The sequence below is a fragment of the Numenius arquata genome, chromosome 17 (assembly GCF_964106895.1).
Source record: "Numenius arquata chromosome 17, bNumArq3.hap1.1, whole genome shotgun sequence".
NCBI lineage: Eukaryota > Metazoa > Chordata > Aves > Charadriiformes > Scolopacidae > Numenius > Numenius arquata.
Window position 1 is genome coordinate 7,272,998 of NC_133592.1, and position 137,934 is coordinate 7,410,931.

The window sequence follows — 137,934 nt, forward strand, 5'->3', positions numbered from 1 at the left end:
CAGGGACATCTCCAAAAGAAGCATTCTCATGAAAGAAAAGAACTTGTCCCCATCCAACCAGAATTGCCCTGGGTCCTCTTATGTCCCCCATCGAAATACAACACGGCAAGAGAGATCTTGAGCAAAAACTCTGCCCTCACCTGGCAAATGCTTGAATCCCATGGTTTGTAACATGACTTGTTCCTCCTTGAAAGGAGAGAAGTTAAGCTCCTGAAGGCCAGAGAAAGGCGATCCCAACCTGAAAAGTCAAAGGCAGTGTGTCAGCCAAGGGGAACATGGGTTCTACTCCCCAAATCCTGCCCCATTCTAGTACTAACCCTTCCTCATTGTTGTCACCAGGGGTGAGAAAAGATTGAGTTGCCCGCCCTTGGTACTGAATAAATACAAATGCAAATTTCTTCTTTTTCCTCAAAAACATTCCAGGCATAGAGCATACTGATGGGAATAGTACAGGGTGAGGCACAATATTTACTGTGCTCAGTTAAACAGAAAGCCAAGCCAGAAATCATCAGCAAAGATAAGTGCCTCGCCTAAATCATCTTCTCTCAAGGGAAGAGATCTCATGCGTATAGGGAGGTGGGTTTGATGGGGTGACTTTGCTCTGTGGTGACCATGACCCTGCGACTGAGCGGTCCGTGCCATGCTTAGCAGTGTTGTCACCTCATGCCCTCCCCAGGTAAATAACCCTTATCTCCTCATCTCTCTTCTGCTTCCCCAAAATCAGCTATTGCACAAAATGGATCACATGAGTTTCTCTGAGAAGCCCTTGAAGCACTGCTGTCAGCTCCAGACATGGTATAAATCACGGAGACATCCCAACGCATATAAATTCTTCGTCTGACCAAGCTGCAGCAACGGGGAAACTTCTCCAACAGCCTGGCAAGAGCAGAGATTTGGATTCCAGACAGCAAACCAGGTTGGTGGACTGGCTTTGTTTGAATAGTTAATTTGCTTTCTTTCAGGTTTTTCATTGAGAATCAATGAAGTCCCAAGGTTGGCACAGGTGAGGGGCTTTAGAGGAACTGACAGCGGAAATAGCTCACATCCTGACTGGTATAAACCATGAATCCAAAGATTCCCAGGGCTTTCTTACCTTTCAAGAGGCCTGTTCCCTAGCCAGGAAGTATGACACTTTCTCGAAATGTTTAGTGGTTGACGTTTAGAAATCAAACCACATTGACCGTTTGCCCCAGGATATTTGATCCTGTGGGTGCTTTTCTGGTGCTTTTCCAGTATCTCACATCAATAAACACCTAAACATTGCGTGAGAAATTAGGTGTGCTTTGTTAAACTGACGGGGGATCTTTCCAAACAAAAGCATCTTAAGCAAGAATACAACCTTCAGGGAACCGGGAAGAGAAAGGTTGAAAATGAGCTCATCCCTCTTTTTGCGCTCCTTGTCTCAGCCTTCCCCGTTCCTCTGATACGTCCTCTCCTCCTCATCACATGTCCTGCTTTGGTCCAGCCCTGGACTATTCAAAATGAAGTGACGCCTCTCATTCATGGGGCTCTCCTCCCAACAGCGTTAACCCTCAGCTAAGGCACTGGCTGAACCATGAACGAAGAGCCCGTGCGGAAGGACAGCGAGATCAGACACCCCAATTCCGGCATGGGCTGCGGACACAAGGATGACAAAGCCAGCCTGGCTTCAAGCCAGATAACGTCTTTCAGCCACCAGCCTCATCAGCCCCCCTCCACCCCTGCCTCCAAGGAAGTGTGGAAAAAGGGTGGCCGCATGTTCTCCATCCTGCTGGCTGTGCACTTAGCCCTGCTGGCCTGCACGCTGGTGAGCAGCGGCGCTTTTGAGAAGATTGCTGTGCATGATTACGATGTCTTCTTCCTGCTGACTGTCATGATGCTGATAGTCATCATATGGATCATCTTCTACCTCTTCGGCACCTCCCGGTGCCCAGGTGCCATCCCCTGCAAAGACTCCCACGCTGGGCCCATCTGGCTGAGAGGTAGGAGCTCTCGGGGAGGCTCTCAGGGTGGACATTTCATGGGGGCATCAGTTATTACAAGGGAAACAAAACCCATCTGGGGCACAGTCTCCTCCTCCTATGCTGGGTCATGGCACCAAACTAGGTTAGCTCCTAGTCCCCCCCCTGGTTTCAGTGCCAGGTCTTCCTTTATCCTGCAAGGGCTCTTGCTATTTCACCCCTGGTTTCTTCCCAGCTTTACCATTGCTCTTGCAAGAGCTGATAGCCCCAGTCAGAGAACAGGGTTAACTGAAAACCCCTTCCAGCCAAAATTATTGTATGATTCTGTTTGGTGCCAAGATAATTTGGGTCCTGGGAGTAGAAGCAAAGCCTTTCCATGCCAATACTTCCTCTTCTTCCTCTCATCTATCTGCATTAGTGCACATGTGGATACATCTGTCCAACCACAGGTATTTTGGTTCCTCCACAGGAGGCCTCATCCTATTTGCCATTTTCAGCCTTGTCATGGATGTGTTCAAAATAGGATATTACTCGAGCTTCTACAGCTGCCTGTCTGCAATCAAAATAATCTACCCCATTGTGCAAGCAATATTCGTGGTCGTCCAGGTGAGATGGTTGCATTCTGTCTCGGGGAGTGGTAGAGACACAGAGCCACCAGGTGAAGGAGCTCTGATCTCATGGACATAGTTCAACTCCCTCTGCAGCAAATGCAAGTGCAGCTTGTCCCCCGCCCATCCTCAGCAAATATCTCCTCCCTGCAACCACAACTTTCAGCCGTGGGAATTCACTTTAAGGCATTGTTTTTAAACTTGTTCCTATCCTGTGACATTTTGGCTTATGCCAGGATGGCTTGTCACAGACTCTAAGCAGCCCCCATCCAGCTAGGTCTCCTGTCCCATGAAGAATGGAGAGGGAGGAGGACAGTCAGGGCAGGGACCGCCTTGCAGTTTGAAATCCTACACACAGGACAACAGCAAGGAGGGAAGAGATCAGATAGGGACAATTTAGACAGGAACAGGGGCTGGCCACGGGCAGAGCAATGGCAGTGGGACAGGGCAGGAGGAGCAAAGAAAGAACAGACCACATCCAGTAAATGGCCAGGATTATGGGCTTGCAGGCTGGACCCAGATGGCCCCAAGTGAAAAATGGTCCAGCTTGCTCTCTGCTGAGCAGGGAGCTCCCTACTTCAGAATGACGTGATTTGCTTTCTTGCTTTGTTGGAAATAACTTATTTTTTTGCACCTGCCAGACGTACTTCCTGTGGATCTCTGCCAAAGACTGTGTCCACGTACACCTGAACGTTACCAGGTGAGCACTGCTGCTTCTTTGAATCCCACTGACCCAGAAGCCCTGGGCCACCACAAACCCACTGCACTCTCTCACACAGCTAAGATGCAACAAGGGGATAATCCCATCTCCCTCAATGCTGGCCAAAACTGAACCTGCTCAACTCTCCAATTATCTCTAGATAGCAGCTCAAGCAATCAAGGTTCGTGACCTGTGGATCTAGCAGGGTTGGGATTCAATTCAAGAATACAAGCATTACTCAAAGCAGATTAGTATTAAATAAATAATTAGCATTAAACAAAATGATTCATAGCTGACTTTTGCTTCCCTGGGGAAGACAACGAAGCAGTGGGCAGGCCTTGGGCTAAAACAGGATCTTGTTCACTTTTTCAAGACTGGATCTACTGGAGATCAAGCCAGACCTAATAATCTGTTCACTGCTGAGAAGCCCTTCCAAAACCAACAAGAGGAATCAGGCCTTGCTGACTTTCATGAGCATGGATGAAAAATAGGAAGAGAATGAGAGCAGGAAAGCGAGGGTCAGGATTTCTCACCCTGACCACTGGAGTCCTTGCACCACTTCAGGCAGCTCCCGCAGTCCCTCCGAGCATGAGCACATCTATAACATGATCAGAGCAACACGGCCTAGAGCCATTGCTTTAACCTCACGAACTTCCTTCTTCTTCTGCAGGTGTGGCTTGATGCTGACACTGACTACAAACCTAGCAGTGTGGATGTCAGCAGTGACAGACGAGTCCGTCCACAAAGCGCATTCAAAGTTGAAGAAGAACGTGACAGAGGAAATCTTCAGATGGCTCATGAAAGGTAATTTGCCTATTTGTGGAGCCATCTTGTCCAGGGTGGGAGCCCAAGAGGTAGAAATTGAGCTACAAGTCAGGTTATAACCATTTACAGAAGGCCTATCTAGACCTGAAGGTTCCTTTGACAGAGCTGGTATGTTAAAAGCCAGGTCTTAATGCTCATTTCTTAACTTGTATCACAGAGGAGTCAGAAAGGTGGAAGGGCCCGTGCAAATGGGATGGGAATGAAGAAGGGAAGGAAAAAGAGAGATTTAGCCTGCCGCCTAACTTCTTCAGAAAGAACATGAGGACCAGAAAGCTGAGGTTGAAGTGTCCTTGCTTTCAAAGTGGCCACAGATTCTTCTGTCCTTGGTCTTGTTTTTCACTGACTAAGTATCCAGTGCTTCAGGGCTGCTAAGAAGTCTGGCTCCTTGTTTTAATACCACTGCATCTATGTGTTTTTATCTTGTTTCAGCGGGAATGAGAAGTAGCTCAGCTGAAGAATGCAATTGCAATAGCCAAATCTGCCAGATCTTCAAGAACGGCTACTTTTGGCTGTACCCCTTTAACATTGAATACAGTCTCTTTGCCTCTGCCATGGTCTATGTCATGTGGAAGAACGTTGGACGCTTCATAGACCACCACTCCCACCACATTCACCGCCTGAAGTTCAGGCTTTTCCGAAGGACCTTCTTTGTAGGCATCGTGTTGGGCCTCATCATTCTGGTGAGTGGTTTGGGAGTCCTTATTCTTTATGAGGTGCAGGTAAATTCCAGCACTGAATCCAGCAAGAAGAGCCAAGCACTCACCATGTACTACATCTTCAACATTGTTTGTCTGGGCCTGATGTCTCTTGTCTGCATCGGTGGCTCTGTCATCTACCGGTTTGACAAGAGAGACATGGATCGGCACAAGAACCCAACCAGGACCTTAGACGTGGCCCTGCTGATGGGTGCAGCCTTGGGGCAGTATGCTATTTCTTACTACTCCATTGTGGCCATTGTAGCCAGCACACCAAGGGACGCTATCAGCGCACTCAACCTCACCTATGCTCTCCTAATGATTGCCCAGCACACCTTCCAGAATATCTTCATTATTGAAGGTCTTCATCGGCAACCCCCCAAGGAAGACCACAAGCATGATTCTCGGCAGAAGGATCTCTACGGACTCACCTTTGTTAACATCAACGCAGTGTCCCTCCGTGTGCCCGACAGTGGCAGCACCTTAGCACCTAGCACTGCCTCTGGCGCTGAAGCCATCCATCCTTCTGACTTCGTGAGGTCCCTCACCGCCCCCAAGAAGATGAACTGGAGGAGGAAGTTCTTAAGGGAGATCTCCATGTTCCTTTTGCTGAGCAACATCATTGTGAGTACATGCAGAGAGGAGTTTGTCCGGGTGGGGGGAGAGGGAGGCAAGCACAAGGGAGAAGTATCTGTGAAGGAAAGGACACAGCCCATGCAAAACCAGTCCTTTCTGTGCCTCCAGTATACTGGGACCACACTTATATTTGTTTGTGCTGACAGCTGCGATTCCCTTGTCACTTAAAAGGAAGAGCAACTGCCCTGGAGTTAAGAAATTTTAGCCTACGCTGGAAGAGGCTGTCGCTTATGACCAGAATATCAGACAATAAAATTGATGGATAAAAGAGAAGAATCAGTTTCAGTATTTCTATTATCAGATATGTAGAATAGTTTATTAAAAGCAATAAAATACATTAAATCCTTCTCTTACACCCCCAAAGAAAGGGCATAAGGTGACCAATACTTGGGGTGAAGTCTGGGTTCTCTTGAGAAATGGCAGCATGACTTTTCTCAAAACCCATGGCCCTGGAGTCCAAACCTTGATCCCAGTTGCTGTGAGGGAAAACTGGTCACTGGCAACTTCAGTTGGGGTTTCCACTTTCATGAGCACCCAGGAGACTGCAATTCCCTGCAAAAGAAATCTAGGATTACAGCTGCACCTCCAAAGAAGCGAAGCACACGTTATGTCTCTAGAGACCCTCCAAATTCCCAGCTAGTCAGTCACATCATGTCCTCAAACTGATTTTATACATAAGCTCACAAAGAAAGGGCTGACAACCCCCACACAACCAGATACACATGCTGGCTGGGCTTCTGAGCTCAATGTACACAACTGAGCCTGGGAAGACCAAGCTGCTGCCAGGTCAGCCCTACCCATGCTTGCTCCATCCAAAGACATCCAAAAACAGGCCAGGTTCACGCTAACACACAACATGCTCAGGTTCCTTCCCTGGTGAGTGCTTCAGCCCTCGGTTCAAACCTGTCTTTGAGCAGGAATTGAAACTAGGCTTAGGATACAACACTAGAGCGTACTTGATCTTAATGCAAATACAGCCTCCTGGCATTTGTCCCATGCTCAGAAGGTCAGTCTTTTCCCATCTCTCGGTAGCTGTGATTGCAGATGCTTACTGTACCACACACCTTTCTCATTGCACTGTTATTCTCACGTTTTCTCAAACAGCTCTGGATCATGCCAGCGTTTGGTGCCCGGCCCCAGTTTGACAATGATACAGAACTGAACTTCTATGGCGATTCCATGTGGCCGGCCATCGTGGACATTTGCCTGCCCTTTGGGATCTTCTACCGAATGCATGCAGTGGCCAGTTTGCTGGAGGTCTACATCATGTCCTAAAGAACTCTCTCACAAGGAAGATGAGATCCTCCTCAACCAACCCACCTTCTTCCTACCCCAGGGCTGGGAGACTGCCCAGATGTCCCAAGGGGTCCCCAGCACTGCCTGAATCACGTCCCCTTGCAGTGTTGGGGCATTTATTAACTGTCAGTGAAGATCATCCAAACATAGTCCAGATTTTATTTTTGCTACTTGTGTGTGGATGTGCATGTGTGTGTCTGAAGTTCTTAAAGCTTAAAAGAAAAAAGGAAAAAGAAAGGAAGGTGTCCAGAGTAGGATCATGGTAATTACCCTTGGTTCATGCAAAGAGACTCACCTTCCTTCTGAAAAGCCTGTTCACTCCGTGCCGCTGACGTACTCTCCAGCGGGCGCTCGGCACCCTTGGACAGCCAGTGCCTGCCCACATGCAGAGACCAGTGGGTACGAGGGGCTAACGCAGGCGTGGAAGGCAAGGAAAGGGAAACCACTTCAACTTCTGGTATGGCCAGTCGGAAACCACTCCCCTGCAGAGATGTGAAAAACAAACCAGTGACCACCAAAGGCTTCGGGGAACATTTTTACCTTTCCCCTCTGTATTGCCCATTTATATCAGCCCCCTTGACCCTTCCCTGCACCAGACCCTGCTGTTTTCCTTCCTGTTCAGGGAGGCATCCCTGCTCAGGGAGGCTGTGGCACCACAGCCTCCTCCTGCAGAGGGGCAGGTCGTCTCCGCAGGAGACCCATGCATCTTGTCCCGGGCTGGCCCTGACATGGGATTCCTCTAAGCACAATTTTTCTACAGATTTCCTGAATCAGGGCTTAATGTGGGCAATACAGTCTGGGGAATGATGAAGAGATTTGTTTTTCTTTTTATTTTTTTTTAAATAATGATTTTTTTAAAAAAAAATATATAAACATTTTTGTACACAAAATTATTTATTGATTTTCACTGTTAATGCTGAACTCCTGAAGGGACCTTCTGTGCCCTGCGACACAGATATCAATCCAATGCCATGGCCAATTTGATCTCCCATGCCCTGAAGGGATGCTTGCACTGCACCCTCAAGCCTGTGCAGGCTTTGAGGCTGTGAGCCCATCCCCTGGGCACCTGGGCAGCCCGAGGGCACATAGCAATGGGGCTCCAACACAGGCTTCTGGGTGCCTGCAGCTCTCCGTGACCCACTGTCTGGTTGAGGGGGCTTTCAGAGCAGGACTCCTGGGCTGGGGGAGGTAGAAATGGGTCCTCTGCTGTACCCAGCGTCCAAGCGGAGCCTCAGGAAGCCCACGCCACCAGGCTGGGAGAGAGCATGCCAAAACGGCACAGTTGAGATTTGTCTGTACCCTGAGACATCAGGGTTTATCGTTCCAATAAAGAACATAGCAAAGGTGGCAGAAATCATCAAGCCTTTTCCTACGGACGTGTGTGCACCTGCCAGAGAAAAAAAAAATAAATGGAAATCATGATACTTGAAATTTGAGTGATGCGATTTTCCACTTGATGGCTGAGACTGCCAGCCCTTTCTAACCACCTTTCCCCTCCAAACCTAGATCACCAAACCAGAAGGGACCAGTGCCTCTGGCTGGTCTGACACCAGCCTGCCTGCCAGCAGCTTTTTTCTGAGGTGGGTAGAAGATGAGGTAAACCCCGATTTCCCCTGCCCCTGTAGGACTGCCCTGATCCAGCACCTCTGGGGAGGTCAATCCTTCCCTTCTCAAGCCTGGGAACAGTGAGGCAGCCTCTTCCAGCCCCACCGACCCAGCAAAAGCCTGGCTCTTTTCCTGTTGATCTGGTAAAGATACAATCTCTCCCTAGAAACTTCACCTTTCATAAAACAAAAGCCTTATTAATTTTAACTGCGGGAGCTACAGATTAAGTCAGAAAAGAGACGTAAATGGTGCACAGACGTCAGTCTTACGTACAACCCTAGACATTGTTTTAGCCCAAGCTGCTGAGCTCGGACGGGTGCAGGAAACACTTTTAATCACCTACTCTGTTCCTGGGGGGCACAACGGGTTTTCATCCTACGAACTCTTGCTGGTTCCTGGTCCAAGGTTCCCAGGGCTGTGCGCACTGAGCCAGGCAGGGCAGAGTTTGAACTGCTCTTCTGTTCCAGACAGAGACCGCAGGGACACTTCTGGGGCCAAATAAACTGATGATGGGTGCGAGGAGAACCCCACGACAGCCCAAGCAGCACTGATACAGGCAATCCCAAATCAACCACACCAGGGTGGTGGGTGGGCAGGAACAATAACATTCAACCACAAGCAATCATATCAGGATAAACCAAAATGCTCTGGGGAAAGCACAAGCTCCGCAAGGGCCCCTTGCTAACCTGAGGCATCTCCAGGCTGCAAGTGCAGGGACAGCAGGGGTTTCCAGCCAAGGGCTGCGTTGTTGTTCTGCTCCTCAGACACATATACGCATCTTGGGAGAGGCAACCGACAGGGAAATGGCCACCAGTGACCCCTATCTATATACCCAAGGTAGGGGACAGAGGGAAAGCGAGCACCCACAAGTCCAAAAAGCAAAAAAATAAACCCCAAACCCTAAGAAAACCCCACTGTAAACACAGGTCCTGGTGCAAGCTCGAGGATTTCCTACCTAGAACATAGCAGCTCGTGGTCAGTTAGCATGCAAAAGGGCGATCTCCAAGGCTGACGGAGATCAGCCAAACATCCCTGTGCATCTCCTCAGTGAAGCCAGCATTCCAGGCATGTCTCCCAAACTCAGGTGCATCCCTGGAGCAGCCATTGCCATGTCCTAGTCGCACAGAGCCAGGCCCTTACCTAGGACACTGAGGTGCCAGCTGGTGCCTCCATCACTACCCCCTTCACTACAGACCCACAACACACCTCCTCACAGCCCAGTTAAACTGGGGGACGTCTCTCCCTGACAGAGAGCTTTATGGGAGGGGAGAACACCCCAAACATAGTACCATGAAGGGGTCCTGTTTGTCAAGAGCTGCTTGGTCCTTGCACACGTGTCCTCATTACAGATCCCTGCAGAAAATCACTGCTGTCGGCTCCATTTTCCACACCTGGAAGGAGGGAAACCAAGGCACAGGAGCTGGGTGAAAGCCTGTGTCAGAGCAGAGAATAAGGCTGGGCCCTGAGGCCACCAGCAGCATCCTACTGACTGCTCCTGCCATTGCATCAATCATGGAGCAGAGATCAGATCTGGATTAGGGGGTGGGAAACAGGGACAACGATGTGCCTCAGGGTGACAGTTTAGATGGCAGCCGTTGCAAATGAAGAGCTACAGGAAAGTAAAGGGCTGCCCTGGGGCTCTCACATCTTGCCAGGGGCTTCAAGTCTCACTGGCTTTGGTATAAAAGCCACCTTGGCCTGCCAGGGAGCTGAGGACCTGCTGTGCCGCAGGGGTTTGGTGGAAGCACTGAACCCCACCGATAAAAATCACTCCTCAAGGGATGCCAGGGTTAAGAACCCAGCCCTGGTCATGCTCAGGGAGTGCCAGCCCTGCAGATCCAGCCCCAGGACTCCAGCCACTGCTGAAAAGGTCCTGATCCGGACCCTGGCCTGAGGCACGCAGTGCCAGAGCCAGCGAGAGAGAGCAGCAAGAAGGGGAAGAGCCAAAGAGCTCAAAGATCAGAAATCAGTGCTCTAAAAAAAGCAGGGAAGGCCATAGCCAATGCCAGATGTGAGTCATCATCCCACTGCTACCAGTGTTTCGCATCCCCTGCTCTGATTCTTAATCATCTGTTATTTGAGGGTGAGTTTTGTTTTATTAGAAAAAAAAAAAAAAGCAAGCCTTTTATCTGGGTGATTTGCTCTAAGGTGTGTCAGGGACAGGGGAGGAATCCAAGTTAATTATTACCTGTCAATGCAGCAGCTGGGAAGTGGAAGTATTGAGTAGGTCACAAGGCTGGAGATGAGGGATGAGTTTGAAGAACAAGGCAAGGTGCAGCCTGTGAGCAGGACCGTCTCCGGGATGTGCTGGGAACCAGGGCAGGAGGTGGTGGTGGAGGAGGTACTTCCCAAGGACAAAGGCAGTGGGTCCTTGCCAGCAAGGAGCAACTCAACATCAGCAGGAAGTTGAAGAATCGAGAGCCAGCAGGGAAAACACAGAGCCACGCTTCATGAGTGGAGCCAGCACATACCCACAGAGCCCACCTTCTCCTGCAGCGAGATGGAGCTGGGGCCATGCAGCATGGCTCACCCTCACCCACGTTGGATGAGGCTGCTCTTTACAGCCACCCCAAAAAGACTCACCAGCCCCACAGGAGACGTCACCGGCACAGTTATCGGTGGAAAAAAAGGAAGGGTGTGGACCGTCTGGGGAGTCGCAAGGCCTTTGGGCAAACACGGTGGCTGAGCATGAACCTCCTTCCTCACCAGGTCCTGTTTACAGATCCGCTTGGCCCAGCCTGGGTGTTATTACTGCTAAGTGCAGAGATAACACCATTAAGCAGCGCACCACTGATAGCAGAGGGGCAAACATCATTCCTAACGTTTAGCAGCTTTCTCTCACCCTCTGAGTAAAGGCAGCTTCTCCAGGGCAAAGCAGGGCAGTGATTTATGTGATCAGTTAGTTCAACTCATCCTCTCCTTTCCCGTCCCTCTCCTGTGTGCTTGCTTACTTGCTGACTTGGTTACGCTTGTGTCAATATGTTCAAGCTAAACAGACATTCTTCTTCAACATAAAGGCCAAATTAGGAGGATTAACCAGTTTCCCAGGGCTTTACAACTCCTCTAGGTTCAATCTCAGCTCCAAAGCCAGGAGAGGGCAAGTCAGGCTAGATGAAGGATGCTTCATCTTTGCAGCCCAGATGCACAGTCCCATGGCAAAACCACTGGGGCACAGCAGGTCCCAGCATCTTAAGCCCATCTTTAAAGGAAAAACCTCCAGTTTCACTCAAACTTATTTACCCCAGGATGTATTCAGACTCCTTGCCTCCATTTCCCTAGTTCTGCAGTCACCCCAGTTTGGGACCATGTGCACTGAAAAACAGGAAGGTTTGTTAATGTCTCACATGTAAATGTATGGCTTTGTTCAACCACCACCAAATAGCTCTTGGGAGATCCCAGTTCCCTGCTAAGCTCTAGAATGGAGTTTGGAGAAGAGCCAGGCACCCCAAGGAGAGCCTGATTGCACTCGGGGGATTCCAGAGCATCAAAGCAAGAAGCAAGGACACGGTCCCCCAAGCAGGCTGGAGATGATGACGCTTTGGGGGATGGTAGAACAAATCTAACCATGGGTATGCATGAAAACCTGCCCAGATCAAAGCATCTGGGCTCCCTTGCAGCAGTGCAAGGCTTTGGTCAGACATTAAACGTGATGGTTTTGTTGGCAGACATTGAACGCAACGGCTGCACTGGCATACACCAGGTGCTCTTGCCTCGGAGCACTGGGCCCCTTTCACTCTTGTTTTCCGTCCCTTTCGTCACATCCCCACACATGATAACCTGTGCTCCCCCACCCACTCCTACCCCTAATCGGGTTCTTTGGAAGTGTTTCATGGCTCTGAACTCCCCATTCACGTGTTTGCTGGCTGCAAGAACCCCAGAGCTTGGCGATTCATCCTGGGACACACAGACAACTCTCCTTCCACGAAGAGGTCCATCCTCTCCTGATGGACCCTCTGGGCTCACCAGCTCAGCCAGGAATGCCAAATCCCCATTGCCAGCCACAAAACTAGGGGATCATCTTGCCACGGAGTCCCAAGGCAGAAATCAGTTTGCCCTGCAACAGGAAAGGGAACAGGGACAGCAAAGCTTGGAGCTAGAGCATCCCTGACCCTGCATAGCTGAGATGGGGGCTTTGCGCATGAGGGTCCAGCTCTGAAATCAGCATTAACAGGTCATAGCTATCACCCCCAAAAGAAGCAACCTTTCTGCCACAAGTGCATCAAATTGGCATCATCCCTGCCTCTAGGCCAGGCTGTGAGTTTTGCTTTTTGGGACAGTTTGGGTATCTGTGCCCTGGCTAAATGCACAAAGTAATGGTCTGCTTGAGAAAAAAAAATCTTAGGATCTACCTAAAAACAAAGGAGTGGGGAACTCAAGTGGATTTTAGCCAAAGCAGCGTGGCTCAGCACTCCTAGTACAAGCCTGTGCCAGGAGACTAGTTCCATACTCACCTGAGCTATGGCACAAATTAGTCACCGCAGCTTGTGGTTTTACCAGTTGGCACATCCTGCGCTGAGGCTGTTGACATGGGGCAACCTAGCAGGTGTATAAAGTAGCTGATGGCCATTGGCTGCCCTTGGCAGAGCTGAGAGCTTCTCACTGAGTAATTAATGTAATGACAATAATAGACCCAAAGTAAACAAGGAGGAAAAAAAATCAATGGGCTGAGAGCAGAGGCCGCATTCAGCAGGGAGCAGCCCTGACGACTTCTGCCCGTGCCTTGGTCCGTTGGAAAGATTTGCATGCATCCTGGTGGCACTCCGGCAACTGGCTTTAACATCAGCTGCAACCACCGAGGCAGCGCCTGGCAGCAGGAGACTGCAGAGAGGTAAGGGCTGGGGCTTGGCTGCTCTCAGCAACACACAGCGAGGGGGTGAAGGGGTTGGGTCCGTGGCAGCAGCTGCTGTGGGCAGCTTGGGTACCTCCTGATGCAGCCTGGGTGCATTTCCATCTGATCCTTCTGATTTCATGGTCTCTCCCCTCCCTCCCCTGACCCCAAAGCAGAGTAGTTACAGTCCAAAGAGAGCGGAGGGCATTTGCTCCTGTCCTACTAAGTTAGGAGAGCTTTTGGCCCTAAACTCTTCCCCATATGGCTCTATCTCCACTACCAGAAGTGCACTGAATCCCTGGAGAACAAAGGGAGACGGAGCACCTCAGTGCACATGCAAAGGGAGAGGGAAGCACTGAAATTTCAATGCCTTCTCAGACAACTTCTCCCCCAAAGCTTCAAGACAAATACAAATAATTCCCCCCACCCTCAAACACAGCTCAGGGTGTGCTTCCACTCCAGCCACCCCCACCATAGCGAAAGTCACTCCCTGGAGTGAAAGCATTTACCGAATCTATAGGGTGGCTGATCTTGCCTGATTGTTGTACACAAGCAAGGAGATTTCTCTCTCATGGGCAATAGAGTCCTACCAAGATTTTTCCAAAGGCTAGATAGACATCCAGAGCCTGGGAGCTTTTCTATCTGGGCCAGTTACTCAAACTCCTCTGTGTCACTGTGCTCATGGCTCTGTGCTTTTTCCTCTGTGCTACAAGAAAAAAAAAAAGCAAACCAAAAAAACAGGTATTTACTCTGTCCCATTCTCAGCCCTCCTGGGTGTGAGGCTGCATCTTTTCTCAGCAGCTTGGATCAAAACTCACAGACCCTCTTTTATTCTCTCCAGCTCTGCCACAATTTGTGCGACCATACAAGGAGCGTGGTGGTAACTCTCACAGCCCAAAAACACAAGGAAGAGGTTGGACCCATCAACCAAAATCAAAGAGCTCTGAATTTTAGAGCAGGTCTGAGCTTGCTCTGTATTTCCACCTAGTCCTTACAGCAACAAAGGGAAAGGAGGAAACCTGAATCCAGGGCTGTAAGCAGAGGAGGTGTGAAAGGTGAGGATGGGAACAATCTGGTCACCTCTGGTCCCAAGAGCTCCAAGTACTGGTGGGGCAGGGCAGAGACATCAAATACCCGTTTTAATGCAGGTGTCTCTGGACAGCTTTTAGCAGAAGGGTCTTTTCCCAGTGCCTCTCAATGGCTCTGTCCAATGAGGAAATTTAATGCCCAACCTGGCCTAAACACCAATCTCTTTTCCCCCTTTATCCAGCTTCTGGAGAGGGAAGGGGAAGCTGCAAAGCAAGCAAGGGAGGCCACCAAACAAGTGACTTTTACAACAGAGCACATCTCAGCATGCCCCCCACCACCCTTTTTACTTTTAACCCCCTCTTTGTTCAACGTGGCAGGTGACCCCCAGGCAGATGAGCCATGCCAGGCAACAAAACCTCAAAGCAAAAGCCCTGCCATCACTGCAAGAGCAAGTCAACCTCAGCCCCATCAGACACCTCGATGATCCACTATGAGAAGTTCTGGCTGTACCGTCACTGCTCTTCAGTGCAGCAAAGGGACAGGCAAGCTCAGAAAGCTGGGCAGCTCTTCTCAGGGCTGCTGGCCATGAACGTGGTGTTTCTGGGCAGCGCCTTCATCAGCAGTATGATTTTCAACCACGTGGCCATCACACTGGCAGACGTCTGGGTCCTGCTTTCCATCCTCAAGGTCTTGTGCCTGTGCTGGATCATATACTACCTGCTGGGCACCAGTCGGCAGCCGCACGCAGTTCTGTACCGGGATTCCCACGCTGGGCCAATCTGGATTCGGGGTGAGTTATGCTTTTACTTACCATCTCAATGCCTTTCCCCTTCTTCTCAGCGCTTCATAGAGAAGATAAAGAAATTCTTCTCCCACTACTAAAAGAGCCAGAAGCCACAGGAGATGTAGTTCACTTGTGGTGCAAGGCTGGGGGAAGACAAGGGCATAGCAAATGCCACAGAGAGGAACTAGAGCAGCCAGGAAACTCTTGACCTTGGCTCCCCTTCAGCCTCCAATGCAACCTTATTCCGTGGTCCCTTCCCAAAGCACAACCCAGGCACCTCCCAGCAACTGAGCACAGTGGCAGAGATGTAGGGAAGGTTTTAGGCATGGCCACTTTGCAAAGTAAGAGGAGAACCACGTTTACCCTCCAAGGGCGTCAGCAGCCCCACGCCACTCTTGTCCTTGTTTAACATCACAGCAGTCCTGTTTCCAGGGGAAGAATCCCGGCCAGTGAGTCACATCCCAGTGACAACCAGCCTTTCCTGGGAGATTTCCCATGAGTAGTTGCCCCACTTTGTGAAATGACACTTCTCCAAGCCAGCCCTGCCTCTGGTCTATTACGGAGTTTCTAATTAGCGCACAGTCTTGTTAACTAAGTGCAGAGAATTAAAGGGAAGAAAGCTGCAAGGCACCTGAATATCTAAAGCTGTAGAGAGGTGTCCAAAGTGAAAGGGAGAAACAATTAAAGAAGTCCTGACTTCTGCAGGCTGCTGCTGCCAAAAGCCTCAGCAGACCTGCGTTCATCTCAGGGTTTTTTCTGCAAGGCAGAAACCATCACCTGCCATTAGCTTACCTCTGTCACTCCAAATTGCACAGAAAAAGTCAAAAACCCTGCTCTCACCTTGCATCCAAACACAAGAAAACATCTTGCATAGTCTCAACACCTTAAATCAACCAAAGCACACAACCAGGTTGAGGAATCAGGCTCCCCTTTGTCCCCTTCTCTCAAAATCATGAGACTTCCAAATGGAAAGGCTTTCAGCTCCACTCAAATCCAAGAGGCATGAGGTCTTCAGTCCCCAGCCGGGTTCAGATGCTCCAGAGAGACATCTTTCTTTATTTACTGGTGCTTTTGCTGTTTTCCAGGGTCAGTGCTGCTGTTCGGCAGTTTCAGCATCCTCCTGAACGTGTTTCAGATCGGCTACAGCGCAATTCTCATCCAGTGCAAATCCAGGGTGGAAATTGTGTTCCCCAGCATTGAAATCTTTTTTATTTTGACCCAGGTACTGCACATTGCCCTTCTGGAAGCTCGCTTGTTCTCTCTGCCAAGAGGTGGGAGGAAGTGGGGAGACTTGGGAAAGTGGGTGCACGAGGCATCCTCATAAGCATGGGGGAGGGACTCTATCAGGAAATGTAGCGGTAGGATGGGGGATAATGGTTTTAAACTGAAAGAGTGGAGATTTAGATTAGATATTATGAAGAAATTCTTTACTGTGAGGGTGGTGAGACACTGGAACAGTTGCTCAGAGAAGCTGTGGATGCCCCATCCCTGGAGGTGTTCAAGGCCAGACTGGATGGGGCTTGGAGCAACCTGGTCTGGTGGGAGGTGTCCCTGCCCAGGGCAGGGGTTTGGAACTAGATGATCTTCAAGGTCCCTTCCAACTCTAACCATTCTGTGATTCTATGATTAAAGTATCACACACCATTTCAAACACCATCCACCCACACTCCTGATGTGCCAGACTGAGAGACAAAGTAGTAAGATTTAGACAGAAATCCCTCTAGCAATACCTGACATACTGTAGGATCCCAAAGGGTTTGCTTTGCAGCATCAAAGTAGGGAGAGAGGAGAGGAAATTTCAGGTTTTGCCAGCGAGATGTCTGGCGAGATCTCTATTTGCTAATGCATCCTCCCAACAAAATCCTTTGCACACCAAAGTGTCCCACACCATTTGCAACTTGTTAGTCTGATACCAACCCTCCTCCTTCCAGACCCAAAGCCATATTTGAAAAGTAAACTAGCTCCTATCTTAACAGCAAACACCCATGTTTATCCAGGACAGAGAAAAGTACATCTCCTAGACCTGCATTAGGTGCAGGCACACACACGCCATAGCCACCTGAGGCACATGCCTCAGCACTGAAACGCAGGTACACACATGTCCCTGCAACTGCTCGCGCAGAGGCAGGTTTGCTCCCACTCGGACATGTGCCTTCTTGCCTGCCTGTCCCCTTCCACCGCGCATGCTGCAGGCTGCCAGCTTCACCCTGCTCATGTCCTTACTGTTATCAATTTGCAGGCTTTTTTTCTGTGGCATCACTCTAAGGACTGCATTCAAGTCCAGCACAACTTCACCAGGTACAAAAAGGGGAAAAACTGCTTTCTACTTCTTTAAAGAAACTCTTCCTTTCTGTCCACAATCTCCTTATTCCTGCAACACCTGACACATAGTCAGGTCATAAACCATCCTCACAGGCAACATACTGTAGCAGTGCCTTTCTCTTCTCCCAGGTGTGGGCTGATGCTGACCACAGCCACTAACCTCCTCCTCTGGCTCTTGGCCGTCACCAACGACACCATTCACATGGAGATCGAGTCTCAGCTGCGTGAGGTGGAGCAGCGATTTGAAGGCAAGGCTCTTTTTTCACTCCCCTATTTGTGTTAGGCTGACATAGATGACTTCTAGGGAGACAACAGCCCTTGATCTCAGCGATTCAGGTACCACAACCAGTTCCCCTAAACGCTTCAACTTCCCTATTATTGGAGGTTGTCTCGAGGAGATGGGCTGCAAGGGGAGAACAACTACACCTAGACGGGGGGAGATGTGCTAAGAAACCCTAGAACTGAGAGCTAGGAAAGGAAAAGCCCACCATAAATTAGCATTTTGGCCCACAGAAAAGTTTGCCCAACTAGAAGAGACTCACGTAATTGCTGTGCTTTTTTTTCCTGAGGATATCTGGGGAGGAGGGGAGGAAGAGGGAAGAACTAATATTCCAAGGGTAGAAATAGAGGAGGCTTCACTGTGAAGGAAGGGACGTCTCTCTCATCCAGCACCTGTGGTGTTGACCAGAACAAGCCCTATGTTTTTGAGAAAAGACATTTGCTAAACCCTGTTATTCTGAATCCTCATAGCCTTGAGGACCAAGCAGTAATCACTTAACTTCCTTCTGATGACTGTTTCTGAGATACATAGAGACACATGTTGTGCCTGCACACAAGGAACTCCCAAAGATAACCATGAAATCCCTCTTAATTGTTGCCTTCCTCTTCTCATGCTACAGGCAACGAGACTGCCTCCTGCACATGCCCAAACACAACCGTCTGCCAAGTCTTCCAGAAGGGCTACATCCTGCTCTACCCCTTCAGCACTGAGTACTGCCTCGTCTGCTGCTCCATGCTGTACGTCATGTGGAAGAACGTGGGGAGACGCATCAGCCACCACCACGTCCCTCACATCAAGCCCAAGTTAAAGCTCCAGGGGGTGGTCTTTGGGCCACTGCTGGGCACCATTGCTGTAATCATCGGGATCTGTGTCTTTATGATGTACCAGATCCAGGCTACAGGCTCAGCCCCCAACCGCCAGGTCTTCGTGATGTATTATTCCTACTACATTGTGCTCCTGCCCCTGATGAGTCTGGTTGCAGTGATTGGGACAATCATCCATGCCTTGGAGAAAAAGGAGCTGGACACGCTGAAGAACCCAACCCGCAGCCTGGATGTGATCCTGTTGATGGGGGCAGCCCTTGGCCAAATTGGCATGTCCTACTTCTCCATTGTTGCCACTGTGGCCACTGACCCCAGGGACCTGTTGAACAGTCTCATCCTGTCCCATTCTGTCCTCCTCATCCTTCAGACCATCACCCAAAATGTCTTCATCATTGATGGACTTCACCGGCAGCCCTTTGTAGCAGCAACTGGGACCAGACAGACAGGACATGCTGGGGAGCAAGCAGTGGCTTCAGAGCTACCTGGTGAAGAGGAAACCACAACAAGCAGCAACCAGGAGCACACAGAGATGTCTCCCGGCAAAGAGGAAGAAATGAAAGAAGAGCAGAATCACGAAGCCTATGACCAGAGACGAGTGAACATGCTGGAGCTGGGACAGGAGATCCGGAAAGCTTCTCTGTCCTATATCCATAGCTACTCTCACCTGAGTTGGAAGAGAAGAGCATTAAGGGAGATCTCCTTCTTCTTGGTTTTGTGCAACATCATAGTAAGTATTGCTCTCTCTGCTACACCACAGCTTGGCTAAGCCATCATGACCTGTGACCCAAACATGCTCTTCTTGTCTTTCTCTTGGGCCGCTATTCCAGACAAGAAGCCTTTGCCCACCAAGTTTCAAACTACTAGTGAGGCAAATCAAGACTCTTTTTGCTGTTAAAACTCCATTTCCATAATTATAAGGTCTTTCTTTTAACCTAAGAGTCAAACATGGCTAGGTTTCCTGGGTGCAGGAAGGAACAGATCATAAATCCTTCCGTGCCAAAATTTTAGCCTCTGAAACAGTTATCAAACTCACTAAGGGTGTTTCATGACATAGGTGGAGAAACATGAGGCAGCAGCAGTGAGTCTTTGTAAACATGAGTCTCCAGGATTGAAACTCACCCAATAAAGTTCACTGTGCTCTGGGATCTTGAATCAGCGTGGATCTTCGCTGCAGCCTGAATCCAGTGAAAACAAATTGGCCAGTGAAATCCTGTACAAAGATGAAGCTGGCTGGGGCAGAATGAGGCTATCATTAGGTTTCCAGAATTCAACAGGATATAACTTACAGCAAGGAGTCAGCAGCATAATTAGGGGATTTTCCTTCTCTTCCCTGGCAGGGAGACTTCTCCAATACTCCTGAAATACTCCTACAATCACTTAAGCCAGTGCTGAGATTAGAGTGCAGGTAGGTAGGAGACAGTTTGTCATCCTCTGATTTGTGCTCTTTTTCCTTTCCACCTCTTTAGCTCTGGATCATGCCCACATTTGGGGCTCACCCTGTCTTTGAGAATGGACTGGAAAAGTCATTTTATGGCTACTCTACCTGGTTTGCAATCGTGAACTTTGGCCTCCCACTGGGTGTGTTCTACCGAATGCATTCCGTCGGGGGACTCCTGGAGGTCTACGTGACAGCCTGAACCAAGCTGACTCCCCACCCCAGAGGCTGGAGTGAAACAATGATGCTGAACAAAGACGCAATAAGCAGCAGATACGCACATGGAAGCTTTTAAGCTTTTTCCTTCCAGATTCTGCTTTGACTTCTCCTTACACAACATCTCCCTGAATTTCAGAAGAAAAGGAGGTTGGTTTATATTATCATTTTTTCTCCATAGAAAGTAGACTCAAAGCCCATAAACAATCTTACTGCTCTAAGGAAGGATGCTGGTACTTTTCAGTAGTCTGCCAGTGGACGCTGTATAGTAGCAAGTGGGACTTTACCAGCTCCTATTGAAACCCTCCAGATAAAACAATGCAAGAACAGCCTTCAACAAAAGCAACAAAGATTGACCTACACTCCACAGAGCTTCAAAAATCCACAGACAAGGACCACCGGCCCCACCACTGCTCACCAACCCACCCTCCTGCAGCACAAACAGAGCTATCAGTACTGGCCACACCAGAAGCACGTAAACCCGCAGTCATTCAGAAACAAACCAACCACACGCTTTTTATGTGCAATTTTCAGAAGGGTCATTATGCTGGTAGCTGCTGTAATGGTCAGAACAGGGGCTACTTCTGTTCGTTCCTTGTGCTGACATCTGGTCACCAACTCACACGAGTCCCATGGGACCCAGCCCCAATGAAGTGCCAGGCTCTTGCGGCTCTCAGTACTGAAGAGCAGGACAGACCTTCAGACCTGCACCAGTTCCCATTATTGAAAACAGAAGCTATAGCATTACCGTGCCTTACTTGAGAATAAACACTATTTCTCCTTACTCACAGAGCACTAGAGAAGTACTACGGCTGATCTTTACTTGGTGCTGCTTGTGCATGATGTTCTCACCAGTGCATACTAGCAAAGGTCCACCCTTGCACACAGAGCTAGGTCAAGAAAGAGCTACTGCCAAAACTACTGTGAATCCCTCCCTACCCCAACACTTTGGTCCTCACTGCTGCTTTGCACATCCACGAACATTTCACAAGGTGCACATAAGGGAATACAGTTGCACAGCGTGGTGCCTGATCAAAGACCCATTAAGTACTTGTTTCATAGATGCTTGCTTTGAAAGCAGATGGGAGAGCAGGGGGCTTGTGACTATGGGGCCCAAATACAGAACCTGATGAACGGAAATAAAGAGAGATTGAATTTTTGTGTGTATCTTGTGAAATTTCTGGGTTTGCTCCACACTCGCCAAAGACCAGACTCAAAATCAACTGACATTGGCTTACACCACTCTTGGGTTCAGAGGTTACATGAGGTTTAAGGACAAGTCTTGATATACAATCAATCCATTTGTTGCTATCAAAATCTTTCATGACTCAGCCAAAGCCAAAGTAGCAAAGTACAAAAGACACGGTACAAAAATCTACATTATTGCTTCTTTTCCTATATAAATCAATCCCAGAAGCAATGTGGGTTCAGGATCCAAGCCTATTTATGGGGTTTTTTTCGTGATCCCCTAGAAAAGCTAACTCTCTCAAGACAGTAACAGTTGTGAGAGCTAGAAACTCCTGACCACACACATCCCACTCCCCTAAGGATTCAGCAGACAGGCAATGCGAAACCTTTCTGCGAAACTAAGTGAGAATGACCACACAAGTATGAACTTTGCCCAATAGTGTTTTTACTTAGGCCTCTATCAACAGAAATATGTCACGAGGAATAACAGCTGGATAAATTAGGCTCCAATAAAGTTAATGATTATTCTCATTTCACAGTTTGTACTGAGGGATCTCCAGGAGATACATGCCAAGGTCTGGCCCTTTCAAATGATGAACAGGATCTCAAACCTTCTTCCTAGTTACTGTCAGCCTGGGGACAAGCAATGATGGGCAAACCCAGGACCTGGATTTTATCTGCGGTGTCATAAATAAAACACTGTTTAGGTTACTGAGATACCACCGAGCAGGTAACTCTGGAGGTCTCCCACTGCGATATAAATACTAAGCCACATAGATACTACACTGAAAAATACTGGACTGAAAGCGCAGTCAGCTTGTGATTTCTTGCTGGTAAATAGGATGGACTACTAGAAAACATGATTAGCATGAGCAGGAATGAAGCCCACCAGGTCCAACTCTTACACAGCCACTGTAGATCAGATAGGTGGTGAAGGTCCTCTATGTCCTTTCCTAACAACACCCAGTGCTAACACTGCAGATGAAGGTGTTGCCCCCACAACGGGCAACAGTAAAAGCACTCTTCCAGGCCAAAGAGAAACGCGAGGTCTAAATTTCAGCCCTTTCACTTTGTAAGGTTTTAGTTCTACATGACTCAAGCTCTGGACTGATTTGTGCCTACCTGCAGGAGGAGTAAGACTTAAAACTGCCTTCAGTTCCTTCATGAGACTGACAGCAGGGCTGGGGACAGCACTCACAAAGCCTAGTGAGAAGCAAGGTAGCCGTTGACTCCTGAATGCAACACAGCCGTGACATGTCAGTGGCCCACCTGCTCCTTTGTCATCTGCCATCCGTGAATGACTTCCAGAGTTTTCCCAGGGCCAAGGTGCTTGTTATATGGGGCTCAACTGCACAAAGGTTTTAATACACGGTTCATAAAGTCAAGAGACTTGATCCTGTTTGATCTAGTTCCTCTTCTGAACCCTTTGAGGCAACTACCCTGGATGGTGTCTCATGCCGAAGCACAGAAATGGCCAAAACCACACAGTTCAGGCTTGCTTTCCAGAGTTCAATCTTCATTTCTGATTAAAAATAAAACCCTACATGCTGCAGAGGAAGCCAGCACACAGTCTTCTGGTAGCACAAATCACTCCAGCACAAGACAAACAAGATTATAAACCTCTCTCCAGGGTAAAATAAAATAAGCAACCAACTGCGTGTTTCAGATAATCTTTATCTTTCTCTGTAAGTAAGCAAATAGTTTACAGTGCAAGTTGATTTCCACAAAACAAGGATCAGACTCCAAACACCAAGAAACAAACAAAAACGTTTCCAGAGGAATTCACAAAGAAACAAAGCAGAAAAGAGAGGATGGAAGAGATCATGAGAACCAGCAGATCCACGGGAGGGAAGAGGCAAGCGCATGGGACACAGGATGCCCCATTCCAGTTGTGAGGTGCAAGTGCCATACAATCAGAGGCTGGCCCCACCAAATCACATTCTTATATACGAGAGATTCCAAGTAAAACAGAGACCTCACCTTGTTTACATCCGAACAGAGACGGGGTCAGGATGGGAGTAGTGCTAGATGACAAAGTGGGTTGGAGATGGGGGGCAGGTGAGGGAATAAACCTCTCTTTATTTCACATATTTCTTATCCTTCAGAAAACCATTTAGGCTTTATTTTAGCTTTCAACTGGCCTAGGACTCCAGCCCCATTTCAGTGCCCAAAGGAGGAAGCCATCTGACTACAAGCCAGAACTCTCTCTAGGACAGGATGGTCATGTCACTAATCACTCTAGCTTCAAAACTTCGGCAAGGGTTACAGGACATGTAATGTCTTACTTTAACATGTGAGACCAGTTTCCATGGAGCAATCTCACTGGTTCTAAACTGTGACAAACAACTCCTGGACAGTGATCCTCCTGAGAGCCTGAACACCAGAGCACCAAGGACTAGGTGGAGAGGAAAAGGTCTTCGTTCATGACAGGACCCCTCACATTTCATTGTCTAAAGCATCTGACTCAAACCCCAGGATGTCTCCACCTACCAATACACAACCCCATGCAGCTGAACCAAACCAGCAACAGCAGGTCTCCCACCAATTCTAATTCTGGCTTCCCAGACTTCACATACTTGGGACCCAATACATTCAAGATCCAATAACTTGGTCACTAGCAAAATGCCCTGAAGAATCAAACTTTGCCTCAGCACTCTCCACTCCTCAGTGACATGGAGATGCTTTTCCTCCTACAAGTTCCAAATTCCTCCTACAACTTCCCTGAGTGCCTCCCTCAATCCCCTGCCTTAGGCAGTAGTGTGCAAAAGACCCTTCCACTCCCTGCGTCACATCAGCCTCCCAGGCAAAGACGGAAGGATATGGTTCCTTTCAAACCCAGGTGACACTGTCCTTTCAGTCAACAGGAGAAAGACTAAGGGAATTTAACAGACACATCTCTTCTCTGTGCTCTCACTGAGCCAGTCCCTTCCTCCCTGTGTGCTCACATGGATTAAGGAGGGCTTTCCAAAGTGACACACACTCCACTGCAACAGCCCACCATGAAGAACAGGCTGCTGGGCCTGGAAGCCAAGGAAAAACTTCTCATGCCACACCAAATCACCGGCTACTACAACACTTCTTAAGCAGCTTTCCAGGAAAGGAGTAGAGAGATTCAAAACTGAGACACAAAGTTTTCCTTCAGCAACTTCTCCTTTCATTTGGATGGCAAAGACTTCCCTACCAATATGCAACTGAGACACCAGGGAGACACCTGCAGCCAGAAGGGATGCCCCAGAAACTTTATGGAGCCACATGAAAGTAACTGCAGTTTCCATGTCCCCTCTCCTGCAGGAATAGCAGCTTCTCCCTTGCACCCAATTTACCGCTACTCTTTTTTAATTAAATGCTGACTCTGACCAGGGCAAGGACAGGGCCAGATTGGTTTCCAAACCACATCCAGGAGCAAAAGAAGAACAGAAGAGCTAAGAACGGTCTGATTTCTAGTGCAACCACAACAATGGACAATCCCTTCGACATCTTTCACTCAAGGTTCATGGTGAAGAGTGAGGGAAGAGAAGTGAGCTGGGGGGAGGGATGTCCAAGCAGGTCCCAATTAAAGCTTTAAATGACAGGGAGGTAAATGAAGTGATTGTCCTTTTGGTCTCTCAGCTGGATGTGAAACGCAGGAATAGCTGTGATGAAGCCGCACACAGCAGTCCTTAGATCCAGTGTATTTCTCTTAGTAGAGGTAAGTGCTCCCTTAGACCCGTTGAATTTCAAACAGCTTCACATCTGTGTCATACCAGATAGGGGGATCCACGTTCCTGGGAGAGAAAGACAAGATCCACTTTACTCTCTGTGGCCAGGTACATGGAATTCAAACCTCAGAGACAAGATTACAGGAGCTGGCTACACAGAATGCCTTCAACTTTGCAAAAGAGAAAATCACTGGTTGAGAGACAATGGGCCTTAAAGGGATGACAATATCTGCAACATCCCACAAAGCCAGAGCTTTGCACGGAATCTCTGCACCATCCCCTCTAAGCAGCAGCAGGGAATAGAAAAGCTGCCAGTTCCCAAATAAGCAGCACTCCCAGAACAACTCCCTTCATGTCTCCTGCTCAAAGTCTCTTCTAAAGCAACAACATCTTTCTATCCTGTAAATACAAGACAATCCAGAGCTAGCCAAGTGCATGAAATTCTCTCTACAGGCCCCCCAAAGTTTGGAAAAGACCAAGTTAGACTGCACCCAGCTGGTTTACCTCAAATAAATAACTCCCCACATGTAAGTCCGGAACCACATGGCAGTGCCCGAGTTAGCCTGGTACTTGCGGATGAGGATGGGGTGAGGGACAGGTAGCAGCCCCACCAGTGTGCCGTGCTGCAAGAACTTGAGGATCTCAGATTCATCAGTGAGACCCCTGCAAAGAGACAGATCAGGAATATCCTTAGCATGTCACATAGACATCCCCAAAACAGCAGTACAAAGTTTCAGTCTAAACAAACACAGACACGGAGTCAGCAATTGGGGCTACCAAGAACACACACTCTCTCCACTGAAAAAAAAGAGAAGGGATCAGACAAACAAGAAGCTTAGCAAACAAAATAACATCTCCTCTGCTGAGACCATGATGCTTTTAATCATACTTTACAAGGTTTCCCCTACATGCTCTCTAAATTCATCAAACTCTGCCAACCTCACAGAGCTCTTTTACACACTGCACAGTCCTTTCTCTCCAAAAACGCACTTACTTGTCAATGCAGATCTTCTCCACCTGAGGGACCAGCACCTGTAAGAGCCGCATGATTGTCTGCAGGGGAAGCTTTGACTTCCAAGACATCACCTGTAAGGAGGAAAGCCCACAGGGAAATCAGTGCACTGCATTAGTAGTTTTCTACAGTGATCTCCATTATCTCTACAACAAAGGAGGTTTACAAAACCCACAAAGGTAGTGGATGAACTGAGTGCACAACAGCAATACAATAAATCCTGGAGCACTAGAATTATGAGCCACTCAATGAAACCTTTGGGACATTGGTTTAAAACAGGTAAAACAAACTACTTCTTTGCAGGTGGTAGTAACTTCTGGAGCTTTGATCACAAGTCGAAGACATTCCCCACAGGGAAATCCTGCTCTGGAAGAGTCTTTGCTTTGGAGTCAGGGGGGAAAGCAGGCACTTCTGCCACAACTCTTTTCCTCATTTATTTATTTCCTCTGTCCAGATTCCCTTACCCAGTCAGGAGTTGGGGTCCACTGTCCACTGGAGGATGCACTAGAGAGACGCCTTCGATCTCGTCGGGGATGTGATGCTTCCTATCAATAAACATTATTTTTAAAAAACAACACAACTAAACAAAAAGCAAATCACACAAGGGCAAGAAATAGAACTCATTTTCTGCTGACTTTCCCCCAGCTGGGAAAAAACATTTCAGTCTGTCCCCAGAACAGATCAAACCCACTAGATCTTTATTCACTGAAACTGCTTTGACCCAGTAAGTGGCAACATTTGATGGTATTAAGTTGTAGGACCCTGTGGCAAGGTCACAACTCCAGTCACCACCATTGACACTCTGCTGGAACAATCCACACTGGGAGAGTTAAAATGGGACTGACAAAAGCCTGTTCAGGCATGCCTTCTTTCTTCTAGCACAGACATTCAACAGCTAAAGGCCACAGCTTTTCAAAACTCTGTCTACTGAGTATCTCTGTGATTTTGGTGCCCATCCTGGAATACCTTAAACAGCATTTTTCCAAGGGTGGGCTGTGAGCAGCTCCTACCTAAGCAACACCTGCCTCTTAAGGTATACACTCATACCCCCAAACACAAACACCATCACTAGTCACTTTTTGGAAAGCTCTGGTCAAAAGTCCAGAATTCTCTCATTTTTTACACCACCACTCTGTTTTAAATTCTCTATACTGAAGACGTTACTGTCACCCTGGTTTCCAGGTCTGCCAAGGAAAGCTCAAAATATTCACAGTGGGAAGGAAGGAATCACTATCAATCTCTGCACAAGGTAAAAATGGAGAGGATTTTTCCTTTCGCAATGCACCCTAACCATTCATTACTCCAGCTTAGAGCTGACTTTTCTATGAAACAAATGAGAACAGCAATTCCTTCCAACAGCCATCCTGCACCTCCACACACGGCAACATACTTAATTGTGTGCTGAAGACATCCTGCTGACCATGGGCGTTCATCTGGTCCCAGGGAAGGCCAGGAAAGAACTGGTCCTGGGACATTCAGGAATTCTGTTCATTCCAATTTATTCAAAGCCTAAACAGTAATATTATTTTGCAATGTTTGCAGCTACAACCTTATCGTTCAGCCTGTTCAGCTTCAGTGCAGTATCCTCATCAAGCTTCTAAAAATAAAATTCATAAAAGCATAAAAACCCCTAATTTCCTTCAGATGACCCCACCTTCTTCCTCTTTCCTCCTCGCTCTCCCACAGCCCTTGTCCCCTCACAGCTGCCATCCAAGTGCTGGCAGCCAGCTGACACATTTAGGAGAGGTACAATGGAATTACACTGAAATATGAAGGCTGTTGAACATTTCATGAGACACTTTTGAAATGGTTATGACTGATAATGGGAGAACATTACAACAGACAAAGGAAGGAAATTAAATCATAAGGGCGGGTATCCTAAAATTTATCCAGTACCTCTTATTCATTTATCTTAACTCAGGAGGTTTGAATTAGGTTGGAGCACAGAAAGATGATGATGTTCAAACAGTGTGAAACACCACAATCCCTGGAGACAGGTGTGTGCTACCTGAAGTGCCATGCGATAGCAGTCATGATTCTCCCCACAGCATATCCCACACCCTCTGCTTTACTGCCCTTCACCTCCCGTCTGCTTTTTGGCCCCCACCCACAAACATTCTGACATGCAAATAGCACTCCTGGAGCCAGGTGGGGCAGCTAATGGGCAACCATCTGTCTGAGACCAAAAGCCCACATGTGCACCCCTCTCCGCACAAGCGGAGAGGGTCAGGACATAGGAGTAGAATATGGGAGTCTTCAGCCTGCTCCACTAAGTTGCGATGCCTTTGCAAACATTCCCCCTTTGAACCCCAATTCTGCAGTGCTGTCTCAGCCAAAAGCATGTTGAGAGCAAAACTGAAAGATTCTTGTAGCACCAACACAGTCCATAGCAGCCCATGATAAAATGCATCATCTCATCCCAACTTATCGCCTCCTGCCCAATTAGCTCCACACCTGGCAAGAGCTGATGTGTGAATTTGGCCATTTCAGAGAAAACTAAGACAGGAAAAGCTGGGAACATTATGCCTCTCACCACAGGGCAGCCATGCCCCTCTGTGAGAATGGATGCAGCATTCTCACTGCAATGAAATGGCTCAGTGGACAGTAAATGCTCAAGCAGAGCTTGAGGCAACACTGGGCATACGAATGTAGCCTTGCTGAAGGAGGACAGGGTGTGCAGGACAGCCCTCGTAACACACTTCCTACAAGACAGGCCAGGAAAGAACATGGACTGAGGAGTTAGAGAGCAAAAAAAGACCACTGCTCCACTGAATTTGGAGACGGCTGTTTTATAGCTCTTGATGGAGAAAATTAGCAAATGCCATAAGGCTGACGTTGCCACCAGAGCCTAGGAGGCCAGCGCAGCCTTGATTCATAGACTACAAAGCCCCTGTCTCACTCGCATGGCCAAGCAGCCACCACTCTGAAGCCAGCATCTCAGCTAATTCTTGCCAAGATGAATTGGCAAGTGCCAAAGGCCAAGGCTTGCCCTTATGGGAACACATTTTTCTCAACACCAGCCAGCCAGAAGATTTTCTCCATCACAGAAAGGAAGGAGAGGAAAAAGAAGCAGCAGTCAGAACCTGAGTTGAAAGCCTCTGGATAAAAATACATCCTTGTGCAATTACGCACTTGCTGCTCTATCAGTAGCTTTCAAGGTGGAGAAAGCTCACTCCTCTAGTGTCCTAGCTCTTGTGTCACTAGCACAAACATGAAACACCCAAGATGATGCAACAGTACCATGGTGTTTTCCAGCACAGCATGTGTGTGCATATTGCCTCTAATACGATGCCTTTCTTCAGAAGGCCAACCAGACCTCTCCTAAAGTCCCCAGTTTTAGTTCATTTCACACCAAACCCTAGACCGTCCCTACACACCAGAATGTCTGGCCTTACCCCACTCCAGGACTCCCCATCGCTCACAGCTGAAGGCGGGTTACCCTCTGGTGGAGGCTGTGAAGACTCCGTCTCCAGCGAACGCATGGTCCCATCCTCCGATACCTGTGACTTCTCTGTGAGCTTGTCAATTCCTGTGTTTAAAAGGGAAAAAGCTCAGAAACAGAAGTGAATTAAATACACTTAAAAGCAGGAGGTTCTTCTCTGCCCTACCATGCACACACCCTATGCATCTTCCAGCATCTGAAATGTTCTGCTTTCCTCAGGAGAAACAAGATCACTCCAAAAGGAGTTCGCTTGCCTCTAGGAAAATGCTCCCTGATACACGAGGAACACAGGTTCACATGGGTATAGTTAAACTGAGTCAAGAGGTCAAGATTAGGACAAATGGCCACGTGGATATTAAGTCTGAGAGGAGAGCAACTAAAGGCAGTTTACTTTGACTTGTTTGTGATCAGCTTAGGCAAACCGATCTGAAACTGAGAGGCAGTAAGTTATTCACAGATGTAAACTCTTAATCTCTCCCACGCCCAGTGAAAGGGTGAGTCCACACTCCGTATCTCACGGAGAAAAAAAACCCTCTCTCATATTAAAACTAAAGCTGACCTGGAGTAGCCACCAAACTTGTCTTCAGCGTCCCTGGTTCAGCAGGGGCAGCAGGACGCGATCCTTCCATGGAGACCCCATCCTGGGAGTTGGTGCGAGAAATAGGCTCAGGAGTTTTCTTCTTGCGCTGCAGACCTTTCTGGATGGACTGCGAGTCCGTGGGTAAGTTGGCCAGCTGGTGAAATACATTCCGCTTGCGGATAACAGCATAGACCAAATTTGAGTTCCCTGGGAATCACAGCAACAAAACAAGCAGAGAAGGAAGACTTAAAGAGCTCTGCCAAAATAGCTCAGCTCACTGGGTCAATGAAGCATGATTGTGGAGACCCCGCAAGCTCAGAGCGCCACGCTTCCACCCACAAAAGCAATGGCACCAAGAAGAAAGGGCAGAGCTCAATATCCTCTTATCCATTACAAAGCAGTACAGGAAATTCAGTGAAATCCTTCCTACGCTGACAAGAAATGGCTTAGAAACTGACATTCAAACAACTGAGAAAAAGGACAGTTTAAACCACATATTAGCACCTATTTTGGAGGAAAAGGTTGTTAGGCGAGATTCAACATTTCTCCACCTTCAAAAGAGCTCAGGAAACAAATCAGGTGCATTCTGTTTGAGGAGAAACAGCCTTGAAACAGGAAAGCCAAAACGCCAGAATTCTTACTGTCTGCAAAATGGCAGAGAACAGAATAAAACCATCCCCGAAAATAAAACACAAATCACAGCCACAAAGGCTGTTGTAGGACCTGGCAACCACCACTTGCTAGATTTCCATTAGGGAAGCAGAACGTCCCCTCTTGATTCGCAGTTTAAAGCAAAACATAAGATTTTGAGCAGTGAGAAATAAGCGCTCCTAGCAGGTTAAGGGACCTCACTCTATTATTTCTTTGAGATAAAAGACTCATGCTTTTAAGAGGGAAAGGATAAGACATTGCCTGGAAAGGCAGCAAGTGCTAGAACTTTGTTTGGATCGGGGCTGTTTGGTCTTCAGCTCCAGAGACCTGCCAGAGCAGAACTGAGAGGCACTTTTAAGTGTTTAAGGAGATGGAAGTTGTTCTGTGCCACATCCAGCCAGTCACAAATTCAGCGTTACGTACTCACTTTCCCTTCTCCTTCCCCTCTACCTACTTCATCTTCTGGTCTGCAGGAGGCTTATGTTATGCTGGTAATTACCTGCCATCTCATTTTTCTCTAACCCAGCCTGTCTGGGTCAGGACTCAACACTGACTGCCTACTAACCCAACTTCTCAATCCTAGGCAAGTCTCCATGCAACTGGTTTCTACGCTTCTACCCTTCTCTCATCTCATTGGACTTTCGCTGAACTTCCACCTCATGTTCTCTTGGATTAAACTAGCGCGAACCCACTAAATACAGCAGTCTCTTACCATCAAACTGGTACTGAATTATGTTGTTGAAAACTTCCAGCAAGAAGAAAACAAGATGGTGGTTCTGGACAGCGGAGAACAGGAACCAAGTGGTGGAAAAAGCCTCCAGGAGATGCAGTAACTTGTTAGCAGCCACCATGGAGAGAGACTTCAGGTACGGAGACACTGTAGAAAGCAAACAAATGAAAAGTGGAGAAAGAACCAAGGTGTATTTATTCACATAAATATACCATTAAAAATACTCTTACCACCCTGCACTTCTGGGAAAGCTTCACAGAACAGCTGAGCCCAACAGGGTTCCACAGAAACACTTCCAAAAATGAAACATTAAACAGAGAGATTGCCTAGTAAAAGCAGGCATTTCTGCTTTTAGAGAGTCTTTTGTAGTTTTACATTAGTGATATATCTCTGGCGTATGTCCTCAAAAGCTTACACAACTGGAGCCACCTGGACACTCACTAAGTTTAAGGGAAGCTACTGCCTTTGCAGAGACGTGGCACTCCCTGCTGGAGAGGGACAGCACTGCCACCACCCTCACCAGGCCTCCTGGCAAATGCCCTTCTGCCACCCCAGAGAGGCTCCAGACTCTGCTGTCCCACCTAAGCCCAAGCAATAACCCTGCAGGCAGGTCTGAGCCGCAGCTGGCACCTCCAGCACAGACTAGAAAGGCTCAGTTTCCAGCAGCAGTCGCTGACACAGGTCAATGTTAAGGGGCACAGGTAAAGGGGAGCAAGAGCTGTCCCCTCCATGGGTTGTGGTTTCACACCACACACAGTGCTTACCATTCACAACAATGGTGAGCAGGCAGTCGAAGAGAGGCTGCAGCCGCTGATGCCCGCTGGTTATGATCTTGTGAAAGACCTATGGTAAGGAAGGAGGTTCTTGAGCAAGGTAGTACCTTACTGAAAGCACCCTCTCAACCAAAACCAGTGCCACCCCCACACTAATCGCTTCCTGACACCATTCCTTCCAAGGCAGGGCCCTGCACACTCCACAATTACACAGGTGGGGAAGGCTGCTCTCACTGCAGACTCGCGCTCCAGGAGTACAAGCTTTCATTTACAAGGCATTCTTTGGGGATGTGATTAGGGCTCTACAACACTGCAAACAGAAACTGACTGAGCTGTTCCAAAATGCACAGGCAGCCTGAGACAATAATAAACTACGAGGAAGTAAGAAACATCTTCACCTCCAACGGATTTTGACTCTGAACCCTAATGATAGCTGCTTGACATGCCACAGAACTAGTAATTTCACATTTGATTTTAGCGCAACTTCTAACTCAAATCTTTGTCCTATTTTTCTTAACAATACCCTCAGACATGGGAAGATTCAACTGCCTCGCAACCAGTTCAGTCACTCCCAGTCTTGGCCTTCCCACCTCTAGCTAGCACGTCAGTAGAGAAGACCTACAGCATAGCGAAAATACAGACATGATCTAAGATTAATGGAATGTAATAGCAAAACATATAGCGTCAAGAACAGTTCTGGTGGGCGCATTTCTTCCTAGTCATTCTAATGGGAATTTTTGGAGGTTTATCAGAAGCTGCCGAGAGATTCTTCTCTGGCAAACAAGCGCTAACATGACAGAAGGGTGCCACCTAAGGCTGGTACTGGAAAACACACAGCTCTCTGTGCGCAGTATTGTGGCCCTTGGCACTACAGACGGAAAGATGAATGAAATCTTGCAGCAACCCAAAACTGTAGGGTTGAGCTTTGTATCACTGATGTTCCCGTTCTGACAAATGTGCTCCGCACAACTCAGGTTATTTGGGACAGAGCCAGCAATGCAGTCGGATCTCCTGCCTTCCCCACCTGCAATCAAGTCTGGTAGAGACCACACACCCATCCCACTTGTGCCAGTAGACACCAGTCCAGTGCCATCCGGGATCCTGTTCTTTGGGGTCATCTCACGCAGACAGAATTGCGTCTCCTGCATATGCACCCTGCCAGACACATCACCTCAGCTTAACAGCACGCAAAGATCCCACCAGTGCTTGGATGCATCCCACACACTTTCTAGCTACTCGGTGGGCTGACAATCTAGGAAGGACGAGTATATTGAAGGAGGAAGGAGGGCAACTACTTGTGGAGGTATGAAACAGGAGGGGCAGAAAAGAATTGCTGGATCTATACTCACTATGATGAGCAGATCTGCATGTGTCCCTGTGAAGACAGGGATGTCCATAGGCACTCGTACAGAATACGGCTTGTTCAGTCGAACCCCAAAGTTACGCTCCCCACTGAGAAGCAGGAGGATAAAAACCCCAATGTGCATCAAGCCCACTCGCGCTGCAGGGACAAAAACCAAAAACCCACACATCAGTGAAGCCAGTGGAATCCTAAAGATGGAAGGGCAGTGAGGAGAGCAGAGAAACACTATGGAACTGAAAGAAAAATTGCACAAATCGGACCATCCTGACAAGGAACATCCCACAGAGAGCTCCTTCCATTGCCAGTATCAGTGTCCTGCCCAAGCATATGGGGCAGTTCAATGTTAAGTCTCGGATAGATCATGCTTTTCTTTATATTTTTGATGTAAACCCATCACCATAGTAGGAAAGATCTGACTACTTTTTTCCACTACCCAGTGATGAAGTCATGCCTGATTTACACCCAAGGCAAGAGCAGACTGCTCATTTCTCCCCCTTCATGGGATCAGGGACACAGTTTTTGACATAAGGACTCAAAATGAGTTAACACATGAGATCTCCCTTTCCTGTGTTATAGTACAGACCATGTCCTGCTTCTAGTCTATTACAAACATTAACACCCAGCTAACTGAACACCCAGCTAACTGAACCATTCTACTCCATGCCTGCAGAAGGCTAGGAACATGCACTCCAGATGCTATTGCATCTCAGCAGTAGGCAGGAAGAACCTTTAAAACATTCTAGCTCAACCGTCAAGCACAGATCATCCCAAATATTGAAAATAACCAACTTACACTGGTCTGCTCTGGCATCATTGAGAAAATACAAGATTGGGACAAGGATGTCCAGAACATCGCTGCTCTTCAGCACAAAGAAGAGGAATTTCTGGAAGAAAGGGGAGGATTTCAGACAACCACAAGCATATTTGGTTTCCTGCACCATCTGCAAGACTCAGGCCAGGTAGCCTCAAGCTAATTAGTTTCTCAAGAACGTCAGAAACACTGGTGTATGCACCAGCTCTTCAACTCCAGTACTACCTGTAGAGTTATTGTAACATCTGCTCCTGCATTTATCTCAAGCACTGACCTTCAGGAGCTGCAGCCTCTCTCACAAGCTCTCGTTGGAGCCAGACCCCCGGAACCCACCCAGCAGGGAGTGGTTCTGCTGACCAGAGAACCACAGAATCACTGCAAACTACTGGCCCACAGCTCTTTACCAGGCCTCAGTCCAGCCAGAGCCACACCAGGCTCTGGGCAACAGGCAAAGTGTGGCAAAGCTCAACAAGAAGTAGAACCAAGAAGATTCTGTGATTCTGTGATCCCCACCTTGTTGAAGTCACAGAGTTTCCAGAAGAGGACAAGGAGTTCCTGATGGAATTGGATCTTCTTGGCAGAGTTTGGCAGGTAGGTCTGGACCAGCGGGTTTGATAATAAGCGGGCCACTCCTTTCAGGATGAACTGGAAATCCTGCCAACAGACCAGGAAAGAGACTGTGGTGGGCCCAGGGCTAATGCAATCAACATGAAAGCAGACAGGAAATAATTCAGGATAGGAGCACGTTACCTCCTCTCGGTGTATTCTTGAGAGGTAATTCACGAACAGATTGTCTGGTCCGGGAGGCTGCATTCAAAGACAAGGAGTGACATTCTTACTGGCAACAAGGTTTATTCAGGAAGTCAAAGCATAACCGCTGGCTCTGGGGACTAACGCCTCTCATTTCAGATTTCCTCTCTCAATGATCCACTTTTAAATGCAAGGAGACAGAGCACCTCAGTGAACAGTAAAGTCAGGGGCTTTCCACTTACGCGGTCCTGATTAAAGTCAGTGACCAAAACCTAGCGGTTTGGTCATCTACAGCTGTCTAGTGACCTACAGAAAGAAGCAGGACTGGGCTAGAGATAGCAGACTGCACGGAGAAGAGTGGTGCTGGGCCCTAGAGGTCAACACTCAATGCAAGCTGGTGTAAGAGGACCACAGGGAGTTCAGGAGAGCAGCAAATACAGATCCCAGTGTCACTCACATCCACATCATCCATGGCTGTGCCAGTGGTTGTGCCATCCACGGTGGGACTTGAACTGGTGGAGCTGTCGTAGTCCAAAGTGACAATCAGCACCTGGGCTGCCTCCTCCACCAGGGGCTCACGGTAGTCAGAGAAAAGCAAGTGATTGTAAGGAATCCCATAACCCACTGGGTCGTAGGCACAGACGATGTTCAGGAGTGAGGTGAAGAGCGGGAGAGCATGTCTGGGGAGGAGAAAACATTCTCAGAAGGCAGAAGCAGGAAGCCAAAGGTGCTGCCTTGGAGAGGGACAGTGATCTCTTTCCCCAAGACTAAAGGGTCACGACAAAACACTAACATCTTCTCTGACCTACAACAGCAGCCCATGACTAAGCAGCCCAGAGACAAGAGCTGACACTCCAGCTCCCAGTTGGTCTCCTAGACTACATCTGAGAGGGAAAGGGAGGTGAATAAGGCCGTGTGGCCTCCCAGAGGAACCCTGTGCAGCAATGTGAAAAAGGGGACAGGACCTCAAAGCTCTCTAGACTCTGGAAAGACAAAACTGTCTGCCTTCAGGGAGCCAGGACCGTGCTCCCCCGGAAAAGCAACTGTCACCTTAACAGCTGAAAGTCCCAGAGGAGACAATGTCACTAGAGGGCAGCATTCACCTGCCACCAACACCACAAACCACCCACTGCAGTGCCACACCACCATCCCCACCAGGGAACAGGATCTGCCATTTCCCGAAGGACATGGATCAGTCCTGCATCAAACTCCAGTGAGCACCACGCTCAGTCTCTGCTTTTGCTGCTGAGGAACAATTCTCACTAAGCACAGATGCTAATGGGGCGTACGTAAAACAGGGACAAAGAAAAAGGACACCAGCCCCTGGATGTTGGAGGTAGCAAGTCCTATGGTCTCCCATTACCAACACATTCCATGGAAAAGATTTGAAAGTATTTCTCCCCCTGGCACCCAGTCCCCCACCCTTCACCCTCACCTGTTCTCCGTAGAGCAGAAGAACTGCACCCAGGGGTTGGTGTTGCTGCTGTCCGAGGAGGGAGGCAGATACATGGCCTCAGAGAAACAGGTCAGCAGCAGCTTAAGCAGCTCTGTCCTGAAAAAAAGGAAGAAGCAGCCAAGGCCTGGAGCCATTCAGGAGCAGGGACTGGGCACAGAAGGCACAATCATTTACCACAGCAACACATAAGGAAGGCTCAAGTCCCATCTAGAAAGTCCACCCTACAGAGACCTAAGCCAATTTCATTTCATTTCATAAGCAATACTGCTGTCAGGGGCACAAAGCTCAGAAGAATTGCTGCCTTATGAAAAGAAGTACAGTACAGAGCTTCTGCATTTTCAAAGCAGCAATGTTTTGCCAGTTCCTGCTGCAGACACTCTGACTCCAGTATCATACTACAGTCCATTGGGAATCACTGACACCCGAGGAGGCAAGGAGAGCCCATTTTCCCCAGATCCCCCTTTCCTGACCCCAGTTTCTTTCCATTCCGCCTTTGCAGACCCTCTTACCTATTCAAGTCATGGATGTAGTTAGGCTGCGGAGAATGAGCAAAGCCCACTCCTGCCTCCCAGATGTACTCACAGCTGTCGATGGAGTGGATATCTTCTGCTGTGTCCTGTGGGGAGAAATAAGAAGTTGGACCACAGAAGGCAAGAGCGAGTTGACAGTGCTAGTGGTACCCAAGGCCGTTCAGTCACTCTCTTTAAAAATAGCAAAGAAACCACCAGAGAAGCATCCAAACACTTGGACTATACAGACCAGCCCCACCCAGGGAGCACCCCTGACAGAAGGTCTCTCATCTTCAACAGGTACTGAGCACCGTGCAGAATGAGGGCCCTCCTCGAGAGTGCTAAGGAGCAATGCTATCCACCTCCACTGGGAAGGGTCAACCAATGCCAAAATACACAGAGAATGTTCCCATTACTGAATCCATCACCATCTCCTCTCCTTTCCTCCACATCTCATGAAACACAGCCCAGGTCAGGGCTTTTGCTTTGCAGATCAAGAGCACCACACAAGGGTTCAGTCCTGCTCGACACATCAACCCTGTCTCAGAACTCATCATGTTGAGTTTACCCACATAATGGAGACTCGCAATGGTTGCACTCAAAAGGCAGGGGCAGCAAATTAACTCTAGTTTATAATAAAAGCAGATATGGATGCGACTTGCTTTTCAGAGGGTAAAGCAAGAAGGTGACTGCAAATATGTTATTTCTTCTAGTGAGAACCCTCCCAGTCCCTTGACAGCTGCTGGCACGACTCCCAAACTCTTGCTTCGCAACCTTAGGAGATGAACTGCAGCAATTTGCCCTTCTTTGTCACAGTTGGTCAGGTCAGGGTTGAAGCAGCTTTGCAGAGACAAGCAGTCATTGAAAACCCCCTGCCAACCCTCCAGGAATGACCAGGAGCACGGGCCCAGATGAATATGTTTGCCTCAAGTGCACTTGGCACACTTTGGCTGTCTCTTTTCTGGGGTTTAATTAAGCAACTTCTACCGCCTGCCTTTTTTTCTCTCTGTACTTGGGGAAAGCAGATCAGAGGACTGTTTCTAATTGCACTGGGTTCCCACTGCATAACCTCCTTCCCTTCCTCCCTCCCACAAAGGCACTGATCTCAGGACAGCAGGGTTTGAGGGCAACCAAGATGCACTTACCACCCCAACCACAACTCCCACAAAACCCGCATGTTGACAGCAGCTACTGCTGACACGGAAGCAACTGCAGCTTCCTCCACAGTCTGGGCTTTTCCTGCCTTGCTACTCACTTCCTACAGATAGGCCAGAGCTCACCTGTTGCCAGGTTTCTCACCAAGCTCCTCAGAACAACTCTTGCTGAAACTGGAGTGCCCAAGACCTCCCTCCACAAACAAATCTTGAACATCTCCTGCCAGGCACAGTCTTCATGGGAAGAAATACAATTACATCCACAGACCTGCTTCTACCATGTGTGACTAAGCAGGAACACTTAGGACGAGACAGCACGTTATTAGCCATCATTATAGCAGTTGCCCAGGCCTAAAAAAGCAGGTGCTGATGTCTTCAAAGAGCTCAGCATTTGCAAGTAAGTGATAAAATACAGACTTGCAGGCACTGTGCATGACAGAGGGATCCCCAATTTCTCATCATAATTTGAGGGATGACTTCAATAGGAGGGCAAACAGCAAAAGAGTATGGGTCACTCCCAGGTCCCCTTTGCCCATTCCCTCCCAGCTCTTGCTCTTCCTCTTTACTCAGTTTAGCTTCAGCAACCATCCACCACCATCTGTATCTCTGGGGCCATGTATCATTCTACCATGAGCATGAGGTGTTTGTACCCACCTCTGCTTTTAAATTGCAAGACCCAAGAGTGCAGGTCAGACCAGATCCAGAGAAGGAAGACAGGTAGGCGAAGACTGCAGAAGCTGCAGGCAGCAGATAGACAGCTAACAGCAAGGAACATAAAGCATTTACAATCCCATCATCTAATTCAACTTGTCCAGAGCCCTGGAAAGCCAGGCTGGCTGCTGCCAAGGGAGAAATCATAGCAGGGGGCCTCCCAGGAAAAAATGTTGTCACCCCAACTTGTGCAATCCATCCCAAGTGACAGCACAAGACAAGTCCATTTCTTTCAGCCACACTCCCACTTACTCTTAGCACATACTCATGTAGCTCTGATCCAGCCTCACTCCTTCATCCCCAGGCAACAGACTTCAAGCTCTTTGAAGACCTGGTTCAAGCTCAGTGACTCAGTATTTTCCTGTTTGCAGGAAGCTGATGGGGTTTTCCAGGGTACCCCCCACCATACAGCTAATCTACCTCTAACACAGATAATCTCATGACTCAACTTACCACCGTGCTCCTCCGGTGGCTCTGCACAGTGAAATCGGGACAGAAGAGCAGATCTGCGACAGCAAGGAGCAACGATTCAGCCAGTGGCCGGGCATTTTCATCGTCTTCATCTCCCTAAAAGTGAGAAACGTCGGAGAATGTTGTCAGCCTGGAGTTAGCAAAGAGCACACAGTAACACTAGTATCGCACAGCAAGAGAAGATACACTCCCCAAGAACATGCAGGGAGGCAAGAAGTTAGAAAGGAACAAGAGGGAGAAACACACAAAACCCAGCCAGTAGAAGAAAGAAATTTCCCCCTGGAAGGTGATGACTAAACAGGAGCAAACTCTTTAATGACACCAAACTTAACAGACAAAGGCCTAGAGATGTTGGGGAAACAGAAGAGTAAGCACTGGACCTTGCCACATGGAAATGCTTGACTTACTGAAGACAAAAGGAAAGGGAACCATTTACAGAGAAGAGGGTTTTACAATCATGAAGGACAGTGATTCGGATGGTGCAGAGACAGCAACAGGAAGAAGCCAGCCAGCAGCAATAAGGTGTAAAATCTCTCAAAGTCCTGCATGGGCTGCCCAGAACTGGTGACAGAACTGGGTAAGGCTGCGTGCATCACGCAATGGGCCGCCTCAGCCTTCCACAGCAGAGCAAGCATGACAGCAGAGGGGATTTTGGCGTCTCCAGCATTCAAAGCAATCACTCGAATCACGCATGGCTACTCCTCTGCAGCCGTTGCCACGGGAAACCTTGCCAGATCCTGACTGTCAAAGAGAATCCTGGATGGGAGGCCTTCCCCACCACACATTGGTGCTGGAGGGAAAGGCATGGAGCAGGAATGGCAGGAGCTTATCTGTTTCAGCCAGGCCTCTGTCAGTCTGTGCACAACACATGGCTCTTAAATCACAGCAGGCAGCTAACGGAGATAATAGTCTGTACGGCTCTGACGTCTGTCTCAGCGACAGCAGGAAGATTAGCGTCAAACAGATCCCGGATGCAAGGAGAGGTCCAGAGAGGATGGATGGAGCTAGCACAGCAAAGATGCTTTTACTTGGGCTCACAGTCAGAGATGACAGGACAAGCATTAGTGTCCAAGGGGATTTCTTTTCCAAGAATGACCTTTGCTAATATCACCTCAGCTATGAGAAAAAAGTCCCGGCAGGCTCTGGGTACCACCACATCCAAAATGAGTGACACATAACAAAACAGATCCATACACAACACAGACTCCCTTACAGGAGGGAGGCACCCATGCTCCAGGAGCTCTGCCATCCATCACCGCATCATGAAGCAGGCGAAGGATAATCACAGAGATATTTACTAATGGTCCAGGCAAACCATCATCTTCCCCTTCAGTTCCCAGAGAGACATCAGCCTTCAGACAGCAAATCTGTTGCCTCTAGATTAGACACGACCCCAGCCTCCCTAATGTCTCAGGGCTTTATTTGTTATCCCCTGCCAGACAGCTCAGCCAGCCTTACAGACGCTTCTGCATATGGTTAAATAGCGGATACTATTAGTGAACTAATAGTGAACCACAACAGGTCACAGAATCACAGAATATTTTTGGTTGGACGGGACCTTTGAGATCATCGAGTCCAACCAACAAAAAAAAAACAAAACACCACACCCAAAAAATCCCAGAACACCAACACCAAAACCAAACCAAACCAAACGCCCACAACCACACCCCACCCCACCCACAAACAGACACAAACCAACAATCTCGGCCACTAGAACATGCCCTGAAGTGCCATGTCTACACGTTTCTTAAACACCTCCAGGGATGGTGACTCCACCACCTCCCTGGGCAGGCTGTTCCAGTGCCTGACCACTCTCTCAGTAAAGTAATTCTTTCTAATACTTAATCTAAACCTCCCCTGCAGCAACTTCAGACCATTTCCTCTGGTCCTGCCATTATTCACTTGGGAGAAGAGGCCAACACCCACTTCTCTACAACCTCCTTTCAGGTAGAGGGCAATGAGGTCCCCCCTCAGCCTCCTCTTCTCCAAACTAAACATGCCCAGTTCCCTCAGCCTCTCCTCATAGGACTTGTTCTCTAGACCCCTCACCAGCTTGGTGGCTCTCCTCTGGACACGCTCCAGCAACAAAATGTCCTTCCTGTAGTGAGGGGCCCAGAACTGAACACAGTACTCGAGGTGAGGCCTCACCAGCGCCGAGTACAGAGGCACGATCACTTCCCTACTCCTGCTGGCCACGCTGTTCCTGATACAGGCCAGGATGCCATTGGCTTTCTTGGCCACCTGGGCACACTGCTGGCTCATGTTAAGCCGGCTGTCCACCAATACCCCCAGGTCCTTTTCTGCAGGGCAGCATTCCAGCCACTCTTCCCCAAGCCTGTAGCGTTGCCTGGGGTTGTTGTGACCGAAATACAGGACCCGGCACTTGGCCTTATTAAACCTCATCTCATTGGCCTTGGCCCATTGATCCAACCTGTCCAGGTCCCTCTGTAGAGCCTGCCGACCCTCAAGCAGATCAACACTCCCACCTAGTTTGGTGTCATCTGCAAACTTACTGAGGGTGCGCTCAATCCCCTTATCCAGATCATCAATAAAGACCGGCCCCAAAACTGAGTCCTGAGGTCCACCAACATTCAGGAGGCACAATGCAGCAGGAGGGCTCCTGAACCCAGGACACATCCACTGGGCTGGATCGCCTTGAGGTTGACCCCACCACTCTAAGGGTGAGAAACTCTCTCTTCCAGGTGCTGAACAAGGTGGAAAAACAGTAGTAACAGCAGCCTGGCTAGATCAGAGCACCAGGTACCCTACGCTCTTTCCCAAAACAAGTTCCCCCGTTGTTTAGCCTCTCCAGCACTCCCTGACCCCTACAGGGATGAAAGGACAGACAACCACCACCCTCCCAATCACACAGATCACATAACCGAGCAGGACTAGCAAAGATTTCCCTTTCCAACACCCAGAATTTCCCCTTGAAGTGGCCTCAGGCAAAACATATTAGAGATGACAGGCAGAGACAGCACAATGTGCAAGGTTTGTACTATACTAACCACTGCAGATCCTTTATCACCTTCCCCAAAAATACTGGAGTGCACTTAACGTTCAGGGGAAACCACATTCTTCAGCACAGCAATGCTGACCTGCAGATTCAGAAACTCATAGCAGAGCGCTCCCTATGCACAGAGCAGGCAGCTGCTGAGGGAGCAAGCAGGCAAATTCCCGGCTGACTCAACTGTGTTTTCAACACTGTTTCTCCTGTTTGCAGGAAATCCTAAAGCACTTTCACCCTGTTCATCTGAGAGACACAGAAGAGCACTATTGTGCCTGCTCTACAGATAAAGAAATGTAGGGAGGTTCAAAGACTCCCCTGAGGTTATACACATCACTGAAAGAGCCAGAAACACTACCTAATTCTTTAACCCTAATTCTTTAGCCACTCTTGCTCAGCTGTGGGCTTCACCTATGACAGTAGGCCCCAGTTAAAACTGAGCTTATAAGCAGTGTATTGAGTCATGATGCAGAGAGCTTCTCTGGTGCTATTTGCTTTAAATGTGGTATCACAAAATCAGTGGAAATTAAACCCCACTTCAGTTTGACTTGAAACTCAAATCAACTTTAGTCAATGGAATAAGGTCATTTCAGTTTAAGAAAGTCACACAGCCTCTGGTACCGCTCTCATGTTCATTTCGATTCACACCTTCAGTTATACTGGAGAAGCCTTCCCTCACATACCAGCTCTCTCCTACAGCTACACACCCAAGTGAAATATTCAGATGATGCAGCAACCTGTGCTAAACAAAGCAGCTGAGGGTGAGAGGAAAAGCAGCAAGAATTAAAGGAAGTAAGAGAACTTAGAAGGTGCCACCTAATTTCTGACCAAATAGAAATAACTGGAATAAAGTTGCCCCCAAGAGTATATAGGGTCTCCTTGCTGCAGCCTCCCATTCACCCTCCAGAAAGAAGAATAAGTGCCAAGAGACAGACCCCTCCTCGGCCAGCCCCAGGGACAGTTGACCAGAAGAAACCTCTCCAGTCCGGGTCCTCGAAGATGTAAGGCAGGATACGGGTGAGGAGCCGGCAGCAGTTCAAGACAATTTGCCTTTCCTTCTCCGTGTGGCAGCCGCTCTCTGCTCCCTGCACCAGCTTCTCCACAGCCTGAAAGAAACAAAAACAAGGCAGGTAGCATTAGCCTGGACACAAGTTAGCAAGAGTTGGGCAGGTCCATCCTGCTGGTGACGCTTTCACATGGAATTATAGGCAGTTTTTGGAGCCTGTATTCTCTGAGCTCAATGGTACAGGCACTGTTGCCGTTTGAAACACTGCAGAAATAGGGTTAATGATCTGAAACAGACCTTCTTGAATTTCTACTGTCCCACTGCAAGAGACCTCACAGGCCAGGGCTAATCCATGCAGCACATGTGTTGTGCCACGTGAGACAGCCAGCCACAGCACCAGAAGGCTCCTTCCAGCTCTGCTCTGTAACACCACACACTGCAAAGAGCAGATCAGATTAATCAGCCACATCAGGTAGACGAGACGCAGGCAGAACCAAGGCAGCAGCACTGCGCTGCGTGGTGTGAGGCGCTGGCAGGGGAAAATTGCACAGAAACACAAAGAGTCTGACAGGCCTGCATGTGCTGTTGCAATTACAGCAGGGACCTCTCCTGACTCAGGAGGTGGGAGCTAAGCTGCTGCCTGGGACTGTTAAGTGTACGGATACAGCCTCCAGCAGAGTCTGTCAAGGTCCTGCCGCAGAGGAGGGTAGTAGCCCGTGTTTCCCCCACCCACCCTGTGAACAGGACTGCTGTTCTGGGAAGAGCTTCTGGGCTGAATCTCTGCAGTCCACCCGATCACTACCAAAACAGTCACACTGGGTTTTTCAGACTAGGATGTGGGTCTTGCCAGGCAGCAACCACAGCCCCACCAGGCAGCAGCAGGAGGTTTTACCCACAGACAGAAAAACACTGCTCCTTCCCCCAGCGGCTGCACCCACTTGCTGTTACTCCCTGATCCCAAGGGGAAACAGAGGGGGAATGAAAGACAAAACATTTACCAAGGAATCACCTTGCTGCTTTTTAATTCATGAGGTCGTGTGTCCCTGCTTATTTTCATAGCAATCTGTCTGGGTCACTGACTCTGCCAGCCTGCGTCATTGCTTTAATGGGTATTTAAATGCTGTTTGTGTAGTCTCTGGCCACAAGCTACCCTATGACTGAGCTTAACAATTTTTTCAGGCACATTTATGACTCTGTATAGTCTGAGTCTCCAGCCATGGCTGCAAATGACATTTTCAGCCATGCCATTCTGCTCTCCACAAACATGCAGCACTGCTAAGTCCAGTGGCACACTGCAGCGGGCATAGGTCAGGACCCTCAGCCTGGTTAAAGCACTACAGGAGTTTGTAGGCTCCTCTGATCCTGATATCCCAAGATCTAGGGGTCCTGGATAAGCAGCCCTGCAATGACTAGGTCTCCCAACACATCTGTTTTCAATAGAGAGAACAGCCCATATTTTAAATCTTGATTTTGGGTGAAAGAGGACACAAAGAGGTTACGTGGTCAGTACAGGTCTCCTCAGCCCTTCTCGATTCCCAAGCTGCTTACTGTCAGGAGACAACACTAGAGAAGAACCATTCCATTTTTCCTCATTTTTGTATTCTTTCTCAAGTATCCACTACAGGCATCTGTCTGAGGCACAATTCCCAGTCAGATGTACCTTCAATATGATTCAGTAGGTCTCATTCACATTTTGTAGAGCAGGAAGAAAAACAGGATGGCAACAACCATTTAAAACTGGGAAAATGCCATTCCAAATGTTTCCAACACTACAAATTCAAGGCTATTCTTTGCATGGCTCAAATCAGGAGCATTATTAACACCTGCACTCTCCCAGGCTACTCTGCTGTTCCCTGAACAGTGTCAGCTGTTGCTCACCAACTTGACATTTTGGCAAACCTGGCAGGGTAGGAAACATGAGTCAGTGTCCCTTGTGCTGCACATAAGGACACGGCAACACGAGAAGCAGCATCAGGGATGTTCCAATGTCACAGCAGAAGGAAAAAAAGTCTTAAGATCTCCCTCGAACTTCATCCAGGCACTTTTACAGTGGAAAAACTCCAAATCTCTCTGGGACCTATGAGCTTGAAGACAGACTGATGCACAGTGAGGAGCAATTAGATGCAGACAGGGAATCAAGTGTTTCAGCCTTGGTACAAAGTCACCTAAGCAGGAAGCAGTTTACATAGCAAGCAAGACCCAAGAGGGCAGGATGAAAAACAGGAAGGGGACAAGAGGAAAAAGGCTCCAAAGTGAATAAATGCCATCTGTGGTCAGTGCTAAACCAAGGGAGGATGGGCTGAGAGTTACCATCAGGAGGAGAAAGGGACAAGCAAACACATCATGTGGTATGGGGAAATAGTATGGTACCTGTCTCCCTTTGGGAAGACTATTGATCCAGGGACATCCCCCTTACTAGCACAGCACCAAGGAAGAAGAGAGCACCAATCTTACCTTATAACACAAAGTCGCCAAGTTTGAAGGCGATTCCTCTCTCACTGCTCGGATCTCTGCAGCTGGTACAAGGGCAAAAACATCCTGCACTGAAGTGGCCGTGTCTGCCCAGAACTGGTCCCAGAAGGCATCATCCGTTGCCTCCACAGGCTGTGGAGAGACAAACACGGTTACAGATACAGAACTACTATTTCATGAGGTCCAAACATCAGTGAATATGCCTGGCTTGGGGATGGGAGCAGGCACAGAAGTTCAATAAAATATACTGGCACCAGTTTTGTACCTCAGCCTCTTTGTTACCAGGGCTTTGGCCGATTTGATCTCCCAAACAGAGCACTCCCTCAGCAAGGGGGTGAGCAGCAAGACATTTATGTCACCAACTCTATCAGACTGCGACTCTCTGTGTCTTTCATGGAGTCACAACATACATAGTGCCTCCTGCTTGTCTGCAGCCTAGGGCATGTATTACAAGATCTTTACTGATGTGTGTAGGCCAGGCTGCTGTCACGCACTCTGTCACCTTCAGAGCAAGCCAAGGATGCCCTGAGTATGCACTGGAATTACTTCTATTGTAACCAAAGTCTCAAGGAAGCAATCAGGGATATCTCACATTAGGGCACGAACAGACCCACGGAACTGACAGACTCACCCCAAAGCACTTATGGATGCAACAGAATTGATCTTTTTGAATCAAATATTTATGGGGAACTGGACTCAGTGCAGCTGGTCGCTGCCAAGGCTTTGTTCTTAAAAAGCACTAAGTGTGCAATTCAAAGAGGAAGATGAAAGGAAGAGACTGAGATACCAAAAAAAGCAATCCATTTCATACCTGTGGTCTAAGAAGCTCACTTCCCATGCCTGGGAACACACCTCTCCCAATCACCTCTTCTGGCTCTGCAGGAGCAGACTGTCCCCTCTTTAACCAGCACTGTTGTCCCCTTTTTACAGTGAGAGGAGAAGAAGGATTCTCCTCAAGCCCACCCTGAAACCCTAGCGCTAGGGATGCTTGTCACGAGGACAGTGTGTTTGCCAGACTGCAACTGGAAGACAGTCCTGTACAGCTGGCTGCACTGTCCCAATGTTATTTCCCCCAGCTTCTTCCTGACAGTGTGGCATCAACTTAGAAATCAAAACAACAACGCCCAGATGCCAACCTGGGCGTCAGGTTATATGTGGCTGAACAAAGCAGACTGGACCTTGTTTTGCCTTTTATGGCTTTGCAGAGCCAGAGAGCAGCACTGGCCATTCAAGGTGAAGCAGAGGCTCGGACACAGAGGGCTGGGGTGCCTCCAACCCTGCGGAAGCCTAGCGATGACCTGCCCCTCCCCAGAAGGTGAAAATACCAGCACTGTTTGCTGAACGAGAAGGCATCTTCATTACTCAACACCTCAGGCATCTAAAGCCTGGGAGCTCTGAACAATCAGGAGAGACTTAACTTTTCAGCCAGCCTAAAACTGAGCACAGCTCTTCCCATCTTTTCCAGATGGAGTTTCTGCCACACTCCACAGGTCAGAAGAGCCGTCCTCCTAAGCACCCCCAGCCCTTGGCTTGGGGTGAGGGGGGAGTCTCCTGCCCACAAAGTGCAGCAGCTCTAAAGCAAACAGCAGCTCTCCCTAACTGCAATAATCAGCACCATGGGTGGGTCTATCATGTCAGATGGGAAAGGGGCAAAAATATGAATGTGTGTTTAACTTAAACAATTCCTGCTCGCTCCCAGCTCTACTGTAGTAGGCAGAAAACTTGCCCAGCTCTATGCTGTTACTAAATGCAGCCAAGGCGTGACTCCAGCTCATTCACAGCTCTGGCACCAAGAAGTGCTTCATTTCCCGCTTTGCTATTGCCTCCTGAATTAACAGCCACAGTCTCCAAGCAGGTGATATGTCACTACCACCCAAAGGCCAAAAAGTGAGAGGGGCAGGCAGGCAGCCGGCCCCCAAACTGGTATAGCAGGTTACTGCCCTTCAGCTCTGCCTTAACGCTCCAGAGGCTGCTTATTGCTTGCCCTGGTCTTTCCAGCCATGCGATGAATCAGCCCAAGCGACTTCTTTAAAAACAAAACCAGCAAAAAATCCACACGTTTAGGCATTTTCTTAAACTCTGCTCTAGGGCTGAAACACTCTACATTTTATGACCTGGCCACCAAAGCAAGTTTCCACCAAACCCGTTTCCAAGGGAAGAGCAACTTTTTTCAAGGAGCTCAAGACTACAGCTCCTCAGAATAGATCTGTAGGAACAGTCAAGTGTTTACAGCCTGACTTTCAGCTTCCTGAGTGTGCGATGGCGCTGTGCTCTTTGTAACCTGGGCATGAAATGCTGAAACGGAAGCAAAGCCATTTTGCAAATCTCATCTCTATTAACCCTCCTCAAAAAGAGCCAAGCATTTGGAAACCTGACCTATGTAATGCACAAAACATCCTATACTTCCTACAGCCCCTTTCAAACCACGTACCACAACCGCATGTATAATTGCCACATGTACCTACTGGCTGCCTGCCACAGCCACTCCCACCAACAACAGTGAGCAGCAATTGCTGCTAATTGGAGATCATGCATAAATAATGGACTTCACTGTCATCTAGAGGGGAAAGGAGAAAACCATTTCCCTCCAGTAGACACAGATCCTTTTACCTCCCACTAGCCTGAGGCCTCCTCAGAGGTTGAACACAGCCGCTATTTTACAGATGGTAACACAACAGCTAACAGGGATTGAAGAACACAGTCTCCGACTAAGATTACACGGAGGTAGAGAAGCACAGCAGCAATTACCTGAGCTACAACATTGGATGCTGCAGCCACATTAATGTCACGGCTGCCATCTTGGCAAGCAGATGACACTAAAAAAACATTTCTTTCATTTTTTAATAGCTGCAGCAAGACAGCTCCTCACCCAACAGATGGTATCCCGTGTACAATCCTGGGACATGGATTCAGTACTGAGTCACTCACATCCCCGCAGCCCCCCTGTTTTAATTAACAGTCTGGCATCATGAAGAAACTCAATCCACATAATATTCATCTCCTTGATAGAACATTACTGGATGTTTTTAAGCTGATTGTATTCTGCACACAGCATCTCTGGGGATCTAAATATCCATTTCCTCATGCTGAGCTCACTCAACAACCTGTAGCTCACAGAGAAAGGAAATAGAGAGACCTAGAACAGTCTTGTTCACCAGCCATGAATATCTTCATTTGGAATTTTCAAAATTTAGTTACCAGCTTGGTACTGCACATCCTGCAGTAACAAATCCCATGACACCACAGCTAGCATTCACAGTGCTTTAACCAGAAGAGCTCATGAGGAGCTGAATCCTCACCAGCAATGCTGCGAGCTGGGACCATTTTGGATCCTCCAGACCAGCACAGATGTGTTCTCTCTTTGCAAGGGAGCTGCAGCACACAGGTAAGAAAGAGCCTGATGCTCCTCCAACACAGTGCAGACAACCAGCTTTGAACCAGCGGTGCAATGAGAACAAGAACTTCATCATTGCCGCAAGAATCAAGGAATTAGTAGCTCAACTCCACTTTGGAAACACAACCAGCACATCTGGAGAGCAAAGGAAGCTCCTAACCCCCCACGCACTCCGCTGCAGAGGCTGCTGAAGTTACAGAGCTAACTAAGCCAAGGTCTCCACACCAAAGGGAAGAGATGATGGTAGCACAGAGTGGTTCCCAAGAACACAGTGGGCAGAGCTGAGGTGACGCAACATCTCAGGATGGGCAAAGAGGGAGACCTCTGCTTTCAGTTCACCTGGGCAAGGTGTAAAGACCTCCTACCTGCATGCTGACCACACAAACGTGGAACCGGACCTACTGGACACCTCCAGTCTTTATTTCCCAATATATAAATGTTGGGTTTCAGGTCCTTTAAAGCACACCACATGCACACGCTGTGGGAGTCAGAAAAGAAAGACACTTGGTTTGCAAGCACCTTGCCAGTTACTCAACAGAGACTCACAGCCCTGAACAGGCAATCCCCAGGCAAACCGGATACGTCACAGGAAACAGGAAAACAGAGTGGAGCTGACCATGTCCTATAAACAGGAAAAGGTCCCAAGGCACAGCCTCCCCCCCCTCGGTCTGATGTCCTCAGCCTGATGACAGTATCACCTTCGCTTTCTCTTCCAGATACACCACCTCACAAACTCTGGCAGGGTGAGTGCTTGCACCCTCCTTCCAACCAAGAGCTCTCTGCGCTTACCCCTTTACATTGAATGCCCGTTCCCAACAATTCCTCCAACACACCCCTCCCAGAGGACTGTCCTCAAATCAATTCTGAGGTTGCTGCAAATCGACAGCACAGAATCAAGGGGGCAAGCAGCCATTAGTCTCGCTCACTGTATTCTCCTTTTGCTTCCTGCCAACTCATCAACTGAGCATCCCATCAGTCGAGGTACAGAGGCATTTAGGGCAAGGACTTTCCTTTTTCTGGGACTCAACAGCAGAGCAGGTCCCTCATCCCTCACCAGGGTTTTCAGCCAGTACTACACAAGCTCAGATAATATGTAATAGCAGCACAGGGCTCCTTTCCACCCCAAATGAGGCAGAACTGTGGGGTGTAACGACCACAGAGCCATCCATGCAGCACTTGATCGAGCTCTAGGAGATCAGGCAACCCTGCTGGGCCAGCGGGTTAGTTTGAGGTAATTCACGCACCTTTGTGGCACCTCTCTGTGAGCCCCTGTGCAAAAAGAAAGTCTGAGGACAGATTTATTCAAAATGTTAATAACTAGTAAGATTTCATCCCTGCTGCCAAGGACAGCAGCTCCACACAAGTTTCACAGCAATAGTAATGTTTTCTATAGGATTTTTGCAGTCAGCGGTGCAGAATCAAAGAGAGACTCCACATGAGTCTGCTGCCAGTTCTCTGCTCCTGCAGTGTTGCAAAGGAAACTGGAAAATGGGATTTGTGGAAGACTGGCAGGGAAAGCCTAGGACAAAAGTCACCTGGGTAAAGTGTTAGTTACAGCTTCGCTTTTAAGACAACAACTTTGGTTTTGATCAACCTGAGAGACTTGGATACTAGAATCAAGCTTGGATACTATGAGAAATAGGCTGCCAGAAACCAACCTCTCTCTAAGCACATGATGTACTTTTATCAGGCTCAAATTAACAGCCTGTTGTACTACTGCATTTGCACATCAGGGATAAAGAAAGGACTGGAGTTTGTCCCTCGTGTTTGATCCTTCCTGTCTCTTTAAAAGCAGAGGCATAGCCAGCATCAAAATCTAACAAGCTGGTTCGCAAGATCAAAGTTTCTTATCTTCCAGTCGGTTGCTTGCAGAAACTGTTTAATCGCCAACAGGCTGAGAAAAGAAAATGTGTTTCCCCAGCAGTTAAGACTCCCAGCTTCAGTTCCGTGCTCTGCCACTGGCTAGCTGTCATGCTCGCAATCTATGTTTTCCTTCACCTGTTAAATAGACAGCATTTTTATGGGCAATTTCGGAGGGCTCACGCATTCTTTATGAATGAAAGCATACCTGTTTTAGTATTAAAAGGGTGGGTCCTATCAATTTAAAGGTGTGTAGCATAATGTAATATATATGTATCATACAAAAATCCTAAAGCCCATTTCTCCATGTGTGATTATAAATATACTTCTGTAGCACAAGCTAATTCCTTCCTTCTGGTACAACTACCCTTTTTTAATCACTGAAATAATTCTGAAGTGATTTTTCTTTTTTAATACTCTTACATCTTCAGAGTTTCTCTTTAACAATTAAATACATCAATTAAGTCAATTTCATTTGTGTCCAGACTTGGTTCGACTTTCAAGTTCCGAGCTCCACATCTGCTACAAGCATTCAAGTGGTATGTTCCTTACAGACTTATTTTTCTTAAATGTTCACACAGGAACACTCATTTTTTTTAATTAATGAAAGCCTGGAGATTATAAGGAATTATTTTTAAGAAAAATTTAACTTCAGTGCCAACTCTGAACCTTCACCAGTGAGTGCTTTCTGCTCAACCACTTCCTTCCATCGGAGCCTTAGGAAACACCGCATAGTGCATTACTAAGGTCATGGTTTCATGTTACTGGTGATTTGATGAAAATCTATTTGTCCAGCTACCTAATGTCAGGCTGCAAAAAAGGAGACATGCTGCTGAGAAAGCAAAGCTTTATTTTGAGCTAATAGCTTTGAAGTGGGAATTTGAGTCCATCCACTACTGCAGCCTGGTTTTGAATCCAGGGTCTCATGGACCAGGAGCTTACGTGGAGGTTGCTGCTGTTACGAGCTCAGAAGGCCCCAGGAGAGTCCAGTCACGCATCCTGCACAAGCAAACACCAGTGCCCTTCTACAGTATGTAAATATGGGAGCGCCGACACCCCGCCCTTTTTCCACATGGCAGTTAGGCTCACCTAGACCACAAAGACGTGAAATTAATCCGGCCAAGAATGAAGCTTTTTCTCCTTCCTTTATTCGGGGCCCCAGTGAACCTTCTTCCATTACACTCATCGATAAACTGGGGGAGGGGAGCGCTCTCTTCTTGGCTGGTGATGTGAAGGATTGCCTCATACAGGATTTTCTTTGTAAACAGCAGACTGAGAGGATCCCTATACCTAACACAGGCACTGAGAAACTACGCTAAATTTTATTTTTGCCCCAATCTCACTTTATAAGCATGGTTCCCAAGTGGAGGAAGGACAGTCCAAAGCTGAAGACACTCTGAACTATTTGGCTTCCAGAAGAGACTTTGGAAGAATCCCTTCAAACATTAATTCATCCACTTCTGACTTTGCCTAGGGATGCTGTGGGATATCCACAATTGGAGGGTTTTAGGAGTATGTTCACAAAAGGCAATCCTGACAATGCAGATAAGTGATACTACTTTAGAAAGTGTAAACACCATGTCTCAAAGGCTCTTCCAGCCTTACTTTCTAGGATTCATTTCCCATTTTGAATCTTCGTTTCTTGATTTTTCGCAATTTTCTCCTATTACCCTTTACCCTTTTTGCATCTATATCCTTTTCTTCTGAATTCATTCCCCATCATTAAATGTTTTTCTGCCATCATCCCCAAGTTTTCTTAGCAGCTGTTATTCCCTCACCACCAAAGGCAGCTCAGAACAGCATTGTAGCTCAGAACAACCTGAGATGCAATTTCTCAATAGAGCAAAATCCCCCTCCTCCTTAGACAGGAGGACAAGTTTAATTTTCTGCCAGTGTGCTGCTGGGCTCCCGACTTAAAGACAAAAACTAGACTAGCTCCCAGGTCTAACATCTGTTAGACCTCTAGGCAACCACCTTCCCTATACAAAGCCCTAACTTCCTTTCACTTAACTCCTTCTGCTCTTCAGCCTGCAGAAATAAAGCAGTATTTCACAGGTCACAAATAGGAAGCTGCTTCTGCTGCAAAAAGCACACCCCAACAGCATGGTTGGCCAACAGTCCTCTCAATCTTTACTAATTATTTCGGGGGGGGAGAAAGACACAGAAAAGGGGCCAATGCCAAACCTTGTGATGATGTAAACCTGCAGCTGAATACATTAGGAGCTACGGACACCCCTTACGACAGCAGCGTCTAGGTCTGCTACCACAGGACGCTGTTTAGCAAAGCGCAAGATGTCAGGGGAGGCAAGCGCCGTGATACGGGCACGGCCCTGCCAGACCTGACGGCTGCTCCCGGGAACCAGCAGGTTCCCCCGAGGCACAGCATGGCCGGCCTTACGGCGTTACTCCTGCCCCTCCACAGATCACCAACACAGTGGATGGCACCAGCTTGCCCAGAATCCCCCCCATCATCTCCCCAACCTTAGGGCAAGGCCTCACTCGGAGGGCCTGGAGCGGAGCCAGCCATGGCTGAAGCCCCCGGCGGTGCTGTCACCTCCGCCCGGAGCTCGGCGGGTCCCCAGTAGCCTACAGCCCTGTCCCCATGCATATGGCACCCGGGCAGAACCGGGGGATAGGGGCCTGTCAGCCCTCCCCGGCTGCCCCCGACCATCCCCGGGCCCCTCACAGTCGGGGGAGGCCGCGCCTCAGGGCAGGCGGGCGGCTCCCGACATGGCGGGGCCCCCCCTCACCTCACCCACCGCCCGACATGGCGGGCCCCCCCTCCTCACCTCACCCACCGCCCGACATGGCGGGCCCCCCCTCCTCACCTCACCCACCGCCCGCCCGACATGGCGGCCCCTCACCTGTGTCTTGGTGGTGAGCTGGATCACCGCCTTCCTGAAGTTGAGCTTGGAGTCGGCGCTGCCCATGGTGGGGCCCGGCGGGGCTGCGGCCTGGCAGCCGCGGCGGGCAGGGCCGTCCCCTCACGCCGCCGATCCCGCCTCCCCTCCTCGGGCCGCCGCTGCCGCCATCCCCCGTCCCCGCGCCGGCCGCTCTCGCTGCCTCCCTCCTGTCAAACCCGGCCTCGCCGGTCCCGGCCCTCCCTCCCCTCCGCCCGCATCCCTCCCTCCGCCCACGGCTCCTCCTCCTCCGCCGCCACCTTCCCCCTGCTTCCCCCCCGCCCCAAGCTTTCCCGGCTCCGTCTGCCATCCCTGCCCCGCTTCACCCCTTCCCCTCCCTCCGTCCCCTTCTTGCCCCCCATGGCCGTGCTCCCCCTGCACCCTCTCCCCTCTCCGTGATTGCCCATGGCAGAGCACGGCTTTCCTCCTTTCACCCTCCTCCTCCAGCCCTCCCTCGCTCTCCCCTCTGGCCTAGGCTCCCTCCGCCATCTCTCCTCTTCTATGACAGCCCCCTTCTCCTCTTCTTCCCCGGCTTTTGCCTCCTCCCCACCATCAGGTCCTTCTGCCCACTCCCATCTTCCATGACAGCCCCCTTCTCCTCTTCTTCCCCGACCTTTGCCTCCTCCCCACCATCAGGTCCCTCTGCCTCCATCTTGCCCCATTCATTTCCTTCCCCCACCCGCACCTCTTGTCCCCCAAAGCCCATTTGCTCAGCTGCTCTCGGGCACAAGCCCCACGGCAGCTCCAGCTAGCCACGGTTGAGAGCCCATCATCCGGAGCCGGGATGTCCGGGAGGTACAGAGGAATGCAGGAGGAATGGCTTCTCCCTGCTCCTGGGCTGAAAGGGGCCAGGAGCGAGCAGGCTCGTTACAAGTACCTTGTAAGGAGCTCATTGCACTTGGTGGCCCATTAACCCTGATTAAATTCCACCCACCTGCAAGGAGAGTATGTTTTATAACCCCAGGGGACTGGGAATTCAGGATTTGGCCCTCACTGGACACCTCAAAGCAGCTCTTGGAGGCATTCAGCGTTGCCTTTGAAGCTATCGTCACTGCTTTCTGCACCGAGCAGCTCTATGAACTGCGAGCAGGTCTACTTGGTGTTGCCGAGTTACATTTCACATGCTCAGCTCTGCAAACCTCCTTTCTTCAGAGGAAATGAGGTAATTCTAATCGTTTTGCAAAAGAAAGCAATGTGCTGACTCCCCAGCTGGGGCAGACTGTGGGAATTCTCATTTGTTGGCATATAACCCGTACAGAAATCACCGATGTTTGATTCTATCAAGTGACAGGTCAGATCTGAGACATTCTTGTAAAACCTACAGGGAAAAAAATACTTTCACAGAATCACGCTGCCTGGCTTTTGCTGCCGAACAGCCTAGGGCTTGGCATCCAAGCACTCACTCACTCAGTATGGCTACACTACACAGAAAAGCAATAATGATGTATTCCTAGGAATAGAATACCTTTCACTGGCAATTATTTTTCACAATTAATAGAATCGTTCAGTTGGAAGAGACCTACAATGATCATCTATCCCAACTGCCTGACCATTTCAGTGCTGACCAAAAGTTAAAGCACGTTAAGGGCATCATCCAAACGCCTCTTCAACACTGACAGGCATAAGAAAGCTAAGATTTTATTTTTTTTTCCCCATTTCTATATTAAAATTGCTTAGAAAAATATCTAGGAGCCAGTCAGAGATGGCTTTCTCCCAGACACACCAAACGTGCTTGATTATCTTTGCTGAGTTATAAATGCCGGGTTAAAAGAGACTCCTCAATTCTGGTCTGCAACTGCATTAAGGCAGAAGACTTTCCAGCCAGTCGCTGAATTTTGGGAGTATGTAGATGTGTATAGAGAGATCTGTGAGGAGAGGAATCACCTATAATTTGTCTCTTATTCCCTGCTTTATTCCCCTCCTCTGCTGCTGTACAGGAGAGCAGAGTACCAGCCATCGCTTTAATCATCCAGGGGCCCTCAGCTGCCTGTCACCGCTGGATTGAACAGTTTTCTGACACAGATCCCATCTTTTCTGGATGCACAGTCTGCTGCTCTTGCGTAAACATCTCATATTGCCTTTTCTGTAGCCACTGCTGCAGGGTAATGCAATCAAGAATAAATCCAGGGAGTTCCATCACACAGAAGGCAAAAATAAAAATCATCTAAACCCACTGTCACATGAGTTAATTTGGACCTTAGAGTCTCTGGTGGATTCCAGGTCTGACAAGGACAAATAAACCCCCTTGGACCAAACCCACTTTGGACCTTGTCCTGTGAGGACAGGCTGAGACAGTTGGGATTATTCAGCCTGGTGAAGAGAAGGCTCCGGGGAGACCTTATAACCCCTTTCAGTACCTAAAGGGGCTACAGGAAAGATGGGGAGGGACTCTTTATCGGGGAGTGGATTGATAGGGCAAGGAGTAATGGCTTTAAACTAAAGGAGGGAAGATTTAGACTAGATATAAGACAGACATTTTTTACAATGAGGGTGGTGAAGCACTGGCCCAGGTTGCCCAGAGAGGTGGTGGATGGCCCATCCCTGGAAACATTCAAGGTCAGGTTGGACGGGGCTCTGAGCAACCCTGATCTCGTTGAAGATGACCTTTAAAGGTCCCTTCCAACCCAAACTATTCTATGATTCCAAACTCCACACTAGCAAGTGGGAGAAAGGCCAACTTTTCTAACCCTTGTTCCCTTAAACTGAAAAGCAAGTACCAAAATCCTAAGTCTTTTCTGAACTTACTTGTATATAACAGACGCATTTCCTCCTCAGAACTCTACAGATCCTCACTTCCCCTCAATTTTAAACTCCTTCTACCCTTCAGAAAGAAACACAAGAGTTTGTCCTCAAAAATAAGAGAGAAGCCTGCATTGGAAGCACTAATTTCTCACCAGGGTGCAAAACAGGGAGAACATAGAGGCAGAGGAAGCGCTAGTGAAGACACAACACTAAGGTGATGCTGTGGGGCAGTTTGTATGGGGTTTCCCCTTTCACAGCCCCAGCTAGGAAGCTTAGAAACACCCACATCTTGAGGAGCAACCCATCCAAACCCACCAAGGCCAAGAAGGCACTGACATCCCCACTGAAGGCACCCGAGAAGTCAAGGAGAAGCCCACGGCAAGGCCGGGACAACCCTCCGCATCCCAGCCCTGCTCCTTGCTGACCTCTCCGGGGATGCAGGGACCGGAGGCATCATGACAGGGGGGGACCGCGGGGCACCTCCCTCCACCTGGCCCTCCCCAAACCACGCTCCCTGCAGCCCCACGCCCGCCCCGCTGTCCGCGGCAGGGCTGGGCGGAGAGGAGGAGGAGGAGAAGGAGGAGGAGGCGGCGGCGGCCGGTCTCGCCTCGCCTCCCCCTTCTCTCTCGCCGGTTTTCCTTGCAGCATTTCCATGCTAGAGGTCTCCACCGAGCTGCGGAGAGAGGATCTGCCTGGCTGCGCCGGGCCCTCTTCCTTCCTTTGTGCATCCCCCAGCCCCGTGTAAGCCGTGCCCCCCCCCCCCCGCCCCGGCCGCCACGTCCCCGCTTCATCCACCCCCCCCGGAGCCTCCCCCGGCTCTGGAGACAGGAAGAAGCCGTCCCCCCCCCCCCCCGGGCAGACAGAGCCGGGGCAGCGGACAGGCGCCGGGTGCCACGTCGTGCCATCCTCCCCTTCCCGGCCCGCCCGGGGCACCGAGGCCGCATCCCCGCATCCATCCCCGCTCCGCGTTTTCGGCGGCGGCGGGGTCCCCCTCGGCGGATGCTTCGCGTCTCCCTGGAGCGCTAGTGCTAAATGCTGAGCGCCGACAGGATGGAGGAGTTTCACAGCGAGGAAGAGGAGCCCTGGTACGACCAGCAAGACCTGGAGCAGGGTAAGGATGGGGGCACCCCGCAAGCTGCCAGGGATGGCGGGCCAGGGGGATGCGGGGGCAGAAAAAAGGGAAAATCCTGGGTGCTGGAGGGTGGGATGCCTTCTCTCAAGACTCACATTTGCTTGGCAAAGCCAGCGCCTCGTCCTGCGGCGGCACCTCTGTGGAAATCTCGACTCCGCTGCTCCAAACCACTGTCCTCACCGTGGAAAGTTTAAAGCCGATGGATAGAGACAGGGAGCCCACATCGGTCCTGAGCACCAGGGGAGTACAAAATTTGGTGCGTTACATCCACAGGGAAGCTGGTTCCTCAGAAAACTTGCTGCAGGCAGAATCAGGCATGGGTAGTTATGCCATTGCTTTCACGTCAGAGCATTTGCAGGTAGAGTTAGCAGGCACACCAGCTAGAAATTGATACATCAGAAATAATGGGTTGCTAAGCTGAGGATGCTGAAATTGCTTAAAAGCTTTTGCTGTCCAAACCCAAATCCAAGGGCATCTTCAGCTTCTAAAACACATAATTACTTCTAGAGATTTTTTCCAATCAACCATAAAAGCAGGAGAAATTGGGAAGGAAAAAAAAAAAAATCAAGGACAAGTTTCAAACAACAAAAATAGCTTTGTTAGAAGATAAAAATTCACTTGAGTAGTTTGGTTTGAAGTAACTGTACCTACATTTGCACTAGTTCTATGTAATATTTATCCTGAGGCGGGACAGTTGGTGGCTCTGGGTATTTGGGGCTTTTTTTTTTTTTTTTAATTTTGCTTATCTTAATATTTTGAGTCAACACGCAGTAAGTAAATAACTGGAAGAAGTCCCATTTCAGGCCAGTAGCCCAGGAATGAACTGAACTGATTTGTCAACATGCAGGGAAAATCATTCCTACCTAAATACAGTACCCCTCTGACACATTGCACTATAGGTATGGTATATGGTATATATATTCATTTTAGCCAGCTGACTGTCAGCAGGGACGTGCGTGCAGTCCAGCTGCAGTGCCTCTGCCCACCGTCGCTCCAGTACATTATGTCATGATTTAAAGTTTACACAACTTCAGCTGCAGGGCAGAGGCCCAGAAAGGAATAATAACCACCCCCCCAGGGATCATTGCAGCTGGTTTTTAACCCCAATTTCTCTGTTAATAGGAAGTATCAATAGTGGGGTACCGGGCCCTGTTCTTTGAAACACAACGGTCAAATGAAGCCAGGGCAGAGCATGGAGATGGAGCTATCAGCTGAATAAACAGTGCAGCCTTTGAGTGCTCAGAAATTCACATTTCTGGGTGACGTCTTCCCATGGCTCACAAGGGGCCTGGGCACTGGTCCAGGGGCAGGATGCAGGCTGAGGAAGAGCAGAACTACGGGTGAATACAGGGAGTGTTGAACAACGCGGGAGCGATTGATTTTTACCTTACCGTTGTCCCTGGTGTCAGGTTCATGAGTCAGCACTGGCACCGTGCAACTGGCTCACAACAATAAAACCACCTTCCCGGTGCAGGCCAGGTTCCCAGCTCTGTCCCGGCAGCATAAATGCAGAATAACCACTCCCAGATGATGGATTGGTGCTGGGGATAGACTCCACCTTTGAGCACATACACGACTGGAGGAAAATACAGACCCAAAACAAAGCCCAGCTGTGGGGTTTGCAGCCTCCTGTACGAACGGGGGGCTGCACAGGCTAGCACAAACTCAGAAGGAGAGATGAGGAAGGCTTTAACTAAAATCACCCAACTGGAAAGGTCCTACGGGGTAATTACCACCGTAATTAATTTGCATGGTGCACAAAGCATCACGAAGGACAGTGCTAGACTTTGTCCACATACAGTGTGCCTTTGCATTACAGCCGTAGCAGTATTCCGAGATCTTTGGTGATGGCACAGCTGTGAAGCTGTTGGTTTGGAAATGGGGTGGGTGGAAAGTACGGTGGAAGACATCCAGTGTAGCATGATGTCGCGGGCCGGCATTACTAAGAGGATCGGCATGCCAACGGCCCGGGGTCGCGCAGAAACCCACGCCTGGCAGCAGCGCTGGGCAGGCAGAGGACAAAAGCACAGCCTTAAAGACTGTTCCTTAGGAGCCAGGGGTGGGAGAAACGAGAAGAAACCTAAGCGAGGAGAAGGTTCTTCTGTGAACCAGTTGGTTCCTGGGCCTTTATCGTCATTTCACAGCATCATCAAATATTTATTACATTTACATCCAAAACTGTTTGCTAAGCAACGGATGGCTTAACTGGGAGCTCTGTGATGATTATGTTAATTAACCATTTTAGCACCACAGAGGAAATCATGCCTCTAGCTCCACTCTGAGCACCTGTTACTTTCCTCCCATCCTCCACACAGCTTTGGCTTGCTGAAATAACTAATTTTTTCAAGAAAATATACCCCAATCACTCTTTTCCCCTCCCTGAAGTGCCCACAGCAACTGACTGCATTGACCACTTGCCTTGGAGGCAGCAAGATCCAGTCCCCAACCTCAAGGCCCTTCCAGCCTTCTTCAGATGAAGCTAGTGCCTTTCAGATTCCTTTACCTGTTCCCTGGCATGCTGTAAGCCTGCATGGCTCACAGTGTTGTACCGAGACACCTTAGCACATCGAAGCAGAGACTCAAATCCCAGCCAGGAGACTTAATGACAAGGAAACAGTAGTGGTGTCCTCTGAGGTGTTTCATTCTTATGATGATCTCTCTGGGAAGACTTTCTGATTTGAAGAAAGTGGTAAAAATGGAGCTCTGATTACTTGGTAGCATGGCTTTTCTTATTGCCAGGCTTTCTAAGCACGAATGGATGTCATCACTGCTTTGGTTCAGCCATAGCCTCACCTTCCATGGGCTGGGGAATCTGTGCCTCTAAGCACTAAAGCCAGAATACAGTGATGGTGAACCTTTTTCCAGCCATTGGGACCTGATGATGTGGCTACAGTTGCATCATACCCTGAGCACAGGGTGTACGTGCAGCCAGACCCCAAGAGAATGAATGAACTAAAATTAGAGAGTCTGAGCTGGGGATAAGTGGGGACACCTTTTCTGTTCATCAGGAGCATTTGTGTTCAGAAGGGCTGCGTGCCAACTCAATCACATCTGGATCCAAGGAGAGCAGAGACCAGACCCAGCAGCTATCTCTGCCAGACACGTCCAGCCTTCATCTCCTCCACAGCAGTCTCCCGAGTCCTCCTCAGAGTCACCCCGCTGCATTTCCTGATCTTCACAGCCTCCTTATCCTCCTGCCAGCATTCAGGTCAAAGCCAAAGAGCAGAGTGCAGTGCCAAAGGAGGGCTCTCAAAGCCACCTTTGTGGTCCCTGGAGCCTAAATACAGCCCAAGTGCTGGGGAGATTCCTCCTGTGTAAATAAAATGGCCTCGTACTGCTCCAAGTTAGCCAGCAGGACCAGAGGTAGCACAAGAAACAGCACATCATCTCATTGCCACTATGAGACTGATAGTCCTCTGCTCCTGGGCAGCCATAGAAACTTTTGGGCCAAACCATCTGCAATGCAGGCTTAGGACTTTATGGCTGTAACCTCTAAAGGTCTCCAGATTTAAGTATCTTATTTTAATTCCTCCTCCTCCTGCCAAGCATCTGATTGCTTGCATGCTAAGAAGGAAAATGACACAAGGTGCTGAGCTTGCACCACTCCCAACTCATCCGTGTAAAGACACAGGGTCACCAGTGCCCTGGTGATCATCCCCTGACGGTGGGATGAGCCCAGGGGATCAGAGCTAGCATCCATACCTGCCCGTTCTCTGCACCACAGAACTCTGCACTCCATAGAGCTACAATTCACTATGGGCTTGCCCATAGGATTCACTGCACCAGGGAGCAGGTGGCACCCCAAATTCTGTCCCTCGTGGTGCAGTTACCTCAGCAGTCCAGCTCAGGGGACAAGCCACCCAGCTTGCCTGTCATCCAGGAGCACAGCAGTTAACTCGCTGTCCTTCCTCCCCAGCAGCAAGCCAGAAGGATGGAATTTGCCTGCAGTAGCTGAGCCACTTACTTATTTAGCAGTGCAGTACAGCAGGTAGCTTATGGAAGTGGAAAGTTTTCAGTGACTAATTGCTGAGCTGCTTGGGAATGACAAGAGGGACTAGAGAAGTCACAGGAGACAAGGAAATAAGATGAGTTAGGTTAGTCTGAGGAAGGAACGAGAGCCTCCAAATCTGCAGAGGTACAAAAAAAAAAAAAAAGAATATATATATAGAGATGTATTTTCCTAGAATAAAAATTCCCCTGTTATGTGAAGGCAGCAAGAAAACAGGGCATGAGAGCCCCACACAGCAACTTCCAGGATCTCCCTCCTGATGTCTCACAGAAACTCATTCCTACATCTGCTGAACCCCAGGCACATACTTCCAGCTGTGGGAGGGAGCAGAATTAGAGGAACTGCTGGAAAGGCAAGAAGGAAAAAAAAAAAAAAAAAAGTCAGCTTTTTCCATGTGTCCCATCCTGAAACAATCAGCTAACAGTGGCATTTCTCCTTGGCAAGGCCACGTGCGAAGGATTTACGGTCCGAGACCTGAAGGACATTCCCCCCATGGCAGCCCTAGGCCCAATGGACAGGGAGCCAAGGCAGTGGCCACCAACACCCTGCATGGAGGGGCTGTCCCCCCCCTTGCATTTTTCAATCCTCTTTCTTTCCTCCTGTACCAGCCAGTGCTGGCTGGTGACAGGGCGGATGCACTGACTCGGTGTGACAGGCAGGAACCACTTAGAGCTGTGGGAGCACCAGGGTCCGATCCTGCTCCTGCTAAAAGCAGCCCCAGTGCTCAGGCTAACGCAGGGCTTGCTCGCTCCTGCACACACTCCATCTCCTCAGCTAAAAACGGCCTTTCTCAGAGCAGCACAGTGATCTATTCCCACCTCACCCGACTAATACATCCCTGTGCTCACACCAAATGCATCATTAGGGCTTCCAAAGCTTCTATTCATCACGCTCGAAAACACATACGTGGGCCAAGAATTTAGGAAAATACCTCCAATAGAAAATACTCTGGAGGAACAAGACCAGATGTTATGCAATTGCCGGTCTTTGCACAGCTGGGAATTTTAAAGTGATTTTATGTTAGGGTTTGGGGTTTTTTTGTTTGGGGTGTTGTTTTTTTTTCCATACATATTTAACAAACAGTTGTAAACCTTCTCTCCAAGAGGTAACAGTTCTTTTAATGGTTTAAACAGCCTGTTCCTCTGCAGCCTTCTGGTAAGTCACTCTAGTTTATCCCATGTGCAGTGCAGCTGCCCCCACACTGCTCAACTTGCCTCCTCCCTGAAGATGTCAGTCCTTCGAGTAGGTGGTATCCAAGTCCACACAGACCCCTTCCAATTCTGCAGCTGCAGGGATGGCAGATGGAACTAGGACATTATCGTGCTGCGCTCCAAGTTTTCTTGGCCCACTGGCAAGTGTTGAGTCCTGGGAAGGCTGGGAGGTCAGGGCTGAGCACTGGCATCTGCAGGAGGAGGCAGAGCAAGGACCAGCACAGAACATCATCAAACTCATACTGGAAGGCTGAGGGTGTTCCTCCTGCCTAGTTCCACAAATGGCACCGATCACTCACCTGTGGTCAGGACCTCTTCCCACAAGGGCAGCATCTCCAGCAGGTGCCAATAGCCAGGCACAAGGCAGTGTGTGAGCTTAGCACCCAGAGGAACAGGGCTCCAGAGCATTTCCCAGCAGTGGATGGGAAGGCAGCAGTACTGGGGCAGCAGCATGCAAGATGACACACTCTAGAGCCAAGCAGAGGAGCTGCTAGTGAAGAGGTGGGCAGGTTTTTGGTGTTGCTGCAGAGGGTCAGGCTGGTTTCTGCATTTAGCTGTACCACATGGCTGTGGAAAAAGGATCTTCTCTGTACCCACGTGCTTCTGGCACATAGAATAGAATCATCAAGGTTCCCTTCCTTCCTGGAAGGGACTTTTAAGGTCGTTGAGTCCAACCATCAACCTGACACTGCCAAAAACACCACTAAACCACATCCCTCAGCACCACGTCTACCCATCTTTTAGATACCTCCAGGGTTGAGGTATAAGAAGGAGCAGACAGGAGTAACCGGCAGCCACAGTGCTGCTGGTGGTCTCGGGAGCTGCTGCAGGTGGCAGTTGTGCTGGAAGTTGGTTGGTCTCAGAGACCAAACCTCTCAGGATCAGTGGTCCCTCCTGCCTGCCCCCAGCAAGGGGACAGCAAGGGCGGCCAAGTTGGCCAGCAATGGCTCAGAGTAGGAGAATAGGTTGTGTGAGCAGGAGCAGGGCTGGAGAGCTGACATGGTTGTGGCAGCCCATCACCGTGGGCACCGTGCTCTGCTGCACGAGTGCACCGACCTGTCCTTCGCAGGTCGCCTTTGCTTGGAGCTCTGCACGTGCACAGTCCTGTGGTGCAGCAACAGCAACACACACAAAGTCTCCCTGGAGCTAATCCTCCTTGTCCATCCTGGGTCAGTTACAGCCTCCTGTCCCCAAAACACACTGGGTAGATGGGATTCCCACACGGTACCCAATCCACGTGCCTGTGTCTTTAGCTTTAAAAGAGTAAAAGCCTCTATTCACGGTTCTCTGCATCCCAACATAATTAATTAGATGGAGCTTTGCTGCCCAGAGGAGTGGGGCACGCAGCAAAGTGCTGGCTGCCTCTTTCCTCTCTGCTTCTCCCCAACAACTCCACTTGTATGTATTTATTTAGGACGCTTTCTGATCCAGGTGCACTATCAGAGCCTCCGAGCCACCAATCACCAAGCTCTTTGAAACCATTTTAGTCTACAAGGCAAACACGGGCAGCGAGGCTGTTGAGATAAGAGAACAGCAGGAAAAGACGCAGATGGGGCTGCGACCATGGTCTAATAACATACTCTGTGTTATCATGCTCTAACAACTTGGCAAAACACATATTGATTGCTGTGGGCGCAGGGACAGGACTGCTGTGTATGTGTTTGTATAGACATGTACAGCTTATAAGCAGAGGTAACCATCGTAAGTGTCAAACATTAACATACAAGGGAGACTTTGGGGCACAGAGTGTTAGAGGGCAGAAAGAAAGAGGTGAGCATCAATTAAATAAATTTTAAAAAACCTGATGAGCATCTGAGAAGAATAAAAAAAAAAAAAGAGGAACTGATAGAAAGGAAATACCGAATAAGATTGAAAAATATAGAAGGCAAGGAAGGCAGCAGCAGGGACTAAGAAAAGAAGGCTGGTGGGCTTCCCTGCAGCACAGCACGGTACAGACAGAGCACCCCCGAGACCCTTGCCAGGGTTTTCTACTCCTTGGTGATGCCTTTTGCTCAAGGGACTGGAGACAGCACAGAGGGAGCTGCTCTCGTTGCACTGCTCTTGCCTCGACCCCCTGCAAACCACATCTCTCTGCCACCACCTGAGCTCCTCCCCGACCAGGGAAGCTTGCAAAGCCAAAGGCAGCCCAGGAGTACGTAACAGATTACACAAGAAAAAAAGGAAAGGAAAGGAAGAAAAAGAGCAAAGAGGAAATCCAGCAAATCTCATTAAGCTAACAGAAATGCCTGTGTACCCAACATCAGCTGAGCCCAGCTAGAGCCACAGTTTGAAAGGAGGATGTGAAGAGGGAGGACACAGCCGTGCTGCCAGGGACCTCCTGCACAGCCCCTGCCTGCGCTCACCCAGCCCTGCCACAGGCACCTTTCCCTCTTGCTGCATTGGGCTGCTCTGCAAAGCAAACCCTGCCTTTGCCATATACCTGATTACACCAAAATGGCAGGTCCCCATGAAAAAACCCCACAGAACATCAAGCGCAAAGCTGATCTGGGGAGGAATGTCCAAGATACACCAGTGTGAGAAGGATGGAGAATCCACACCTCAGCAGTAACCCCAATGGCTCTCTGAAAGCTCTGCCTGGCCATGGGAAACACTATCAGCTGTGGAACAGGCATATTGAAAAGGCCTTTCCACATCCAGACATGCCTGCAGGTGGTTCACAAGATGCTGTCAGGTGGCACTTGCTTCTCTGCATCCCAGCACATTCCATTGCAAAGGCTTATAGGGGCTAAGAACACAGATTGCCTCCATCACCTGTCATGGAGCAGCAGTAAGCGATATACAAAAGCTGATCTTCATTGTAATATACTCAGACAGCACAATCCCTTGCAACTAAGAAGAAAAATAAATGAGCAGCAAGTACACCCTACCCTGGGGTAAACCAGCACAGCATCATTTATTTAGATGTTGAAAGGGATAATTGCACCTACCCTTGACTCTAAGTACCCGTGTGTAATGGAGCAGATAGCAAATGCAATTAAATTAAACGTCAACAGCATTAAACATCAGTTCTTAACTCTCAGCCTACCCCATCCATCAGCTACCAAGCACCCTGAACTTCCTCCGGAGACCTCCACACCAGAGCTCCGCTCGCTGCTCCTCCCCGCACTTCTGCGGGTGAATCCACCACCTGCAGCAGGAGAGGAGCAGCCCTTTCTCTAGACCCACCCCTTGAAGGAGGGACAAATAATTCCTTAATAGATGCTTAGCTGAAAAGAACCTGCAAAAACATGCACCATAACCCCCTAATTTTCAGTTCTACGAGCCAAAGGACTTCTAAGCCCTCCATGCAAGCCTGTCTGTCTCACAGGATGGGGAGAAGGTTGGGTTATTTAAAGGTGAGGAGCAAAGCTCACCTGTGCTCAGAGCAGCAGGCATGTTCTTTCACAGCCTAAACACGCGAATCCCTCGACGCAAGACAGACGATGGGGAAAAGCCCAAAGCGGCTGCTCCAGATGGAGGCTATCTCCAGGAAGTATTTACGAGGACCACTGAATAGCTACTGGATCACCGATGTGCCGAGAGCAGCCAAAACTGCTCGGCACCAGGCTTAACGCTCCCCAAAAGCCACAACCAGGAGATGCTGAGGGGAAAAAAAAAAAATACCTTCAGAGAGTGGGCTGTGCCAAAACAGCTATTCCCAAAGAGATGCAGGCCAGCACCGGGAAGGCAGAAACTGCTCCAAACCCATTTTGTGCCTCACTGCAAGCTGCTGCGGAGGCTGGGGCAGCCGGGAAGCACTCGGCTCCACAGCAGCCCCGTGCCGTGCACGTCTGCCCGAGCCGGCATTGCCACGGGATGCTGCAGCAGGGGAACACCCTACAGTTGGTTCCTCAGCCTCTTTCAGTCAAACACAACCTGCTACAGTTTTTGGATCCCAATTTTTTTTTTTTTTTTTTTTTTTCCCCAACTCTCTCCAGTGACACAGAGCTAGCAGAATTATCGCTGGGCTGATGATGATCTCCACAGCTCCAGGATGGCTGCCTCCTCGATGCACCCCCTGGCCACGCTCCCCTGTACCGAGCGCTGCTTGGATTCAACTCCCGCTCCCTTCCCACCATATGGTCTCTCCTCTCTTCCCCTCCCTCCTCGCTCAGGCGCCTTTCCTGCGGAAGCTTGCAGGGAAATCCAGCCTCCCTCCCTCCCTTCGCTTTGCTCTGTAGGCGCAGCTCTTTGTTTGGGGACGCGGGGTGTTCTCCTTGGCTGGTGTTAATTAGAAAGGTCACGTCAGCGCTTGCGGTACTAAGAGCCAGCGGGTACGGAGCTGGTGGTGCCCAGGACTGTTTGCATCCACCGCCCTCTCCCAAATAGGATTTGGGCTACACCGGGCTCCCCAATTTTTAAGCGGAATGTTGGCCGTTTCGCAGCGGTGCCTTCGATGCAGGCAGGCTGCGGGGGGGTCGGGCACATCGAGCAGACACGCATCACAGCCGCTCCCCACCACTTTATTTCTCCTTCTGCATCCAGCAGGGAGGGGGAAGGGAGGCATCAGCATATCTACTAAATTAGGGCAAGTCCTACAGCACTGCCTGGCTGATCTGACGGAGGAGAAGCAAAGAGGAATTAAAAAAAAAAAAAAAAAATATTGTGGGAAAACACAGTGTTATACAAAGAGAAACCCCAAATAGTTCTTTCCCCCCACCCCAAACAACTTGCTGGAAAATTCACATTCAGGTTTCTGAGGTCTCAAAGGAGAGGAGCCATGTGTGCCCCAAGCTTGTGCAGAGCCCCAATTAGTGCAAAAATCAAGAGGGAGCTGGTCTAAAGATGACATTAAAGCACTTTCACACAGCATCCCCTCTGTCCCCACAGTCCCACGGCCCGGGGGAGACCAACAGGTAGGGAAGAGGACTCAGGCACGAGGGAGATGGATGAGACAGGATTACCGAGGATGCTTTGCCTGGCTAGTGAGCAGAGAGTGAGCGAGCGTGTGCGTGACGATGGCCGAGGCAGTTAAAAGACACTAAAAGAACCAACTCCCCCGTGTCCTTCAAGCCCAGAGTCTCCCAGGCCTTTACGCTCAAAATGGAAAGGAAGAATCAATTTCCTCCTCAGAGCTCAGCCCCTTTCTTTCCTCTTTCCCACTCGTCCCCAAACGCTGCCCATTTCCCCCATTAAATTATTGCTGACAGAGCCCTTTAAATTACAACGCAGGATCTTGCGCTGCCTAATCCACTTAACTCAACCCCAGCTGATTAAATTGGATGCCATATGGTGGGAGAGCGCTGGTTAATCTGCAGGGATGGGGACACACTTGACTCATTACCTGGAGTGCAGCACGGAGCCCTCTCCCTACTCGCCTCTGCGCCGGGGGCCCTGCTTGCTGCGAGGGATGCGATCTGCAGGGTACCGGTCTCCAGCAGCGACACCGGCTCTGCCAAGGTGGCAGTGCCATTAAATACAGCCCCAAGCAGCTTAAAGGCACATATTGTCCTCTGTCTCTGCTGGCATCTGGCTGTTCCCCTGTCCCCAGCTGGTGTAGTAAACATTCGGTCTCCCAAGGGCACTTTGGAAACTGGGGAAATTTGGTGCTTGGGAAAAAAAAAAAAAAAAAAGTAATAAAAATAGGTGGAGGAGGTCTGTCCGTGGGGAAACGTGCCAATATCTTGATTGCATTGATAGCCGGGATTTCAGCCCTCAGACCAGGTCACTGTGCAATGATGAGGATTATAATTAAAAAGGTCACAGCCTAGAATAACACCCTGCAATGCAGGCTACAGCTGGAGAGCACATTCCCGTGGCAGAGGGAGACTCAAGGACACACTGAGCAGCTGTTGGCTGGACCACACCTGGGGAGACAGTCCTCGGGCACCGCTAGAGCTGCACAGAAAGAAACCCGGCCATCACCCAAATTAATAACATATCAGCACTTCCCACAGCATAGTGTTATCCATCAGGAAAGCCCATCCCAAGCACTGACAGCCCTCCTCCCGGGGAGCACTTGTGTCCCAGAGGTCAGTGTGAGTCTCATTGTGTGATGTGCCATTTGAAGTACAAGAGATCCATGGTTTTCCCAGGCTCACAACACATCCTAGGCATCCTGGTTCCCCTTCTTCTTTTCCTAGTGACCAAGTATCACTTTTTCACAATCAACCCATGGCCAAAATAACTGCTGGAAAAAATTACAGCTGCTCTCAGCCCTAGCAAAACCTTTGCAAAACACACCATTTGGAGAAGCATTACAGCAGGCTGAGAAAATGCCAGGGCAGGAGACCCAGGCCCCCTCACACACTGCAGGATTGCCACTCCTAAATTATCTAAAACTTCATGATGACCCTACCAGAGAGAGAAATAATACATATCAAGATCTGTTTCCTTACCTTTTAGGAGGCTTAAGGTCAGATTTTCAGTCTACCACCGTAAGAGCAAGAACTCACCTCTAAAAGCACCAAGAAAAAAACAAACCCACATGATCACAGGAGGGGTCAGGCTTTAAGAAGACAACCAATTTCTGTGAAAGCAAGGGGCTGTTATCAGAGCCAGCTGTGCCTTTCCAGGCCTACAAACGGCATCACCTGAGGTGCTCAAGCTTTGGCCAATACAGGACTCATAGGGTGCTGGGGCTTTTTCTTTACCCAGGAGGCAGCAAACCCACTATTTTAAGCCAACCACGCTGTCAACATCTATTTTTCCACACACTTCTCCTAAAGTCCAACTATTTCACTAGCTTCCTAAGGGCATTTGGAGGTGGCAGAGAGTGAGTACAAAGCGGTTTGTCCTCACCCCGGAGCTGCCCCAAGGAAAGAGCCACAGACCCGGCCGACACAGCGCTGCCGGGGTGGCAGATGTGGGAGGTGATTCCAGCCCCCTCGGGCCACGCGTGGTTTTATTACTCATGTCAGTCTATTAGCAGGTGATGGATGGAGGCTGACAGGGGAAGGCAAGGCACTCCCTTCATTAGAGATAATAATATAATTTACAGAGCATCCCCAAGGCCCTGCAGGGCTTTACCAACCCTCGCTCTCATTTTGACGGATGCTGAGCCCCTCTCAGCCCCACAGGTCTCAGCAATAGGGGATGGAAGTGCTGAATACCTGCCACAGCCAAACCCTGTGGGCCTGATCCTGGCTACACAGCATGTAGTGCAGCACACAAGGGTTATACAGCCAGCCGGGTACCAAATCCTTGTTGCATGGAGGAGTTGCAGATGTCCTGAGCTCAGCTTCCCCTTGCTCCTGCAGCCCAGCAAGACGAAGGATGCCAAATCCTGTAAGTCCCATACACATCCATGTCAAAACCTGTCAATAAAACCAGCACTGTGCAAATGTGCCACTGTGTTTGGTGCGGCGGCATCTGGGGACCCCACCGCATCCACCGGTGGAGCCGTGGGAACTGCAGCAGCTTTGTTCCCTCTGCTTTTCAGACTTGCATTTGGCCGCGGAGCTGGGGAAGACGCTGCTGGAGCGCAACAAAGAGCTGGAGGACTCCCTGCAGCAGATGTACGCCACCAACGAGGAGCAAGTGCAGGAAATCGAGGTAGGGACACAGTCGGGCCAGGGGTGGGGATGGGAACTGCTCAGCCACCGCTGTCACCTGAGGATGATTGTGGGGAAGGGGCGCTTCCACCAGTGCCAACAGCTCAGATGCCAGGAGAAAGGAAGGGATACACCATGGGGATGGGAGTTAAAGTCCCTTCTGTATGTGCCTGAAGTGGGGTGGATTATGGTCTGGTCAAGCCCATCCCAGTGCTGGAGAGTGTCCCTTTCCCCCACTAACTGGGATTTTTCCCCCTTTTTGCATCCCCACCCCCTGCCCAGATGTGCACACCAGATTTCAACTCTAGGTTGCATCTGGGGCATGTTTGGCCTTTCCCTGCCCATCTGCCAGCCTTCACACTCGCTTCTCTCTGCCCTGCTGCTGCTTTCCCTTGATTCCAGTTATTCATAATCGCGTTTGTTCCCAGCTGGCCCCTTGGCACCCCCGTAACACAGCCCCCTTTGTTAGAGGCATAAAATAGCTCTTTCTCCAAGAGCTGCAATCTAAACCACTGTTTCAAACATCCTTTGGGGTCAGGGCAGTATTTCTAAGAGCCCACAGAACTAAGCTTAGAAGCTTAAACCTGCTGTGCCGGGAGGGTTTTCATCCACTGGAAAACTTCTAGGGATCTGTGAATTAAAAAAGATCAGAAACCCCCCGATTTAAAGAGGCACAGGGCAGAGGAGGGCTGTGAGATCACAAGAGCCTCATGCAATGGCTACAGGGATGTGACAGCTGACGGCCAAGGAAACTGGTGGATGAATTTAGCCATCCCCACCAGCAGGATTTGGGATCTGGTCCCAACTGAGGGTGAGCTCTTGGATAGATGCCCCTCTCCCAGGATGAAACCTTGCGATGACAGACTCACAGAAAGGGGTCTTTGAACAGGCAGAAGCCATGAGGCTCCTCACATTTCACAGACTCAGAGTTTTAGCCTGAATTCCCAAGGAAACGCAGCTTCTGTAATCAATCTGTCAGAGGATCCAGTAACCAACTGGCCAATTTCAGTCAACTTTGGTGAAGGGTCACAGTCCCAGGGATATCAACTTTCTTTGGGTAGCGGGAACAAAAAAGCAGCTGAACAGGGAGAGACTGAGCTTAGTGCCCTTCAAAGAGGTCAGGAGAAGTTCAATCTGATTTTAGACACAGAAGTACTCACACTGGGCAGGGCTATGAATATTTCACCTGTGCAAGAAGGTTCAACCAGGCAGCGGATAAATCAGCCCTGAAACACATTGTCAGAGGAAGCAAAGGCTGTAGGAATTTCTGCCTGTGAAACAACCTGGATACTGGATGTGGAGCGTTTCTGTTTCGTTTTTTCTCACAGTACCTGACCAAGCAACTAGAGATGTTGCGGCAGATGAACGAACAGCATGCGAAAGTCTACGAGCAGCTGGACCTGACAGCACGGGACCTGGAGCTAGCTAACCAGAAGCTCGTGCTGGAAAGCAAGACATCCCAACAGAAGATACAGTGGTATGGCCTCCCCTCCTCCTGCCGCAGCGATGTTGTACCCGAGAGACCTTCATCTCACCTTTCCCCTTCCCCAAAGCGCAGCGTGTCCGTGCCATTTAAGCCATTCTCTTATCACTCTGGTTTTGCAGCCATTTACAACACAAGCTCATTGCACCGATGCTGGTTAGCCCCAGCACAGACACCCCTGGGACAAGGGCTGGGTAAAGAAATGTCTGTAGCTGCCAGGAGAGAGGCACGGCAGCCTCTCCTCCTCCTCCTCTTCCTCCTTGGATGCGTTTCCTTCAAGAAGAGGCACATAATCATATCAGGGAGGTCCCCAGCACACAGCCCTGCAAAAACACTAGGCACAGATCCAGCATTTAGTGAAACCCTGGCTAGCCCATGCTGAAACACCAGTTTGTCAATAACTATTTCTTTCCTAAAGCAGCCCCACGATCAAGGTCATCCCTGGAAACAACAAACTAAGCCATGTCCTTGCGATGCAGCATCTTTTGCAAACAACTGTGCAGAGAGGGCGTTTCGGAGCAGAGACTTTTACAAACTGCATTCACAGCCAGAACAAAACTAAATCTCTGCCCAGTCTCTGTGTTTATCTCTGCAAGAGAAACAAGAGGAAGAGAGTAAATCGCTCGCCTGCTTGCTTTTAGTGCAGAGATATTCCAGGGTGGTGCTTATGCCCCAGAGGTGACTGTTTTAGCCAACTGAATAGAGGACAGAGGGTCTCAAATTAGTGCAATCCCCTGCCGCTGCTTCAATTCCCCACCCTTTTCTACAAACAACCCCATCACTCCAGAGCAACCACGCAGAGAAAGACTAACCACTGCCATGAAAAGCCAGCACTGTCACGCTCCCAGGGCTAGCAACTGGAAGCACCTTCCATAGACTGGCTTTCTCTATAGGGGAAAAAACACCTTTCAAGGACCTGTAGTGCCTGACTCCTCATCCGTGCTCCCTCCTCTCTCCACAGCTTGACGGAAACGATCGAGGGGCTGCAGAACCAAGTGGAGGAGTTGCAGAAGCAGGTGGAGGAAATGCGGAGCTTGGAGCAGCTCCGCATTCGGCGGGAGAAGAGGGAGCGGCGCCGAACCATCCACACCTTCCCCTGCCTTAAGGAGCTGTGCTCCAGCCCCAGGTACAGAGCCTCATCTTTAGCAACCCCCCCAACCTTCTCCTCCATCTCCTCTCCCTGTGAACAGGGGATGGGGTGGGTTAGCCCCTCTGGGGGTGCACAAAACCCCACATACACCCCCCACAGAGATCCAGGCTCATGCATAAGAGCCTGAAGCTCAATGCTGGAGATGAAGGGAGGACCTTCCTCCCTCCTACCTGCCTGAGCAGGTGGCGTTGGCAAAGCAGAGCCTTCATGATCCCAGCATCAGTGATGCCTCGAATGGGGAGACATAAGCTCCTTTTCAGAGGGCAAGAATAGCTGCCCAGGAGGATCTGGATGCCTCACGCAGCTGCAGTGGGCCAGGCTGCAGGGGACAGGCGTTGCTGGAGGGCTGGGACTCTCCTGGCACATTGGCAGGGAGCTGCACAGGAACACTCACCAGACAGGACGCATTGCTCGAGCTCCAGATGGCTCAAACCAGCCTCTCCCAGTACAGCCCACCCAGTTACACACCATATGAAGAGGACCATTACCTCAAGCTGCCCACGCAGCTTCCCTTCCCAAACCAACACAGCCCTTTTTCCCTTTGCAGTTGCCTCCCAGCACAGGACCAGTATCTCTGGCACACTAAAACCAGCTGGGATGGTGCATTTTTCCCTGTACCCCCCCCAAGAGCAGCCGTCACACACCCAGATACGCCACGTGCTGCCCGATGCTGTGCAAACACCTTCAGCACTATTGCACACTTGATCCTCCTTAAAACCCAGCCACGGTGTTAATTCAATGACCTCGTGAGGGCATTCCTTGCTCAGCTTTGTCTGTAATAGAGGCTTCTTTAAATAGACACGCAATCGATAAACTTTGTTACTGAAAGCATCCCCTGCCAGAGGATGTGAACAAAAGACACTTTTACTGCAGCAGCAAAGGGGATGTTATGAGGCCATAACCTAACCCCCAGCAAAATCCACTTAATGTGGATTCTCTCCCCCAGTCCCACTCTCCCCCGCCCAGTGCCTCGGGAACCTCAGTCGTGTTTGCAGCTCTGCAGTTGGCTCCGAAGGTCAGGCTGCCCTTCGGTAACTTGGAAACGTGTTCAATCCCCAACACCACCACCAGCCGTGCTTCCCAGGGGAGGCCACGGTGCTCGCTCTTTTCCAATCTGTTCTAAGCAGACAGGATGCCACGGGCACTTCATTGAGGAGGAAAATCTGATTTCCCGGCAGCAACACAAGGGAAGGAGGAAGTGCTTGTTATCGCTTCCCAGGCAATGAAGAAGGGGCGACTCTGTCAGAAGTCTCTGCCTGTCCCCTCCTTGCTTCTCCCACTCTCCCTGGAGCACCTGCCGGACACAGGACAGCACAGCCTGTGCTTCTGTTTTTTGGCTGCGTGGGGGGCTTGGGGTTGTTGGCAGATGCAGTGAGTAGTTGGTGAACTCCATGACACAGTGAGTAGCTGATGAACTCCAGCAGGAAAAACTCAAAGTCTTCTACTTTCAGCTCAGACTGGTAGACTTGAACGTTCATCCTTGCTTCACAGCAGCATTGATGGCTTGTCCATTAACCAGATGAGTCTTTTACCTTTTAGGGTTTCATTTCCCTCCTGTCTTTGATAACTGCTACCAAATAAGACTGCAGGTTCTCCAGGACAGAGCCTGGTCTCTGTGTCCAGAAGAGCCCCAACCACTTGTGGTCTCCCGGCACACAGGAGTAGGCACACCTCACTCCATGGGCTCAGGTCACCTCCTTTCTGGGCATCAGTGAAATTAGTTACACAACAATAAGACACAATGAGTCTCTCGTGGACCGTCACTTGGTCAGACTCTCTTAAGGGTCCTTCTTCTCTTTCAGGTATGAGGACGCATTCCAGGTCCACAGCTCTTCCACAGAGTTCAACCAGAAGCCTCTGGAGAGGGAGAATGAGCGTCTCCAAGCCATGGTGAACTCCCTGAGGTCCCAAGTCAATCAGGAGAAGCAGCGGAAGGAGAGGGTTGAGCGAGAGTACACCTCCGTCATTCAGGAGTACTCGGACCTCGAGCAGCGAGTGTGCGAGATGGAGAACTGCAAACTGCGCATCAAGGAACTGGAAGCAGAGCTCCTAGAGCTACAACAGATGAAACAAGTCAAGAAGTATTTGCTCAGCAGAGAAGACAACTTGTCCGAGGCCCTCCTTGAGCCACTGAATAACGCCCCAGAAGCAGACTACATCGACCTCTCCGAGGAGGAGGGAGGGAAAAGTCACGGGCCCTCAATGACACCTTCCCCAAACCACCCTGTCCGGAAAAGCTGCAGTGACACAGCCCTCAATGCCATCGTGACCAAGGATGCCGTGAGCCGACACGAGGGCAATTACACGCTGCACGCTAACAACGTGCGCAAGCGGGGCATGTCCATCCTGAGGGAAGTGGACGAGCAGTATCACGCCTTGCTGGAGAAGTACGAAGAGCTCCTGAGCAAATGCCGGCAGCACAAGGACAGTGTGCGCCACACGGGGGTCCAAACGTCCCGGCCCATCTCTCGCGACAGCTCCTTCAGAGACTTCCGAGGAGAGGGACACGAGTTGGAAGAGCGGAAAACCATGGAGAAGACCATCAGCAAACACGTGGAGGCGGTGGACAAGCGGCTGGAGCAGAGCCAGCCCGAGTACAAGGCTCTTTTTAAGGAGATCTTCTCCCGCATCCAGAAAACAAAAGCAGACATCAACGCCACAAAGGTGAAAAACAAGAGCAGCAAATGAGTTCCTGCCCCTCTGCAAACTCCCACGTGCAATCACAACAGCCAAGTCTTCTCCTCAGCCCCAGGAACCACCACGTGGCCCCACTGCTTTGAAGGTTCGCGAGGTCTACAAGCAAGAAAACGTCACGGAGACTCAACTCACTTTTTTTAAGCTTGGGCTCTGGACAACTCGCTGGGACAATTGTACATTGTAGTTAGAGGATTTCAGAAACTGTATGATGGATCTCTGCATGAGTTGCTGCCGCTGCCAGACATCACAACAGCAACGTAAACCACACCACAAAAAAAGAAAACCGATCACCTCCTCCACCCTTTTCAGCTTGTCTTACAGCCCAGTTATCTGCAAGCGAAAGCCTGGATGTCCTCCAGCATCCTGCCACAGCTGGAGCACAGTGTTTTAAAAGTAAAATGAAAAGCCATCAGAACTCCAGGGGCTGCTCCGGCACAGCAGCCCAACCCTCCACTTTGGTTTTATGGCTAAGAACCTACGCTCGTACCCAAGAGACTTCTGTCTACGCCTCCCCCCTCCCCAAAGGGCAGTATGTTCTTGCTGTTTAAGCCATTCTCTTATCAGTCAGGTTTTTCAGCTACTTACAATGCAAGTTCATTGCAACTGGAAAAACTTGAAGAGAAACTTAAAACTTATTGTTCTGTCTTCATCACCGTCGCTTAATATTTCAGTCCATACCCTCCAGACTTTGTAGGCACATGGGATTTCCTCGCTTTAAGTCTGCCCCAGTATTTCAGCCCGGGTGAAGCACTGTGCCTGGTAGGAACCTGATGACCAGGGCTTTCCCATAAGCTAGACAAGAAGTGCTATTACAGTATCAGAGACATGCTTTCATCTCACGGTCTGGGTACCAGCCCTCTGTGCTGAGGGCTCTTCAAGAGGTTGCCATTGCCCCGTTGTAGCAAACCCCTCAAATACAGCTTGCATGGGCTTGCAGAGCTGGCTACGCGTGACTTGCACGCAAGCAGAAGGACAAAGCACCACACACACGGAGTCAGGAGCCCCAGCCCTGGCAGTAGCGCTGACCACACATCGCCCCACGCTTTTGCTCTGAACATCTCCCTGGTCGAGAGGACAGATCTCAGTTCTCTGCTGAAAATAAACTTTCTTGGCTGAGGCACTGTCTCCAAAGATTGTCACCTCTCCTGTTCCAGTTCACTTTCCAGCACTGAAATCTCCTCAGCTTCGCTTCCACAGACATGCAAACACACAGCCAAAAGGCCACTGCAGTCTCAGGAATCACCAGTTTCCATTTTTCATGAACTAGATGTTGACCTTGAACGGTCAGACAGGCGTTTTAGGCATAGAAGCGGCATTTCATTACAGCTTAGGCACCACCCCGAGCACCGAGCCACAAGAAACGAGCAGTTCAGTGTAAGCTACCTATTCTGTACCTGCCTGGAGACAAACTTCAGGCCAGATATGGATTCTATTTTCACCAGCTTCCATCCCAAAGTCTTGGGGAAATGGCTGGGATTTTTGCAACATTGAGATAAACAAACGAGAATCTGGCTTTGGAGGGGGAAGACTGTTAAAATGTAATTAACCTCCAAGTCCAGGGCCTTGACGTTATGAGGAGCTACCTTTGTTTTGCTTCCCATGGAGTTAATGGAAAAAATACCCCCCAAAATACCCTCTTTTGTTAAGCTGAGTACCACGGAGGTAAGCTGGCAAGGAGTGCAATGCCCAAATCACACCCGCTCCAGAGGTCTCCTCCTCAGCCCATCCACCACCAAGGTTCCGCTCTTCCACGCTCTGCATTTTCAGGTGCCCCATGGCCCCGAACTCGAGGAACGTCGGGAGCCATACGCACGACTGTGGCTACCAGCTCTGCAACAGTATGGAGAACCTTCATGCCTTATTTATTTATAACGGAAAGCAGTTGTCTAATAAAATAAAATAAATAAAAATGAACAACAGCAGCAACAAAAGCGTCATTGTTGATTTTGTCGGAGCATTCACCACCCCGTTAATTCAACACTTGTGGCAGGGGGTATCTGAAGCAACGTTGGTTTAAGTCAGCCAGTGTTTACTCTCGCAGTCAGCTGGTTGCTCCAAAGGTGTGGGAAGAGGATCGCCTTCACTTTCCATTTTAAACAATCCTGCATGAATCACCACCACAGTTAAGTGTACAGCACTTAGATTAAATATATTTTCAAATACTTTATTCTCTTCCTGAATAAAAAGAAACACCAGGCTTCTCAAAGCCAAGACTTTCTTTACAGCTTTTTTTACTTTTAAGAACAGCAGAAGAGTTATTCATTTGATTTTCACGTACGATTTGGGTCAAGAAAATGCTTCAGGCTCCTTTGCAGAAAGCAGAGAGAATGTGCCGAACTATACTGCTGCATTATTTATATAACATACATTTTATGCACTTGGACTACTAACATTTGCCACATGATAAAAACCCTTCTTTTGTCAGCTCTGAAGTCTCTGTAAAACCACGCAATTTTTAAGCTTGCAATTCAAATGCTATTTTTGTTTTGGCCTTTCTTGAAAACCCCACATCCAAAAGTGACTGATGTAAGGAACACGATATTAGTATTTGTAGCTTAACAAAGGAACAGCTGCCGTATATCAGCAGTTTGTTCAGCAAAGTGCTGAGGGCATTTTTCCTGCATCCAAAAATATTAGTGGCTGTATAAATACATCCTGATGACTCTGTGAGTCACAGTCACTTCATTTTTTTTCTTGAGTGAGGCTTTCAGCGATCAAAGGAGGAAAAAATAAGCATCTTCTGGCCTTTTATCTCACCTTCTATCTAAACTTTTCAAATTGCTTTGAAAACACCAAGGAAAACTACACAACTCCATTAAGAGAGTATTAAGCAACCACACTGCTCACCACAGCAACTGGGCTAATAGAGAGTAGCAGCTACTTAATAGCTCACCCCCCTGATTTAAGACAGAAAGAAAAACACTGTATGCAATTAAAATGGATGAGGAGAAGTACACTATAATAGGAAATAATGATTGATTTCAGAATTTGGCAAAACCAACAACCCTATTCAGTTCACACCATTAAGATCAATAAGGGCAGAGCTCGTCAAGAATTCAGTTTTATGCTGAATTTGAAAGGTGACAATGAGACAATTGCATTTCCACCAGACCTAGTCTGGCTCCTGGCTTTACCAGCAGTTAGAATAACCCTTCAGAAAAGCACCCATCCATAGGGATGGACCACTTGAAGCACACATCCAACGAGTTTACAGAGCTTGAACTCTCACAGAGGAGATTTCCCAATTCAGCAGTTTCCCCTCTCTTATAGGAGCTGAGACCTTCTGGAAGGTCTCTCAAAGCCCCGACTTGCTCCTACATTAATGGCTTGTGCCCTCACTCACACAGAGAGTGACCAGCTCCTTGGACACATCAGCTTTTGCATCACATTTTAGGGATGGCTCCTTCCAGCTCTTGCTCACTAGTGACCACCATCACCAGATGGCATGAGCTTGCTCTCTAAGCCAGATTCACTACTGAGGCGGGTCATGTCTCCAGCTTAACTGTCAAGATCTTGGCTCTCCTTGGGTCACGTCAAAGTAAGACCTTGTCATCCCAAGCCCTGCCTTCCAGGAAGAGCCGTTTCCAACCAGCCAAGTGGAGATCATTCTGCCTTTTACCAAGGCTCTTTGGATGAATCTGCAGCAGGTAACGCAGGAATGAAGCAAAACCAGAGAAGTGTCCTTTTAGATGGGTCTGGCTTCAACTGTGTGACCTCCAAGCTCCTTTCCCAGCCCCTCTGTGTGCCACACACCGACACCGTCCTTGGCATGTTACCAGCACAACGCCGATGTGTTTGACAACAGTTGGTAAAATGAGTCATTCTGCTTTGGATATTTTACCCATCCCTCTGGCTACAAATCACAAACATTTACCTGTTCCCTGTTAGAAATTAAGGTCACCAGATGGCATGATTTGTCTCTTGACAGTTCTGGTTTTTTTCCTTAAAGCATCTCGTTTTCAGCCGAGTTTGGACAGGGTAAGTAGAGCAGAACAACCCCGGGACATGGAGATTTGACTAAAACAAAGTGTGGAGCCCTCATTGGCCCCCAAGTGCTGCTCAGCTGCAGCCAGGACAGACAGACCATCAATGTATGGGACCTGCTCCTTTCCCAAGGAGTGAGTTTCCTGATATTGCACTGATTATCTAGATGGGACCCAGTTCAGATCCTCAATCACACATTGTCTTTCTATCGGCTTCAAAACACCCATTTTCAGTTCACCCACAGTTTTAAACAAAAGATCGTCAGCTCCTATCAAAACACCTGAGCTAATGATGGCCCCATCCCTGCCTGTGCATTTTCCTGCTGCCAGAAATAGCAATCCCTGCCCCTCTCCAACGCACACCCTTCTTGTCAAGCCGACCTGACAGCTCCCACGGGAGTAAGAGCTGAAGGATTTCCACAAGTTCTTCACTCCCCTGCATCCCTCTTCCACCTTGGCGTCTTTTACAGACCTGGAAACACGTACGTACTGCTGTAACAGCATTAAAAAACCATAATTATACATATACGTACATGTATATATAACTTTCTAGCACTCTTGAGCAGATAAAAATCTGAAACATCCCAGGTGGAAAAACTAGAGACGACATAAAAAATGCTGGCTGCATCTTCACTTTTACATCCGTCGCCACTCAGCTCAGGAGGTGTGAGGTGCAGGGGGGAGCACACTGTCCCCCACCACTGCCTGTGCCCTGAGGAGCTACAAATGACCTGCCCAAATCAGCCCCTGGAATCTGCCCCAGGGCCTCCCACACGGGTCACCCCATGACCACCTCACCCCAGCATCCTCATCCCCAGCCATCCCACCATCTCCCACAGCAGGGCCTGCCTCAGCACCCCTCAGACCCCATAAACACTCCCCCAGACCTCCCACATCCCCCCATGGTGCCCCACAGACCCCTTACACACTCCCAGACCTCCCACACACACACCAGTGCCCCACAGACACTCCCACATACCCCCATGGTGCCCCCCAGACCCCTTAAACACTCCCTCAGACCTCCACATCCCCCCCACAGTGCCCCACAGACACTCCCCCAGACGTCCCACATCTCCCCATGGTGACCCACAGACCCCACATCCCCCCCACAGTACCACACAGACCCCACAGACACTCCCCCAGACCTCCCACATCCCCCCATGGTGCCCCACACAACCCATAAACCCTCCCAGACCTCCTACACTCCCCACACAGTGCCCCACAGACCTCCCCCATCCGGCCCATAGACACCCCCCACCTCCCAGTGCTCCACAGACCCCATAGACCCCTCAGTTTTCCTACATCCCCCTGCGGTAGCCCATAGACCGCCCATAGACCTCCCATACACACCCCACAGATCCCACGCATCCACACACACCCCACGTCTTCCCCACACAGCCCATATATCCCCACCGACACCCCCACTCTCGCAGGCCCCGCCCCGGAACGCGAGGCCCGGCCGCCGTTTCCGTGGGGACGCCGTGGCGGAGGCGCACGGCGGGAGCCAAGATGGCGGCGCACACGCTACGAGGCCTGTGGCGGCCGCCGCTGGAGCTTCTCGCCGCCCGGTTCTCGCAGCGGGCCGCCGCCGGGACCGAATACCGGAGCGCCTACAGCCTGGACAAGCTGTACCCGCCGCGGAGGGACGGGGACAAGGAGGGCACCGCCAGCGCCCCGGTGAGTGGGGCCGGGGAGGATGGGGGGGGCAGGAAGACGAGCGAGGGGCGGGGCTTAGTGCGGGTGTGGGTTTTAGCACCTGAGTGACAGCTGGTGGGCTTGGTCAGTGGGCGGGGCTTAGCGCAATACGTTGTTGGAGTGGGCGGGGCTACTCATAGGGGCGGGGCTTAGCGCAATAGTATCCTGGTGGAGTGGGCGGGGCTTGGTCCACTAGGCTGTTATTGGGGTGGGCGGGGCTGACCACAAAGGGCGGGGCCAGGCAGCCGCCGGGACGGGACTGTCTCCCCGGGGGCGCTCGGGGTCCGTCCGAAGCCCCCGGGGGGGTGGCCCTGCCTCGCCCCAGCGCCTAACGCGGGCACCCCGCCGTGTTTTGCAGGAGGAGACGCAGCCGGGCGCCCTCGACATCCCCCTGGGTGAGTCTGTCTTCCCCCAAAACAGACCTGGGTCCCGATGCCTGGTTCCCACAGACCCCATAAACCCCCTCTCAGATCTCCCAAATCCACCACAGACCCCCCCCAAACCTCCCACATCCACCCTTAGAGACCCTATAAGCCCCCGCAGACCTCCCACATCCCTCCCAGACCGCATAAACCCCCCCCAGATCTCCCACATCCACCCCCACAGAGCCCATAAACCCCCCCAGATCTCCCACATCCACCCCCACAGAGCCCATAAACCCCCCCAGATCTCCCACATCCACCCCCACAGACCCCATAAACCCCTCCAGATCTCCCACATCCACCCCCACAGAGCCCATAAACCCCTCCACATCTCCCACATCCACCCCCACAGAGCCCATAAACCCCCCCAGATCTCCCACATCCACCCCAACAGACCCCATAAACCCCTCCAGATCTCCCACATCCACCCCCACAGAGCCCATAAACCCCTCCAGATCTCCCACATCCACCCCCACAGTCCCCATAAACCCCTCCAGACCTCCCACATCCGCTCCCACAGACCCCATAAACCCCCCCAGATCTCCCACATCCGCTCCCACAGACCCCATAAACCCCTCCAGATCTCCCACATCCACTCCCACAGACCCCATAAACCCCCCCAGACCTCCCACATCTCCCCCATAAACCCCTCCCAGACCCCCCCTGTGGTGCCACATAGACCTCATACACCTGGAGGTGGCTTAGGCTCCAGGCTTCAGAGCCTGGACTCAGCACACAAAGCAAAAGCAGTGCTGGGGCACAGGCATCCTTTGGGGCAACGTGCTGCAGCCTGGATCGTCCCCGATCACTGCAGAACTGTCCGTGGCCGTGTCCCCAGGTCAGCACGCTGCCCATCTTCTCTTCCAGCGCGCCTGACCGTGTCCTACTGCCGGAGCAGTGGCCCTGGGGGACAGAACGTCAATAAAGGTGAGAGAGAGAGACCTTGAATGGAAAATCCTAATATTAAAGTTGTTTCTTTAGACTTTGTGGTGCTTGGGAGCTTGAAATTCAAGAGCACTGCCTGGTGCTCATTTCTTATTGTCATGACCCTACATTTTAACAGAACTTCTAAGTCTTCACAATACTGGAGACCAGTGGTACCATATTGGCTTCTCCTAGAAACATTCCTACTGGGATTGTTGCTGCTACATGTGTCACACAAAACACCACTTCTGTCTAATCAATTTTGGTTAATCCAACATACACCAAGCCAAGTGGATTCTGAAACTTTACAGTGCAATAAATTCTCAGCTTAATTCAAATAAACTAAAAATAGTTCCTGTTTTGCTGTTGCTGATAAAAATAAGGTAGTTAGTGCCTGGCAATAGCAATAAATCTTGTAGTGTCTAGAAGGCAAATAAGATGATAGAGTATCCAGAAAAAATTAAAGAGTTTGTCTTGTAGAGTGGTATGTAAAAATACAGCAAGAAAAACATTGTGATCTTTCAGGAAATGAATACTGGAATCATCCTATGATCAAAGCCAGCAGTAAACAGACTAAATTATCTTGTAAGGCTTAGGAAGATGAGCCATTACATTGAAAAAATGCTCCTGTTTTTCCTTCCAGTGAATAGCAAGGCAGAAGTTCGGTTCCACCTGGCGTCAGCAGACTGGATTCCAGAAGCTACAAGGGAAAAAATGGCATCAATGGTAACTACCCTCCCCCTCCAGCCACGGGTTAAATGTCACACTTCCAGCCAGAACGTGACAAATCTAACGAGGTTTTGGTGATCACATCTCAGTTTTCCCTCTTCAGCACAGGAATAAGATAAACCGAGCTGGTGAGCTGATTGTGAACTCTGAAGAGAGTCGCTACCAAATGAGGAATCTGGCGATTTGTCTAGAAAAAATCAGAACCATGGTCACGGAGGCCACAGAGACACCAAAGGTGGTGTCTAAGGAGACTACACAGAAACTCATAGAGAGGTATCCTTATTGAAATGGCCTTTATGCGAAATGGATTCAGATTGTCACGTTCCATGATTTAGTTTCCAGCCTCTTTAAAATATCGTACTCAATTGGATTTCCTTTTTTAAAAATAAAATAATCACTGGTCCATTAGATCTTAACTGCTTTCCTGGGTACCATCCCAAGAACAAGGACTGTTTGTTTTGTTTGTGGACATTTGCCAGCTCATCGAATCTACATTATAACTGTGCTCAAAGTTGAATAGTTAAATGTTTTATTTGTACACTAAAGGATCTTCTCATTTTGTTTTAGGGTGGAAAAAATGAACCGTGAACGACTACGACAGAAAAAGATGCACTCAAGTCTAAAACAGAGCAGGAAAGCAGACTTTGACTGAGAACAGCAGAGATCGAAGTCCTTGACGTACCTGTCTTTTTAAAGAAATGGCATTGGCAGCTGTAGGTGATGCTAAACTCATGAGCTGTATTGAATAAAAATGGTCTGAAAGTGTAAATAAAAATATTTAACATTTCCTTTTGAACATAGTGATATACTGTGACAGCCTGTCAATCATTTTGCAGAAAAATTACTGTTCGTGTTTGAGAGAAACTAAAAATTCAGATTTTTTTGTCAGCTGCTTTTTTTTTATTATTACTCTTTGTTCCCTTCATCCAACCCCTCTGCTCTGTGAGAGCACCCTCTGCTGCTGATCACATAGGCAGCAGTAGATTTGGGGGGGGAAGAAAGGGAAGAGTAAAAGCAGTCTAATTGCATATCTAAATAGCAAAGAGATTATTCACCATTTCAAGCAAATGGTTTTCTCAAATTTCAGTTTTGGGCGTATTTTTTTTTTTCCTAACCAAAAAAGAGAGCATGTCAATTTGTTAAATTAACCTAAAGCCATGGCAGGAATTTGGCAGGAGGCAGTTGCTCCCTGTTCAGAAACCACCCTGTAAGTACAGGAGCCTTCTGGCCCTCGAGGTGGAACCAAAAAAACCTCAGCTGAGTCTTACAGGCTTCAGGAGCTGCTCCCCAGTGGACCTCAAAGATAGTGAAATTACACTTTTTTCATGTTTTTACAAGGCCCCAGTGGCCTAATGGATAAGGCACTGGCCTTCTAAGTCAGGGATTGTGGGTTCGAGTCCCACCTGGGGTGAGGAGAGGTGGTCCTGTTTTAAGAACAAAACCCAAATAAGAGGGCAAGGTGTTTTTCTGCTGCTCCCTGGGTTTTCACCAGGGCACAGTGAGATGTGTGGGCTCTGATGCTCCCACCTCTCCTGCCTGGTCCCGCCTGGGAAGGGGAGCTTTTGAGTTCTGCCCTTACCCGCTCCAGCATTTACATCAGCAAAATGCAGAGAGCTCAAATCCCACCTCCTCCCCAAAATGAGCTGCCCGGGGGATGCAGGAGCAACACCGAGGCACCCTGGGGCCAGGCTGGCCGCCTCCACCTCTGTGTGAGGGCAGCAAAAATAAACTAAAACCTGCCTAAAGCTTCCCTGCAGGGGAAGGGGGTGACTGCCAGCCCCCCCCCTTCCCACAGGCAAAGGTGTCCATTACAAGCAAAGGGGGGTGTCGCTGCTTTGGGCATATTTCTGACACTGAAAGTCATCACACGAACAGCAGTTGGGACAGCAACAGCCTCTGCCAAGACCCCTGTGACCAGGAGACCTCCCTGCCATGTACCACCCTGCTGCTGGGGTCTCCCTCCCCTCATTTTACGGTAAGATTTCCAAGATTTAGCTTAAAGCCTTGGAGACACTAAGGTTCAGAGGAGATGAGCACTTCAGGGATCAAAAAACCTATTCCAAGATCCATTCGGTAAAACCAAGAAACCCCCATCTCACCTGTCCTCAGGCTGCCGGGAGCCTGGGGACGAGGGTGCCTGGGGGGGTCTCGCCCATCACCCCAGCGCAAAGCCCACCCCCCCACCACCACCCCTGAGCTGGGAGAGGCAGCGCGGATGCCCGGAGCAGAAAAGAGTCACCCCAGATGGGACTCGAACCCACAATCCCTGGCTTAGGAGGCCAGTGCCTTATCCATTAGGCCACTGGGGCTCCGCAAGGATGTATTTTTTGGTGCCTTAACTTAACTCTCTAATGGCCGGAGAGGAGCGCGACCGCGGCGTAACGGGACGGGGGGGGGTCCCCCGCAGCCCATGGGGGTCCTGAATGTCCCCGAGAGGGAGGGGTGACACCCCCCCGAGCCACGCAGCTCCCCTCCCGCCATCGCCCGGTAAAACCGCCGGTCCCCGGTGCAAAGCGCCGCCGCCCCGAGCGAGGGTCTGTTCGCTCCGGACACCCCCACCCGGGACACAACGCGGAGGGGGGGGGGCGGGGACAAGGCTCTCGCGCGGCCCCAGTGGCCTAATGGATAAGGCACTGGCCTCCTAAGCCAGGGACTGTGGGTTCGAGTCCCACCTGGGGTAGCAGCCGCTTTTTTCAAGCCCCCCCACCCCGCACCCACAGACCCCTGTGCCTCCCCCCCAGCCCCTCACCGGGCACCCCCTGCAGCGGTGAAAAGTCCCGTCCCGGGACGGCCTTCACCCTTTCACCCCCCGCCCCCCCCACGCTAAAGGGCCGCAGCTGGGGCTCAGCCCGGCTCCGATTCACCTCCACCCCAGTGAAGACACAGCGGGGCCACGAATCGCCCCAGGAGCTCCCCCCCCGTGAAGATCCTACCCCAAATCTGGCCCCACAGCAGGGGCGCGTCCCCTCGGGGTTTTGCCCCACTTACCCCGCGGGGGGGGGGGTCGATCGCCATCACCCCCCCCCACCCGCGACAGGAAATTAAACGATTGGAGGATCTCACGTGGTTTTAAAACAACCACGAAGGGACTCGAACCCTCAATCTTCTGATCCGAAGTCAGACGCCTTATCCATTAGGCCACGTGGTCCCCCATAACTCCATTTGGGGGACAGTGCCAGAGAGCGGGGGGGGCTCCATGGGTGTTCCTGACACCCCCTGTGCATTGCCCCCATGCTCCCATCTCCCCTGGCATCGCTGCTGTTCCTTCCAGCACAACACTGGTGACAGGGGCGAGCGGGTGAGGGTCCCTCCCTGCCATGGGACCCCGTGTGCCAGCAGGTCACTGTAGGACACCCCCCCCCCTCCAGCCTCAGTTTACCTCATACGTGCTGGTGGAGACTGTGCCCCGCAGGAATCCTGAGGGCTGGAGCAGCGACACTCCCCACCTCCTGCCGGCTTTGCTGCTCGAGCAGCAGCTCAGAACACAAATGCAACCCAAAATGCAAAGAGCAGACACCACCCAGGAGACACCTGCAATTTACTCCCCAACACAGAGCAGCTGGGGTCACCCTCCAGCTGCTGGAGGAACCTAAGTCCAGGCTGTCCCAGACTGAAAGAGTTGGGGTTCTTCAGCCTGGAGAAGAGAAGGCTCCAGCAAGACCTTAAAATGGCCTTTATGTACCTAACCAGGGCCTACAGGAAAGCTGGGGAGGGACTTTCTAGAAGGACATGTAGCGATAGGACGAGAGGTAATGGCTTCAAACTGAAAGAGGGGAGATTTAGATGAGATCTCAGGAAGAAATTTTTCTTTGTGAGGGTGGTGAGAGCCTGGCCCAGGTTGCCCAAAGAAGTTGTGGCTGCCCCATCCCTGGAGGGCTTCAAGACCAGGTTGGATGGGGCTTTGAGCAAGCTGGTCTGGTGGGAGGTGACCCTGCCCATGGCAGGGGGTTGGAACAAGATGATCTTTGAGGTGCCTTCCAACCTGAACCATTCTATGATTCCCTGCCACAGCCCCACGGAAAAGCAAAGCCAAGGCTGAAGGCTGTCACAACCAGCCAAGGCTGTGTATGAGCCTTAAGCGGGAGAGAAGGAGTGTTTGACTGCCACGGTCAGGCATTGCTGGAGAAGGAAGAAGGATGGGGACAGCCAGGTCCCTGGAGACAACTTGTCCTTTCCTGTGACAGCATTCAGTGTGATGGCCGCAGCGTCAATGAGCCGCCAGTGATGGCCACACTTTCAACCACAGCCCTGAAGCTGGTCTCCCAAAGAGGTGGAAGTTGACTGGTCCCAGGTAATACCCAGGGGGCACCCCTTTGGCCCTTTCCCCGGCCCCCAGAGCGGGCAGGGTTTGCTGAGCAGCACAGGGACCTGCAGCTCGGCTGCATGGGGCTGCCAGCGTCCACGGCTTCAGCAGGTTTGCTGTTTTCCGGGCAGGAGAGTCATTTCCTCCCACACCTAACAGAGAAAAACTACTTAGAAAGAAACTTCACTTTAGGTTTTACTAGTGTGATATCACCCTGACCACAGCTGCCTTTTAAAATCCATTAACTCCATAGGAAAAAGACCCTCCAAGCAGCATTTTAATGCAACAAACCCACGAGGGCATCACCCCGAAGGCACTTACGTGGAGGACTCTGACCCCGGGGCAGCACAGCCAAACTGCGCGACCCCAACGAGCAGCCCCACGTGGAGATGTGGTTTCTGGCGGAGGAGTAAAGCTTTCTTCCCGTTAGAGCCTGGTCTGCTCCGGGAAGAGGGTTTCATGACACCTGCAAGGTAGTCGTCCCCCCAGCATCAATCGGCTTTTTATTGGGGGTCAGACGCAGCTGATGATACCGGGAGCAGCCGGAGGGTATAAAAACGCAGCTAAAATTCCCTGCTCGGCCCTGACCCAACACAGACCCAGCTCTGCCCGGATAAGGCTAAATAAACAGCTTTACCTGCTCCGCTTTTGCACCTTCTGGGGCACCTCGAAAGATGCCTGTGCCCCAGCCAGAACCATCCTTTCATTAACACCCCTCCAACACCCACCATTCCGTTAACGGGTCCCAAAGCAAAAGCTGGTTGTCATTCCCTCAGTAACAGCCTCACCTGAGCACTCGGCACATGGGACCACACCACCGGCCGGATAAAGCATCTGCCTTCGCACCGAAGCCTGGGATGGTTTGTAGCTGCTCCTCGTTGCTTCCTTTTCCATGAGATCCAAATTGGGATGGCTGGCCGGGAGCAGAGAACTACATTGTTCCAAGATGTTATGGTCTGAGGAAGCCAATACAATTTATTGTCGTTTAGCCAATTATTCTGTCATCCGATGACCCCTCCCCACCCAGGAAGGATCTCGCTGCTCCTCATCCGTGCAGACGGTGAGCTCAAAAACACTGAGACCTTGAATCCCACGTAGCACAGCTGGCTATAAAGTAAACATTTTCACAAATTCCGACACTTGAGTCTTCTAAAAGTGCAGTTTTTCCAAGCATTGGAAGATTAATTAGTCCCATGTGGCTCAAACCAGGACAGGAGAGCATCGTGCACCACAAATGTTGGCACAGCGAGAGCACCCAGAGCTGCCGTGGGGATGTCACTGCCCCGAAACGCCCGTCGTGACCCACCCCGACCTCCTCTTCAGTCTCCCCCTCTGCGAGCCCTGGCTCCAGTGGCTGCGCTCACCCACACACACTCAGCAGCGCCGGTTTATTCCCCCTTCTGGGTTTTCCTGGTGCCTTAATCTCCTAAATTGACATCTGCCACCGGGGATGGGGAATGTCTTCCCACCAAGCGGCCAAAGCCAGCGCCCGCCAGGCAGCAGGAGCAGGAGGAGGCCCGGCAGCGCTGCGCGGGGCTGGCGGCACTAAAACTGGGAGAAAGAGCAGGAAAAACGGGGTTGGCGCCACCAAAAAGGGGAGCTGCTCACCCCAGATGGGACTCGAACCCACAATCCCTGGCTTAGGAGGCCAGTGCCTTATCCATTAGGCCACTGGGGCTGCGCAGGGCGCGCGCCCCGGCCCGCGGGAACGGCCGCGACCCCGCGCCGCGCCGGTGCGTGGGACCCGGGCGGGACCGGCCCCGGGGCCGCAGAGGCGGGGGGAGAGGAGGTGTCCGGGCTGCACCGGGAACGGGGAGCGAGGAGAGGAGAAGGGAGACGTGGGAAAAGCTGGAAGCGGGTTTAAAAGTGGGGGGCGGAAAAGGTCCGACCACGAAGGGACTCGAACCCTCAATCTTCTGATCCGAAGTCAGACGCCTTATCCATTAGGCCACGCGGTCGCCGGAGAAATCGGACCCACCCCCACCCCCCAACCCCCGGCGATGCTGCCAACCCCCAGCATCATAGAATCATCCAGGTTGGAAGACACCCTTGGGATCATCGAGTCCAACCATCTACCCTACTCTACAAAGTTCTCCCCTATACCATATCCCCCAACACCACATCTAAACGTCTCTTAAACACACCCAGGGATGGTGACTCAACCCCCTCCCTGGGCAGCCTGTTCCAATGCCCGACCACTCTTTCTGTGAAAAATTCTTTCCTGATGTTCAGTCTAAACCTACCCTGTTGGAGCTTGAAGCCATTCCCTCTTGTTCTGTCATTAATTACCTGTGCGAAGAGACCAGCACCAACCTCTCTACAGTGTCCTTTCAAGTAGTTGTACAGAGTGATGAGGTCTCCCCTCAGCCTCCTCTTCCTCATACTAAACAGTCCCATCAAGCCCACCCTCCCCCTGGGTCCCACCGGGGTCCGCGGGCGGTGCTGGGGGTGGACCCTCCGCAGCCAGACCCAGCGTGGGACCCACCGGCTGCCATCGCCGCTGGAGCGGGGGGACAGTCCCGCAGCCAGGGCTGGGGGCTTCGCGGGGGAGAGGCAGAAGCGGGGTGCTGCATGGGTGCATCCTGCTCATGCTTGGGAAAACCGCACTTTCAGAAGACTCTGGTCTCTGCGTTGGTGACAATATTTACTTTACAGCTCCCCCCCCAGCTCTGGGGGGTGCGTTCCAAGGTCTGGGTGTTTTCCAGCTCCCCAGGTGTGGGGACGAGGAGGAGCGAGACCCGGGCACTTGCCCTGAGCTGCCAACAGGGTTATTTCATACCATGAACGTCACGTTCAATATAAATTAGAAAGTTTACTGAGAAGTTTTCTCTCTCCCTTGATGGCTGCCATCCTGAGAACTCCTTGTCCTGGTGCTGGAGCCCTGAGCCCTTCCCGTCCTCCCGAAGCCACAGCGCTCGCAGTGTCCCACATTGGCTGTCCCCGCTGGGAGTGCACGGCCTCCTGCTGATGGAATGGGCTCAGGATAATCCTTGTGTATTTTATATTGGTATCGGGATCAATATTGGTTCTTCAGTGTTACTAATGTTAATTATTTAGTCACAGCTTCCTACTGATGGAACGGCCTGAGGATAATCCCTGTGCATTTTATATTGGTACTGGGATCAATACTGGTTCTTTAGTATTATTAATTATGTCAATTATCTAGTCTTATTCTATTAAATCTGTTAAATCTAAATTCCCCTTCCCAGGTGGGGAGGGATCATCGGGTGACAGAATACTTGTCTAAATGACAGTAAATTGTTGTGGGTTTCTCAAACCATAACCGTGCAGTGTGGGCTCTCGCTGAGCATCTAAGTCATCCCATCGCCTCGCTCAGCCTGGTCCAGCTTCCCTCCCGCCTCTGTCCCCTGCGGTGAGCTGCTGCAGGAAGGATGTGCTGCAGAGCGTGCAGTGGAACCGAGGACCTTGCTGTGACAGGACACGGTGGTCACCAAAAGTCTGCAGAGCAACAGGGCGGATTCGCAGCTCCCACATATTCACGTCCCACCAGCTGCTGGCAGATGTAGGGGATTGCTGGAGGCCAAGTCACCTCTAGAGCCCCATTCGGGGGGCTCAACATTGTCCCACCTCTAGTGACACTGTCACCCGCCAGCATAAGCTCCTACAACCAACACAACCCTCAAGCCCCAGCAGAGAGGTCACCCCTACTTCTCCTCGTGCCCCTAATATCTGTTTCAAACCCTGTCTCATGGCCCATACGCTTCCCACCTCCTACCTCAGACACAACCAGAGGCCGCAGTAATAAAGGGCCATCTGTGATGTCCCAGCGGGACAGGACTTTCCAAGCACACAAGAATTGGAGCCGCTGCCCCACAAAGGAACCATCACTTCGAGCACCTGGAGGTATCACTGCAATCACAGCAGAAAAAAAAAAGGCAGTGATGAAGAGGAGGGTGGCTGAATGAAAGACGAACAGAGGTGTAAAAAATAAATCTCTGAGCCTTTCATCTTAACTGTGGGGACTTGGAGAAGAACCTTGAGAGCACGGGAGAACAGCAAGGAGGCAGAAACAGAAAATGTGTGAAAGGCTGGGTGCTTTGGGAAATGAGGACACGCTGACACCCCCAGCCTGGGCTGCGGTGGAGCAGGACAGGGCTCGAAGGAGAGCAGCCTCTCCTCCGCCTCCCCGGCTCCCCTCCCGTCACACAAGCACTAATTCCTATTCCATTTTAGTGGGGTTGCAGCAGACTCTCAGCCCTCTAAATGAGACAAGATTTGTTTCTGAGTGGCTCTGGCTCCTCGCCTTTTCTTCGTGGAGATTGGCCCTTTCTTTTCCTCTCCCTCAAATTGTTGGGTTTTTTTTTTAATGACCTTATTTTTTCCTTTACCACAACTAAAGGCTGCTCCCAAGAGCCAGCTGAGTGCATCAAACCATTAGCAAATTCTTCCTTCCAATGCAAATAAATACATAAAAAGTCTAGCTTCTGTTTACAAAATATCCATCCCTCATTAATAAATATCAAATCAACTTCTACATAAGAAATGACGCGTCCTGGAACTGTTCATAAGACACACGGTACCATTTGCCTCCTTATTTGGAAGCAGGAGACGATGCAGCGAGCTTTTGTAGCTATCCTCACCTTTGCTCTCGGGGCAGGTAAGTCCAGGAGGAATAGAAGAGCTTTAAGGAATTCTGTTCTCATCCACCTGAGAAGGGATTCACCTGCGTTAAGGATGTTTTGCACATCCACCACTCCACACGCTTTCTCTTTCGATGCATCTCTCTCCCATGGGTTGAGATCTCACCCGATCCTTTTCTGATTCCAGTGGATTTATTTTTTTTATTTTTTTTTTTTCTAGCAGGGGCCACCCCGAGGCACATCTGCACCTACTACGATGTTGTCGAGCACCTGAACGTCTCCTCTCACAGCAAGCTGCACGCACACATACTGCCCAAGACAAACCTGAAGGAGCCTCTGGAAGTGAAGATGGATTTTATGCTGGTGGCCATTCTCTCTGTGGTAAGGACACAAAACTCCTCTCGAGTCGTTATAAAAGAAAACTGGGCAATTGTTAGGTTGGGATCTGAGCCTTCTGCCAGGCAGGGCTGGGCCAGCAAGGCCACGGGGACGAGAACCAGCCCCTTCTGCTTCTCCAGCTTTCTGCTGCTTGAAAACATTTTTGGATGATCTGGAGTATTTTCTCCCACCTACTTCCAGGAAAAAGTTCAGAGGCAGGTTTGGACAAACAGCCTGCTTTATAGCGGGCTCTAAAAACACCCCTGAGGAGCACCGGAGCTGAGCAATGCATTTGCAGGGCACTGGCATGTAAATGTTAACAATAATCTATTTTTTTTTCCAAACCATTGGACCGTATGCTCCCACTTTTCTTTTCAGCTGAAGGACCAAGATCCTTGGGCTCTCCTCCTGCATTTCTGCAACCTGTGCTGTCCACTGCAAGAGCAGCAGGGGATAGCTGCTGGGCTCTGCATTGGATGGACCTCAGAAAATCAGCTAAACACCTTCCCTTTTGTTTCTCCAGATCGAAAAACTCCAGACGGTCACTTTTTACTTCGTGCTGAACCTGGTAGGTCCCTCGAGAGCGTTTCTCCCCTGTGATGCCCAGCACGATGGCTGGGGCTGAGCCTGGCACTCATCTCTCTCCTGCAACTTCTTCCGCCAGGAGTGGAAAAACACTTTAGTGACCTGGGACCCGCAGGATTTCTGTAACATTTCCAGAATCATTCTGCCCACGAATACGTATTGGTCTCCCCCCGTCTTCATATTAGAGCGGTAGGTTCCCCTTTCATTTTTATCTACTGGCTTAAGAAAAACACGATGGATGCAAGCTGTCGGTATTGGTGTAGGAAATGGGATAAACCCATATGGTTAAAAGTCATTCCCATGAGCTCTCTGTAACCAAGAACCTTGTAATTTAGATTAACGGCGACCGCAGTTTATCCAAAGCACTTTGTGGCTCTGTAATACTGAAACATCTCCAGGAACGTCCCACCTGGGCTGTAGCTGAAGCTGAGGGAGCGGCAGAGACCAGCAATGCCGTGGAATGGAATGACCCTTGGTGGTTTGTTGTAAGATGCAGGACAGAGCCCTGTGGGTCTGACAGAGGGACGGGCGCCACCGCTGGCTCTTTGGGGGGGGGGGGGGGGGGGGGGAAGGCAGCTCTGCAGCACAACAGACCCAGAAATGAGCCCCTACCCCAGCTGAGAGGGGGAAGCAGAGGGGAGAGGAGCAGGAGCTTCCTCAGGAGGTGCAGAGCTCCTACAAACCTTAGCCCAGAGGCTCCCACCAGCCCTTCTTCAAGCCCCAGGTTTCCTCCCCTCACTGCCACTTCCCCAGGCTGGGTGACAGTGCAGAGCCCCCCCCCGAAAGGACGCTTACAGCCCGGGCTGTTGTGGGACTGAGGAACACTGCAGCATCATGGAGCTCGGTCACTCTCCGCTCTTGTTTCCCCCAGAGTGAACGGGCAAAACTCGAACCTGGATTATATGGTCGTGATGCACAACGGCAGCTTCAACTCCACCCAGCCCTTCCAGGTCACCTTAACGTGCAGCTTGATGATCCTCAAGTTTCCCTTTGACACCCAGATATGCAATTTGACCGTAGCTTCATACCTCTACCCAGGTACAGCAGGAAGCTGAGTTTTACCACAGCTGGGCTAAATTTGCAGAAGGAGGAATAGATGAGATGGACCCCGGCTAACTCCTGGGTTCCCTTATAGCAGCACCACACACTCACGCTGGGTTAGCAGGGTTGAGGTCAAGCAACACCAGGGAAAAATGAGCTAAAAACACTGTGATTCTGTTTTGGCATGTTTCCCAGCAATGTCTCTGGAAGCATCCGGATGTTCTGTGGCAAGTCCCCCCGGGGACTGTTCTCTACAAGCCAAGAGACTTGGAGGCTTCCTGCGACAAGGCTACTTGGTCCCATACAATTTTGCAGGACTGATCTTTAAACATACCCTGAAGGCCATGGAAACGAAAGGGAATTAAGGACAGTTTCAGGGATCCAAACTGCAATCAGAGTTCATACCAACAGGAAGGGTGGAAAAATGAGTAGAGGTGACACGAAACCCTCCAGCTCCCACCCACAAAGGACAACTGTCCTAATTCACCATAGATTTCCCCCTCTGATCCACGTTCCCAGAGGCCCAGCCAAGCCTCTAGACCCAAGTCCCTTTTAATTTCTCCCTGATGGGCTAAGAAACCCCAGCAGTGCGAGAAACGTTGCCTTTCCCCATCTGCACGCACCCCTGGTTGGGAGAGAAAATAGCTGACCTGTAATAAATACCTAAATTCTGTGACTTCTCTCCTCCTCTGCATCCTGCCCAAGCAGTAACAGACCTTGTCATGAAGACACGACGGTCACCAGCTGAGATGATGAAAGACAGCCAGAGTTACTTCCTAACTGACGGAGAGTGGAAGTTCACCAACCTGAGCATCATTGAATACATGGAACAGCTGGACAACGAACAATTTTCTATGATCACCTACGTGGTATGAAACAAGACGATTTTCTACATTAGGAAACAAGCGTTCACCCAACACAGTAACTTATCTTCTGCTCACCTAAATGTTGTCCATCTTTAACAGATTTCCATGGAGAGACGACCCACTCTGTATATTTTGAACCTGATCCTCCCGACGTGCGCCCTGTATCTGCTGGATATGGCTGTGCTGTTCGGACCCAGCTCTCTCGAGGAGAAAATCAGTTTCCAGATCGCCATCATCCTCGGCAGCTCCATGTTAGCCGTGATTCTCAACAACATCCTGCCAACTTCCTCCAACAAACCACCTGTGATAGGTACCCACCTTTATTGAGTAAAAACTAACTGATTTTTACACAGGTACCAACCCTAAGGAAGGTCTTTGGGGCATTGAGGGACACGTTCATGAACACTGAAGTCATGAACAGCTGAGCTTTATCAGCTTGCTGCAGTTACAAATATCCCCCCTTCCCCACCCGGCTACTGACCACAGCCAGGATTATGTTCAAGAAAATTAAGCCAGTTATGAAGGGTTTTCTTTGTTTTCATATCGTTTGCAGTGGTATTCTTCTTAGGCACCTTCCTGCTCATGATCATGGCCGTCTTAGACACCTTCTTCCTGTTGCACCAGCAGCACAAATCCCTGCGCTTAAACAAGGCTCTTGGAAGCTTCCAACCAGGTAAGGCCACCCGTAACCTCTTAAACAAGCAGGTCAGGTCGCCCGTGCTTTCCTGCCGGTTCCTTGGGGTGAGGGTGGATTTCCTCAGGGCAACCAAGTGCCCTGGGCAGGATCAGTCCTGGCAGTCACCCACCAGCCCCTCCTTTACCAACACACACTATCCGCTGTTCGCAGAGGTGCGCACCGAGCTGGCCATGACAGCCGTGACCAACCAGAGGATCAAACACCTGGCCAAGGAGGGCACCCAGCTGCTGAACCTGCCCAAGGGCCAGGGGAAAGGACAACCAGCCAAGCCCTGCTGGCAACCACAGGAGCAGGACCCGTTTCTGCCGGTGCTGGAGAAGGTGCTTCTCTACAGTCACTTCTTCCTCTCCTTGTTTTTTTTCGCTATTATTTCTATAAAATGGAGCAGCTAGAGACCAGCTCCGTGCAGTGCTCATTCAGTTGTTCTCCCTTGTATCGCTTCTGACCCCTCCACTGCAATTTTTTTTTCCTGCTTGATTCATACAGCTGCAGTTGTTTCAGTTGCCTAAATAAAATAAAAGTAAAATTAAAAACCCAAACCCACAGGGTATGAGATCTGCACGCTTCCTGCTCTGTACTCCAGTTGATCAGAACTACATGTTCTTAAAATATTCTGTGGGCCAGCAAAGTATTTGAATAAAACAGCTGTGAAACTGGGGGATAAGTAGTTCGTTCTATCCATCAGGAATTGTTATCACAAACATGACCATCAGAAACAGGAGGTAAGGCCCTTCTCTTACGGAGGCAATTCGATTCTGGGAAAAGGCATTTAAGAATTCCACCTCAGAGAATTAAATAAAACAACCAAGTCTAAAGCGTTTGCACTATTGTTTCTGTGAGTTTCAGTGAGATCCGCATCATTCAGAAACCCAGGACAGAGATAACAATAGGATCGCCAGGGTTAATGGGGCGATACTTGGGATGTTTAAAAAAAATAATTTAAAAAAAAAAAAAAAGTTCTCTCAACACATTTACAGTCCTTCGACTCCTTTTGCAATTAGCTGCACCTAAACCATCACAGACAACTAGAAAACATCCCTAGATCTCTGCCAGTAAAACTAGAGACATCTCCCACTGCGTCCCAGCTCGCTACTAAATACACTCCAGCATCTCAAAAGGCTTTATACACTCAACTCCTGAGGAACTCTTTGCCTGCAACAGCAGAACGACATTCCCTGCACCACGTGGTTACGGAGAGGAACAGACGGTTTATTTGCATTACGGAAGATGCAACAGGACTCAGTCTGATGAACAGGTCTGGCTGGGATCTCGGTCCTTCCTACAAAAACAAGCTCAGAGGTAGAAAAGACAAAAATCAAGGAAAAGTGGGTTGTTTGCAAATCAGTGTATTGTTCCACCTGCCTCAAAACCTTGCAACCTCGTGTCTAAGATCTGAGCCACTGACAGGAGGGAAAGTACTTTATTTAAAAGATCATAGAGTCTGACAGTCATTAAGACAAACCGCTTCCAGGCAAGTTTACAGATCAGCAATCGGTTTGTGGGGCCAGAACGGATATTTCTCCTTGTCCAGTTTGGTTTCAGGGAAGGCATCGTGCAAGTCTTCAAATGTCATCTGTTCGAAGGGAATCATGCTTTTGAGCTTCTGGAGCTTGAAGGGAGGGAGAGCAGAGACAAACACGTTACAAGTCGCTCATCAGCAAGAAAGAGCAAAGCACACACAAGTAAGAACAAGGTGTGTGCCCGGCTGGGTTAAAAAGAATATTCACCAAGCAAAGTCCAGACTTACTTGCTGCTCATACTGGGCAATACGAGCCTTGGAAGCCTGCACGTACTCAGCAGTGCTCTTTGCCTGCGGGAAAGCAGAGGACGTGGTGAATACGCTTACGATAAAGACAGTGACCTAGAGTGAACCTGCAACCCCAGGCCTTACGTTGGCATTAACGTTCATCATCATTGCACTAGACAAGTGGACAGAATCTTGATCAAATCCCAAATAGCCAAGCCCTTCCACGTGCAGGGATCCTCTTGTTTAGCCAAAAGCCACAGACGGGTGAGGACCAACCAGAGCTGTGCTCCAGCTCAGGCTGCCCAGCCCATGCACGTACAGAACATCTCTCTCCCCCCTCCCCATCCTCACAGAAGTCAGAGACAACCCCAGCATTAGGGAACAGGTTAAACACTTACAGCTTCTGCCTCTTGGGCATCAATTTTGGCAGTTTGTGTATCCTTTGGCTCAGGAACCTTCAGTGCACTGAACTGTACATCAAAAGAGAAAATTGTTTATACCGTTTGATTGAAGTAATTCTTCACAGCAAAGTAATTTTCCCAAGCAGCAGAGAAGCATTCCCTCCTTTCTTCCTAGGACACACTCACAACTGTGCAAGTTCACAAGCTTTCTAGAACTGATCACTGGAGCTTGACTGTATCCGTCACAAGCAGCGCTGCTCAACCATGAGCTTAAAGCAATCTATTCCGTACTGCACACCATCACCAGGACACGTAACACCCCTCACATTCATCCCAGCTCTGCAAAGAGCAAAGCACCGCATCGCAAGGAAGTCTAATACTAAAGCCTCATCATATCACACACTGATTTCCCCCAAGACAAAGTTCCCAGACCCATGTGAGGTCAGTGGGTCCTCCCAGCCTGGGGAGGCCAATTTCCATAGTGCCGGTGACACCTCGTGTCCTTCAGCAAACCCCTCGCTCATGCTTTTCAATTCCTGCTTATAAAGAGGAGGGCAACCCCTGCAGGCACCCGGTAGCTTTACACATTTCAGCGTGCAGAGAGCCACACTCACCACCTTCTTCCATTCAGGGAGATAGAGAAATACTTCAAACGTTTGTTTCAGGAGAGGCTCTACCCAAGAATTCATTTTTTGCAGCCAAAATAATTTATCAAGTTTTCTTTCACCAACTTTCTCGCCGTACAATGCTACAGGTTTCCTCCTGAACAATGGCAGTCAAGTGACCTCCTCGAGGTCAGTGACACTGACCTGCAGGGTGTACAGCTGGGGGAATCTGACAGCCAAAACCAACCTTCTGTGTCACTTCTGGTGTTTTCCTCTCACACCAAAGACATTCCCCATTTAAATCTCCAAGAAAAGCAATACCCAGCCTGCAAAGATACTGACCTTACTCTGAAACTCATCCACCATGCCAGCTTTAGCAACAGCAGCCTTGTAATGAGCCCAGTCGATGGTCGGGGGTTTCTCCGGCAGAGCGGCCAACCTAAAGAGACACAGCACAGCGGTCACAGCCAGTGCTAGAAGTAACCCCATGCTATCGCTCGCTCTCTGCCACAGTTACTTTCCAGAGTGTCACCAGAGCCTGATAAGTTTAGTTTAAATATCTTCAGGTCCATCAACAAGCAGTGATGAACCATTTCTGCAAATCCCTCTCTCTGCCCTTGAAATAGCCTTCGCTACACAGACAAAAAGAGTTCAGCCTGCAGCCCTGCTCCGCTTCAAACTACTATATAGACTCTCTGGGTGCAGCCCTGTTAGAAAGGATTAGCCAGTTTTCACAATAGTGAGCCATAGACAATCAGCAATATTAGCTGTAAAAGCCAACAACGTTTGTATCAAGCAGCTGAAGCATTTGAGGAGACTCATGAATTTGTGCAGCAATGAACAGAATAAGCATTTGTGCAAAATGCTTTGATCGTGCCAAAGCAAACTGCTTTCACACAACTGCTTTCTTACATTAGAGCTGTTATTTTACTCAGGGGAGGATTAAGTAAAGATGATTTGCCTAAAAAAGCCACCAACTGTCTTGAAGATGACCTGCCTTAATGTTTCTCAGGGCACTGCTGTGGGACCACAGTTACCACCACTGCCTCAAGCCGGTACCGCAAAGGCTGAGGGCTCAGCTGAGGGACCCCTGCAGGAGCAGGGCAGACACTCACCGGGCCGACAGCGCGTCGCTGCGGGTCTTCAGGGCGTTGAACATGGCCCTCTGGTTGGGGGGCACCCTCTCGGCGAAGGCCGCCCAGTCAATGGCCTTGATAGCAGCTCTGCGTCCTGCCATGCTCCCAGCCTGCGCCCGGGAGAGAGAACACCAGGCGGGTGACGCTGCGGGGGGGGGCAGGCAGGGACCAGAGCGACACACCGGGACATGGTGGGGGGGACGGACGGCACGCCGAGACAGGGAGTTGAGGGGGGACACAACACAGCGGGACAGGGAGGGGGTTGGGGACAGACAACACACCGGGACATAGTGGGTACAGGGGACGACGACATGACATATACCGGGACCCGGGGACGGCGAGACACCGGGAAGGGGGGGTACACAGGGACACGGGGCGGGGAGGACGGGGGGGACACCGGAGGTACCGCTCTTCAGCCCAGCCCGGCCCCGCCGCGGCCTCACGCCCCCACCCCAGCCCCCCAACACCCCGGCCCGCCCCGGTCTGCTCCCTCCTACCCGGCTCCGGGAATCCCGGATCCCAGCCCCCGGCCCTGCCGCCCCGCTCTCACCTTCACTGACCGCCACTGCCGTCCCCAGGCGCAGACGCGAGCAGCGCCGGAAGTCCCGGCTCCGCTGCCCAATCAGAGCGAGCCCTCACCGGAAAGCGTCATTCTCTTCCTTCCCGGTGACCGCCTCCGGCGCCCCGGAAGTGCGTCCCGTGCCGGAAGCGGCGGAGGAGCAGGGGCGGTGATGGCGGCGCGGGGGCGCTGAGCGGCACCGCTATGGCCGAGCTGGCGGCGGCGGCGGCGGAGGGGCCGCCGCGGGGCCGCACGCCCAGCCCGGGCCCCGGGGGAACGCCGGGGCCTCCCAGCCCCCGCGCGGCCGGAGCGGCGGCGGGCTCCGGTGGGGCCCTGTCACCGCCCGGCGCGGCCCGGCCGCCCGCCGCTTCCAAGTGGGTGCGCCTGAACGTGGGCGGCACGTACTTCGTGAGCACCCGGCAGACGCTTTGCCGGGAGCCCAAGTCCTTCCTGTGCCGCCTCTGCTGCCAGGACGGGCCCGAGCTCGGCTCCGACAAGGTGAGGCCGCGGCGGGGGCCGGTCCCTTCTCTCCCCCCCCAACCCCGGGAACGGCGAGGCCCCGAGCCCGGGCGGCGGCCGCCCCTCCTTGAGGCGCTTTAGCCCCCACGGCAGCCAGTGTCACCGGGGGGCAGCGCCCCGACTTGCTGTACGGGCAGGATGACAGCCCCAGCTGCTGGTGTCCCCAGGGCCAGCGCTCCCCGACCCTGCGGCGTGGGTGGGCCGATCTCCACGGCAGCCCCGCTCCCGCCGTCCCCGGGGACACACAGTGCCCTGACACACGCTGTTTCCTCATCCCTCGTGTCCCATTACACGGCCTCAGTTTTGGCCGCATCCCGAAGAACGGGGCTTAGAGTCCCCTTGTACCTGTAACGCCCGGGGCCAGCAGCCGCCGGTGCCCTCCACCTCCCGCGGTGACAGGGCTGTCCTCGGGGAGCAAAGCAGCGCCTTCCCAGGGTGGTTATAGCAGAGAGGGAACTAGAATGAAACTTGCCTAGAAACAGGAATTGTAATGATTTCTCACCCTGCACACCCTGCACAGTTTTTTTTTAAAATATATTTCATATTGCTCTCCTAAAAGATGACAGTGCACATTCCTCGCAGGGGTAGATGGGTTTGAAGTCGTTGCAGTTTAGCGTAAGGATTTTGCAAACAGTTATTCTTGTAATTGCAGGTTTTCTATAGGATTTGCTGCACAAGGTTTTGTACATATTTCGTGGGTAGTTCAGCCTGAGAATCAGTGAGGGAATTAGAAGGGAATTGCCACTCCCTTCAGAGTTTAATGAAAAGATAAATCCTGGTTGTGATCAAAATAGCGGTCACCGGCGTCAGCGAGTCGAGGAGGTGACATTTTAGAATGTCTTTTCACAGTTTTTTATTGCTTTAGAGCAGACTGATTGGCAAGACATATATTGCTTTAAAGCGACTTGAGGGAGTGATATGAAAGGTTTACTTCAGAACTGGCTCAAGAGTTGCTTTTGGTTGCGAGTTGTTGGTTATTTGGTGGCAGTGGTTGTATTGCCCGAGACACGGCTGGTGCAGCGCGATGTGCATTTTCAGTAGCAGAAAGGAGGAAAAAAAAAAAAAAAAAGAGATACTTAAACCATCATATGCTGTGAGCTAGAACTGGAGATCCAGTTTTCCTTCACACTTTTCTAGTTAAACTTGTCTGGAAAACAAATTTAGACAGAACACAGCTGCCAGCTTTTGGGTTCTATTCTTGCAGCGAAGAAAAACTGCCAAGCCCTGCTTTTCTCTCCAGGTGTATAACTCTGTGTGTCAAAGTGCTTCATTTGAAGCATCTGCCAGCGTTACTGAGCTGCAGCATTTGTAGCCGAGTTCAGATATTGAAGAGAAAAAAAAAGTTGGTTTAAATGTGGAGTACACCTTTCACAGGCAAATGAATCCAAGTTCTCAACGAGAAACTGCTCAATTTATTATTTTAAACTGAAATTATTTTTTTTCCTGTTACCATTTAACCATCCCTGATTCATTCCTCTGCTCACTCAACAGGATGAGACGGGGGCGTATCTCATCGATAGAGACCCCACCTATTTTGGTCCAATACTGAACTACCTCCGACACGGGAAGCTCATCATAAACAAGGAGCTTGCAGAAGAAGGTGAGAGAAAATTACAGGGCGAGAACTTCAAATGCTGTTTGACAGCAGTATCCCCAAGCCATCATCGGAAACTTGCCTGAGTGCAGAGGGTTCCTGGCACGGCGATGCGTACGGGTGTGAGAAGCCGCATTTCCCAGCAGTGCTGCTAGTTAGTACCATCAGCTTCTCAGAAGGATGCTCATTAGCAGGGATTAAATCATTAGATTCTATATCTTCCTGGAAGCAGAGGCCTGCAGCTTGCAACACAAGTCATTGCTGTTCTGCTTAGCTCAGAGGTTTTTGTTAGCAGAGCAAAAGATCTGTTAGCACATCTCTCCCCCCACAGATGTGCAAACAAAATAAAGATTGTGCCACAAGGTTTCTGATAATCCCAGGGAAAGGGGAATAATATTTCTTAAAGATCCCGTAAGTCACAAAAGCAGGTGACAGCTAGTTGGTCATTTTCTTCCAGCATGGGAGCATGAGATGGATGGCACGGCCTATTCAGCGTTGGGGGATTTTCTCACATCTGGGCTAGATTTGGAGGCAGGAGCAGGTGTTGCCTCCTTGTAGCAGAATCATCTTCATTCTACCCTGTACACAGTAACAGAATTCCTCTCTACTTTTGGTTCCTTTCCTAGGGGTACTGGAAGAAGCCGAGTTTTACAATATCGCATCCCTTGTGCGGCTGGTGAAGGAGCGGATACGGGATAACGAGAACAGAACCTCCCAAGTAATGCCCAGCAACATTTGCGTTACGAAGTCGGTCATTTCTGTAGTGCAGTAGAGGGACACGTGTGGCTGTAGACACTTCTAGTAGCAGTTCTTTGGTTTAAGTCACCTTTAACGGGAAATAATGCTTTTAGGTCAACCCAAGGCACAGCTAGGAAAGAGTATCCATTATGGTTTTATAAGCACGGAACACTGGGTCATCTTGTTAGTGCTGCCGGGAAGGACAATGAGCAAACAAGAGGGGCCAGAAGCCGAGATAGGTAGTTATAAAGCAAAACATACTGCTATCGTGTGTAGAGAATAGTTCAAACTCTTCCTTCTCTAAACCATTTTCTTCCCTTTATATCTGTCTCTCTGTGGTAATTTTCCCCATTGCTGCTCAGCTGATAACAGCACACCCAGTAGATTCAATTTCAGAAGAGAAATGTTTTCAAAAGGCGGTAAATGGCTTTGAAAGCCGAAGAAATTTTGCTTTCACTGGCCCTTAGACACCTAGAAGGCTTTGGAGAGAAGCGTGACAACGGTATGTACCTGTTTTAGAATCAGTTGGATGGTCTGAAGGATGAAGTCAGAAAGCCTGTGGGGCTCAGACTTCCTCAAATAACAAGGCAACAGAGCAGGAGAGGCTTATTAATTTCCTAGCTTGTTACTCGTATAACAGCTACTAAACTTATGCTTCTTTTTATTCTCTGTGCTTTAGGGACCTGTGAAGCACGTGTACAGAGTCCTGCAGTGCCAAGAGGAAGAGCTCACACAGATGGTGTCCACTATGTCCGATGGGTGGAAATTCGAACAGGTACCATTACCCAAAAATGGCAGAATGCCTTTGCAAGCTGCATGTAGAATAAGCAGAGTTTGCTATGGAATTGTACTTCACACTGAATTATCTTCTGAATAAGCAGTCTGAGCTGAGCAGCAGCCCACTTATGTAAAATAACTGGCAGGGAAAGGCAGAATTCACTCAAACTGCCAAGAGAGATTTCATTTTCTCTCAGGACTTCTTGTATCCTTGTCAAATCCCAGAGCAATTCTCCCCTTCTCCTGCATTTCATCACTTACACCAGGCCCTAGTACAACAGTTTTAGCCAGGAAAATTAATAGAGCCATGAAAAAAAACTACAGCACAACTTTTCTGGAAGCTCAAAGCCATGACTCCTGCGTTTGCTAAAGAGGGGCCGAGTGACATGAGAAATACACTTCCTGCAGATGCCTTTGTAGCGCAGCCAGTTTCAGGGCATGGTGTCACTGAAGTTGCATATGGCATTAGTTCCAGATTTGGTTTGGAATCAAATATGGTCTGTCTTATTTAGGAGGATGGAGAACTGGAAACCAGCTGGCCTGCATGTTAATGCTATATTAAGAAACTGCAGAATAGGCTCTGTGGATTACAGCTCTGCTGTCTTCCCAATTAGTCCAGCTTCAGTACAAGTGGATGTTGTGGGGAATGTGCTGACACAAAGTGAGGCACAGGATTAGCAACGGCACTTTGTACCCCTTGTTCACGTATATCTATTCTGTAATGCCTGAAAACTATTGCCTAGTGGAGAGGCAGCCCAAAGCTCTGGCCCCTGTGAGCCAGTAGTGATATCTTGTGACCAGGAGCCACAAGCTGCTTTATGGAAACGCAGTTCTTCAACACCCAGGTTGTGCTGTCCAAAAATTTACTTAACAAATGTTGCCTTTCACATATGCACATACACATCCCCAAAACCAAAAAGCTGTAGGCAGTGCCCTTCACAGGAATCTGCACCCTTTCCTTTTTCCTAGTCGCGCTTTGTACAAACCACTGAGATCCCTGCCAGCCTCCTCCTTCCCATACACTGCAAGCGCCAGGAAAATTTCCTGCACATCCCACTCCAGCACCCTCCCACCATCAGGAGCTGTTCCTACCCTCCCCTGGTACTCGAATTCAGCTCAATCGCCCCCAAGAGCAGCAAGAACAGATAGATATCAATGCTTTGGTCAGGGCTAGACCCCACAGAGCAGTACAGCCTCCCTCCAGCTGTGAGATGGTCTGGACTGAGTCACAGAGCAGGAACGTGGTGGTGGTGCAGCACGGGATAAGTTCCATGCTGAAACGGGCCCTGCTGGGAGGCACGTTGTAGCTGCAGCCTGTTGCCAAGGTCTTTCCCCAGATGTGCAACCCAGCACAGCTTCTACCCTCCCCCAAATCACACCATTTGGCGTGCTGAGACATGTTAGGAAAGATGATAACAGATCTGCATACTGGGGGCAAAGAGAGCCTATTGCTAAATCTTAGCCTGGATGCCAGTGGCTGAACAGAGCAGCCAGTTCCCTTCATGCACTCTTGGGAACCAGTCACTTCATAACGCCAAAAAGACTGTTTCGGAAACCTGCAGCAAAGGCAGAAGTGGTAAATGCTGTTGCAGCCTTACTGTCTGTCAGGCTTGGGTTCTCAAAGCATGTGGCCTTTCAGGTTCTCTGCCTTGTACCGTTCAGTCCTGCTTAAATGAGGGATGGAATAGAAATTCGCTATTTTAAATAGAAGTCCATTGTCCTGTCCACCTACAGTTCAGTAGTCTGGAAAGCTGCTGTCTTTATCAAAAGATACTTTGTGTTTGTTGAGCAAAGAGCAGTATTGAAATATCCAAGAGCTTAAACAGTCAAGATAGGGAGCAGGGAAGCAAAAGGAAAAAAAATATTTTTTTAATCCTGTGTATATCTTTTGCCCTTAGTGCAAACATCAAAACCTGTTTAAAACATCACTGGAGGTCAGTCAGTATGACAGCCCCCCAGGTCATCCTGCAGCTGCACTGTCACCATATAAATGTCACCTGTCCAGGGAGGCTGTTGACTGCATCTGTCTCATATGTAAATATGGAATGCTCTCTTCTAAAATCCATCAGGACATAGAAGTTAGGGTGAACACTGCGTATTAAAGTTTCCTAGATAGACACAGTTGCTAAGATTCACATCGCTTTCTTCAGATTACTTAGATTTACTATCTGGAAAGCAGAACTGAGTTGTAAATGACAAATTAGCTCTGCACTCCAGGATGTCCTTTTAATGTAATAATGATAAATGAGACAGATGGGATTTCTTGGATCGAGTCCAGACCCCTCATCACAACAGTAATAGAATATAATCCTATTTATACAGATATCAAACTCCATCTTGACAGCATCTACGTAAAGAATGGTGCCGGTTTGCCACATGTGCCCTAGTTAATCTAACAGCTGCCTGTGGTAAAGAATTGCCTTTCCAGTTTTGACACATTGAAGTCAAAAGGCAAGCTGAGAGCCGAGTTCAGCGTGGTCTGGACCAGGAAGCCTACGCTGCCTGCCCCGTGTCTCAATTAGCTGGATATTATATACTGCAAAATCTGACGTGTTTTTCCTTTTTCTGCTCTCAGTAACTGGAAAATGTTCTATTGTGTTAGGCATTACAGCTTCAGGCTGGAATTTCTTCCTGGATTCCAGGTGCCACTAGAGGGCTCTGGAGCTCGGCTGTGTCCCTTAACACAGACACGGGAAAGCCTGTGACAGGGGAGGGCACAGGGAGACACTTCAGGTCCAGAACAGGTCTCACTGGACAGTCGTACCTCACAAAGCAATCGTAGGAATAAAGCAAAAGTCAAGACTTATTGATAGTTACCTTGTCTGTCTCCTGTTGCACAGCTAATCAGCATTGGATCTTCCTATAATTATGGAAACGAAGACCAGGCAGAATTCCTCTGCGTGGTGTCCAGGGAGCTCAACAATTCTACCAACGGCATTGTAAAGGAGCCCAGCGAGAAGGCAAAGGTAAGGCATCTGCTCAGATGTATTGACTTGATTTCCCCTTTGCAAAGAAAGAGCCCTTCTTACACTAGCAGATCCATAATTTGCAGTAGCAGTTCCGTATACCGGCTTTCCCATTTCCTCCTGTATGCAGGATCTTTCCCTCTTGGAAGATTTCATGTTTTACTGTAGGCCAAGAGCTATGGCTCTTTGTATGTTTCAAATTAAGACCAAAAAAATAGGAGGAAAAAGAGAGACTTGAAAAAGGGGGACAGCACATCAAGGACCTTTGAGATTGGTCATGTTTTGTGTGAGGGATGTTGCAGTGAGAGACAAGGAGGGTTTTTTCCTCTTTCAGTCTACTCTTTTTTTCTTTTTTTTTTTTTTTTTCCCCAGGATAGTAACAAAAGTGACATTCTTAACTCCTGGCAGACAGCTAAGCATGATTTCTAGAGAAGGGGCTCACTCAGCTTTAACCAGCCTGTCATTTGTTATGGTAGCATAGAAGCCAGCCAGCTGCTCTCACGTTAGTCCATCTTTCCTTTCTCCGCAAAAGACTCCGTTCAGTTGACTCTGAACATCAACTTTTGCATCTAAACTTGTCCAAGGTATTTATAGCAGCTCTATTCTTTTTCAGATTCTTCAAGAGCGAGGATCCCGGATGTAATTCAAGTGTCCACTCTGTTAAAACTCCCAGATGTCAAGAGGGCAGTCTGGCCGGGCAGAGCATCTCTCCGCAGTGCAGCCTTGCCCTTGTACAGTAACCAAGCTAATGCAAAGCAAAGCCGAGCCTGTCCTGCCAATGGCGAATAATTCTGGTCATAACCAAAGGCTTCCCTTTTACCCTGGAAACCAAGGAAGGAAAAGGCTCTTCCAGTTGGATAGTCCTTTCCACAAGTATTTGTTTTACTTTCTTGGCCAGCGCTGTATTGAATTTTTCCAACAATGGCTGGGCCGGATTCCCAGTCGGAGCCTTTGCGAAGGTTGCTCAGGTCCACAGGCCCTTGTAATCAGTCCCACCTTCTGCAGGCTGGCGTAGGTGGGAAGATTTGGATTTGAGCTGCGCCATTTCTTGCACCCAGGTCTGCCACCGGAAAAGCGCAGGGACCTTGCAACACTCCCCCTCCTGATCAGCCAGCCCCCCCAAATCAGAAGAACAGGGCTTTAAAAGGAGGAACGAAACAACCACTCGTAAAAAAACCCACACAAACTTTTCCATTCTTGCTTTGTATTTGTTCCTTGTTCAATTCCTACGAGCTGAGTTTAGATACTAAGGGGAGGGGAGTTGTGTGTCCGTCTAACGCGCGTCTCGCTGTTAACACTTACCTACGGGCTCCTGGCATTTTCCAAAGCCCGTTACTTTGCATGCATAAACAGAGACCTGCGTTCACCCAGAATAGCGAGAGAGTGATAGTTCTGTCTTTCATGCTTCTCTACTGAAGAAGAGTGGTGACATCATCCCCTCCAGTACCCTGCCACGGCCATATCTTAGCCTGGTGCAAAGTCACAAGGTTAGGGACTCGTTGCTGCCAAGTTCAGCTTTGCCTTGTTTGTCTCCAGCAAGCGTGGGCTCTCTCTCTCCTTCTTTCTCACCAAGGGAGGGCTTCAGGCAGAATTTCTTTTGTACTGTAGCAAGCAGGTAGGTTTGTTTTAACCCATGAGATCCTTTGCGGAGGAGATCCCCTGCTTTACATGCAGTGATTTATCTGGAGCCCCCTCACGTCCCCACCTTTAAGAGATCACCTCAAATTACAGAGGGGCATCACGGAGTTGGGGTGGGGGGGTTTGGTGAAAAGTTGCCAAACTGTTGTAATGTTTCTTGTCCAAAGTGATGTGTCGACTTCTGTGACTTTTTTTTTCTTTTTTTTTTTTCTTTTTTTTTTTGGAATGCCTTGGATGGATGTGCAAAATGTTCGTTTGTGCCTCTCTTGAATTCTGATCTTAGCCAAACTGCAGTCACTGGTTCCCCTCTGTTAATCTGTGCCATCCCTAACGAAGGGCATGTCCCTCCTAGTCCGGTAAATGGAATTTCTTAGGAATTTGCTGCATGTTTTTCCCCTTTCATCCTGGCTTTGTTCTTTGTAGCCCAAATGTCCAGGCACTTGGGTCTTTTTGAGTCAAGTCCCAGACTGACATTAAATGCAAAGCTTCAGAGATGCTGGAATTCACAGACATTGACAAGCTCAGAGCAGATGTTTCTCAATGAGGTATCAGAAAATTCCTCATCTGGACTGAGGAATTGGGCTTTCTGCAGGACTTCAGCTACCTGTGGTCTCCTTGAAGTTTTGAGGTAGAATTAGGCAGGTTTCCCGTCTTGTCTCTTGTTGCTGACAGGGCCTCGCGGCAGCAGAATATTACTGATGGTCCAACAACCAGTTCAGCAAACAAGATGTGCAGCAAAGACACTGAGTGACACTGCTGCGCTCTCTGCCTCTTCTCTCCTTCTGTACCTATACCTATACCAGGTACCTTCTGTACCTGTACCTTCTTGCCTGTCCTCTTCCATCCTGCTTTGCCAACGTACCTCCTCCGGTGGAGGCTTTGCCTCATTCTCAAGAATGACTGGTTAATTATCTGTGCTAGTTTAATCCTGGTAACAACGGGCTGTGCCAAATGTCTTTGAGTTCACATTGTGTCAGTTCCAGGCTGTTGAAACACAGCTGGCTTGCCATCATGCTGAAGAACCCAGCTCTTCTTTTTCCCTCCATCTTCCCTCTTTATAACGTGGTGAGATGGTGTTGGTGTGATTAGACCGTACGCCTTGGCTGGGCCTAAATAACACTGTGATGTGTATAGATATCTCTCCTCTGTCGGTATCTTGTAGCCTCGGTCATTGTCTGTCTGTGCTCACAGCTAAGAAATCCAGAAGCGCATGTATGCAAGTTAGCAGCCTAAAAAGCCCTTTATCACTCATCTGTCATCTTTTCCTTCCTCAGAGGAGGGAATTTCTGGGAACTGGTCAAGAACCATGAAACTAAAGGCAACAGGAACTGGTCGAGCTGCTTTTGTCACATCGATGCCAGCTGAGCACCTTGCTGTTCACACCGTGGAGCCCAAAGCAACACTAGTTGCAAAGGGAGACTTTCTGTCCAGTACAGCTCAAATAGATAAAAACAATACCTCGTTGCTTTTTTGTATCACCAAAAATGCCATGCGTGGTGAAGCCCACCGGAGGATTGCCTGATGCAAGAATTACGCCATCGCTCTCCCCCCTGAGCCACCGAGCATCTAAACATGGCCATCACCGGTTGAGAGGAACAGCAGTTTAACTCGCGTGCACAAGAACGACTATCAAAGTTGCATCTTGGTTTTCCCCCCCTCAGTGCTCTGCAGCCACAACATGCTGGGGGGGGGAGTTGAAGACCCTTTGGGTTCGATTGCAGGGTCTTTTGAGTTCAACAGAACAAGTTTATGGTAGAAAACCAACCATTGGCACCGGACGCTTGAGTTCTTGGGCCATATTTAGGACCAGGCATGCGGTCCTTCCAGAGCAGGTACATTCCCAGTGGAGGATTTCTCCTTTCCTGACTGTGCTACGTCACCTCTACCCTAAGACCAAGGCTGGTCTCAGCATTATGCATCAGTTGCATCCCTTCTGTGCTCAAGACAGGGCTTTTCCTTCCATTGCCTTTCACTCAGTCACAACTATATCAAAATTAGCGCTGAATTAGGATGAAATTTGTCCCATTCACTCTAAAAAAAAAAAAAAAAAAGGTAGCATGTTGTGGTGAGTAGGGTAGGTGAGCAGGGGTAGATCTACTGAGTATCCAAGAGCGCTTGTGCCTCTTGAGAAAGTTCACTTTATAGCATTAATCCTGGGAATGGAGAGTATGACACTTTGGTTTTTTTTAAACTTTCCCAGTGGCCTAAATTGTTCCATTATGGCAAGACTGGAAATAACTTCTTAAAGTGTCTTTGTTTCTGCACATTTTTAAAAAAAATAAAAAAAATAATGGATTTTTCTCAGGGGTGACTGAGTGGGCTGAGGCAAAGGGGGCAGGGTTCGCTGCAGGGCGGTGGGACGGAGCAGCTCCCCAGCCCCGCAGCTGGGCCGTGGGCTCCTCCCCACGGGTTTGCCCGCAAACCCGGAGGTTTTGTACAGTTTGTCACGTGTCAGTGCCCTTTGCTACTGTTTATCTTTGTTTATTAAATGTGTTTGAATAACAGTTGAGATGCTGTGATTAATTTTTTTGTTTGTTTGTTTTTCCAATAAAGGTTCTGAAATGGGTTTGAAAAGTTTGAACAAAGTCTGCAGCCTGCTGCTTTCTCTGCATCCATCTGCCACCTTACCATGCAAATACTGTGTTCTGGGGAAAGACGTGAAAATCTGGTACCTGTTTCTGGCTCCATTTATAACAATGACTTGCCAAAAGCAGAATATAATTAGAGAGTTTGGAGTCCTAGGTTGGTATCAGAGAAAAAGGCAAACTGAAGCATGTTTCCAATTTTCTGTTACACAAAAGAATCTAAACATAGCATGTTCCCGATTTTCTGTTATACAAAAGAATCTAAACATTTACATTTATCTTTACTATTTCCACTGACAGCCACAAGCAAGTAGAACATTAACAAAAGTATTAAATGTGAGTAGCTAAGAAAGGAAGAGGATTTTTGTCAGCTTTCATTTGCTAAACCCCTACTCAACTCCGGAGCAGCAGACACAGCAGAATGGTCTGACCCTTCCAGGCAGCTTTGCTCCTTCCTCCACCACAAAAGGCCTGCGCTGAACATCTGCAGGAGCTTGCAAAGAGCTCTCTACTTCCCCCACAAGACCAAAGACACAAGGTTCTTGCCATCGGCAAGACAAAAACAGAATGAACACAAGAAAAATAAGTGGAGTTTCTTAAAGCCAGCTTCCCCTTGTGATCTGAGCCTGCAACTGGCTGCTGGGCAAGAGATTGCCCTGGGCTTGTGGCATTAGCCCAGAGGCCCCAGAGCGTGTTTTAAGTAGTTGCTCTATTCCCTCCATCCGGAAAGCTGCCAGCCTTCCCCAGGTTTGTGTCTTTAGCGAGAGCAGAGGATTAGCTGAGGTTTAGGTTCTTTCCTGTTTACAGAGCATCACAACTCAGAAATGCTTGAAACGCTGAGGTACCAACAGATAGACAAGCAGCAGGGAAGCAAAGAGGGAAGCCAGACAGTCAAGCTTTGGTGATGCTCATAGTTGGATAACATTGGCGATTCAGGCCCAACACAGGGGGAAAAGGAGGAGGAACAAAGACCTAAGTGAAGAATGGGAAAATTTGGATTAATTTAGTCTTACTTTTGACGACAAGTGGCTGCTGCCCCGCAGGCACGACGCCTCCACTTCATCCACCACCCCAAAGCAACAGAGCAGGGAGGGGGCTGGCACGTCCCCAAACCAGGATTTAACACCAATGCAGTGGAAGAAGATGAAACTCTCCCTCCATGGGATGGGCAGAAACCACAGCTGAGCCAAGTCACCGCAGTACCATAGGTTCATTTAAGACAGAAATTTTAAAATTTCCTTGACACCTCCCCATATCTCCGTGCCAGACCTGGCTGCAGGTCTGGGCTGCCAGAGAACCTGCCCAAAGCAAAGCCAGGCTCGAGTGCCAGCAGCATCTCAGGCAGAGGTGGAAACTGTGGGGCTGGCACTGCTGATGTTCCACCCATCGTATTCCTTCATGTTCACAAGGTAGGACTTGTCCACAGAAATTCAAATTACAGCTGGCATTTCGGGCCCGCAGCCATAACCTCCCTGCTCTCCCACTTCAGGACTGTCCCATAAGGCTGGAAAAGCCCTTGTGCAGGACCTTTAACCAGCTCCAGGTCTGCCAAGCAGGCGGTTCCTCTCACATCTGCATGCAAAAGACACAAGTGTGCTTTCCGCAGGAACCGCTGAGTGACAAGCTGGAGCCACCAGGCCTTTGTACCATCCCTCGCTTTCCCATCCACAGCTGTGCAACACGCTTAACTCCTCTAAAAAAATCAATTCTTTACTTCTGGCTGCAGAAAAGAGAGGTGATGCCCCAGCATTACCAAGCGGTGAGAGGTTGAGCAGGATGGCCAGCAACACCAAATGTGTTACCTTACCCAGAATAAAAATGGACCCTATACACCACCTCTTAATAAGCAGGTCCTGCTGTTACCAGCCCAAAGCTCAGCTCTCCCTGTTGCCAAAACCCAGGCTGCTCTCGATCTGTTGCAGCAGGAGAAGGGACAAAGTGGGAGGGTTTGCAGTTGAACTGGCCTCAGCAGAAGGTTAAGGTCCTGGCTCTTGGCTGGGTTTGTCAGAGCATCCCAGGCTGCCTCCAAACCCTGCTGCCCTGAGAAGATGTGGGATGCCCAGTGAAGACACCTCCCCAAGGACAAGCAGCTCCTGTGGGCAAGGGGCTCTGTCACCACCAAGGCAGGAGGTGGACAGCAGCACAAAAACACCCAAGGAACTCAGTACCTGCCATGGCAGGATTTGGTCCCTCCTACCCCCCAGAGGCAACTGGGGAAAATAAATTCCCCAGGTGTCTTTGCCAGGTGCTTGGGAGGAAGATGAGTAATGAAACATCACTGAGATTTTCTGATAGCCACAGAGTAAAACAAATAAGTAGTGCACGCCTCTGAGCTGCGGCAGAGCGACTTTAAAACCCCTTTTTTGGCCTTTTCTGCACCGAAAAGGGCATAAAAGGCCCAATCCCACATCCCTTTCCTTAGGAAGGAAAGGCTCCCGCTCCCGCCAGGGCTGAGCTCACCCTGGCCACCACGCTGTGTCGGGGGCCACCTGGCTCCCTGGGGCTGGGGCTCACCACGCCACAGCACCACAAAACTCCCATTAGTCACCCCAGCCGGCAGCTCCGCTGGCCCCTGCCAGCTTTGCCTGGAGCACAATTCGTTTGTGTTTCTGGCCTGCCCGCTCATGTCTGTGGACAAAGAGGAAACCCCAGTTGACATTAAGGACAGGGAAGGGGTTTAGCAGCATCAAGGCATCTGTCAGCATCCGACTGCTTGGCCTGGGGCTCCAGCAAAAAGCAGCAGAAAATTGCTGCTGCATTTCTCCTCCCCGCACACGTCTGGGAGGGTGAAACCCGGCAGCGCAGAGGTCTGGCCACAGCCATAATCACGTCTTGCACAACACGTACGCTCTTCTGCTCTGCCCCAGGCTCTCGCGTAAAGACGAAGGTCAGTTCGTCACTTACCCACCCACCTCCACCCGGAACCAAGTAATCAAGCCAGATCTATTTGCAGACAGAAAGCCTGCAGATATTTTCAACCCAGCTTACTAACTTGTTTGGTAAACAAAGACCTCAGCCTTGTCCTTCCACCTAGATCTGGTTTTGAGGCAGTCACTGAAGGTTTAACCCAACTTTCATACGGAAAATAACACCTGTGTACCCTCTCTCCCTTCCAGGGCTGGAGAAACACATTGGTTTCTCCAAACCAGAGTAAAGAAGGAGCTGCAACCCCTAAACAATTGCCTTCAGACTGTGGTGTAACAGATGAGCAAAGGCATCAGAATTTGACCTTCTGGCAATATTTCCTATTAGAGGCCTCCATCCCTCCTAGGAGTTCTCCAGACTTTAGCAGCTGGGAGTCTGATACAAGTCCATCATCAGACTGAAGTGCAAGGAGTTCTCAAGTCTCATGGGTCTCAAACAGACCCTCAGTGGTCTGAGAGCACAGCTGGTCTCTGTGTCACCAAGAAAATCCTTGGGAAAGGTCAGCACCTTCCACCTGTGATTTAGCTCAGGGCAGTCTGGACAGCGGGTCCTTCAGCACGGCCAGGAAAACACGCACCAGTGATCTTGATGAATTCAAATGACAGTGGCTAAAAATGAGGAAAATTGTTTGGGGCAACCAAGCATGTCCACTTGCTCCAAGGATCCAGCAGGGAAATACTTCTCTTGATCCTTCTCCCACTAAGTCCCTATTCCTCATTAATAAAAGCCAAGGTGAATCACAATTCAGAGTTTGAAAGATAAGGTTTTCTAGATAGAAAAATCACTGTCACCACTGCTCAGGGTCCCCAGATATCAATCCATGGGAGAGATGGGCTGCAGCAGACTCTCACCCGCACCAGCAACACAGCCCTGTGACGCGTCCTTGTCTACTGGCTGGAGTTTTCACACAGCTAATGACAAGGTAACTCCATTTCTTCAAAAGCCCTGCTTTTCAGGGAACACACCGCTCTCCTCACCTTCACAAATGCAGGAAATTGCTGGAAGAAAAACACCAGCAGCTTCCAGACATCCTCAGTAACACCACCCGGGTTCCTAGCAAAGGCCTCCATCCGTTTGGGTAGCCCTGTGTCAGCATCGGTCCCCATCTCTGCCCGTTCCCAGGGGCAACGTGGCAGCTCAGGGTGACACACAGCACAAGCCAGAGCAGCTTCCAAAGCCACCTCCAGTGTGAATTTACACAAGCACGTGTAAATCTCAGACTCATCTCCAGAGCCATCCCTGTTGCCTTGGAGAGAGCTGCCCTTCTTGGCACCAACCTGCCCACCTACTGCACAAAGCACAGGCTCCAGGAAAGTCACAGCCAGCCACCAGGGAGGATGACGGCCATCAGGAGGGCAAGGGCCAGCTTGCACATAAACCGCTTGCAATCACCCACCAGCCGGAGAATTGCCACCAGGGTAAAGAGCAGGGACAAGCCACATCTTGCTGGATTCCTGCGAACTGATGGGAGCTGTCAGTGCACGCTCTGGTGCCAGCTGCCTCCTCATCCCCCATTTCCCACCTCCACGCCAAGCAGTGCTACCCCCAGCACTGACTGACTAGCAGTCATTAAATCTGGACCCAAAGGTGGGATGTCTCACCTGGTGTTACACTCACATTACTGGTGATTAACGAGCGCAAAGCAGCCAGGCAGATCCGAAGTCAACCCAGGAAAGCAGAAAACAGCAGCAAGACAAATCAAAGACTGATCTTGGCAAGGAACCGGGCTTAAATGCAGCTGGGGAACAAATGGGGTGGAGGGGGCGTGGGAAGAGGCCCAGATGTGGCTGGTCAGGCTAATTAAGACCTATTAGAGCAGGCAGGACCCTGATGCCCTTTGCAGGGAGAGGATGTGGGAGCAATGCTCTGGAAGCTGCTTGGAAAACCCACGATAAACCAGCCCCATCCCTGGAACAGTCCTGTTTTCTCAGCACCGGCAGAGCTGGTCCCCAGGGTTTTGCCAGGACTATTCGGATCCTGTCCCTGCCTCAGTCTCAGGCCAGGAATCTGTTTCCGGGTGCTTGGAGAGCTCAGTTTCTGCTGGATCTGTCTGGGTTCAAGGGAAGGATCAGAGCAGGAGCTTCATTTGGGTGCTCCCACAGCCCTCGGGAGGAGCCTGCTGGAGCCGGCTGTGGACAGTGGGACCGAACCTGGAGCTGGAATAGCCCCCTGCCCCAAACTGCTCTGCAGTCCCACAGCTGAGATGTCACTTAGTTTCCTGTGCTTTTAAAAAACCCCCAAAACCCAGAAACAAACAACCCCACCACCTCCACTTCCTCTGCAAGATGCAATATCAGACCATTTGCTAATCTGGATCTCTGGAATAAATTCAACCAGTTTTTCTCAAAAGTGATTTGCAAGCTCTGAGGCATTTGCACTTTGGTTTCCAGGTGCATGGTCTGCCCCAAAACTGCTGCTGAGGCTCCTGAGCTTGGGACCGGAGCCATAACGTGCCAGTAAGGACAGGCACAGAGCAGGGGACATGCAGCCACCTCCACTGTGTCCCAGGCATCTGCCTGTCCCTTAAGGGCTGTGGGTGACTGCTGACAAGTGACATCCCACAGACAGAAGCCTGTAGCGTTGGGCCAGGCTGCACCACTTGGGCCAACGCTTTAATTGGAGCTAGATCTGTATTCTGTGCTGTCAACTTGCTGGGTGACCTTGGAAAAGTCAGCTGGGATATAATATAACCTACCTGGGAGACGACAGCAAAGCAAACCAAGATCTCAGGATGAAAAGGTACTTAAAAAGTCACTTATAAAGGTATTTACCAGGAGAAGTGTTTGGCTTTCCCACCGCCAACAGACACTGAGTGTCCCAAAAAAAGCAGTTTGGTTTACAGTAAACATCTCATTTCTGTGCATGCAGCCTGTTTTACACATTCATAAACTACACGTCCAGCACACACCGGGGCTGAGCTGGGGCGGCAGGAGAACGCTGCTGCAACACACAGCAGGGTGCAGAGACCTAACGTACCATGAGCAACAAACTTTCTTCTCCATTTCTATCTCTGCTCCCAAGCTGCAGGGATCGTCCGGTCTTTGGACACCCTTCCCAGCCCCATCACTGGGGACAGAGGTTCTGTGTCCCCCTGTACAGCCACACTCCTGACTGGACCCTGCTACTGGGCTGGAGGGGAGAAGTGGGCTGCTCTTCTCCCCACGGAGGTACCCACCCGTTGCAAGCTCTTACTGAGCACAATATACAGATACCATCATCATTTGCAGGCTAAATATAAACCTCTTCCTAGGAGGTGGGCTCCGTGAATGTCCTTGTGTTTCTCAGCATAAAGGCCTGCCTACCCTTGCAGGGAGCAGCCAGCAACCCTCCAGCAGCTGACTGTCCCCCAGCACAGCTGAGGGAAACTGAGGCATGGGAAGAAGCAGGGAGAATCACTGTGGGAGCATTCCTGGTCTGCTGCCGTAAACAACTATGAGGGCTGCTCCAGCACAGCTAGGGGAATCCAAGAAGGCTTGAATACTGGTGTCTTGAGGGTCACTGGGAAAAGAAGAAACATTCAGACCTGAATGAGAGAAAATTAGCTCATCAGGGCAGGCAGCGACCAGCAGAGAGTAAAGGAGGACCAAAACCGGCAGCGTGCTGCCCCTTGTCCCATCCAGGCATTGCACGGCTGGTAGAGGGACACGTCTTTGCACCAGTTCATCCGCTCCCAAGAGAAGCACTGTTTGCAGTTGGCACCCAGGTGTGGCTCTTGCTGTGAACTTCAACCCTACTCCCGATGCTTTTAGCACAGGACAATCATGTGTGTGTGAAAACCTGCCTGCGTTTCACAGGTGTCCCTGGTCTCTCACGTTCATGGCACGACACCAGCAGCAGGTTTCCTGAGAACATCAAGCCCACAGGAGCATGAAAGCACATACTAGAGCTCCACGTTCGCACTGTCCATCCTATCTGGGTACCCTGGGAAGGGTTAAAGCAAGGCTTTTCGCCACTGCTGTTGTTTGGTGTGCCACAGGCGGCCGAGCCAGCACTGGAACAAACTTGTTCTTTTACCTTTGTGCAGGCAGAAGGCAGCGAGGAGGCTGTGTGGCACTTGGCAGCACATCTCCAGGGTCCTTGCAGCGACTGTGCAGGTCAGGCTGCCCAGGAGAAAGGGTGTTCTGCAGCCGAGGACAGAAGGTGGACGAAAGCCATGGCGGGTCTGCAGCCCCACTGGAGAGTCCTCCCCAGTGAGCAGGCACACAGGGAGATGTGAGGGAAGCCAGAAAGCTTCTGCTGGACAAACTCGAGAGTTGGACAGGGCAGCTGGGAACAGAGAGGAGCTGTGCTTCTGCCTTTTTTTTTTCAGGTTTGCTGTTGCCGGGGAGAGGTTTTAGGCTGTCATCCAGCTAATTCACACTAGAGAGACAAGCACTTGAATTAGTTGCATTATCTGCGCCCAGCTAAAGTGGACAAAGGATTAAAGTGTGCTGAGCACCACCTCCGTGATTTGCATCTCAGAGCCCCTTCCCACGGGCCCCCTCTGCTCCCGGCCCCTTTTTTTTTTTTTTTTTCTGGCTATGAGCCAGCCGGCATAAGAGCCCTGTTTACAGAAGTGATGCCTAGGTTAATATTGCAAAAGACTTCATAAAAGCTTTTAGTCGCTACTGAAGCAGAAGTATCCGACCGTGGGCCACGAGCTGATGGGGCTGCGCACACAGGGGATGAGCCACCCGCGCCGCGCAAGCAGCCACGCGCCCGCTACCCTTCGTTTGACCAGTTCTGGTCTCGGCCTGAGGTATGAAACTAACTTTCTGCCACCTTATTCCACATTTGAAATAACGAGCAACATCAAACTATTATTAACTTTTAAAGCTACACACAAAACTCAAACGTAGCAATTGTTTTAGGGGAAAACCACTATTTGAGTGCTAAATAAATATCATACTGTGCAGTGACCTTTTGGGCACTTTCTTTGAGCTCATCCAGCCGCCAATGATTTTTTATGTGTGTTTATTCATTTGGGGAAGATGGGGAATGCTATTGCTATGTTTCATGCTGCTGGTCTCAAAGAAATCAAAACTGGGATCTCTCAGAAGAAGCTCTAGATCTAAACAGAGGTAAAACAAAAGCCTATCTGCGATCACCGGATCAAATTAATTAACGGCTTTAAAAATGTTTTCTCATCACTAGCACTTCGTGGGTAGGTGCAGTTTTCCTAAAAGGTTCACACTGAGCTCTGCTGTGACACACGAGCTTTGTATGTTTCTATTTTTCTTGGCATTTGCAGAGTTTTTCCTCCTCTTCGTAACACGAGGACTGAGTGACCTTAGCAATTGCCAGCAAGGGGACTCCATATGATGAAAGCAGGTGAAAGGGAAAATAAGGGCGGGAACTAGGTAAGGCCAATTCATACCTCAGAGGAGGTGTGGTCCTGTTCTGTACCTGGCTGTGGTCACAGCCTTGTGAAATATAAAAGGGGAAGGCAGTTGTTTCTCAAGCAATCTGTTGCCAGGATCCCGCAGTGAGAAGGGAGGTGCTAGGAGAAATGCAGAGCAAGAATTCTAGATTATCAGCTGCGGAAGGTGTGGGACTCACTGGTGCCTTAAAGCCTCTGGAATACCGCCAGCCCGTCTCTGTAGGTCCATTTGCTGGGCTGAGGGTCGCATGGTAGCTGCACTTCCTTCCTCAGCAGGCGAGCTTAGGAAGAGGAAGACGCCATCATGTCCCAAGGAGGAGCAGTAGCACGTGAAGCTGCCAAGCCCCAGGACCGGGGATGGGCATGGATGGTCCTGCTTGCGGCAGTGCTGCTGCAGGGGCTGACGCTGGGCTTTCCCTCCTGCATTGGTGTCTTCTTTACGGACCTCCAGCATGACTTCCAGGCCAGCAACAGCGAGACGTCGTGGTTCCCATCCATCATGGTGGCTGTGCTGCATGGAGGCGGTAAGTAGAGGCTGCAGGGAATGTCCTCCACCACGTCCTGCAGTTGTGCTGCTGCTGAGGGGCCGTATCGAGGGCACTTTTCGTATTTCATTAAGGCAGACAGTGGAAGGGATGGAGAGGTCCAAGCAGAGTGGCTGGTCAGCAGTGCACAGCATCTCCCAGCCACTGATCACACAGTCCAAAGCTAAGTGTCCACAGACACCAAGCTCCATTTTGCCCCTCTAAGAAACAACCAAGACCTTTGGTCAGAGAAGGTGAATCCCTTTCTCAGCCCAGCTTCTCCAGACCAGCAAGAATTTAACTATTTCCCATGGCAGCTCTTTGAATAAGCTGGCAGGTAGTGCTGGAGTCTGGGTGCTTTCTCGATTTATCTTCTGTCCACAAGAGCACATCTCCTTCCACGTGCCACATGACAACTGTGTTCTTCGTGGATGAAAAGATGCCAAAAGCCAAGCTCCTCCAGGCTGCCAGATGAGGCAGAGTGTTAAAAGCAATTCCTTGGGCGGTGGTATCGAGTACACACCCAAGCAGGCATCAGGGTGGACGTGAGCACAGCTGGATTAACGCAGAACATGGGTCAGGCGGCACCCTCCAAGTGAAGGGGGATGGAAGGAGGGATGGGTTTTGCAGATAACAGAGTGAATCACTGTTTTTCCCCCCAAAGAAAATGTGGAGGCTGCAGAGGACAGGGTCCCCAGATCCCCCATCCAGATGAATATTTCTACATAGAAAAGAAAAACAAATTCTCAGCAGCTCGAGGACTTTTCAATGAGTGGTCCAAGATGCTGATCCCTCCACATGCAACTCCCATGCTTATCTGCTACACAGACTACCCAAAGGTCACCAGGTAAAAGTAGCAAAGTATCCAGTGATACCCACGAATCTGAGCTGCCCTGAGTTCATACCTGCCCCGAGTTCATACCTGCCCCTTTCCATTATTGGTGAAATGTGACACTATCGTATGAAGAAAAAAAGATCAGAGCCCCGAGTCATGCTGATGTGAAGGCTGTGGCAGGTTCAGTCTCTCCTGAGCAGGACCTGGCTGACAGCCACCCAACATGGGAGAGACAGTCTGCACCTTAGCATAAGCAGGTGGGTCCAGAATTGCAAGACACAGATGGAAAGAGACCTCAGGGGGAGCAACAAAGGGAGGAATTATCACTGGAGGTCAGCAGAAATGCAGCAGTGTCCTTCGGGTTTGGAATTTGGAAACTGCTGGGCATTCCCTGTGCTGCCTTCTATCCCCTGTGGTCCTGCTGCAGTTAGTGGGAAGGAGCTAAACGGGACCTGCTGGCTCTGGGAAACGGTCTCAGAAGCAGCTCAGTCCCAACATGTCCAGAAAGGACAAGTCTGGCAATATCTGCAAGAAAATATCAATTATCTTCTATAATGAAGTAGTGGTTTTGTAGGAGGCTGGAGCCACCGTAAAAGGTAACATAAAGACAGCCAATAAATAGATCCAAAAGTTATAAATTAGATAAGGAAATAATAGCCTTATGTTAATTATATTCACTAACAGAATTTGTCAGGCCATAGCCTGTGAATTATAAGAGAATTGTTACTTTGCTTGCCAGTTATGTCTCCTACTGCAAGGCTGTTAGAGCAGAGGAGTGCTTGCTCTTGTCCCCCAATACAATACGGCAGGAGTTAACACAACCATAAACCAGTAAGAAAAAAACAACAAAAACCCCTCAGAGATAAAAGACTGCCTCTCAGGCCAAGCCTAGAATCATAGAATGGTTTGGGTTGGAACGTATGGCTTTTGCTGCAACTTCTGACCTCCTTTGCAGTGGGCCAGGCTCTGTTTGATTCAGGTTCTCCAGTTACATCCATCATCTGGGCAGTTAAACTTTTTCCAAAAATGCATTCTGCTATGTCACCAATGTCTCTTAAAGGTGCTTCTCCCTTTTCTTCTCCTTTATTATTCTTAATTCAGAGGAACTGAAGGGGGGAAAAAAAAATATTTGTTGCAAAAATTGGTAAACTGGAATGGGAACGGACAAAGCAACCCATCCTCAGAGTGGTCAGCGCAGTGAGAAGGTTCCATGCAGGTGAGGTAACCTCAGCTCAGCAGAGCTGTGGCAGGGAACAGGGAAGGGCACAGTGCAAACAATAGCTCTTAACTTATTAAGCCAAACATATCTCATTACCCATGCTACGTTCCTTAGGTAAAAGCGATTAATTATTATTTTGTTATAAGAATCATTTGAGAGACCTCAGGATCCTACGGTCTTTGCCAAAAGGGGAAACCCAAGAGCTCAGGCTCTTACAGGTTCCTGCTCCTAGATATTCATGCACACGTAACTCTCTGGATTGCACTCATACAAACGCAGCACTTTGGGGGAATTATTTTTGCAAAGGAAAGCACAAAAGCCCCAGGCACATGAGAAATAATGTTTGAAACCTAGAAAGCAAGTTAACAGAAACAAACAATGAAAAAGATTTTTACAGCCAATCTCATTATTTCAGAGTGTTCAATTTATGACTTCTGGCTACTTGGGCTGGTTAAACAGCAGTACCACCCTTAATGTCTTCAGCAGGAGGAAAAAGTAATCCAGTCACCACTTTGCTGAGCACTTTCTCAAAGGCCGGTTGAAGTCTGAGGTGAAAATCTCCCAAGCAGATCAAAATACAGACAGCTGCAGTCCCAATTTTAATAACGTTCTACTGTTCGCTTGACTACGTGGATTTTATTTCAAACCAGATGTTGATTTAGGTCACAAATATGCCAAAGGTTATTTTTCCCTACGCTGATTGACTCCTAATTCTGAAGCTTACAGTCATTTTGCATTTGCTAATATAACCGTAAGTTTGTTCAGAGCAGGGAAAAAAAATAAAACCTGGAAAACCCTGAGGATCCTCAAAGGAACAGGAAAAGAAACTGGACCTTCAGATCCTCTTCTGCCAGAGCATGCAGAGAGAAGCATGTTTCCCACTGGTGGTCTGCAGGGCTGAACCAATCTTTCCCTACTTCAAAATGATGGATGCTAAATGATATTAACAAACTGTTAATTTACCACAATTTCATGGAATTCACCAAAAGTTTATGAAAATTAAACAATTAACTGACCTTAAACACACACCTCCACACCTATTTGTTCATTGCTTTTTCTGATGAAATAACATAGCTCTTTCCTAGAAGAGCCTGCCAGCAAAGTCTAAACACAGTAAAACCCAGCTTTCTCCCCATTGGAAGCTCCCGGGTCTCGCTCCCACCTCTCCGCTGTCTGTGCCGGAGGTGTAGGAGGGGGAACTGGGATGTGCACGGTCTGCTCCTTGGCTTGCGTCCTCTTGGAAGTGGACACAGTTAAACCTACTCACCCCTGGCAGATATGCCAGGACAGGCATGTGCAAAGAGCTGTACTGACAATAACATCTTATTATTTTCCCGGGGAAGATGACTTGCAGGACAAGCTGCAGGACTGCACAAGCTGCAGCTTGGATGCTGCTGCCTGAAGTTTAGACAGATTCCCATGCAGACATGAATATACCTCTCCAGATGTTTTCAAATAATCCTTCTCAATGACACCTATTTTTCTCCCATTCTTTATCTATTTCAGAGTCAATCTGCCTTCTCTTATAAGGAATTTCACCTAGGTAGCAGGACACCAAGGGCCATTTAGATCTTGTGGCAGAATATATGAAAAACACAGTGAAATGAGAGTGGAAATAAGTAAACAGAAATATCACCCTGCTTAATGTCTCCTACTCAGAGGCACAGAAATACAAGTCTTCTGCTTTTTCAAATCATTCCCAGTATTTATATCATGTGAGAACAGAATTACACTCAAAGGTCATTCTTCCATTTCATTTCCAAGAGTTTTAACTAAAATCCACCACAAGGAAGCTTAGAAATCCTACCTAATGACCAAAAACCAAGCAGATCACGGGAGGCTTCCCTTTAGTTAACAAGTTGGCCATGTACTTGGGAGGATCAGGGGATATATTTTCTATTCCATTATGCTGCTGGGACAATTCTCAGGGTCTCTAGACGAAGTCATTTGCTAATTGCAGCAGTCCAGCAGGTACAATGTATTTCCTTCCTCCCTAACTGCATCCCTTTTGCTCCTTTGCTTCCAGGGCCCCTCTGCAGCATCTTGGTGAAGCGGTTTGGCTGCAGGTTTGCTGTGATGCTGGGAGGGCTGCTCAGCGGAGTGGGCATGGTGTCCAGCTCCTTCTGCAAGTCCATCAGCCAGCTGTACTTAACAGCTGGCCTCATCACTGGTAAGTACCAAAAGATGGCAGGAAAACCCAGCTGTTGTGCTTGACTTGAGAGACGGGAAATGGTGAGATTCCAGGCCTAAGTGTTCACATTTTTCCATCCATCTGTGAAATGAGATAAATCCAAAGCCCCACAGCGCAGCAGCAATCGTATAGCAGCTAGACTTGCCCTTCACACCCTTTTAACATACACCTCATCCAGCCAACCTCACTGGAAAGCGCTTCTCTCTGGAAAAAAGCTACAGGTCTCCAGAGGATGAAATCGAGAGAAAAGATGGCAAAGATGTCTGTTCTTTTTAGTAGCTTCTCAGCCTTTTGTCTTGGAAGAAGGGAGGGGTTTTTTCGATCTTGGAATGTAATGTGCTGGGACAATGTCCTTCTCAAGTTCCCTGGGCCTGTATTTCACCACTCCCAATCTGGGGAAATATGGTGATATCTAACAAAAGAACGTGTTGGTTTTGAATAGAAGTAACAGATGGTAACCTTTCCTTTCCAAATATTTCTCCTATGTGACTGACGTTCAACTCTTGATTTTTTTCTTACACAGAGAAATTAATTTCTTCAGCCAGGTTACTTTGGTAGCAATCCTGTTGGATCTTGCAAGCTAAGCTATATCCACTGCACAGAGAGAAAAGCAAGTAACTCCCTGAGCCCTGATGAAAGTGTCAGGAAAGCAGCACTGCTTGTTGCATGTGGTATAAAAACCAAGCTTTTAATGAACAATTCCGTAACAATTTCAGGAATGGCAGCATGCCCTAAACGTCAGCTTAGATCAGTGTACTTAGTATACCCAAGAATGTACGGAGTTTAATTTACACACAACATCCTTCTTCACCCCTTGTGTGGGGTTTCTGAGTATTAATCACTGGGGGTTGTGCAGCCTGGCAGGCGAGGAAATGCCTCAGTAGTAGATGAAGTCATCTGTGGGTACACTCCAGATTTGGGCTCTTTTCCCCCTTTAAGACAAGGCAGAGGGATCGGGCACTGTCATTTTCTCTTTCGTTCCCACCTTTAGGTCTGGGATCATGCTTCAGCTTCCAGGCAGGAGTGACTGTGTTGGGCTACTATTTTGTACGGTGGCGAACGCTGGCCAATGCCATAGCGTCCACTGGCGTCTCTCTCGGTTTCACGCTGTGGCCGCTGCTTTCTCAATACTTGCTGGATGAGATGGGCTGGAGAGATACTTTTCTTATTTTTGGAGGAATTCTGTTGAACTGTTGTGTTTGTGGAGCCGTCATGAGACCAGTTCAGCTCACATCAGGGTCACCACTGCAGTCACCCAAGCCTGCAGACGAGCCAGGGAGAAGAGCAGAAGGGGCACAACTGTCCAATGGAACATCTCCCCACCCTGAGCTCCAGCAGCAAACCAGAAGGACCGCATGCTTCCAGATGCTGCAGAAGTACCTGGCTTTTGACATCTTTTGTCAAAACAAAGGTTACCAGATTTACACTATTGGAGTGACCTGGATGATGATGGGGTTTGCATTACCACACGTCTACCTTGTGCCTTATGCCATCCAGAATGGGGTGGAGGAACGCAAGGCAGCCCTCCTCATCTCCATTATTGGGTTCATCAACATCTTCATACGCCCTTTGACAGGGCTGCTCTCAGGACACAGAGTCTTCACAGGGAGACGCATCTACCTGTTCAGCCTGGCCGTGCTCCTCTGCGGGCTGAGCAACTTCATTTGTGTCATTTCAGCCGAGTTCAGTGTTCTTATCATCTACTGCGTCATCCTCAGCATAGCCATGAGTGGCATTGGGGCACTCCTCTTCCAGGTGCTGATGGACGTGGTGGAGATGGACAGGTTCTCAAGTGCTTTAGGGCTCTTCACCATTCTGGAGAGTATCACGCTCCTCATCGGACCCCCTCTCACAGGTGAGAGAAGCTATTAAAGCACACAGGGGAAAAAATCAGTTGTTTAGACACTGGTGACGCGTGTTTGGGAGCATAAAGAAGAGAAATGAGGGAGTTTCCAGACCCAGGCAGACAGGAGAGTTATGCAAAAGGAGCAATAAAAAAGGGCGAGTTGGAAAGGAACAATCAGCCCCTTCTCACAGCTGAAGGAGGGTCATTTCTGCAGCTGCCCAAGTGTCACTGCAGTGACAGCAGCCACTGAAAAAGCTACCCGCTTGGCAAGCAGCTTTGATAGGCATGAGAGTGGTGAGGGCTTTTTTTCAGTGACTGGCAAGACACAGGGAGGAATTACATAGGATCTCGCTGACTATGAACTATTTCACTGCTTTCCTAGTTTGCATTGTTCTATCTATGAAGTCTCAAGGAACTGTGAACATCCTATTAAACAAGTTAACTGTGATCAGAATTATCACCAACTCTACATTATTTAAGAGCCTTACAGTAAAAGCTTCTGTTCACTCTTTCCGAGTTCTAGAGTGCATTCATTTTTCTCTGGAGACAAGAAAGGGGCTAGTTATGTCCCCCAATTCAATAAATTATTCACAGATTTCAGAGCTCACTCCAAATGCCACTAAGTGGCCTGTCTAAGACACACCTGCTCCTGCAGTACAGCAGCAAATTCAAAAGACTAACAAGCAAGAAATGCGAACCTGAGCATGAATCCTTAATTCAAGCTTTAGTTCTCCAGACAATGAATTGTGTGCCATTCAGCAAGAAAATAATGTCTGGTCTAACAATAGGATGATAACATGCACCATATTTCATTGTATTCCCTGGCATTAGTGTGCCAGTCACTTGTCTCAAAATGCAAAAAAGGTCTTTTCTTGGACATCTTGGATACGAGTGGCAGATGGGAAAACAAAGTACAGTAAAAGCAGTTCCATTTCTATTTGTAGTCCTAAAATCTGCTACAGAAAAGAGCACTAGAAAAGAAACATCACGAATCCTTAGTGAAGAATATAAGCAAATATTATTCCAGTATTTCCATATAAATAAGCAGCCTATACAGAAGGCATCATATATTTGACCTGAGTATCGCCTTTCCATCTCTAACATTAGTGTTAAATTACTCTTCTGATATAACACACTTCTAAATGTTTTACACTGAATGTTAGTCATAATGCTTGCTATGCCATGAATTTACCTCTCCCTGATTACACACTATTAGAGGTAAGTTTTCAGTTTAGAGACCCTAACGTATCAATTTTTGAGAATTTTCTCTATTTATTTGTTCTATTTTCTGACCTGGGATGCAACAGGGTCACTCATTACAAAATCTGGTGAGTGACAGTGGCACAGGGGTCCTCTGCTGGGCAAACAAAATGTATCACCAGGATGGGGGAGAGTTACAATTTCCTTTCTTTCCTGACTTTTCTGTGTATTGAGAAATACTTCCTACAGAAGCAGAAACATCACCTGGGTGGTGACTACAAAAAACACTAAACAACTCCTAGAATCTACAGAAGAGAACTTAACTCATCTGTCAATGCTTATCTTTTGTAAATGGCAGTTTGCTGACTGATTTAGGCTTAACATTTATGTAAATGTCACCCAGTTGCCATTACTATGCATTGTCTCTTCTACTCAGCTATGGCTTCTGTTTCAGGTCTCCTGGTGGACATAACTAGTGATTTCCACTATGTCTTCTACAACTCCAGTTTCTTCCTGATATCAGCCGCGCTATTCATGGGGCTCAGCTTCTGCGCTCTGGAAAAAAAACACAAATTGAAAGAGGCTTCAAAAGTACCTTTGGATAAACCCTCCAGATATCAATACAATGAAGTGCCAACTGAACCACAGTCTGAGAGTCAATCCCCTCCAGCAGTCATGTACATCACAAGCGTATGAAAAGAAGAAAAAAAAAAGAGGAACACAATTATGTGGCCTGTACAAAGCTACGCAAGGGCAAGCACCAATGGCAGATGAGAAAACAAGCGTCTGCTTTCCACAACTGTCATCATCCTTCTGCCCTGCACTTCCACTCCACAGGGCCGTGTCAGACTCCATGTGAGCGATCCAGACCACAGGCTGAGCCCAGAACCCAGCGCCAGCCAAAGAGCCAAAGGACAAAGAGAACTGTGCTTTCCTAAAGCATACCATGGGATAACAGCCATGGTAACCAGCGCCGAGATACAAAAAGCTGTGTCAGTTCAATTGGTTTAAGTCAGTGCCTTTAAGAAGTCACTGGAATGTCACATACACATTTCAGTTGGCAGCACTGGACAATACATATTAATGGCTATGTACAATGGTAGTTCTTTCACAAATAAGTATTATTGCCCCGTCTGAACATGCAATTTTGGTGTAGACTTAGATGAAGTTTCCTGGTTGCTTCCCATGTAGGGGGTGGCAAGACAAACACTTTCCACAGGAAGTGTGTTATTTTCCACATGTCTAAATATTATATGGAGGCTGCTGTATGGGTTGCAGAACTCAGCCAAGTCTCTAATAAGATAAAACATTTTCTCCTACAAGGCATATGTATGAATTCTTCATGCCAAGGACATTTTCAAAGCCTCAAAGGTTCAACTCCAGAGCATCAAAAAAGAAAAAAAATCTAAAGCTTAGAGTGCCTCCTTTGTATAACTAATTATATCTCAAGTGCTTCTTGATAGATCATAAAACAGGATTCATGGCTTATGTAAACACACTTCTTTCCAGTATTAACTGGCACCCATTTGGGGGGGATGGGGGGGAGGAAGGAGGAAAGAGGGAAGGGAAGTTGTTACTAGACCTGAGAATAAATGTATACAGCATTATATAGGGCTAAATTCAAAGCCACTGTAGTTCCCCCTTGTGTAAATGAATTTAGCTCTTTAGTCTTAGACTCTCAGACCTCATTACACCAGCATTCTCATTATAGAGAAGTTTGCACAAGCATAACTTACAAATAAATCTGTGGGGAAAATACACTGAGAAAAGTCAGTGTTACTGACCTTGATATCCATACAGCCTTGACTGTAAGTGCCTTTTCTTGCTACACTCCTGGGAGTCACACTTGTAAGGATTAAGCTGAGAGCTGCATCAACCCCAGCCTCCCTCAGCATCAGCTCCAGATGCAAACTGTTTATATTCTGTGTCATTCCTGATCTGACAGAAGCAGATACTCATAAAGCACTGGAGAGGAAGATTACTCAACACATTAGAACCCTCTGAAAGACAGAAGCATAAAGCAGGAGTGAAACGGAAGAAGCAACAGCTTTCAACTCAACGGCAGTGCTTATCTTGAGAAGTGTTACATCAAATTCCTAGCTACAAAACCACAGTTTTCATTAGAGCTGTGGGCTCCTCCGACAAAACAAACAAACAAACCAAAAAACCCACACTGGATGAAACCACTGGAAAACTGACTCAAAGGTCATCAGAAACTACAACGGCTTCACAGCTGGCTTGTACAGTGGAAGAGGATCAGCCCTTCAGAAGGGCTCCTGCTCTCACCACTCAGTAGTATCTGTATTTCAGTACTGCTCTAGGATTACTGAACCAGCAGGCTTTGCATTTCCTGATGAGACATATACTTAAATAAGATGACTCATGGGAAACATACATATCTAATCTCTCATCACATATGTTTATTAACTTGTGTAATGCTTACATGGTCCATAACTACAAAGTAAACAGGGACTGGTGCTCCTCAGCTTACCAAAATGACTGCTCTATGTTCCTGGGAAAAAGATGGGGCTTTCTCCCTCTCAAACAAACCAATGAAAAGGGAACAAGTCCTAAACCTCTTCTAGCTACTGCAAATAAAACAGCCAAGCAGCTGAACAGATTGCCATTTTTTCTCTGTGTAATTCTTAAATTCTAAATTCTGTTCACCTTTCTACATTCCCTTTCTCTTTTCTTCCAGAAATATGGGGTCATATTGTCCCAAATCTTCACGCTGCTAACAATGTCCTGGGCAAAACAGGCAAGATATGGTGTAAGCTACAACCCATCACAATTTATCACAGGAAAACAAAGGTCAGTTGAAGGAGCAATAGAATATATGTCCTTTATGGAGCCAACTGCTGTACATACAATGATTTAGCTCTAGCTGCCTCATGAGCAAGCAAATGTATAGTCTAAGGCATGACTGCAAGATACAAGGAGGGAGGAGGTACTCAGCAACCAAAGCTGACACACAGAGATCAGCTCCTCCTACACCATGGCAAAGAAATCTCAGTTTTGACTATTTCTTATCTGAGCACAGCGGTGCAAGGTAATTTAGGACGGAAAGTTAGGAGAGTGCTTTATAGAACTGCTATTTGATACTCCCAGACTCAACATCAGGGTTCACTAGGACTTATTTGCAGAGGCAGAGAGATGTTTCTGGGAAGAAAAACAATGAATTCACAAACCCATTATTTTAATCTTCTTCAACTTGTTGACAAAAAACTTTCTAACAGCCTCATAGAATTTAAGCTGCCTGAAAACAAGGTTGTCTTCCCTGGTTCCTTTCCACCAACCCTTCAGAAGTAACCCACAACCCACAGGTTGGAAACAAATCTTGCAGAGAGAACAGGAACATCTTAGGCTGTGTTTTCATGGGTAAATAAGATGTCTAAGCTCCCATAATAGAGAAAACTACTCTCTCCTCTCCTACCTCTCTTTTCAACCTGAACTCCAAGCTGCCTTGAGCAGGAACTTTGTAAAGCATAATTGAAGGGACCACGCATACTGATTATGCTACAGTATAATAAATATTTGCCCTAAGAGCTATAGTACAGGAACAGTAACAGTCAGTCCTTAAGACTCTTGAGGCCCAGAAGAAAAATAAAGCAATAAAAGTTCCTTTCATTAGTTTAAGGTCGTCCCGTTATGCAAGGCAACGACAGCTTTTTACCACCACCCCTGAAGCATTTTTTTTTTTTTTTTTTTTTTTTTACACCTACGGACAGCAAAATAACCCTGGCTTTAATTATGCACAATACCTCAGCCAGATTACAAACCTCTGAGAACCAGCAGAGCAAAAGCTGACCAGAAATAAATGTTTCTCGCTTGCCTGGTCCCCTCTTACCCCTTCCTGCTCCCTTTATCATTTAAAGTATCATTAACCTTGCAAGGTAAGCATTTTTGCAACGAGCACCTTTCCTTACTTGCAATGAAACATTCACCAGGAAGTTCACACTGAAATATTGCAAGATCATGATCCTTAAAAGCCTTAGATACTCTGCCAATGTAATTCTTGGAAAAGTTTAATAAAAACACAAAGAAAGGTCATGGTAAACTTACACACTCTAAAACACCTCAGAAATGTAAAATCACTTAAATGAGGAGCTTGGCGTGCTGTTTGCAGACCTGGCTAGTAACTGCAAGAAAAGAAACATAACTGCTACAGACAAAAATTCACTGAATTCTAATTTTGGTGTGCTATCAATGTCACTAGCCCCTAGACCAGCCCCTGAAGCTGTGAATACCCTAGCTGTACTAGCCCACTCTGTGCAACTATTCTGGCAAACAGTAAGTGCTTGGAGCATTCAGACAATTAAACAATATAGCCGACACTGGGCGAGTAAACAGCCTGAGCAAGAGGCTTAGGTACCCCAGCCAACTCTGCCTACTGCCAAGCGATCTTTCTGGATGATCAGGACAAACTCCTGGCAGTAAGTCAACACAAAGACAACGAGCACACAGCTGATAATGAAGCAGGTCATGTAAGCAGTACTAACACAGTCTGCAACTCCTGCTGAAAATCTCTTGAGGACTACAAAACCAGGGGATGTTATCAAACTCTCCTCCAGGAGGCAGCTCCAGCACAGCAAATTAAATGGAAAATGTTTCTCACATCTCTTAACCGGCGTTGATTGAACTCAGTGCAAGACAAAGGCTAGAAGGAGTGCACCTCGCAGTTCCCAGTAAGACAAGCTCCTCTCCTCCTGGTTACTTCTTGCCATGCATTGAATAGCGTGACCTGGAGAACGCATCACCTGAAACTCAGCCAGCACAGACACACCAGCCTTTCCTGAACACCACTGTCTGTGAAACCACCCCAGGGGACAAAGTTCCTGCTGCTCCTATGCGTGCAAAATTACACTGACTGACCACAGATGTAGCACTTAAAAACAGAAATCATTGCATTTTTCCTCTTTAAATACTGTTTTTCACCCCATATTAGTCAGTCCCAATATCCTTAATCACTTTTCTTTGTATTGACTAGCTCCTCTGTGTTTGCTTTCTCTTTTTCACATTAGTCATTCACTTTCTGTGTAATGACAGATGTGGCTTTAAAGTATGTCAACACTTACCACTCACAAAGGCATACATTACATGAGATTTGTTAACACACTAGCAAAACATTCTAATATAGAAGTAGCCTGTAGTACCTTTGCTGATCATTTTCACTTATATACAGGCATATATGGATATATACACACGTATACATATATATGCACCAACTTAAGCTGATAATTATGATAAGGGTTGAAGTTGCTAGCACAGCTCTGGCTTAAACTTTTATATCAGGTAGAAATAAACATTTTCACATTCTCTGTCTTCCCACACCACTGCAATGTTAAAAGATCTAGCATTACTGTATTCAGCGTAGCTTCTTTGCTCATCCTTCTATCTAATGTGGTCATGGGCAGGTATTTTACTACACCCAGCTGAGTGGTAGATTATCAGCCCAACATGCTTGTCACTGATGCCACATATTTGGCAGATCAGTCCATGTTCAATTTGCTTTATATGAAAATGAACTGCATTTGAGATAATACAAAAGACAACATCTACTCACAGCCTGTTTCCTACCTTATCTACACAAGAACCTCCATACATTTAATTGCTTCAATAAGAGCAACACAAATTTCTGCAGAGTTCACCCCCCTGGTTAATGATGTTTATATACCTTTACCTTATATATTTATGTGACATGAACCACAATTGAATCCATTTGCAGTGCTTAAAATCACAGTGGTATCACCAGATCTTCGCTAGTTCAGAACCATGTAATTGCTCTGCTTTGTGCTTAGACCAGGGCATTGTACAACCAGGGTAAAATTACCTGCTGCTGGTTTAGTTCACTCCTCCTTGGCTTCACTTCATTTCTCCAGGTAATGTATTTCACTGGGCACGCACTGTGCCCTCTTTTTACCTTCCCCCTCAGCTTCTAATCCTTTTGCCATTTCACAAAAGGCAAAAAAAACCCAAACTCTTTCCACTGTCCCTCTTTAGCCCATGGGCTGCAATACTATATTAAAACTGAAACTAACGAAACTCTGTTCCCTCCAGCACCTCTCCCTATCCTTGCCCTCCCAACCACCCCGGCTATTGCTTTACCATCTGCATGTCCCGTATTTTACCACAGTGAACACCCACCACCCGGAGAGGCGCTGAGACCCAGCTGGCAGCTTGGTCCAGAACTGGTTCACCCCTGGGCCCAGGAACCTGTCAGCAGTGTCCTGGCCTGGGCTCCCACCACTAGCTCTGAGGAACCTGGAACGACAGCAGTATTAAAATTGAGCAGGAAAAAAAAAAAAAGTGTGAAATTCTTTTTATTAACTAACTAGCCAGTGAGGTAAGGTTTGCTCCTTTCCAGAGCAAAGCATTTAAACATCAGTTTTGCCATATGGCACACACCAGCACGCATCCCCCTTTATTTGCAGCAACTGTGAACAGGTTCCACGGCTCACGGGGGAAGGAAACATCCCGCCAGGCGCCTGTCTGCTGCCTCACAACCCCCAGGGGACCCCCATCTTGGCCGCCGACAGCCTTTTACCCTGTGGCCGCCTCACAGCAGCCGACCCCGACCCCGGCAACCGCCGCCCACGAAAGAGGAGGAGCCGCCGCCGCCGCCGCCGCTACCACCCCTGCCTGAGGCGAGCACCGGCCACCACGCCCACAAAATGGCGGCTCGGCACGCTCCGCCCACAAGATGGCGGCCGCGAGGCGCGGATTGCCCCAGCGCCGCATAGTCTCATCCGCGCCGAATTTGGCGTGGCCGTGAGCGAGCGCCAGCCCGCCGGAGGGTCCCCGGGGCAAGGGAGGGCCGAGCGCTCGGTGTCTCGCAGGCGTTGGGCGTTTAGCGGCTGAGCTTGGGGCATGGCATGGCTGCTGGGCCCAGGATGGAGCTTGGGCGGCTGGAGTACCTGCAGGCCCTGGTCACCGAGTTCCAGGTGACAGATAGCCCAGGTAACCCCCGGCACAGCTGCTTACTTATATTCTTTGTGCTGAGAGTGTTTCCTCACGCATCCGACGCATCTCCATTGCAGAGGCCAAGGAGCAGGTGCTGGCAAACCTGGCCAACTTCGCCTACGATCCCAAAAACTACGAGTACCTCCGGCAGCTTCAGGTCCTGGATCTCTTCCTTGATACGCTCACTGAAGACAGCGAGACCCTCGTGGAGTTTGCAATTGGTAAGGGCTGCACCTGAACCGGGGCTGACAGGATGCTGGGCCTGGCACTTTGGTTTGGTGGTTAATCTACTCCCTGAGGGGCAGATGGTTGTGCTGCAGGAGCAGCCTCAGGCTGTCCTGGTAAGGCCTGGTTTAGTGGAGAATGAGTGGAATGGGGAGAGAGGTAGGAGGGAGGCATCTCCCCTTCATCCTAATAGAGCTGCCGTGCTTAAAGATGATGCTTTCTGGAAAGGATTTTTTTTTTTTCCCCAGACTGTAAGTAAACATTAGCTGAATGACTTCTTAATGAAATCTCTCCTACAGAGAAATAGTCATTAATACATAAATTTTGCCATGTATAATGTACAGGTCCGAAGTTACCATTCTGCTATTGACAACCAGTCTTCTAGAAATCTTACTTGAAATGTTTTAATAAGCCCTTTGAGGAACTGCCTTATGGTGATTCCTCATGGAATGGAATTCCTCATTCCTCATTCCTGAACACAAGCAAAGGGACCAGATTCTAGTTGTGAGTGATTCTGTGAGATGATAATAAATATATTTGATTTTTAAGGTTTGTGGCTGAGCTGTGCCAGGGTATGGCTGCAGCTTGAGGTTTCGAGTACAAATGTTCTGTACCTCTTGGCTCGTACTGTTATCTCCGTCCTCTAAAACATCTGCAGTGAACTGCTGGCTTGTAGCCTCCATTAGGGTTAAGTGATGCTGAAATTCTTCATCCTGTGGAAGAGGTTATGTCCAGCAGTAACAGTGCCCTCTAATGACACGCAGGAGGAGGAATGTTCTGGTGGAAAATCTCTGGAAAGAATCAAGAGAACATTGCCCAGGAAGCCGTTAAGTATTTTCCATCCAAATCTCACAGAAAATCTGGATGCTTATTTCTGTATTAGAAAAAAGGGTCAGCAGTGAATTTGAATCTTAGTATGAAAAAGATGAGGGTGTGCAGAGAAGAGTTTGTCTTGCAGGTGTCAGACATTTTCTTTGGCTGTTTCAGGCGGTCTTTGTAACCTATGCCTGGATAAAACTAACAAAGATTACATCTTGGAGGCAAATGGGGTAGAGCCCGTAATCAACTGCCTCTCCAGCTCCAACGAGGAGACGGTCATGTCGGCAGTCACGACGCTGATGTACCTGACAACACCGCAATCGCGCCAGCAGACCACGGCTCTCCCGGTGGTGGAGTGCATGCTTCGCTTCTCCCTCTCGGCCAACAGGAGGTTAAGCAATCTGGCAACTGTCTTCCTGGAGGATTACTGCACTCCGTCACAAGTGGAAGAGGCCAGGAATCTCAGCAAACACACAGCGGTGGGGATTCCTCTCCCCAAGGACTGAAGCTGTCGGAGCAGCATGGAGCTGTGGAGAGGGAGAACTCCCTCTGTTTTCCCAGCCCTCCACTTTCTGCTCAGCAGGTCAAGAGTGTGTTGAGAACAACATTAAAGAGGGGAACTGCTGATACCAGCACTGGATTTTAGTTAATAAAGAGGATGGTACAGCACTATCATGTCAGTCAGGCCAAGCACACAGCTAAGACTGCAAGCAGATATTTAAAATAAAACAGGTCATGGCTGTTGGAGAGCAGGTTCCCAAGTGCAGCCCAGCATCCAGCTTGCACAGATAACCCTTCCCAGCAGTTAGGGGTATTTTCTGCTTGGATTATTGGGCAGGTTATATCCCCTCCAGTTCCTGGCTGGTTTTGCTGCAGCTCTCCTCTTCAACGTCAACTCATATGACTTTGAAACGTCACATAAACTTTATTCCTCCTCCAGAAGAAAGGCGTTTCCCTGCCCTGGCATTTTGCAATCTTACTGCATCCCTTTGACACTAAATATGCCATCCTATCATCATGGCATAGGCAGCCGGCTAGTAAATGGCTACACAGGGCAGGTTGTAGCTATCCTATAAAGCAGGAAGTGGAAAGTTGTTTTTTTTCTTTCATTACCACCGTTGAGAAAGGTGAAGATTCAAAAAAAAAAGGCTCATGGCAGTCTGGCTAGTGACAACAGCTGTCTTGTAAGACCTTCTCTTAATAAAACATTAACTTGAATGCTGTGTAAACAGTTTTTGGATAAGCTCATAAACATTTCTCTACAGCAGCCCATTCTAAACATTGCAGCCCAGCCTTCGCCCACCCTTACTCATGCATGTGGGCCAGAAATTGAAGCTGGCTTGGTCTCCTTTCATGATCAGCCAACGATGCAAAAGGCAACCCAAAAGCCAGGGTGGGTAAATACATAAAATTTAAAAGAGTCTGGCTGTTGACCACAGCGGTCCCTGACAGACACCCAGGCAGCGACTACTCAAGTTTCAGAGCGTTACTTCTTCCTCTTTTTTTTATCTTCTGCGCCGCCACTCAGCCCAAAACAAATAGGAGTGAGGTTAAAAGCTCACATGCACACACGCATACACACACACACGCATAAAAACCCAACCCACAACTTCTTGTATTTTATAGTTTCTCTTCACCAACAGCAAACATCCAAAACAACTCTGCAGAGATGAACTAACTGAATGCAGAGCAATCTTGCAGAAACCTGGAGAAGAGCCAGCTCCGCAGCACCTCTAACAAGGGCAGCTTATTATAATTATAACTGACCCTTTGTAATGCCCCTGCCCGGCTGACGGCACTTGCTGCCTGTGGGGAAGGGGTTTCCCTGGCAGCGGGTTGTTCCCTGGCAGCGGGAAGAGCACAGCATCCCTGTTTTCATCACTGCCTGCGCTTGCTTTCCAAGATACCCTTCCAGTCATCCGCCCAGGAGAGCAGCCGGCGGCGCGGTGGCTGCAGCTGGAGGTGGCTGTTGTGGCAGCAGGTGAAGAGAACGTGCTCCCAGCTCGGGTTCCGCTCCGCGCCTGAGGAGGGTAAGGGAGGAAAGCTGAAGCCAGCTGGGGGTCTTCCTCCCCAGCTAACAGAAAGCAACGCAAACACTTTTCAAACCTCTAATGGTGTCCTTGTCATCAAACAGCAAGTCGGCGGATACAACGGTCTTATCTCGGGTTAGAATAATCCGCTCCACAAACTCGGGTCCCAAATGTTTTTCTACCCACTTATACTGTGGAGGCAAGAAATAAGACATGAGAAAATCCTGCTGCACTTTCAGTTTGCACATTGCTCACGTCAGCTCAGCCCTAGCACAGCAATCTTTTTTCCACCCATAAACCCACATCTGTGTCTGCGAATCCCCGCCACAGAGACTGGCTGTGGCCCAGGACGCTGATTTAACCTGTACTTGTAGCAGCCTTCAGCCAGCACGGCGTTTGCCGTCCCTAATTGCTGCCGAGTTTGCGAGCAGTGC

The 137,934-nt window shown here is 49.3% G+C and overlaps 10 protein-coding genes and 6 non-coding genes across 18 annotated transcripts in view; 9 read left to right on the forward strand and 7 right to left on the reverse strand.

Moving 5' to 3' along the window:
* The first annotated feature begins 1,555 nt into the window (after positions 1-1,555).
* Positions 1,556-6,679, forward strand: OTOP2 (otopetrin 2). Its single transcript, XM_074160276.1, has 6 exons — positions 1,556-1,961; positions 2,410-2,546; positions 3,190-3,248; positions 3,919-4,052; positions 4,503-5,392; positions 6,509-6,679. The coding sequence occupies exons 1-6, from the start codon at positions 1,556-1,558 to the stop codon at positions 6,677-6,679; spliced, it is 1,797 nt and encodes a 598-aa protein (XP_074016377.1).
* Positions 6,680-14,561: 7,882 nt separating this feature from the next.
* On the forward strand, positions 14,562-20,009 carry OTOP3 (otopetrin 3). The gene is made up of 6 exons (XM_074160197.1): positions 14,562-14,952; positions 16,032-16,168; positions 17,186-17,244; positions 17,398-17,516; positions 18,168-19,099; positions 19,839-20,009. The coding sequence occupies exons 1-6, from the start codon at positions 14,562-14,564 to the stop codon at positions 20,007-20,009; spliced, it is 1,809 nt and encodes a 602-aa protein (XP_074016298.1).
* A 2,857-nt stretch (positions 20,010-22,866) lies between these two features.
* HID1 (HID1 domain containing) lies at positions 22,867-53,991 on the reverse strand. Its single transcript, XM_074160189.1, has 19 exons — positions 53,926-53,991; positions 45,790-45,939; positions 43,265-43,435; positions 39,305-39,418; positions 36,987-37,093; positions 36,457-36,573; positions 35,479-35,701; positions 35,022-35,078; positions 34,785-34,925; positions 34,254-34,344; positions 33,447-33,598; positions 32,089-32,167; positions 31,307-31,471; positions 29,923-30,150; positions 29,344-29,450; positions 26,386-26,466; positions 25,904-25,995; positions 25,414-25,572; positions 22,867-24,975 (listed from the first exon to the last, which is right to left on the reverse strand). The coding sequence occupies exons 1-19, from the start codon at positions 53,989-53,991 to the stop codon at positions 24,912-24,914; spliced, it is 2,364 nt and encodes a 787-aa protein (XP_074016290.1). The 3' UTR covers positions 22,867-24,911.
* A 3,569-nt stretch (positions 53,992-57,560) lies between these two features.
* Positions 57,561-77,766, forward strand: CDR2L (cerebellar degeneration related protein 2 like). Its single transcript, XM_074160175.1, has 5 exons — positions 57,561-57,814; positions 70,437-70,549; positions 71,877-72,025; positions 72,993-73,157; positions 74,984-77,766. Exons 1-5 carry the CDS (start codon positions 57,736-57,738, stop codon positions 75,867-75,869), a joined length of 1,392 nt encoding a protein of 463 aa, XP_074016276.1. The 5' UTR covers positions 57,561-57,735; the 3' UTR covers positions 75,870-77,766.
* A 3,582-nt stretch (positions 77,767-81,348) lies between these two features.
* On the forward strand, positions 81,349-84,518 carry MRPL58 (mitochondrial ribosomal protein L58). The gene is made up of 6 exons (XM_074160229.1): positions 81,349-81,538; positions 81,915-81,951; positions 82,846-82,905; positions 83,546-83,628; positions 83,735-83,904; positions 84,199-84,518. Exons 1-6 carry the CDS (start codon positions 81,371-81,373, stop codon positions 84,281-84,283), a joined length of 603 nt encoding a protein of 200 aa, XP_074016330.1. The 5' UTR covers positions 81,349-81,370; the 3' UTR covers positions 84,284-84,518.
* Positions 84,519-84,969: 451 nt separating this feature from the next.
* TRNAR-UCU (transfer RNA arginine (anticodon UCU)) lies at positions 84,970-85,042 on the forward strand. Its single transcript has one exon. It is a non-coding gene; the product is annotated as a tRNA-Arg (tRNA).
* Positions 85,043-85,867: 825 nt separating this feature from the next.
* On the reverse strand, positions 85,868-85,940 carry TRNAR-CCU (transfer RNA arginine (anticodon CCU)). Its single transcript has one exon. It is a non-coding gene; the product is annotated as a tRNA-Arg (tRNA).
* Positions 85,941-86,238: 298 nt separating this feature from the next.
* On the forward strand, positions 86,239-86,311 carry TRNAR-CCU (transfer RNA arginine (anticodon CCU)). Its single transcript has one exon. It is a non-coding gene; the product is annotated as a tRNA-Arg (tRNA).
* A 395-nt stretch (positions 86,312-86,706) lies between these two features.
* Positions 86,707-86,779, reverse strand: TRNAR-UCG (transfer RNA arginine (anticodon UCG)). Its single transcript has one exon. It is a non-coding gene; the product is annotated as a tRNA-Arg (tRNA).
* A 2,760-nt stretch (positions 86,780-89,539) lies between these two features.
* On the reverse strand, positions 89,540-89,612 carry TRNAR-CCU (transfer RNA arginine (anticodon CCU)). Its single transcript has one exon. It is a non-coding gene; the product is annotated as a tRNA-Arg (tRNA).
* A 207-nt stretch (positions 89,613-89,819) lies between these two features.
* On the reverse strand, positions 89,820-89,892 carry TRNAR-UCG (transfer RNA arginine (anticodon UCG)). Its single transcript has one exon. It is a non-coding gene; the product is annotated as a tRNA-Arg (tRNA).
* Positions 89,893-97,292: 7,400 nt separating this feature from the next.
* On the reverse strand, positions 97,293-115,992 carry ATP5PD (ATP synthase peripheral stalk subunit d). 3 transcript variants are annotated; one of them, XM_074160129.1, is made up of 6 exons: positions 100,542-100,583; positions 99,971-100,101; positions 99,198-99,294; positions 98,248-98,319; positions 97,850-97,912; positions 97,293-97,711 (listed from the first exon to the last, which is right to left on the reverse strand). In XM_074160129.1, exons 2-6 carry the CDS (start codon positions 100,090-100,092, stop codon positions 97,580-97,582), a joined length of 486 nt encoding a protein of 161 aa, XP_074016230.1. In that variant the 5' UTR covers positions 100,093-100,101; positions 100,542-100,583; the 3' UTR covers positions 97,293-97,579. The 3 variants fall into 3 exon arrangements, with proteins under 3 accessions (XP_074016230.1, XP_074016232.1, XP_074016231.1); XM_074160131.1 differs by lacking the exon at positions 100,542-100,583 and adding an exon at positions 115,894-115,992 and having other exon boundaries at positions 97,439-97,711; XM_074160130.1 differs by having other exon boundaries at positions 97,439-97,711; positions 100,489-100,552.
* On the forward strand, positions 100,755-111,360 carry KCTD2 (potassium channel tetramerization domain containing 2). The gene is made up of 6 exons (XM_074160128.1): positions 100,755-101,048; positions 102,561-102,669; positions 103,290-103,381; positions 104,081-104,176; positions 107,019-107,144; positions 107,758-111,360. Exons 1-6 carry the CDS (start codon positions 100,755-100,757, stop codon positions 107,785-107,787), a joined length of 747 nt encoding a protein of 248 aa, XP_074016229.1. The 3' UTR covers positions 107,788-111,360.
* Positions 115,993-119,955: 3,963 nt separating the features above from the next.
* SLC16A5 (solute carrier family 16 member 5) lies at positions 119,956-128,162 on the forward strand. Its single transcript, XM_074160308.1, has 4 exons — positions 119,956-120,175; positions 124,256-124,399; positions 125,412-126,275; positions 127,921-128,162. Exons 1-4 carry the CDS (start codon positions 119,956-119,958, stop codon positions 128,160-128,162), a joined length of 1,470 nt encoding a protein of 489 aa, XP_074016409.1.
* A 5,995-nt stretch (positions 128,163-134,157) lies between these two features.
* ARMC7 (armadillo repeat containing 7) lies at positions 134,158-136,686 on the forward strand. Its single transcript, XM_074160132.1, has 3 exons — positions 134,158-134,423; positions 134,504-134,647; positions 135,639-136,686. Exons 1-3 carry the CDS (start codon positions 134,339-134,341, stop codon positions 135,974-135,976), a joined length of 567 nt encoding a protein of 188 aa, XP_074016233.1. The 5' UTR covers positions 134,158-134,338; the 3' UTR covers positions 135,977-136,686.
* A 406-nt stretch (positions 136,687-137,092) lies between these two features.
* Positions 137,093-137,934, reverse strand: part of NT5C (5', 3'-nucleotidase, cytosolic) — a 5,786-nt gene continuing 4,944 nt past the window's right edge. The window contains exons 4-5 of the mRNA XM_074160135.1: positions 137,577-137,691; positions 137,093-137,491 (exon numbers count right to left, since the gene is read on the reverse strand). Of these exons, the coding sequence (XP_074016236.1) occupies positions 137,349-137,491; positions 137,577-137,691 (258 nt within the window). The 3' untranslated portion in view covers positions 137,093-137,348. The remainder of the gene's footprint in view (positions 137,492-137,576; positions 137,692-137,934) is intronic.

Bases quoted from the DNA above. Each gene is read 5' to 3' on its own strand.
- CDR2L (XM_074160175.1), top strand. From the start codon at position 57,736: ATGCTGAGCGCCGACAGGATGGAGGAGTTTCACAGCGAGGAAGAGGAG. The intron at 57,815-70,436 runs GTAAGGATGGGG...TCTGCTTTTCAG, and splicing joins CCAGCAAGACCTGGAGCAGG to ACTTGCATTTGGCCGCGGAG. The intron at 72,026-72,992 runs GTATGGCCTCCC...CTCTCTCCACAG, and splicing joins TCCCAACAGAAGATACAGTG to CTTGACGGAAACGATCGAGG.
- OTOP3 (XM_074160197.1), top strand. From the start codon at position 14,562: ATGCCAGGCAACAAAACCTCAAAGCAAAAGCCCTGCCATCACTGCAAG. The intron at 14,953-16,031 runs GTGAGTTATGCT...GCTGTTTTCCAG, and splicing joins TGGGCCAATCTGGATTCGGG to GGTCAGTGCTGCTGTTCGGC. The intron at 17,245-17,397 runs GTACAAAAAGGG...CTCTTCTCCCAG, and splicing joins GTCCAGCACAACTTCACCAG to GTGTGGGCTGATGCTGACCA.
- HID1 (XM_074160189.1), bottom strand. From the start codon at position 53,991: ATGGGCAGCGCCGACTCCAAGCTCAACTTCAGGAAGGCGGTGATCCAG. The intron at 34,926-35,021 runs GTAACGTGCTCC...GTCTGTTGGCAG, and splicing joins CAAGAATACACCGAGAGGAG to GATTTCCAGTTCATCCTGAA. The intron at 26,467-29,343 runs GTGAGCGATGGG...GTTTATTGATAG, and splicing joins AGGGTAACCCGCCTTCAGCT to GAAGCATCACATCCCCGACG.
- ATP5PD (XM_074160129.1), bottom strand. From the start codon at position 100,092: ATGGCAGGACGCAGAGCTGCTATCAAGGCCATTGACTGGGCGGCCTTC. The intron at 99,295-99,970 runs GTGAGTGTCTGC...GTGTCTCTTTAG, and splicing joins AGCGACGCGCTGTCGGCCCG to GTTGGCCGCTCTGCCGGAGA. The intron at 97,712-97,849 runs GTAAGTCTGGAC...CCTCCCTTCAAG, and splicing joins TTGCCCAGTATGAGCAGCAA to CTCCAGAAGCTCAAAAGCAT.
- ARMC7 (XM_074160132.1), top strand. From the start codon at position 134,339: ATGGCTGCTGGGCCCAGGATGGAGCTTGGGCGGCTGGAGTACCTGCAG. The intron at 134,424-134,503 runs GTAACCCCCGGC...TCTCCATTGCAG, and splicing joins CCAGGTGACAGATAGCCCAG to AGGCCAAGGAGCAGGTGCTG. The intron at 134,648-135,638 runs GTAAGGGCTGCA...TGGCTGTTTCAG, and splicing joins CCTCGTGGAGTTTGCAATTG to GCGGTCTTTGTAACCTATGC.
- KCTD2 (XM_074160128.1), top strand. From the start codon at position 100,755: ATGGCCGAGCTGGCGGCGGCGGCGGCGGAGGGGCCGCCGCGGGGCCGC. The intron at 102,670-103,289 runs GTGAGAGAAAAT...TTCCTTTCCTAG, and splicing joins CAAGGAGCTTGCAGAAGAAG to GGGTACTGGAAGAAGCCGAG. The intron at 103,382-104,080 runs GTAATGCCCAGC...TCTGTGCTTTAG, and splicing joins ACGAGAACAGAACCTCCCAA to GGACCTGTGAAGCACGTGTA.
- SLC16A5 (XM_074160308.1), top strand. From the start codon at position 119,956: ATGTCCCAAGGAGGAGCAGTAGCACGTGAAGCTGCCAAGCCCCAGGAC. The intron at 120,176-124,255 runs GTAAGTAGAGGC...CTTTGCTTCCAG, and splicing joins GGCTGTGCTGCATGGAGGCG to GGCCCCTCTGCAGCATCTTG. The intron at 124,400-125,411 runs GTAAGTACCAAA...TCCCACCTTTAG, and splicing joins AACAGCTGGCCTCATCACTG to GTCTGGGATCATGCTTCAGC.
- OTOP2 (XM_074160276.1), top strand. From the start codon at position 1,556: ATGAACGAAGAGCCCGTGCGGAAGGACAGCGAGATCAGACACCCCAAT. The intron at 1,962-2,409 runs GTAGGAGCTCTC...GTTCCTCCACAG, and splicing joins TGGGCCCATCTGGCTGAGAG to GAGGCCTCATCCTATTTGCC. The intron at 3,249-3,918 runs GTGAGCACTGCT...CTTCTTCTGCAG, and splicing joins GTACACCTGAACGTTACCAG to GTGTGGCTTGATGCTGACAC.
- MRPL58 (XM_074160229.1), top strand. From the start codon at position 81,371: ATGGCGGCGCACACGCTACGAGGCCTGTGGCGGCCGCCGCTGGAGCTT. The intron at 83,629-83,734 runs GTAACTACCCTC...TTCCCTCTTCAG, and splicing joins GGGAAAAAATGGCATCAATG to CACAGGAATAAGATAAACCG. The intron at 83,905-84,198 runs GTATCCTTATTG...ATTTTGTTTTAG, and splicing joins ACACAGAAACTCATAGAGAG to GGTGGAAAAAATGAACCGTG.